At 38.9% G+C, this 117,950-nt stretch overlaps 2 protein-coding genes across 2 annotated transcripts; one reads left to right on the forward strand and one right to left on the reverse strand.

The window, feature by feature from the left end:
* Positions 1 to 42,615: 42,615 nt before the first annotated feature.
* Positions 42,616 to 110,530, forward strand: DARS1 (aspartyl-tRNA synthetase 1). Its single transcript, XM_081242310.1, has 16 exons — positions 42,616 to 42,860; positions 44,840 to 44,897; positions 48,646 to 48,738; positions 57,632 to 57,734; positions 79,834 to 79,936; positions 83,397 to 83,477; positions 84,490 to 84,549; positions 86,068 to 86,179; positions 87,021 to 87,155; positions 89,279 to 89,426; positions 102,757 to 102,903; positions 104,450 to 104,492; positions 105,881 to 105,961; positions 107,580 to 107,691; positions 107,877 to 107,948; positions 109,859 to 110,530. The coding sequence occupies exons 1-16, from the start codon at positions 42,795 to 42,797 to the stop codon at positions 109,948 to 109,950; spliced, it is 1,506 nt and encodes a 501-aa protein (XP_081098436.1). The 5' UTR covers positions 42,616 to 42,794; the 3' UTR covers positions 109,951 to 110,530.
* On the reverse strand, positions 75,204 to 76,658 carry LOC308621715 (dynactin subunit 5-like). The gene has a single exon (XM_081242416.1). It carries the CDS (start codon positions 76,386 to 76,388, stop codon positions 75,843 to 75,845), a length of 546 nt encoding a protein of 181 aa, XP_081098542.1. The 5' UTR covers positions 76,389 to 76,658; the 3' UTR covers positions 75,204 to 75,842.
* Positions 110,531 to 117,950: the final 7,420 nt, after the last annotated feature.

The following is a 117,950-nucleotide window of genomic DNA, read 5'->3' on the forward strand; positions in this document are numbered from 1 at the left end:
TTTTTGTTGTTTGTTTGGGATTGTCTACATGCTTTACACAATAGGCAGACAATTTAATGCAACATCTGGGCTAGGAAAGCTGTGAACTCCAAGGTGCAGGAAGAGCTATATTTGTTCACGCAGCCCATGTGCTGGGGCAAGGCAGGGTACCAACTCCGGCCCCTCAAAAAGCAGGCTCCCAGGGCTTCCCTGGTGGCGCCGTGGTTGAGAGTCCGCCTGCCGATGCAGGGGACACGTATTCGTGCCCCGGTCCGGGAAGATCCCACATGCCGCGGAGCGGCTGGGGCCCGTGAGCCATGGCCGCTGAGCCTGCGCGTCCGGAGCCTGTGCTCCGCAACGGGAGAGGCCACAGCAGTGAGAGGCCCACGTACCGCAAAAAAAAAAAAAAAGCAGGCTCCCTGTTCCCCCTCGTATGTTCCCCCTCTCCCACGCAATCCCTGCCCCAGCTCCCTGTCCTTTGTTTCCTCTTCCACAAGCCTGGCCTGTGAACAGCGCGCCTCTCCCTTTCACCCGGCTGCCGGGTCTTTCAATGGGCTCCGCAGGCACAGTCGGGCGGCGTCCGGTTGCCGGGCAACGGCCAGAATGGCAGCACACGTTGCCGCCAGGCCCGAGACACATCCGCACTACCCCGTCTGCGCCGCGAGCCTGTGGCCTGATTTCTCCTTCTCCATTGTTGTAGCGAACACAAAAGACTACAACTCCAGTATAGTCACGGGGCCTGCATTAAATTACGCGCCAGGCCATTCTTTGGACCACAGCCTTTGTGGGCTGGGATGCGTCCCCTCCCGATGCCAGAACTCCACGCCTTTCACTCTCAGGCTGAAGCGCTTCGCGAGCGTGGGCGAGTTGTCTCCCTCCCTCCCTTCGCCACATCCGCCCACCGACCGCCTTTGTTCCTTTCAGCTGGCGGCCAGGCTCTCCTTTGCCTTTTGGCTGGCATGACATCACTCCAGCGGCGTTCTTGGGCATTCCTCACCACTCACTTCCTTCTCTCTCAAGTTAAGCGTCGCATATAAAAATCCCAGGCCTATTTGGTCCTCTTTTCTTATCTCTTTCTCAACCATCTCCCCCCGCCCCCACTCCTCTCTCTCAAGTTTTTGAGGCTGCTGTTGCCATGGCACTCAATTTAAGAGATGAAGGGAGCTTTTCTCTGCTGTCTGCCAAACTCTCCAAACTTCAGAGGCTGAAGTCAGTGCTGAGTCCTTGGGATTTGCCAAAGCTCCCCTGTGCTACAGTCTGAAGAGAGTTACGTTTAATTCACTGCCTCTATTCCCCGATCCAAAATTCGGTGGTGAATGGGGAAGAGAAATTTTAAGTCACGCTTAGAAACAATTGCATGTAAAAGCTGGAAGGGGTCTCCTCCAAAGGAAGAACATTCCAAGATATGAATTTATTTTTCTTCAACAGTGTAAGATGGACAAAGTGCATCCCATTAGCTATTTAATACCAACTCTTAGTTGCTGAGGGAGAAGTGCGTGAAGGTGATGCTAACCTTTCCGGCTTTTTTTAATACTACTGTGTGAAATGCCTGTCGTTCAGCTAGGGCTCTCAAGTGCGGGTCCCTCCCACAGCACCTTCCCAGGCCAGGAGTGGAGGCAGGCACTTGTCCTAAATCTCAGCACACTGGTTAATGACAGTGTGGGGATCCAGATGTAGCTTGCACCTGCACCCTCCTGACATCTTCGTGTTTCTCTCATTATTCCCACTCCCTTCCCCATAATATTTTGCTAAGACCCAGGCACAACGAAATAAGGTAAGTCATGAGAGGGATTCAACCTATACAGTTACAACTTACTTTTTTTTTTTTGCGGTCCGCGGGCCTCTCACTGTTGTGGCCTCTCCCGTTGCGGAGCACAGGCTCTGGATGCACAGGCTCAGTGGCCATGGCTCACGGGCCCAGCTGCTCCGTGGCATGTGGGATCTTCCTGGACCAGGGCATGAACCCATGTCCCCTGCATTGGCAGGTGGACTCTCAACCACTGCGCCACCAGGGAAACCCTACAACTTACTTTTAATACAGAATTCATATTATGGGGGTGGAAGGGAGAGAGCAAAAGCCTGTATGTCTTTAAAATATTTTAACTTTTTCAGTTGGATCATGTCAAACTTCAGCTACCATTAGTTAATCAAGCAGGGATGATGTGCAACTATTTGTCAACTGATGTGGCACAAGCACTGACCCATCAGAACAGATGCCCTAGCAATGAGCATGGACCCTGGCCAGTAGCCTGCATGGGTATGAAGCCACTGAACACTACTGCTGACACCCACGAGGATCACAAATCCATGCCAACTGAGTGGGGGGTGAGGGGATTTCCAAAAGGCAAAGCATTGTCTTTCCCTCCAGTTATTTATTATTTGGTTTGAAAAACATGAAACTAGCATACATGAAATGATACCAATTGATAGAAGACAATAAAATTAACTATTCATAGCTTGGAATTTTTCTTAGTAATAATAATAGCTAAATTTTTACAACAGCCCTATGAAGTTATTGGTACTATTATTCTCCCCATTTTACATACATGGAAATCTAAAGAATTATGAGGTACTTCTTTCTCCAGAAAAAGAAGAGGGCGACACTTATTAATTGCCTGCAGTGTTTCAGGTATGGTTCCAGGCAATACAGTCACTCATACAGATGACCACACTTTAGAAACCTGGATTTAGTAGCTATGTGCAGGACAAATAGGAGGGAGAAAATGAGGCAATCAAGGTCACTGGGTAGGAGAAGTTTGGAAGAATCTAAGTCAAAGACTGTAAGAAGGAAACCAAGGTGATGGAGTAAACTAGCTTCAGTTACCTAGCAAATTCAGGAGAACAAATATAGGATAAGCATGTTTTGAAGAAAAAAAGAATAAGGATGTCAGGGGTATGAAGGAGCTCTGGGAGGAGGGGCCTCGGGCCCAAGCCTCAACCACAGGCTAGAGGTGGCAGTTGTGTAACAGGGCCTTCAAGACAAGTAGATGAAGAAAGGAAAGAAGTGATGCAAGAGGCACTTGGGAAAGAATCTTAGCCACTGATTTATGTGGGGGATATGAGACGAAGGAGTAAAAAGTGATGGAGCTTTCAAATTTGCCGAAGTTTGTTATAATCAAGAGCTCTCGAGTGGGTTTCAAGAGTTAACTCAGCAACTCACAGTGCTGAACTCACCTCAGAGTAGTTTACTGACAGAAAATCTGAGCGAATAAATAAATATTAAATTGCTTTACATTGTGCAAAGCAGTCCTGGGCACAGAGTAGAAGCTAATTGAATATTTATTGGTTGAGTGCTTAAATAAACTGAGGAACTGGGGTATGTGCAAATCCTAAACTTTTCTTCAAATCAGTGTGTCCTTGGGACTATTTTCTTCAGATCAGTGTGCCTAGGGCCTTGGGCCCTAGAGTTTCTGCCCTTGGGACTATCTGAAGACACCAAGGCAGGGAGGAGCAAATGAAAGGACCAGGAGACTTGGGCTCTGCCTCTAGCTTGGATGTAACACCTTAGAAAGGTCATTTAGTTCCTCTGTACTTGGTGTCCTTGCCTGTTCAACACTGAGGCTGGATTAAATAATCTAAGGTATAAACATTCAAATTTTACAAATGTACATCCACCCAAAGTATCTGAAAAAAACAAATGAAGCATTTGGCACTGAGCAGATCTTGACCGTTTTCTCCAAGGTTAACAGAAATGCATCTCACCAAATGGTAAAGGAGATAATCATGGTATTTCTAGGCTCTTTTCCTATAAGAATCCTGGCAATTTTCACAAGTTTGGAGGGACTTTCCCATTAATTTTGATTCCCATGATTTCACACCCATGGAAATTTCCTCAGAGAAGCAGTTTCTTTGGCAGTCCCATGCTCACAATCATCTTAGTATCAATGGGAATTCTGAGATGTCAGCAGGGGAATAGACCTCTTCTGGGCAGTGGGAAAAAAGAGCTGTCTCCTTTTATTACCAAAAATAAATACAGAAGACACAAAAGATTTTCACTACACTTGTCACATACGGTGGAGTAAGTTGAAGATGGAACTAAAGTCTCCTCCATAAAATAAAAGGCTTTGTGTGTGTTTCAAAGGCATTTATGTTGCATAACATGGAATTAGCCCCAGCTCCAGCCCTTTGAGGTCTGCATATTTATATAAATAATATTGTCTAAAACGAAGAATTTTGAATTCTTTCTTATATTTAACCCCACCCCCCGCCCCAGGAAATTAGAACACACTGGGGAAAAAAAAAAAAAAAAGCTGAAAGGAAACATTGTTTGGGAAGAACTTATCTGTAAACAATGAAGTGCCTTCAACAGTAAACAGTTCCAACAAATTGTACCAGTGGTCAAGCTCACTGTGTTTAGTATTTGCTGTACTTTTAAAATCTAGACTTAGCTTTGATTCCTGCCTGTTTAGCCCCATGCTCTTCACAGTGTGATCCATGGATCAGCAGCGATAGCATCACCTAAGAGCTTGATAGAAATGCAGAATCTCAAGTGCCACCCAGACCGACTGCACCAGAATCTGCATTTTATCAATAACCCAGGTGATTCTTATGACCAGTGGAGAAGCACTGCTCTAGTCTACAGCACCCATCCAGTAGAAGTGATGTTTAAAAGTGGTTTGCTTATTTTGAAAGGGCAGTTTTCTGGGAAAAAAGTTGTAGAAATTATTGGCTACATCTGTCAATAATGGGACTAGACCCTCGCTAGTGTCAGAGAACAATAAAATACAGCATGCTATCCGTAGTATAAGAAAATGCCAAGAGATCTACTATTGGTGAGGCTTGCATTTGAGGCAGTTTTAGGACTCCTCTACCCACATTCTCTTGACACAGCCTTCCTGTGACCAAATACACACTTTTGAAAGATGACTAAGGTTAAGAGTGCAATCTGGCCACAGAACGGAGAAAAGCTCACTGACCCACGCTGGCCTCTGACCTTGACCTCATTAGCTAACCAAATGAGCTAACCAGGCATGGACATCAGAGAGCATTATGTGTTGATTAAGACAAAGCATAAGAAGAACCAGCAAAAGATCATTTACACAGATGTCTCTACCTTGATCACCCATATTTATTAACACTATATACACATATTTTTCCATCTTCTGGTATTTTTCCCGCTGTATTGCAGATCAGGGCCTTGAAGACAACAAAAGGTTCTTCTCTTTCATAGCTCTCTAGTCTTTTCCTTCAAAGCACTTAAGATAAATTTACAAATTTATTTTTGTGTTTATTCTTTTATGATAGTTTCCACCACTGAACTCCCCAAGGGCAGAGACCTTCCCCCCTCTGGTTCACCCAACACTTAGCAAGATCCCTGGCACCTAGTAGAAGTTCAAGAAACATTTGTTGAGTGACTAAGTGAATGAATAGTAAATATGGATCATATCTCTAAAACCAAATCTACCTAAGCTACCCTGTAACATTCAATAAACACTGAATATTCTATTATGCTAGGGGTTGGATATACAAATTTGCCCTGCCTTTTAGGACCTTATATTCTAGTAAAAAAAACAGATTTATAATAACATTAATGGCTAACATTTTAGTCAGTGTTCTAAAAAATGTTATACTACTAATTTATTGATTCCAACAATTCTAGGAGGTAGATATTATGACTGTCTCCATTCTGTATATGTGGAAACTGAGGCTCAGAGAGGTTAAGTAACTTGCACAAGGTCACACATCTAGTACAGGGTGGACCTGTATGTGAACACAGGTGGTCTATCTCCATACTCTTAATTAAGTACTTGGGTAACCACCTTCTAATAAGCCATGAGACGTGATCAGAGAGGTATGCACAGAATCTAAGGAAGAAGAGGAGGGACAACTAGTTCTAAACCCAGCCTGTGCTCTTCAAAGTAATAACCAAAAGCAAGCACTTGCTGCTGATGAAGAATTTCCTGGGAAGGTCTATGTGGCAGATGCAGCCCAGTGCTCTCCAGGGGTTAGAGTCAGCCTGAAGTCAGTCTCACCTTCCCTCAGCTTGCTCTTTTCGGCCTTGGTAGCCACATAGATCCCAATCCAATAAAAACACATATTAACCTATGCTGTGAGCTTGGTGCAAGAACTGAGCAGAGGCTTCAATGGTTTAATGGATTCAGAGGAAGCCTGAACAGGTTATCAATGACATCCAGATTCAGAATTTAGGACACAACAGGATAATCACTTCCCCAGGCACAATGCATGTAACTGTTTTCTCTCTTGGTCATCTCTCCATCTTTATTCTCCCTTTCTCCCCCCTCTGGAGAGGGACCTATCTCCTCCAGTCTTGACATGCATTAGGGTCTTTCAAGTGGAATCACTTCCTCTAATTCCTGATAGGTTATGAGTGTGACCTCAGGTTCTGCTTCGTGTGTTTCAAGCTGAGATACCATCAGAACTCACATTTCCCTTCCAGGGCTCCACAAATTACGCTGGTGTGTGGATTACATAAAAATATAACTCTCAGTTCCTCGAAGTAGTTTAACAGAATTTGGAATTTAGGGGAGTTTATGCACTCTGGAGCAATCTTTAAATAATGTGATTAGACCAGTTAAGTTCCAAAAGGGAAGATGCCCTTTACTTCAAGTCTTCTCTGAGGTAGCTATCTATAATTAGCTCCTTGGTCACTGAACTGATAAAGCAGGTATCTTTTTTAGGGGATAAGTTATAAGAAATAAAATAAACCTTCTACTACATTAAAAGTTACTCGCTACAGTTTTTACACACTTTGCCTCTTTCTACCTTCCGCCTCTGTTTTTGGATAACTGCACCTCTCAATATGTTTTTGTTTGTTTGTTTCTCTTTTCTTATTTCTTTCATACTTAGAAGGTACCTCAGTGTTTTATTCAAAGGAAAATCTCTTCTGACAGCAATTCCACTTACTCTTTGGTGTTTGGTTGTGCTTCCCTCTTCTGCTCTTTTTTACTGGCACCTCCCAAATTCTTTTCTTTCTCTACTTCTCCCTGTCTGCATGTTTTCCCACCACCACAGTTTATCTTCTTTCTCCCCCTTACATGCCTGGATGGTACAAAATCTACAGGACAAGCTGAGGGTGTTTTTCTATGTTGTTACATCTATCCATATTCTTTCATCTCTGTGGATATGTTATCACAGAACTTGGTCATTCCTTGCAAAACACTGCCAACGGCTTGCAACTCAGCATGAACCATCTCCATAATCCCCACTGTTTTCAAAAATAGAGCCATATCAATTTACAGCCATATCAAATGGAACTGATGGCCAGTGTGAAGGCCAGAGAGTGGTGAGTGTGCTCTCCTCACTGTTCGGCACCCCTCCCTGCAGTGGCCTGGGTGAAGGGGGCCTATCAAATGAGGGCACACTGAGTGGGAATGGCTGGGGGGTGGCGCAGCAGTGGTAAATGTTCGTATTAGAAACTGTTCTCTTTCTCTCATTTGCTCTGCATGGCCTGTCAGCAGAACCTGACAGCTTTAAACCCGGCGTGAATAACTAACCACTTATCTGTGATTTTCCAGCCTTGTCTACTTTCTGTGTACCTGAAACATTTTTCTCTCCCTGATTTCAAACAAGCAGTATTTTCAAGGCACAAAAATTGAATATGTAAACCCAATGAAATTTGGCAGAAATAGTAGTGTAGTCATACAATGTTTCACTATTAACCTTCTGCTGCATGGCATGGTTCGAATATTTTTAATACTTGGATAAGTATTCAATTTAACTTCCTAATTTTAACATTCTTAAAATAATTTCTTCCTAAATCTAGCTTTTAGCTAATGCTTGCTAATAAGAGTGATCCTAAACGGCCTGGAGTTTTCATTACCTTCCTAACCAACAGTGCTATCACCGTGGTTTAACTCTTCAGCCCACCAAAGGCATAAACAAGAATATCCAGCAATTCTACTTTCATTGTGAAACACCAATTTCATTTACATCCAAAGAAAGTAGGGATGAAATAAATCCAGTTGAGTGGTTGGCCGGAGGTGGTGCAGTTCTGACTAATACATCAAGTTTTCTGCTAGTAATATTTCTAAATCTATTACCTTATTAATATAAAATATAATTGATAATCTCCTATGTGTGCTGTAACAATAGAATTCAAGTTGGAAGCATGTTTCTATCGTAGGTCTTCTGCACTGTCACTGTCTCTTTCAACAAAATGCCCACATCAGACGTGTGATGTTGAAATGCTAAGTGATTCGTAATTCCTAATAATAACTTTCATTTTGTTAATTCCTTTCTGCCCTTTAGCATCCTTCAAAGCTTTAATGATCCATATAATTAAATTATAACTCAGAATGAGAACTTTCTAGAAATATAATATATAATACTAGGAACACAGGTTTTGTTTAAAATCAGAGCAATGTAATTGAAAGACAAAAGGTTAGATTTGATTGAAATTAGGGGAGCCTGGGCCTGAAACAAGAAGTGCTTCTGATAAAGAAGTGAGTTGAAGATGTGTGAGGACAGAGAACCACACCCCAGGGGCCAAGGTCAAGATTAATTCACTTTCTAACCAAGACAGATGAGAATCACTGCACAGGAGCCCACGGAGATGAGGGCCATGCATCAAACCCTGATACCTATGGATCTCAAATGCTACAAATGGCCACTGAAAACTCATCAATTCCGTTTCAGAGGGGGCAGTCTTAATGAACAGGGAGCAGGGCTCACACAATCTCATAGTTCAGACTTGGGGGACTTTCTGTCCAAAGAGTAGATGGTGTCAGACAGACCTACAAGGGACCTACAAGGGAAAAGACCTACAAAGGAAAAGAAAAAATAAAACTGGGTTTCATCATCATAATATGTGTGGCTATTCTGTCACCTGGAAAGAAATAACAGCACAACTGCACAACTAACACATTTGGATGAGGTTCTGCTGTCCTGGGAGGAAAGGGAATGTCTGACTAAAGAGCATGGCGAGTTTCAATCTGGATTCACCACTTTCATATTTTAGAAAAGGTGAAAAAGGTGAACGTATAAAGTGAATGTGAGCGGGCGTGTGTGTGTGTGTGTGTGTGCACGTGCATGCACCCAACCTCACAGTTGAATATGTTGTGAGGATTCTTATTTGCTAGACAAAGCAAATCAGCCATGCTGTTCCAGGTGGTCAGAGGACAAAGAGCTCATCCCCCACCCCACCCCCCTACAGGCGAGGAGAAAAAGTCTCCTAGCCATTACCGTGCAGGAGGCACTTGAGAGGATGATTAGCCTGGTCAGGTCCATTCTAGCATAGCATTTTAGTAGAGCACAGCTGTTAGAATTTCTGGACTAGTGCCTCAATGTCTTCTCCCCAGACACTTAATTTAAGAACCCTACCAGAGATCAGGATCTCTATATATTTAGTGCTATCCACAGATCAAAGTATTTGGCCATGTAACAGCTCTAGCTCCATCTAGCAGTTTTCACAACAACTCAGCTCTGACCCATTATATGCAATGCCAAGAACTCAACTGATCTTGGAATCGTGAAGAAGTAGTCAAAATTCAGATTAGACAGAGATTGCCCTTTGGGCTTCTCTTTCTACCCCTTAGAGACTTTTACTGTATCTTTCTTATATCCCTTTAATCACAATTTTCTGAAATCATAACAGTTCATAGCTCTACGGCACTTTCAAAATATGAGGGAAGAGGTTTTCCTGGACAACTTTGCCAAATGTGGAGAGTCCACATAGAGGGGTAAGTAACAATTTACAAAGTACCAGCTCGCTTTGGGTTGGTTCATGCTCCCTTTGACCAGCTGCATTTAAGCCATGTGAGGCTCCCTCTCTTAGACTCGAAGCCCAGTCTGAATCATTCTGTTCTGTTCTGATAATGGCAGTGCTGCCCACATAATTGGTCTTCCAAGATGACATATATTGGACTATCTAAGAATTACTAAAAGCCAGTTCACTGAAATTCCAGTCCTGTCTGGAACCCAACCAGGGTTGGAACCCTCTGGCATCCCAACCTTGTTAGGGCCTTTTCCATACCTCCTAGATTTTCTCCCCTCCCCTCAGGAGGCAGACATTCAAAAAGAAGTGCTGGGAAACAGCCGAGACAGAGGTATGCATGTGCCTGAAGGAGCCTGAAAAAGAAGAAAAATTTCTCTGTGAAGCAGGATGCCAGTAAAGAGCTTGCACTGTGTTTGGAATGCCAACTGAACAGGGTCCTCAGGAGAGGGATTTTTAAAATAACATGTTTGTATTTATGCAACTACCATGTGATACTTAAAGTTAGTAGGGAAATGCCAAATGAAAGGCAAATATGACATACATTCCATATAGTCCAATTAAATATTCCCACTGTAACTTGTTTGTCCTATATTTTATACACAGGAATTTAGGACAATATAACCCCTTCCTTTAAAAACAAGCAGTTTTCCCTTCTGGCCAACACACCGTAATACAATTGTAACCCTGGCGTGTGGGATGGGCCCTGTGCAGCCTGCAGCCTCCCCTTCCTCATGGCTCTGGGAGCTTCCTCCGCACACCGTGCGTGCTCTAAGAGTTTGCTTCGACTTTGCCTGTTTATAGTACTGCGGGAGGAAGAAACAAAGCAATTGTGAAGCTTGTTAAGAGGCAGTTCATAGGATATTAAAGGTGACCTTGCCACTTCCAGTTCTATTTATTCCACTTCCTTCCAAACCGGGCAAATCCTTCCTTTCAGGGCAAGAGCACTGCTCTGTGGATGCAGTCTGTGGGAACGGAGAAAAGTTCAAGCCCTCAGAGGTTATTCATTACCCAAGTCTGGAAATATAGTATTTCCCATTTGCTCACATGTTAGGTCTGTAAATCACTGCTACTTGGCAGAGGGAGAGGACCTTTGTTTGGTGAAAGGTAGTTTTTGTTGTTGTTTACTGATAAAAATAATTCAGTGAGGCTTAATTTTGCCACACTAGGAAGTTAAAAAAAAAAAAGAGTAATGATCCCCCCCAAACTATAAATACATACATATACACATGCATGGATTCATACATACCTATACAGTAGAATCCATACTACATGGATTCTCCATATTTATAAGAATTTTTTGGGACTTCCCTGGTGGTGCAGTGGTTAAGACTCCATGCTCCCACTGCAGGGGGCCAGGGTTCGATCCCTGGTCAGGGAGCGAGATCCCACATGCATGCCGCAACTAAGAGTTCACATGCCACAACTAAGGAGCCGGCAAGCCACAACTAAGGAGCCAGTGAGCCACAACTAAGGAGCCCACCTGCTGCAACTAAGGAGCCCACCTGCCGCAACTAAGACCCGGTGCAACCAAATAAGTAAATAAAATAATTTTTTAAAATAGACTTTTTTTATATAAGAATTTCTTTTGTGAATTTGGCTGTAGCATAACCAGCAAATACTAATCACCCAAGTACCTAACCCTTGACACAAAGGGAACCACAGTTCACAGTTTGGTGTCAGCTGACTGCAGTGGTGTTTTGGGTTGTAGTTTGTTGCATTCTTCAGGAAGTAAAGGCATTTCCTGAAGGCCCACAAAAGCCAGCAGGTGTATTGGTAAGTATTAAATACAATATAACATGTAGGTATGGGTTGTACCAGGCGGGGACAGAAAATGCCTTAGCAAGACTTAATTTTGACTATTTTGAACAGTAGTTCAGCTGCTCAGCTTATTAACTTCCTCAATGACAGTGTCAAGGCATTTTCACCATCAACATGAATGGCATTTATGCTATCTATTGAGTCTGGGAATGTATAAATAAATGTGCATCACTAAAACTCAAATTCCTTTTTCTCCCACTGAAAATATTTTATTTTTATTTTTCTCCTCAATTATCTGGATAATCCTCATCACTTCATTTTGTTGCAAATGTACTGTCTTTAAGACCTGCTGATTAAAACAGATGTTATTGGAGATGGTAAAGGAACTGATAACGGATCAGAAGTGCTTACTTTCCTTTGCAAAAGTCTTCATCGATTCCCCTTCTTCCACTAAATGGGGGGCAGGGGGGTATTGTGAGGATGGGTGGGAGATTGCAGTTTGCTTCATCATCCTTGACTCCCCTCTCAGACCTTTCCTTTCAGTCCTGGTCTTTACTATTCTCATCAACGTGGTTCAGATGGAAGACATCAGCCCCCTGCCACACAAAAGGGAGGCACCAAAGAGCATCTTTTGCACTTGCCAAGTTCATTCCATGCCTGTGGAGATCATTAGAATCAGCTCCAAGTGCACTTCTGCATTCACTCACTCTCTTAGTCATTCATTCAACAACCATACCCACCATGCTTTATAACTATGGGGGATATAAATCTGAAGAAGACTGGCCCCTGTCCTCAAGCTGTTCGAAATCTAATGGGGAAAATAAAATTTATATTCAGATCATTCTAATACAGGACAGAGGGTAAGAGGGGCCACCTATAGCAAGATAACCAAATTGCCATGAGGGTACAGAGAAGGGAATAAATCCTCCATCTGAGTGATGTAGGAGAACATCATTGTAACATCACGTAAGGTGGCTTACAAAACTGAGTCTTCAACATGTGAAACCTCAGAGGTTAAGGAAAGGTCCTCAGACAGCATGAAAGGCATGAGCAATGGCAGGGAGGCAAGAAAGTATACAGGGTCAGTTCGGGGCACAAAAAGCAAGTGGTCCTGTTTGGCAGGTGTACAGAATATCGGAAGAGGAGGAAATGAAGGGAAAGGGATTGACCTCAGGGAGACCAACTTACACTCAGGAAGATTTTTTCCAGACCATGGCTTCTAGGTTTCCAGGTGAGTGGACCACCACTATTTCCTTCCTAATATAATGCAATATCTTTTATATATATTACCCTGTTCAGGGGCATTTATTTCTTTACTGGTTCTTTCCAATAGTAAACAAAGCACTGAGGAATATTTTGGTACATGAGTATTTGCACATATCTGTACTGTTTCCTTAGAATATATTCCTAGAAGTATTGATGAGCTGTAGCACATGGACTGTCCTCCAGCTATGATGAACCAAGAAGTACTTCACAGGCAGAAGGAAAAGGCCTGTTCCTGCCATCCTCCCCAACACTTGGGAGCCATTTAAAATCTTTATCAATTTGATAAGCCAAAAACAGTTATTATATTACTGTTCAAATTTTCATCTTTTTAATCACTAATGAGACTAAATATTTTTACCAAATATTAGTGGCCACATAGCCAACATATAAAATCCTTTAAATTGGATTTTATTAGCAAGAAGTAAACTAAAAAGAATGCATCAGATTCATTTTCATTTTGCTTCTTAAAATGAGATTGTAAAACTTATTGATCTCGAAACTACACTGCCTGGAAAATAAGGGAGGGCGCCCTGATTTTCACATTGATTGCATCTACCCTCATCTTCTGTCTTCATCTGACTGTGAACAGCTGGCCTTTGAAAATTGGCCATGAAATAATGCACTGCACCATGGCCCCAGTTGTACGCCTTATCTTAGGCTCTTTGAACCTTGACCTCCTTTGCTTCCAGCTCTTTGAAGCCTCATTCAAATTTATTCTTCTCTAAAGGCATGTATCATATTTTGCTTCAAATACGTACTTATCTTTCCCTTCTACTAGGTTATAAGCTTCCTTGAGAGCAAGTTACTTTGTCATATTCAAGTTCTTCCACAATGCCTAAAATCTGCCTCCACTATTTTCAAATGGAAATAAATGTAACAGCTTAAAAAGTATTTCCTTTTCTTGAAAACAATTTTCTTTTGTCATCACTGGGATCTCTTATTCTTGGAAAAACTCCTCCACACACACAAAAAAGATATAACCAAATTAAATAGCACAATGAATTAAACAATGCCTTTAACACATAAGTAACACCTGAGGAGGATATTTTCTCCTTTCTAGAAACTTTCCCCTTTGTGGGTCAGCTGTAACTGAATCACTGAATTATTCTGTATTCCAGTGGATGTAAGTACATACATATTTTTAAGGTACTTATCTTTTGATTCACAAATAAATTCAGATTATTTTACATATTTAAGGAATATTGAATTAGTTTCTAAACAATGTATGTTTTATTTTTCCACTGAAAAGATTCACCTCTGTTGAGCACAGGGTTTCTGAAAGGGAATCTTAATAGCATACTTAGCAAAGGAATAGTTGCCAGCTGACCAGTTATTGATTTAATGTTCCATCATTTCCATGGTTCAATCACGCCTACCATGGTGAATCAGATGGAGCATCCTCAATGAACCAGTAAATGAGCAATTTCCCCCACCAAAGGGATATGTTTCCTGGGTGGCAAAGGCATACATAACTTATCACAAACAATGTGAGGCTCCACTGCAGCACTGATTTACCTTGAATCATCCAGCCTTCTGTTTTCGGTAATGGTTTATTCTTCTAATTGGCACTCGCCACACACCAGTTTTCTGTTTAAATGTCTGGGTATGTGATCTATCTCTGCTTGATGTCAGGGACCATTTCTCTGACACTTTATCATTTTCTATGGTATATACAGGGTGGTCAATAAATATATGTCAAAAGAGAATCATATGTGAACACAGAATAGAGACAGAGTTTGCTACATGCCTGTGGTTCTCAACCCTGGATTTCCATCATGGTAATCTCGGGATCTTTTTCAAAAATACCCAGGCCCCATGCCAGAGCTGTGGATTCATTTGGTCATCCTACCAAGACCCTATGTTTTAAAGTTTTCACAGGTAATTGTAATGGACAGCTAGGGCTGAGAATCACTGCTATAAGCCATTGTGATACAAGAAGGCAGGCAGGCAGATCGGCAAGAGGTCTAATCCGTAGGACCATTTTGTTTTCTCTCAGAGCAGTGCTTCTCAAAGCTTGGTCTCAGGATGGCAGCATCAGCATCATCCTGCAACTTGTTAGAAATGCAAATTCTCAGTTCCTCCCCAGACCTAGAGAATCAGAAACTCTGTGAGTGAGGTCCAGCCCTCCAGGTGAATCTGATGCCTGTTTGGGAACCACCACAATAGAGAAATATGTTGAACTAAAAATGACAATGTCGTGAGTGTCTTAGGGAAATTGACTTCAAGAATACTGAACTCAAAGCTTCAAGTTATGCTTTATGAAACAACTCTCTGGTCGACAGTTTATCTTAGTATTATTTTCGGCACACGTGAAAAGCACTCTGTAAGACCTGACAGTGGAAATGACTGCAGATGACATTCCTTACAGAGAAACACTTGGCCTGAAGGAGGGAAGCAACCACATCTCATCCAGCTCCTGTCCCATTGCTCTAGGCTTTGTGGTGGCCCTCAATGCTTGGGCAAGAGATCTGTTACTCAACTTCAGTTTCCACTCATTGTAAAATCAAAGGCAGAAGGAAATTCAAGCCACGGGCCCAACTTTCTAACCAGGTCTGCAGAGCTCCTCAAGAAGCCAGGGTCAGAAGTAGGTGTTCATTCGCTCCCAGACTTGGGATGTGAATGTAGAATGAGAACGTCCTCAACCTGTCTTCCAAAATGTGCTTCCCCATGTGCTTCCTCAAGGGCTCCACAATGGATCTGACTCAGCCTCGGAGGGGGAGCGGCCCGAGGGGTAGTGGCAGTTGGTGATGGCTAAGGGAAGTGACAAAGGGAAACTTGGGGGCGAGTGGCAACAGCAGAAGTGGTGACTGTCAGCACATGATGTGGTGAGGGGTGATGCCTTGACTGTCACACTCCACAGTGGCAGGCACCTTCTTTGCCACACCTTTATCTGGGATCCATCAAAGGGATAGGCAGGGGCTTCCCTGGTGGCGCAGTGGTTGAGAGTCTGCCTGCTAATGCAGGGGACGCAGGTTCGAGCCCTGGTCTGGGAAGATCCCACATGCCACGGAGCAACTGGACCCATGAGCCACAACTACTGAGCCTGCGCGTCTGGAGCCTGTGCTCCGCAACAGGAGGGGCCACAACAGTGAGAGGCCTGCACACTGCGATGAAGAGTGGACCCCACTCACCACAACTAGAGAAAGCCCTCACACAGAAACGAAGACCCAACACAGCCAAAGATAACAAATAAATAAATAAATAAATGTGACACCTTTATAAAAAAAAAAAAAGGGATAGGCAGATTTGGTTTACTGGTTTTAAAATGATTACAAGCCTGGGCTTCCCCGGTGGTGCAGTGGTTGAGAGTCCACCTGCCGATGCAGGGGATGCGGGTTCGTGCCCCGGTTCGGGAAGATCCCACATGACGTGGAGCAGCTGGGCCCGTGAGCCATGGCCGCTGAGCCTGTGCGTCCGGAGCCTGTGCTCCGCAACGGGAGAGGCCACAGCAGTGAGAGGCCCGCGTACCACCAAAAAAAAAAAAAAAAAAAATGATTACAGGCCTGACATAAAATAAGATTGGTTATTTGGATCTGTGAGCAGATTTCTCCAAGTACAATCCTTGTGCTGCCCACACTGAAATCACTGGGAGGCACTTGCTGAAGTTGTAGCTTCCTGGACCCCACCCCGAACCTACTGAATCAGCATTTCTGAGGGTAGGAGGTCCAGAAACCTTCACATTAAACAAGTCTCTCAGGTGGCTCTGATACAGGAGGTGCTCAAGAGCTGAGCTTCACAAAGCTGCCCAAACATAATTTTGTTGATTTGAAATTACTTAACATTCAATGATGACTCTATGCAAGGAACTGCAGAAGATACAGAAATGTCTTAAGGTACAGTCCCTTACAAAGAGGAATTAACCACAAGAGTGGTAGTGGTAATAGTGGTGGCAGTAGCAGTGGCAGTAGTAGTGATCGATAAACAAATACACATTAAATTGTAACAGGGTAGAATGAGGTAGGGAAAGTGCCAAGGCAGGCCTGTGAGCATTCAAATTAGAAAGATTAAAACTCAGAGTTCAGGAAAGGCTTTGGGAAGGAGGTGGCATTTCAGATTTGAATAACTTTTTTTCCTAAAATAGGAATACATGTCTAACGGTAGGTTGTGTTAACTTGTAGACGTCTGAGATCATTCTCGGGAAAATGGGGAAGATTTCAACAGGAAGGGGAAAGATAGGGATTCCAGGTAAAGGGAACAGCATAAGCAGTGCTGTGCATTGACCAATATTTTTGCCTTCTCTGAATTTGCTTCTAATAAGAATCCTCAAGGGCCTTGGAGTTAAGAAGCCGGGTTCCCTTTCAGGCTAGCTGATGCTAATTTACATTTATTGTATCCAGTGATTTTTTTGGTAATTTTTTCTGGTTCCATAATGTGTATAAAATTGGAGTATCAAATAATGAGACAAATAATGATAAAGCATAATGCTGATTTAAGGGAAGAGTATAGCTGTCTGCAGTTGACTTTAAAATGCATCCAAAAAATAAGGTAGGATGATAGAGGGATGGATAGATGAAGAGATACATGATAAACAAGCTTAATAAAATGGTAACGGTAGAATCTAGGTAATGGGTATACGGGTATTCCCTGTAAAAATTCTTCCAACTTTGCTGTGTGTTTGAAATTTTTCATAACAAAACTTGGGGCAGAGAGGTTGGCATAGGGATGTTCTGCTTCCACAGGTCGTGTGACCTTGAGCTAGTTTCTACTTCACTGTCTTGGCTTCACTTTGCTCAGCTATCAAGGGGGTTGAACTACTTAATCTCCAAGTTCCCTTCTGGTTCCCAAATTCTCTCATTCCCTCTGCCTTTCTGGCAGGGAATAGAAGAGTTACTACCACAGAGAGGCAGTCATCTAACCTACCATGACTCAGCTCAACTAATAAAGGTAGTTAATCTTCCTCCTAGCATGGCAGGGCTGGCCTAACTCAGACCCAGACAGAGTTACGCCGCCGTCTGTGGTTCTAGAGCAGGTGCCGAGAGAGTCGGACCTTGAAATGTGTTTTGAAACCGACCACCTGTTACTGTGATTGTGTGGCTGTTTTCCTGGCTTATGGGATTTTACTTCAGCTGTTGTTCTCAGGCGAGAGTTTATTTCCTCTAGGAATCACCTCGTTCACTGGCCCTAAACTTAGCATTTGTGCGCAAAGATCTTCCGGAGACTGATTCAACTCTGCAACACTGAGTATTCTGCCAAAGGTGCTGAAGTCACTCGCAGACTTGAGTAACAGATTTCTCAGCTGGGGGGGCGGTGTGCGGAGGTGTTGAAAGAATTCGCTTTCAAGTCTTTTGTCACAGATAATCATATTTTTGAATTTTGCTTCAGGAAGAAGGATTGAAAGGATCAGATTTATAGTAGCTCCTGACTTTTTTTTTTTCCTGCTAACAGACGGCATTGTGCTGAGTCAGTACTTCCCTGGCCTTCATTGCTTCGCTGAAAATTCTTATGCCTATAAAATTTTACTGCAAGTTAAAAACTTGTCAGATGAAGATTTGATTGTTCTCTGACAGATTGAAGGGAATGATACAGTTTTGGAACTACAATGGACTTTAGTGATTAACTAGTCCAACCCTTCATTTTAGAACTGAGGCATGTGAAGCTCCGTGACATTACTATAAAGAGACTTGCTCAAGGTCATAAACCTTGTTAAGAACTGAGCTAGAAATCTACTTATATTACAGAGTGTAGTCTATAAAGGAAAAAAAAAAAAAAAAGCTTAAAAAGCCGTGCTTATAAATATTAAGTTATTTTCTTTAAAAAAAAAAGGTCATGGTGTTCTAGTTTCCTATCACTGCATAACAAACCACCACAAAACTGAGTGGCTTCAAAGAACAATGTACTATTATCTGTCATGGTTCCGTGAGAGAGAACAACGCTTGACTCCTCTAGGCAGTTCCCACTTGGGGTGTTTGGTGCTGTTGTCATCAGATGGTGACTGGGGCCGGACACCTAAGAAGGCTTCTTTACTCACACGTCTGGTACCTGAACTGAGATGGCAGGGAAAGCTGGGGCTGGTCAAACATCTCTTTCTCTCCATGAGGATAGGCTGGGCTTCTCACAACCTGGTGGTTCCAGGGAGTCAGATCTCTTACATGGCAGCTGGCTTCCCCCCCAAACAAATATTTCAGGTGGACATTGTGAGGCTTCTTATGAACCAACTTCTGCTACATGTTATTGGCTACACAGGACCAGCCTAGATACATGGGAGGTGGATTATAAAAGGGCATGGATACCAGGAGGCAGGGCTCATTGGGGACCATCTTTGGAGACTACCTACCACACATGATATCACCACTACTCTTCAGAGATAAATGTTTTAATATTTTGCAAACAAAGAGTGAGAAGTCATTCTAAAACCTATGGCTTATGCTAGGGTAACTCTAGGGACCACATGGGATAGGTAGAAGAACATAGAATTTGGAGTTAGAAAAGCCTGAATTCAACTCCAAGCACTATCATTTACTAACTGAGACCTCAAGCAAGTAATTTAATTGCTTAGAGACTTGAGTTTCAACATGTACATAATTAGAATAACATTTACTTCAAAGTATTATCTTTAAAAACTAGATAGAGGGCTTCCCTGGTGGCGCAGTGGTTGAGAGTCCGCCTGCCGATGCAGGGGACACGGGTTCGTGCCCCGGTCCGGGAAGATCCCACATGCTGCAGAGCGGCTGGGCCCGTGAGCCATGGCCACTGAGCCTGTGCGTCCAGAGCCTGTGCTCTGCAACGGGAGAGGCCACAACAGTAAGAGGCCTGTGTACCGCAAAAAAAAATTAAAAATTAAAAAATAAATAAAATAAAAACTAGATAAATAATGGGTGTTAAAAGCTCTTTACACATAATAGTTGCTCAATACATTTTAGTTCCTCTTACCCTCAGCCATGTTTGGAATCCACAAATCTAGCCAGGTATTCATTGAATGTATGTTTGTTTGTCTGACTGACCAGGTTCTGTGCCACAAGGTGGTGATTCAAATGTTAATAAGACATGTTCCCTTCCTTCAAGGAAGATCCAGAGGCAATGCTTAAGATTTTTGGCTGGGACATAGACTGTGTCCAGGAGGAAGAATGGGTGACATGGTAATGAATTTGGTTTTGGACACTCCAAGTCTGAGGAGTCTGCAGGAGATTCAGAACAGAATTATTCCACATGCAGTTGAATTTAGGAGTCTGGAGTTTGTGGAGTTGGTTGGGCAGGAGAGAAAGATTTGGGAGTTACCTGACAATTTGGAGAAGTTCATCTTTTCTAGGCTAGCCAGATAAATAAATGATGTCTGAGGTTGAAAAAGATTGCTTAAACAGCTGTAGCTTTGGGCTTGAAAACTGTTCTTTTTCTAAAATTTTCTTCTTAGTTAGAAGATGTAAGCAAAGGGAAGGAAGCAGAGCAGTTGGTAAAGGCCTGCAGGAGTACACCAATAGGTCATAGATCTTACAACACCCTCAGCAGAAAAGAATTACTGTTTAATTCCTGCATCTCAAACTAAAAAAAACCCACCAAACCTAAATTGATGGTCCATTTAGCTAATTCCATAATAATCACAACTAAATCATATACCAAAAACAGCCCATTGTCATTGGATTTGATTCTCCCTAGCTTATAAGGGTAGCAAATAGAGTTAGGGTCTAATAAAAGTAACATAATTATTGAACATTGGTTTAACTATTTTCACTAAAGACTAACCATTTGTAATTACTCTTCTCAAGCCTCTATAACAGCAGCACATTAGAAATGAGGGGCTGTGTTTTCTAACTCCCATTCCTCTATTCTCTAGCATAATCGGTTATCAAACTATTAGGAGTTTCAGATTCTCCTAGGAAGTTTTTTTCTTTTTTTAATTCGGGATTTCAGAGCCTCAGCCCCAGTGATTCTCATTCAGTAGGCCTGGGGTACAGCCCAGGTTATCTGCAATTTTAACAAGTTCCCCAGATGATTCTGATAAAACCATAGGCAAATGGAATCATTTCTTAGGGCTCAGTTTCCTCACCTATAAAATCTATAAAATGGCAATGACACCTGCCTTGTCTACTTCTCAGGGCTTTATTGAAGTCCAGAAATATGGTGATATATGTGAAAGGGCTTTGAACATTGCAGGTTCTCTATACAGGTAAGATGTTGGTATTTTCTGGGGCGGTGCATCAGAATCACCTGGAGGCCTTGTTAAGACAGATTGCTGGATTTAACAATTTAATTTTAAGTTGCTGAATCAGGGTTTCTGATTCAGTATGTCTGGGGTGGGGCCTTAGAATCTGTCTTTCTATCAAGTTCCCAGGGGGATGCTGATACTGCTGGTCTGGGGACCAGATTTGAGAACCAGTGATCTGGAACTCAAAAACATAGCTGTTGAGTTGGTTCGGAGGCTTCCTCCTCTTACCTTAGAATTGTCTGGGCATAGGTGCTCACTGTTCATGATCCCCAAAACTTTATTCATTAATAAATATTTAGGGGAATTCCCTGGCAGTCCAGTGGTTAGGACTCGGCACTTCCACTGCCAGGGCCCGGGTTCGATCCCTGGTCGGGAAAGTTAGATCCCGTAAGCCACGTGGCACAGCCAAAAAATAAGATTAAAAAAAAATAAATTAAAATAAAATAAGTAAATATTTACTGAACACCTTTGATGTGCCAGGCATTGTTTTAGGCACTGAAAATACAACCCTCAACAAAACAGACCCAAAGATGAATTAATAAAATGATTCCAGATAACAATAAGGGCCAATAAAAATATAAAACAGGGTAATGGGATAGAGAGTGGCTGGGTTGAGGGTGGTACTTCATGTAGAGTAGCTGGGGAAGCCTCCCTTAAGGAAGTAACATTTAAGCTGACACAGCAATGAAATAAAGGAGTTAACCACATACTAAGAGGGGGCAAGAGCACTCCAGGCAGAGGGAACAGTGGGTGCCAAAGCTCGGAGGCCAGAGCTAGTGAATGATCAGTAAAGTGGGAGGAGACTGGAGAAGCAGGCGGACTAGAGAATGCAGGATCCTTCAGGCCTTGGTGGCATGAATTATGAGTCAGGTCTGTAGTGTGATACACAAGAGCCCTTCCCAAATTTTAATTTGCATGCAAATCACTGAAGAGCCCCTTAAATGCAGACTCTGACTCAGTAGTCATAGGGTAGGGCCTAAGAGTCTGCATTTCTACCAAGCTAGCTGCTGCTGCTACTGCTGCTGGAATCCAGACCGCACTTTGCATAGCAAGAGCACAGAAGAAAATGTTATGAAGTAAATAGGTTCTGTCATCCTTCATTGAGGGAGAAGTGGTATTTTCCCCAGGAGTATGGATGAAAGTTAAAGGGAATGGTAGAAGATGGGGAACTGAGGAAAAATCATGATGTTGGGGAATTCCAGACACTAAAAATTATTCAGAAGGATCTACTGTGTACAGATAAAAAGTTTAAAAGACTGTCACCAAAATAAAGGATCTAGATAAAATACGGATTCTCTTGGTAGTTTATTTAGAAGCAGCTAGAATAGATTTCCAGAATGAGTTTGCCCAGGTTGAGTGCTGCTGCTCCATCCTAGGCCCCCAACAGCCCTTCTATCCCGCTGCTTGCAAAAGTAGTGATGATTTCCACTGCCTCTGCAATGTTCTGCAGCTCCCCGTGACTACTGCCCACAGCCAGAGCTCACAGCTGCCTGCCACATTCTCTCCAACCCTGCTAACCAATGTTGCCAGCCCTTCTCCCTCCATCCGCTTGGAAAGGACCCAGGACTTGGCCTGGGTGAGAGGGGAAGCAGAGGACTAAGGACAGCAGGGAGAAGAGGGTACTGAAGATGCCTGTTGCCTCTACAGGACTGCCTGCTGTGTAGCCTTGGAAATAACAGTCAGAATGCTTCCCCTCTTCCCCACCGCTCCCGCTCTCCCGCAGGCGCGGGAACTGAGTGGTTTTATGTTATAAACCATATGGCTTTTTCTTTTAAGGAATAATCTTCCTCGAATGCATACAGAAGTACAGCACAGTAAAAAAAAAAAAAAATCTTAAATAAAATCGGATGCCTCTTTGCGTAAACTTCTATACCATACGATAGATCTCTTGTTATCATAAGCACGTGTTTCCCCCAAATTTCCTGTTTTTTAGATGATTTGTGAATTGAAAATTTTGTCCATGGAAGGAAAGCCACATTATTGAAGCTGTAAACAATAGAATGACTATGGCTTTAATCCTTTGAATAAGGCTTTGTTTCCCATTGACCGAAAACTTCCTAAAGGAAGGAAAGCTAGGAACATTCAGGAAGGATTTGTATTTTATTCTACAACAGCTTTGTGAAAGGGGAAAATCATTTGGAAACCTTAGATTCCCTATCCTGGTTGATGGGCATCAGAACACACAGCCGTACTGGGCTCTGGTTGCAGATGGTAGCTCCCTGCCCACCAAAGACTTCCTGACCCCAGTGCCAGCTTTGTTTTGTTATTGTCACACTGACACCAACAGACATTTATCCTGTGCCAGAGTTTCATATATTCCCCGGACACACTAGGAACAGGTGCACCCACTATTTATTTCAACTTATTTACACAAATCAAAAAATGTTTCCCTAACATAGTCTGTTGCATACTCCATAATTCATGGATTATCTGTTAATTAAAGAGATTTAATAATAACAATTGCAAAATTAGTCATCATCCATTGAACTCTTAAATTACTTTAAATCCCCTCCCCCAGGACTGTATTTTCATTTACTTTATACACCAACAATCATTTTCTTTAAAAACTAAAGTAGAATCAGGGAACTATACTCAATATCTTGTAATAACCTATAATAGAAAAGAATCTGAAAAAGAATATATATATATTCAGCCATATATATATACATATACATATATATATATATATATAACTGAATCACTTTGCTGTACACCTGAAACTAACACAACATTGTAAGTCAACTCCAATAAAATTTTTTTGAAAATTAGGACATATTACAAGAAACGAGCTAACATTAAACTTAATAGTAAAATGTTGACACTTTCTGTATTAAAAAAAATGTGTTATCAATTAGCAGAATCATCCTTACAGTTTAGGGGAGAGGGTCTGCACATAAGAGGAGCTGGCCTTAAATCCCAAAATGCTGATGTGGCCATCTCTGCTTTGTGTGGATTCTGTGCCGGAGGCATAAATTACAGAGCCCAGTGCACGGGCTGTCAGGCCTCATTGCAGAAGCCAAAAGTGCCTCTTGGACACCTGCCCCTTCTGAGATTCTGAGTGGTATCGGGGATTTATTAATCCCCACTAAATGAAGAATACCACACACACCCCTTGTGGGCCTCAGCCCTTAGGGCTTTGCGTCAGGTATGTCTGGGGACATAATTTAGATATTCGTCATCTTGAGAATTACATTTCAGGTAGCAAATCCTCATTATGGGTCTACTCCATAAGTGACTTCCCAGAGACAGAAGGTGCAGCTGAGGTTAGCCTTTGGTCTTTGTCAGCTCTAATTACAGAAGGCAACACCTCTTCATCCACATGGTCCTGCCTTTACGGCATTACCTGTGGCAGCAGCAACAGCCAGCCTCCCACTCTGTTAGGGACACACTGGGGAAAAGAGACTGGCTGAAAGACGGGATCCATTTCCAGTGCTTTCCAGAGCTGTGCCTGCTTTGTCTTAAGTCAGGGAAGGCCTCCAAGTTACTTTCAGTAGAGGAAAAGATTTAAAAGGCTGTTTCTATATTAGAGTTTTTTAGTCTTTTGTCTAAGCACGGACCCTTCTGAGAGTCTGTTGATAATTATGAATCATTTCCCCCCCAGAAGTGCACATACGTGTAGACACACAAAATGTTGCATACCATTTCAAGGGGTTCATGGACTCTTGGAGACCAGGAAACCTTAGATTAAGAACATGTGATCGAGACTGAGATACTTTTTAAACTTACAGAAGTTAGTTTCATAACCATACATTTCATAACCAATTTTCTAAAATAAATTGTGGCAGTTGTCTTTTTCCTGAGTGAACACTGTATAGCAGAGCATGAAACACCAGCTCCAATCTTTGCAGTTTATACTCCATTCTAAGGCCGCATGGTAGTTCATGGTTATTTAGATGTCCGTATATATGGTGTATGGAAATAATAGGTACCCTGATGGTTGCTTGGTATACATGAAACCAAGAACTTTGCCTATAGGACTTATTTATTCCTCACAACAACCACACAAGGTAAATATCACTAATCCATTCTATAGCTAAGGACATTGATGCTCAGAGAAGAAAGCAACTTTCCCAAAGCCACACAGCAATTAAGCAGCAGAGATGAGGCTCTGGCTCCAGAAACTGTCTCCAAAGGCCTTCCTCTGAACATGGCATGAGATCACAGACCTACCCAATTTTATAATTAGCTTTTTTATTTCCTTCAGAGTTCTTGAGGCAGTTATCAGGCAGACAGGGAGGAGAAGGACTTTAAGGCTACTTGAAGCAAAACCACACCCCTTCCTCACAGTGCCATCTCTAGAATGGCTGCCTAGGAGGAACCTGAAGGTGGTCGTCCAGTTGGAAAGTGGCACTGGGAGCTCATCCTAAGGCTGCAGTCACATAAGAAACTCAGAAGCTTCTTCCCACTTTAAGTCTGGCTGGCACAGCTTTGGCTGCCCCTGGCCTCTGTTATAAGAAGAAGTAGCTGTTCCCTCCTTCACTCTGAAGGGTGCTGAAGGACTCTGTGCTGCACTCCCATGTGGCTCTCTCCATCCGACTGTAAAGAGCTCAGCCCCACGCCGGCACCACCTAGGTCCTCCCTGCCAGCTCTGCTTCTCTGCCATCTCCTCAGGGTCGCTGCCTGCCTGTCACTCTGCTGCCCTCTCTAGTGGCCACATGGGGATGAGGAACCTGTGAAAACTGAGCAAATAGGCTATCCTACCCTGAACTGCGAATGTAGAAATAGTCAAGCATTTAGACTTTTCTAACATTACGCTTTTCCAAGTGTAAGTGGCAGCATGGGGCACAGCCCAGAGTCTAGTATAAGTGAGTGAGATAATCAAAGCCTGAAAGGACTTTCTTAATTAAAGTACAAGGATCAAGTAACATCAGTGAAAGAAACTCCACTCACCTAAGTCACTTTAGGGATAACCTGATGAGCTTGAGGCATCATTTGTGGGAGGCAAGTATATCACAGTGGCTAAGTGCGTGGCTCTGGAATCTGATGCTTGGGTTCTGCTGGTGATTCCATCACTTGCTGTTGGACTTTGTACAACTTACTTCACCTCTCTGTGTCTTGCTTTTCCCATCTGTAAAATGGAGATAATAATAGCACCCAGATGAAAAAGTTTTCTGGAGGTTAAATATATTAATAAATATATTATACTTAAGACAGTTCCTGGCACAAGATAAGTATTCAAAAAGTGCTATGACTATTATGATTATCATTTGGCCATTTTCATAATCAATGAAGGGTGAACTATTTTGTCCATAGAGCCAAAAGGAGATAGTGAAGACCCAGAAAGTAAGTTATACTTCTTGCAGAGGTCTGAAGGTGGTGAGGTAAGCAAATGAACTTGGTGCAAGGCCTCAAAACAAGGTGGTTAGAGCCCCAGTGGTCCAGTTAGGTACTGCTGTATTACAAACCACCCAAAAATACAGTGGTTTAAAAAAGCAACAATTTATTATTTCTCATGTTTTTTTTTTGTTTTTTTTTTTTTTTTTTTTTTTTTTTGTTTTTTTTTTTTTTTTTTGCTGTACGCGGGCCTCTCACTGCTGTGGCCTCTCCCGTTGCGGAGCACAGGCTCCGGACACACAGGCTCCGCGGCCATGGCTCGCGGGCCCAGCCGCTCTGCGGCATGTGGGATCTTCCAGGATAGGGGCACGAACCCGTGTCCCCTGCATCGGCAGGCGGACTCTCAACCACTGCGCCACCAGGGAAGCCCTATTTCTCATGTTTTTAAGGGTTGATCAGGCAGTTCTAGTTCAGAGTGTTGGCTAGGGTCCTGAGATGTCTGGAATGTCCAAAATGACCTCATTCACATCCCAACTGGGAACTCAGCAAGGGTTGTTGGTCAATGTCTTTGGTTTTCCGCCAGGAAGCCTCTTCTCATGGCTTCTTGGGCTTCCTCACAGCATGGCAGTTGGTTCCAAGAAAGAACATTCCAAGACATGAAGGCAGAACCTGCAGATTTCTTAAGGCCCAGCCTTGGAGGTTGCACAGCATCATTTCTGCTGTATCCTATTGGTCAGAATAAATCACTGGCCAGTCTAGATTCACAGGGAGTGAAAATAACCTCTACTTCCTCATAAGGGAGTAAGTAGCACAGTCACACTGCAAAAGAACATACAGGATAAGAGATATTGTCGCTGCCATCTTCAGAAACAGGACCTACCACAGCTCAGGGAATAGGAACTAGATTTTCTTAACAACATTTGGATTGAGTGACTCAATTAGGAAGCTCAGTCTGAGTTTGGATCAGAGTTACCCATTGAAAGGAGAAGTAAATGGAATTAAGTGTTTTAATTTAGTGTAACTTGTTTATAAGCTACTTAAAGTTCCTTTGAGTCTAAAGTCATATTCAGAAACATTAATGAGAATAGATAAAGGACATTAGGCTAGAAAGCATAATTATCAGTGAAGAACATTTTTAAAAGAAAAAATATTTTACTTAAAGAAGAGGTAGATGATAAAACCACATGCTCCCTGAATAGTGACAACAGTGAACTTACAGTGAAAAACTGTATTATGTTAAAGTGAACAAAGCAGAAAACAAGGGCACCTGAATAATGAACAGGAACAAAGAGCAAGAGGCCCACGAGAATTCTATAATTGCTATTACTGAGAATTTGATTGTTTCCCCACCTCCTACCTCATGTACAGTTCTTTTAAAACTGCAATATATTTTATATTTGCTTTGTATTTTACATTTCACTTTATTGCAGGGAGGGAGTTTAAGGCCTTTATAGAATTTCTGGATATTGCTACAGTCAAACATGGAATTACAAAATAGACTGGAGATAATCTAGCCAAATGAATTATTATTTACCCTGAACTCTCCAGTTCCCCACAATTGTACAAAGTCTGGTCTTTGAGATAATTTGATAATGGATGATGTGGAAAAGGCAACAGCAGAAAGATTTTGGTAGATTTTTCAATGTTGGGGAGAAGAGAAAGCAATAAGGAATGGCATCAAGAATTGGGGCCCAGACGATAAATGAATGGCTATGTTTCCTAGAGTGATTAAGAAGGAAAATAGAAGGGAAAGTGAATTGTGTATTGCAGGGGAAGATTATAAAAATAAGTTTGTGGCTGAAAGAATATTTTAAGGCAAAGTAGCAGCTAGCCAGCATTTTCAGAACGTACTGATATCCCTGGCTTACTTCTATCTGGGAAAGGGCTCCCACTCATTCTCTTTATATGGGACTATAACTTTTTATTATTCATTTTACTGTTTGTCATTTATTGAGTTGTTTCTACCCAGTGTATTTACAACTCACATAAAATACAGAAGACAATCAAATATACAGAAACAAGGTGGGGAAATGCAACTCACCCAGTGAAAATATCATTAGTATCTAGTGACAGCTGCACACTGTAAAACAATTGGACTCAACTCAGAAGACAAATGAAAAACAAGGGAAACGTGTACCTAGATGCCTCAATGGAAAAAAAAAATTTTTTTTAATAGAAGGTAGTTTTAAATGGGCCATCAGGGAAAGAGGATAAGTTGTCTAAGTGAGAGACTAAACAATCCATCAAGAACAGAATGCAAAGAAGAGAAAAAGGTAAAGTTCTCATGGGAACAGGATATAAAATTGATGACAATGGACCTTCATAGAGGATGAAGAGCAACATAACAATGTGTGCTATGTATTATTTGCATAAACTCCAAAGAACTTGGCACCGTCTATGTTTTTCACATCATAATCATAAACCAGTAAGTAAGAAAAAAAAGGGTTTCAAGCAGCCAAACTAGGGTGGGAGTATTCAACTTTACTCAAGGGGGTCCTCAGGTCCTCACTCTACAAATAATTCCAATAAGCTTGGCTAGTATCTTTTTCCAAACCCAACCATTTAAAATGAGATTCAGGGCTTCCCTGGTGGTGCAGTGGTTGAGAATCTGCGTGCTAATGAAGGGGACAGGAGTTCGAGCCCAGGTCTGGGAGGATCCCACATGCCGCAGAGCAACTAGGCCCTTGAGCCACAACTACTGAGCCTGCGCGTCTGGAGCCTGTGCTCCGCAACAAGAGAGGCCGCGAGACTGAGAGGCCCATGCACCGCGATGAAGAGTGGCCCCCGCTTGCCACAACTAGAGAAAGCCCTCGCACAGTAACGAAGACCCAACACAGCAAAAATAAATAAATTAATTAATAAACTCCTAACCCCAACATCTAAAAAAAACACAGAGTGCTGACCTCCATCCTCAGAGTTTCTGATATTAGAAGGTCTGAGATAGGGCCAGAGACTTTATGTATCTAACAAGTTCCCAAGTATATTAGTTAGCTTGGGCTGACAAAACAAAGGACCACAAACTGGGTGGCTTAAAAAACAAAACTTTAGAAGACAGCGGACTAGGAGGACATGGAATTCGTGTCTCCGCACAACTAGGGCACCTACCAGGCACTGGTGTGGGACCACAGACACCTAAGAAGATGGGAGGAACCCCCCAGCAACTGGCTTGCGGGATCTTGGTTCCCAGGCCAGAGGTCGGGTCTGAGCTCCTGTGGTGGGAGCTCTGAGTCCCAACCACTGGACTAGCAGAGAACCTCAGACCCCAGGGAATATTAATTGGACTGAGGCCTCCCAGAGGTCCTAATCTCAGCACCAAGACCTGGCTCTATCCAACTGCCTGCAAACTCCAGTGCTTGACGCCTCAGGCCAAACAACCAGTAAGACAGGAATACAGCCTCACCCATTAAAAAAAAAAAAAACAATGAAACGACAAAAAAATATGTTACAGAGGAAGGAGCAAGGTAAAAACCTTCAAGACCAAATAAATGAAGATGAAATAGGCAAACTACCTGAAAAAGAATTTAGAGTAATCATAATAAAGGTGATCCAAAATCTCAGAAACAGAATGGAGAAAATACAAGAAACATTTAACAAGGATCTAAAAGAACTAAAGGGCAAACAAAGTGATGAACAACACAATAACTGAAATTAAAATACTCTAGAAGGAATCAATAGCAGAATAACTGAGGCAGAAGAAAGGATAAGTGAGCTGGAAGATAAAATGTTGGAAATAACGGCCAGGGAGCAGAATGAAGAAAAAAGAATGAAAAGAATTGAGGACAGTTTCAGAGACCTCTGGGACAACATTAAACGCACCAACATTCAAATTATAGGGGTCCCAGAAGAAAAAGAGAACAAGAAAGGGCCTGAGAAAATATATGAAGAGATTATAGTTGAAAATTTCCCTAACATGGGAATGGAAATAGTCAATCAAGTCCAGGAAGCACAGAGAGTCCCATACAGGATAAACGCAAAGAGAAACATGCCAAGACACATATTAATCGAACTATCAAAACTTAAATACAAAGAAAATATATTAAAAGCAGCAAGGGAAAAGCAACAAATAACATAAAGGGAATCCCCATAAGGTTAACAGCTGATCTTTCAGCAGAAACTATGCAAGCCAGAAGGGAGTGGCAGGACATATTTAAAGTGATAAAAGGGAAAAATCTACAACCAAGATTACTCTACCCAGCAAGGATCTCATTCAGATTTGACAGAGAAATTAAAACCTTCACAGATAAGCAAAAGCTAAGAGAATTCAGCACCACCAAACCAGCTTTACAACAAACGCTAAAGGAACTTCTCTAGGCAAGAAACACAAGAGAAGGAAAAGACCTACAATAACAAACCCAAAACAATTAAGAAAATGGTAACAGGAACACACATTACCAATAACTACCTTAATGTAAATGGATTAAATGCTCCAACCAAAAGACATAGACTGGCTGAATGGATACAAAAACAAGACCCGTATATATGCTGTCTACAAGAGACCCACTTCAGACATAGGGACACATACAGACTGAAAGTGAAGGGATGGAAAAAGATATTCCATGCAAATGGAAGTCAAAAGAAAGCTGGAGTAGCAATTCTCATATCAGACAAAATAGACTTCAAAATAAAGTTATTACAAGAGACAAAGAAGAACACTACATAATGATGAAGGGATCAATCCAAGAAGAAGATATAACAACTGTAAATATTTATGCACCCAACATAGGAGCACCTCAATGCATAAGGCAAATGTTAACAGCTATAAAAGGGGAAATCGACAGTAACACATTCATAGTAGGGGATTTTAAAACCCCACTTTCACCAATGGACAGATCATCCAAAATGAAAATAAATAAGGAAACACAAGCTTTAAATGACATATTAAACAAGATGGACTTAATTGACATTTATAGGACATTCCATCCAAAAACAACAGAATACACTTTCTTCTCAAGTGCTCATGGAACATTCTCCAGGATAGACCATATCTTGGGTCACAAATCAAGCCTTGGTAAATTTAAGAAAATTGAAATCATATTAAGTATCTTTTCTAACTATAATGCTATGAGACTAGATATCAATTACAGGAAAAAAACTGTAAAAAATACAAACACATGGGGGCTAAATAATACATTACTAAATAACCAAGAGATCACTGAAAAAAATCAAAGAGGAAATCAAAAAAATGACATGACAATGAAAAAAAAAACAAATGACAATGAAAACATGATGACACAAAACCAATGGGATGCAGCAAAAGCAGTTCTAAGAGGGAAGCTTATAGCAATACAATCCTACCTCAAGAAACAAGAAACATCTCAAATAAATGACCTAAACTTACACCTAAAGCAATTAAAGAAAGAAGAACAAAAATACCCAAAGTCAGTAAAAGGAAAGAAATCATAAAAAGCAGATCAGAATTAAATGAAAAAGATATGAAGGTAACAATAGCAAAGATGAATAAAACTAAAAGCTGGTTCTTTGAGAAGATAAACAAAATTGATAAACCATTAGCCAGACTCATCAAGAAAAAAAGGGAGAAGACTCAAATCAACAGAATTAGAAATGAAAAAGGAGTAACAAATGACACTTCAGAAATACAAAGGATCATGAGAGATTACTACAAGCAAATATATGCCAATAAAATGGACAACCTGGAGGAAATGGACAAATTCTTAGAAATGCACAACCTTCCAAGACTGAACCAGGAAGAAATAGAAAATATGAACAGACCAATCACAAGCACTGAAATTGAAACTGTGATTAAAAATATTCCAACAAACGAAAGCCCAGGACCAGATGGCTTCACAGGCGAATTCTATCAAACATTTAGAGAAGAACTAACACCTATCCTTCTCAAACTCTTCCAAAATATAGCAGAGGGAGGAACACTCCCAAACTCATTCTATAAGGCCACCATCACCCTGATACCAAAACCAGACAAAGACATCACAAAGAAAGAAAACTACAGGCCAATATCACTGATGAACATAGAGGCAAAAATCCTCAACAAAATACTAGCAAACAGAATCCAACAGCACATTAAAAGGATCATACACCATGATCAAGTGGGGTTTACCCCAGGAATGCAAGGATTCTTCAATATATGCAAATCAATCAATGTGATACACCATATTAACAAATTGAAGGGTAAAAACCGTATGATAATCTCAATATATGCAGAAAAAGCTTTTGACAAAATTCAACACCCATTTATGATAAAAGCTCTCCAGAAAGTAGGCATAGAGGGAATCTACCTCAACAAAATAAAGGGTATATATGACAAACCCACAGCCAACATCGTTCTCAATGGTGAAAAACTGAAACCATTTCCTCTCAGATCAGGAACAAGACAAGAATGTCCACTCTCACCACTGTTATTCAACAGAGTTTTGGAAGTCCTAGCCACGGCAATCAGAGAAGAAAAAGAAATAAAAGGAATACAAATTGGAAAAGAAGAAGTAAAACCTCATGTGAGAGAAATACCATTATCCTCATTTTCTGGAGAAAACTGAGAATTAGAGATGTTAAATGACTTTCCTCAAATCACACAGCTGGTGTAGTGGATACTATTGGCTGTACTATTACTACTATGATCTGTTCCTATTCACAACACTTCCGACACCAAATGTATGGGTTTGTCATACCAAGCAACTTCCTGAAGACACCAGTTGGGTGTCCTGTAATTCAATTCAATTTTGACACTATCTGGAGTTAGCACAAATTAAGGGCTCAGTTCCACAAGGTTGCCTCCTACTTCAGATACCAGTTGTAAGTAGTGGGTTCCCAGGTTACCCACACTTCTGTCTCATGGCTACAAATCAGTGGTTTCTAGGACCCCCTCCTCAGTTTTTGTTTTTGTTTTTTAAATTACCCTTCATATTTTATATATTTTTAATTTTATTATTATTATTATTTTGGCTGCATTGGTCTTCATTGCTGCATGCAGGCTTTTTTTTTTACCTCTAGTTGCGGTGAGCAGGGGCTACTCTTCGTTGCGGTGCGTGGGCTTCTCACTGTGGTGGCTTCTCTTGTTATGGAGCACGGGCTCTAGGCATGTGGGCTTCAGTAGTTGTGGCACACGGGCTCAGTAGTTGTGCCTCTCGGGCTCTAGAGCGCAGGCTCAGTAGTTGTGGTGCACAGGCTTAGCTGCCCTGCAGCATGTGGGATCTTCCCAGACCAGGGCTTGAACCCGTGTCCCCTGCATTGGCAGGTGGATTCCTAACCACTGCGCCACCAGGGAACCGCCCCCCCCCCCCACTCCTCCTCAGTTCTGATAATTTGCTGTAATGGCTCACAGAACTCAGGGAAGCATTTTACTTACTATTACTGTTTTATTACAAAGGATATTATAAAGGATCCAACTGAACAGAACCAGATGAAGCGGTACATAGGGCAAAGTCCAGAAGGATCCTGAGCACAGGCGCTTCTGTCCCCATGGAGTTGGGTTGCACCACCCTCCTGGCACATGGATGTGTTCACCAACCCTGAAGCTATCCAGACCCCTTCAATTTAGGATTTTTATGGAGGTTCCATTAGTAGGCATGATTGATTAAATCACTGGCGGTTGGTGATTAACTCAATCCCCAGACCCTCTCCCCTCCCCAGAGGTCGGGGATGGGGGGTGAAGGTGAGGCTGGAAGTTCCAACCCTCTAATCACCATGTTGGTTCCCCTGGCAACCAGCCCCCATCCTGGAACTACCTAGGGGCTTTCAGCCACCAATCACCTCATTAACATACACTCAGGTGTGGTTGAAAGGGGCTTGCTGTGAATAACAAAAGACATTCAGATCACCTCTATCACTCAGGAAATTCCAAGGATATTAGTAGTTCTGTGCCAGGAACCAAAGATGAAGATCAAATATATATTTCTTACTCTGTCACAATATGACAGCTGTCTACTCAGCATGCATTCTCCCCTTCCTCCTTTCTAACAGAATCTGATTTTGTTTAGTATCCATCTCTCTCCCATCTATCCATGTGCTTCCACGGAGGCAACACTCCCAATCCATTCCAGTAACTGGTTCAGGCATGTACTCTAATTTTGGCCAATTAGATGTGAAGAAAAGTTTCACGCAGGGATTTTGAGGAAAGGTTTCTGTGTTTAAGAGAGAACAAAATCCGATGCTGTCGTGACTGGATGTGATGCCTGAATTAGCTGCAGCCATCCTGCCACCAGGCTAAGGATGAGACCTGCAGAACTGAGAAAAAGAAAGAACTGCTCAGTCCTTGATGACATTGCTGAATGGCTGGATCAACCAAACCTGAGCTCTCCCTTCCTCTAAACTCTGTACTGTATGAGCAATATGTTCCTTACCGTTGGAAACAAGCCTGAGTCAGGTTTCTCTTCCTTGCAGCTAAAGGCATCCTATCTGATTCAGGTGGGAAAGAAGGGTGCTAAGATTTGAATTACATGTAGTCATGAGAGAAGTAATAGCAGAAAGAAGGACAGCAAGGCTGGAGCCAGAATAAATTTGCAATACAAGAACTCAAAAAGCTTGGCAATTCACAAAAGGACAAATATTGCATGATTCCACTTATGTGAAACACCTAAAATATTAATAGTTAAAATCATGAAAACAGAGACTAGCAGGATGGTTTCCAGGGAATTGGGGAGGGGGAAATGGTGAGTTGTTTTTTGATGAGCGTAGAGTTTCAGTTTTACAAGATGAAAAAGTTCTACAGATCCATTATGCAACAATGTGAATACAGTTAACACTACTGAACAGTACACTTTCAAAAGGTTTAGAGGGTAAATTTTACATTCTGTGGTTTTTTAATCACAATTTTAAAAAACAGCTTAGCAAACTGGAGTCATTTAGGCCACACTTCAGAGGCCCTGAAGACATTACTCTGTTGTATAGAACACTGGCATTGTTCCTCTTACCTTAAATCCCACTGGCTGTTTCCGTGCTTAGAATGCTCTTTCCCCAGATATGTTCATGGCCACATCTCTCATTGCCTTCAAATCTTCAAATGTCACTTTCTCAATGAAGCCTACCCTGACCACCATATTTAATATTGCAACCCACCCCATCCTCCCACCCCTCGGCACTCCCATTTCCCTTACCTTCTCTACTTTTTCTTTCTTTTAATTTATTTTTTATTTATTTATTTTTGGCTGTGTTAGGTCTTCGTTGCCGTGCACAGGCTTTCTCTAGTTGCGGCGAGCGGGGGCTACTCTTTGTTGCGGTGCACGGGCTTCTCATTGCAGTGGCTTCTCATTGTGGAGCACGGGCTCTAGCCGTGCGGGCTTCAGTAGTTGTGGCACGCAGGCTCAGTAATTGTGGCTCATGGGCTCTAGGCTCAGTAGTTGTGGCACATGGGCTTAGTTGCTCCGCAGCATGTGGTATCTTCCCAGGTCAGGGCTCAAACCCATGTCCACTGAATTGGCAGGGAGATTCTTAACCACTGTGCCACCAGGGAAGCTCCTCTTTCTTTCTTATTATCACTTTCTAACATGTTACAGAACTTACTTTTTATAATTATTTTTTATTGTCTGCCTCTCCCCTCTAAAAGGTAAGACCTACAAAACCTGGGATCTTTATATTACTTTGTTCCCTGATGTATCTCAAATGCCTAGACTAATGCCTAGCACATAGTTGGCACTCAATAACTATTTGTTGAGAGAACGAATGAATATTAGTCATCGGCTAAAAGTCTTATATGCATTGAGTTTATAAAATAAAATGTGAAAAATGACTTCTGTGCTAAGATGGCAGATCCAGTTTTGCTCCTGCCCCTAGTCCTACAGAAACTAGAATCAAAAGGATGAGAAAACAGAAGGGGAAACCATGCCCCCAAAATTCAGGAAGCTGGAGAGCAGACAGAGCAGTGGTAACCAACTTTGCAGATGTGAAAAGCTGAATCCTAAGGTAGTAGTCAGGATAGCTGAGAATCACCTAATTTATATCAAAGAAACCTCAGAAGATTCAGGACAAGCAGCACCAACTACCTCTGCAAATGGAGGTGGGGAGGAGAAGTTACAATAAGGAAAACTACATGAGAAGTATGATTCCTATATCCCTGCTTACTCCACTCTTTTGGCAACAGTTCTCTTCTACTCTGACATGATGTATTCTCTAGAGAGGGTGAAAGAGTAGATCCTTGGACTTTAGGAACTGGGTGCTGCACCAAAACTAGGGGGATTCAGTGACCACATGCATGTTGAATGCTGAATATTCCCAGAACACTGGCAGACCTTTACTCTTCAGGCAGGAGATTAGAAGAGTTTTACCCTGAACAATCTGACCAGTGAGGGGGAAAGATCTAAAGATACTGACACCTAGGGTCCCGGATCAAATGGCCCAACCAGATCATTACACAGTAAAACCTGAAATTGGCAAACCCCAGTCAAATGCTCTGAGCTAATTAGCTTTTTAGTCCCCACTTTTTTTTTTTTTTTTGCGGTACGCGGGCCTCTCACTGTTGTGGCCTCTCCCATTGCGGAGCACAGGCTCCGGACACACAGGCTCAGCAGCCATGGTTCACGGGCCCAGCCGCTCCGTGTCATGTGGGGTCTTCCCGGACCGGGGCATGAACCCATGTCCCCTGCATCGGCAGGCGGCCTCTCAACCACTGCGCCACCAGGGAAGCCCTTAGTCCCCACTTTTAACATGAGCTGACAATCAAAGAGTCACCCATAAACAAATGAGTGAATGAATGGATGGATGTTAAAACATCATAATATACAGGACATACAAATTAAAATAAATAAGGATTCACCAGACAGCTAACGTGGGTCTCTAACATGGAAGATAGAGACCAAAAACAAACAAAAAGCAATTTATAAGAAATGGGCTATGCAGAGAGAATACTTTAAAACTTACCCCCCAAGATCACCTTATTAATATGCTCAGAAAGATGAGATATTGCATTCATGTAAAAAGATCAGGATTCTATTCTTTTAAAACAATTTCAGAGAACAAAATGGTACTTGGGGAAATTATATACATGATGGCAGAAATGAGAAAATCTCAACTGAAAGATTAGAAGATAAAGCTGAAGAAAGCTCCCCAAAAGCAGTTCAAAAAGGCAAGGAGATGGAAAAGGGAGAGAAATGATACGAAAATAAGATGACCAGCTCAAAAAGGTCAATATTTGAATAATAAGAAGTCAAGAAAGAGAGCAGAGAGGAAATGAAAGGGAGAGAATCATCAAAGAAAAATTTCAAGAAAATGCCCCAGAACTAAGTGACTTTTCAGATTGAAAAGCCCGCTGAGTGTCCAGCACAATGTTGAATTTAGACCCACAGGATGGTATACATTGTGAAATTCCAGAGAATTAGGAACAAAGCAAAGGACCAGTGGTAATTTACATAGCAGATATCCTGCAAACTTCTTTTTCCCAGGGGAAAAAGCATCACATACAAAGGATTAGGAATCACAGTGGTGCTTGAAACCTTTTAACAGCAACACCTTGAATGGGTCCATGGGTCCCATAGTCATTTTCCTGGTCCCTAAGTGCATAGTTCGGAATGGACACATTTGGTAGCTGGCAGAAGCCCACGCTGGTTCCTGACAACACAGGAACACACAAGACAAGCAAGGCCAAGTTCAAACCCTGACTGATTTGCTCAGTAAAGGTATGACAACCACTTTTAGATTTAAACAGTTTGCTACTTACTTACAGTAAAAAGAATAGCCAAAGGTGCCACCCCAGCTTGATCCTTGTCCTACACACCAAAAAAGGATAACACTGAAACAAAAGGGACCAGATGACTGCAACGTGACTCATGGGACACCCTGTTGCTGAGGAGGCTGGACTTCAGCTATGCAGTTTTAAATTGTGTAGCTCCACTGGTGAGAGGCAGGTGGCTGAAAGTCCCATACTTGATCAGACAGCCTCCCAGAGGAGACAGGGAAGCCAGTGGGAGACGGCTTCTCATCCCCTTCTGTTATAGGAGGATCACAAGGTGTTTTTCCAAGACAGATTAGCTGCACTTCAAGTCAGCCCTTGCCTATGTGGCTTATTTGGATACCTGCAAGGAGGTCAGGTGACAAGGCAGAACTGTTCCCTTACACCTCCTTGGCCTGTGGGTTAAGGGTATCATATTGCAGAAAGCTAATAGGAAAACTCTTCAGTCTGCTTCCCCTGTCCCCAGCTAGGACAGTCAATCATAAAGAGTATCACATCCCCAGGGGGAATGGCAGTCTCTGAGTGCAACCCTTGAAGACCTGATAGCTGACAGTCCCCATCATATTCCTGTTTTCACCAGTCTGGCTCTGGCAAAAAGCAGACCAATCCAGGAGGTTGACAGTTGACTACTGCAAATTCAACCAAGTCGTAGCTTTAGTTGCAGTTGTATCTTCACTAGAGCAGATTCACAAGACCTCATGGTATGTGGCCACTGATCTGGCAAATTTTTCGCTCCCATCACCGTCAGGAAGGAGAGTCAGAAGCAAGAGTATTGCCCCAGGGCTAGGTCCTAAATAAGAATAATCTATCAAGGTAAGGGGATCAAAGTAAGGAAGAAGTTCACAGTAGAGGCTTCACAGGCAATGGAAAGATAGAAAGTTAAGATTCCTACCCTAGCTAAGGGACACTATATGGGATTTTTACTCAAATTTCTGACCATCAGTTCATATATTAGGACTATACCTAATTGAGGGAATAAAAGCTTTAAAAAAAAATCCCAAGATGGAACAGCTTCATAGACCTCCTTCTATGTTGGAATCTCATGAGTATGATAGAATGTTTCCTTGATCACAAAGATTCAGCGCTGCTCCCTGAGGAATGAGTAAATTATCCTGCCCTGTTGAACTCAAGAATGGCCATGGGACTTGTGTGGCCAATGAAATAGGAGTAGAATGTGAAATATGTCACCTTCAGGCAGACACTTTAAGAGCTAGGTTCTCTTTTACCTGCCTCTGTGATCACGGAAGCATGTGTCAAGACGGAGCATCTATCAACCTAGATCCCTAAGTGACTACAGGAGCACAGCCCCTTTGCTAACCTACTACAGACATAACATGAGCAATAAATAGGTTTTGTTTTAAGTTGCTGAGATTTGGGCATCAGTCTGTTAGTAACTAACACAGCATGTCCAAGCAATCCTGACCAGATAAGAGGAGGCTTGCCCTTAGAATCTGCTTATCTGCCCAAAGCCCAGATCTTCTTGGCCTTTGCAGTGGACATTTGTAGTTGCCTTTCCAGGATCCATTTCCCTGTCCCATAGCTTCTGACAGTGGTTTCCACATGATTCCAGTAAAGCTAACTCTGTCCCAAGCTCCAGGGGAAATTCTACCTAGGCTAAACCAATCAGAACCTTCTATTTCCCTGACCATAAGGATTAGGTCAGTAGTGGACATGTGCCCTTAACTGGCCCACTCAAAGTGAGTCTTCGGGCTCTTTCTGGGAATGCACATACTTACCAATATTACAACGATTTTCACATTTCTTTATCATTCATTACACACTGTCTTACTAAGTGGAATATGTATTATTGAGAACCAGGATCCTAATTTATCTTTTTATTGCCAGAACCTGGCACAATGGTTGGCACAAAGTACATGCTTATAAATAATCGTTGACCAATTAAAAGGGGAATAAAATTTACTCCTCTTCTTTAAACTTCACTCCTCAAATTTCAGGGCCACCTATCTATCTGCATAGCCACATTCAACTATTTGCATCTCTGTCCTTTCCTCCATCCTGATTTAAGAATAAATGATATGCCCAATGTTGGTCTTTCAAAAACCTACAGGTAAAAATTTCCTTCTCATTTGCCTGGGATATGAATGGCATTTGTATGGCTACTCGGGGCAGATCTCTTCTGGGCTCCCTTCTGCTGAGCAGTGCCAGCACCAAAATCCCCACACTGACTGAAGTAACTGTCTGCCTCTTTGTGACTGTACCATGCCAGCCATGTGCTAATGCAGAAGTCTCAGTTCCATTACCAGTTCATGGATTTTTCCTAAATGGGTCCTTACAATGCCCAGAAATAATACCAAATACCAAACAACCTCCAGGACGATTCTAACTTTTCCCATTCTCCTCAAATCACCAATCTCCCTTTTCTCCCTCCCCTCGAACCCCTAACCCCAACATTCATAACTTAGCCTCCTCCAGGGAAAACAAAAGTCATCACATGGGAGTTCTCTCATTTTCCTAAAAACAAGTATCTACAATATCCTATCCTCACCTCCAGTTGTGATAGAGGAAGCGTCCCTCCTCCCCTTGTCCCACCTCCTACGTTTTGAATCCTATCTCTCCCTTATAAAATAAAAAAAAAAGTACACCATCTCTCAATCCTTCTCTCTCGCATATTCGTCTACTTTTTCATGAATCCTTCCCATTACCTTTTTGTTTAAGATTTTTTTTTTGATGTGGACCATTTTTAAAGTCTTTATTGAATTTGTTACGATATTGCTTCTGTTTTACGTTTTGTTTTTTGTTTTGGCCCCGAGGCATCTGGGATCCTAGCTCCCTGACCAGGGATTGAACCCGCACCCCCTGCATTGGAAGGAGAGGTCTTAACCACTGGAGCTCCAGGGAAGTCCCCCCATTAGTTTTTTTTGTTTGTTTGTTTGTTTTTTGCGGTACGCGGGCCTCTCACCGTTGTGGCCTCTCCCCTTGCGGAGCACAGGCTCCGGACGCGCAGGCTCAGTGGCCATGGCTCACGGGCCCAGCCGCTCTGCGGCATGTGGGATCTTCCCAGACCGGGTACGAACCCGTGTCCCCTGCATCCCCAGGCGGACTCTCAACCACTGCGCCACCAGGGAGGCCCCCCCCCACCATTAGTTTTTAAACGCACTCGTCTTCTCTTTCAAAAAGCTTCACTTGACTTATTCCCCATTAGCTACAACCTATATTTTTCCTTCCCCTCTCATCCAATCTTCTCATTATCTCCTGAAGAGAGGAAAAGCAGTGAGGTATAGTGGTTAAGAACATGGATCCTGCACCACGCTACTTGATTTGAAACACATCATTTAATGGCTCTGCGACCATGGGCAAGTTACTTCACCTCCCTCTGCCTCAATTTCCCCATATGCAAAAAGATTATAATATCATCTCTCTGGTGTAAGCATTAAATGAGTTAGTATTGATATATGTGAAACACCGACAACAGTGCTTGGCACACAGTAAGCACTATATAAAGGTTTGCTATAATCCTTTTACTTTTATTTCTTCACGTTCACTCACTTTTCATCACATTCTGACCCCATCACTTCACCATGAAGTGTTTACTAAGAACACCAATGACCTCTGTGTTGCTAAATCCAACAACTATTTTTCAGTCATCATCCTACTTGAGGTCTAGGCAGCAGTTGACAATGTTAACACTCTCTTCTTAGAACATTCTCTTTCCTAGTCCAGGGCTTCAACTACCACCTACCCGCCAGTGTCTTGCCCATCTTTATCTGGAACCCAGACCTCTCTTCTATGCTCCAGATCCCACAAAGCCAGAGGTCACCTGGATATTCTCCCCTTGAAGGTCTCAAGGGCATCTCATATGCACTACATCCAAAACTGAGCCATGGCCTTTCTCTCCCTAACTCCCTCTGGCTTAAATATTCTTTAGGCCCCTCTTCATTTGGCTGACCCCTACTCCTACTTTAGAGTTTAGATGAAGTATCACTTCCTCAGAGAAGCCTGAGGTGAATGCCCTAAAAGAAACTTTCATAACACTTGGTACCTCTACTTCATACCTGCAATTAGATGATAAGCTACACGAGTGCAGGGACCATGCCTGTCTTCTCACTATTGTATCCCAGGACCTGAATGCAGTAGCCTCCAGAGCCCTTTCATTTGCACTAGGGTCTATCTGCACTCCTGAACAAGTATAAACTGTGCCACTTTGTGCCAGGCTAAGACTACTAGTATAGTTAAAACTTGACAAAGTGCAAAGAAGTATAGCAGAGGAAATAGTATTTAACCAAGCCCCCAAATTACTTTCAGTTGCAATAAGAGGCTCATGGATGGCTATTTTTTTTTAAAGCCTAACTTGGGGAGATTCATCCATTGGACAACCAACATTTTGCATCGCCTCTAACAGTGCAACAGGTCCAGGCAATCAGAGCAATTACGTGTGGGTTTCCGCCATTGTGTTTACACCTCACTATCACTTGGGTACCAGTACCCAAACCTACCTTAGCAAGCCAACTGCCTATAACTCAGCACTCCTATGTCCCGGTACATAGCAGCTTTTTGCGAAGAGGTCTGCCATGAGTCCAGGCAGCTACACTGTCACTGGGGAGTCTTGAAGGCGGAGAAGTTCAAGGGAGGAAAAGTCGAGTTCTGAGCATGGGTGGATGTTTGAGTGAACAAGCCGCTCTTAAAGCGGGGAGGAGTAAATAATAGGGCTGAGAGACAACACAGTAGACCTCACAGGTGTGACAGGGCTGAAGAGTGAAGGCGTACAAGGGCGCGCCTACTGGTACGCTGGGACCCGTTCCCTCAGAGTCAATCCCGCGAGACTATAATTCCCGGGGATTCCGTCTAACTCCAGGCAAACACCCGTAGGGGCGGGGAAAGAAGAGAGACGTCGGCGCGCAGCCGTCCGCTTTACAGCACTCCGGGATCTCGAGAGAACTGCGGTTCTCGCGATCTTTCCGGAGCCGCCCCTCCAGGCGGAGTCCGAGTACGTGTGCCGTAACAGGAGGGCAGGGAGGGTTCTGACTCTACGGGAGGGAGAATCCCCTTTGGCCTGCCCTACGGAAGCCTGCGAGGGAGGGCGGCGTTCGCTGCGTAGTCCAGTTGCCCAGATGCCCAGCGCCAGCGCCTGCCGCAAGAGTCAGGAGAAGCCGCGGGAGATCATGGACGCGGCGGAAGTGGGTTTCCTCCTTCCTTGGGCCTGGGAGGACAGACCCCTGGGCCAGACCGCGCTGAGGGAGGGAGTATGGTGAGCGGGGCCCTAGCCTCTGGATCCCTGTCAGCACTTTGCGTGCAGGCCGCGAGCCTGGGATCCGGGCGCCCAGAGCCCTCACCGGGCCTCCAGGGCCCTTGTCCGAGCAGCGTGGCCAGACCCACTCCGGATCGCATTTCTCACTGGGGTGCCTGGGAGACCTGGCCTACAGGAAGCGTGTCCCGGGACTGGGAGGTCGGGGGGCGCCGTGAAGTACCAACTGCCCCGGAAGTAGGAGCGGCGGGGTGACATTTAACCTCCCTGGGTTAGGCACGTCCTTCTCGTAATCCATCTCTTCCCCGGAAATTTTTAATGTCCACTAGGAATCGATTTTTGCTCTGCCCTCGTGTTCCTAATGTTTTTCAAGTAATGACAGTACTTCGTAAAACGATCTGCCAGCATGTTTAATGACCATTTTCCACGTGGCAGCTTTAAAGAACACTTGTCATTTTTATTTTCTTTCTTTCCCTAAGTAACCCAAGTGACGTAGGTAGGGAAGTTTGCAGAGAATGCGTTTGAAGTCTTTGAGATGATGTGACCCCCCTGTGGTCCTTCAGTGCTTTTCGGAAATTAAAGTTTGAAACCATTCTACAAGTTATGTGTGCTCTTAGTGAAATTGGGATCCCTACCTGGCTCCTTATTTTTCTTTTGAGGAAATATGAATTTGTGGTAAACTGCGTAAGGTCGTTTTAAGAACATTAGATGGAATAAGGGGTGCTGAAATATGAACAGTACTAATAAGCGACCCCCTTTTTTCTGTTCACGTGCTGTAACCTATTTATGCTGCCCTCCTGCTACATTGTGTGACTGTATATTTCTGTTAGGGCTGGAGTTATCTTCGTCTTTAAGGTGTATTTTTTTTATTTCTCAAAAAAAATGAAAAAACTGTTCATTAAACACCTTAACATGTTGTCTGGTTTGTTTTGGTATAAACACAAAATCTAATATCCTCCAAATCTAAAGGAGAGGATTCCAACAAATAGCTGTCGTGACAGAAACTAATTGTTTCATCCACATCCTAAGTTAACTTGTAAATTTTAAGGAAACCATTTTTGTGTATTCTTGATCTGATTAGTTATATAAACCACCTTTGCAGATAGTGTAGGTCTATGTATAAGGTAGACATTGTGGCAGAGTTATGTCAGTTCATAGCTAGAAGGATCTTAAGAGATCATTTTCTAGATAAAGTGAGATTAAAATAAAGGCCACTTACCAATTTAATAAGTATAGTTTGTTAATAATAGCCTGGACTCTAGGTCTCCTTTTTCCTGTTCCTGAGTTAAAATCTGTAACAAGAATTTTGGTGTCATACTGTCCGTGTTGAACCACTTACAACCTGATATCATGAAGATGGTTTTTAGAAACAGGAAGCTGGTGAATTTTTTTTATGATGTTTTACAAAAGGAAAGTTGTAGTTAGCTTATATCCAGCATCTCTGATTTCTAAAAACTGGACATCTGGTACTCAGAAAGCTTACCCCTAAATGTTGGTTCTCTTTGAACATCTCTTCCTGTAATAGGAAGTTAATAAAACTGTGGTACCTCATCCTTCTACCTTCACAGAGGAAATTTATAACTCTGCTTTGAAGTAGTTTAATCTCCTTTTTGAAGAAAGTAGTTAAGATATGTTGTACATGTGTGTAAATTTTATTTGAGAGTGCTATTTTGTACGGTATATCGATCCAGGAGTGGTGATCTCCAAAACAAATTAACCAGAAGCTGGGTCTGTGGAGTGCATATGTAAATGATATAACAGATTTGCACACTTTAAAACTGCTACTCTGAATTGATAAAATGGTCCTGAAAGTTTAAATGAATTCATCTTTTTCTGTTATTTGTATTTCTGTGTTTACTATGCTATTAGTGTTTAAATAAAAAGTCATAATGTAAAAATGTTTTTTTGTAGGATTATGCAAAAGAGAGATATGGAATATCTTCAATGATACAATCACAAGAAAAACCAGGTTAGTAGTTATGTGATAAAAAAAGTTTTTTTTTCTTTTTAATTCCAGGAAAGTTCTTTATGAAGTTTTAAGTAAGGTTGACATAACTGAAGGCATAGTTCTGAAAAGCTTAAATGGCAAGCATATGCCATAACCCTGCACGGACATTGTCAATTTAGGGTCCCTAATCTTGTTAAGGAAGAAAATACGTTAAATTAGTATATTTTAAATAGTAAAGTATATTACAAAGGTATTCCTAGGTGGTCATGTAAAAGATTTGACTCTGGCCTAGGAGATAAAAGATAGTTAATAGTAGCTGCCTTCATCGTATGCAACCTTTTTTGCATGCTTTGTGAAGCTACCTCCTTTACTTTCCTCCTTGACTTTATTATATTTCTTTGAAATTGACTTGTTAATTGTTTCTCTCAGACCTGTAGGTTTTCTATTTGTAAACATTTGTCTTTTGTTTCTATTTTATATATGCAATTTCAACAAAGTTATCCTACTCAACTATTTAGCAATCATTTTTCTTTTGTTAGACACCCCAAATTATCTCTTTCAAACTTTGGTACAACTGCAGACCTTTAAGCTCTGGCCCATTGGAAGCACTAAGTACTTCTAATTTAGATGTCTGCCTGTGAATTTTATGCTTTGAAAATAATATACCCCAAGTCAAATTTAATTGTTATTTTTGGATTTAATTTATTGCGTGATCACAAAATCACTTTTCCTTCCCAACTTTGTTGGAAAAGTGTGCAGTGAAAGGGCAAAATAGGTTGCTAAGAATAAACCATTTCAAAAGATAAAGATAGTGAAGTAAAGTAATTGAGTATAAAATGGGATACAAGCAATGTAGGAGAGGACTACCACTGCCAGAACAAGCAAGAAGGGTCATATGAGACTCTTTTTCGGCTTAACTGTCTTCCTGAACTGGACTTCCTTGATCTCTAACGCAAAAAAATCTTATTGGCATTTGCCTCTTACGTAAGCCCCAGTCACCCTTTGCCATGATTACTATTCCTATTTAGCTAGCAAATCCAGACTACTTAGTGTCTTCCAGTTACAAGCTCTCCCCACCAAAAGGAGGATAAACTACCTACGTAATCTGATTACATTAAATAACAGTAAAATTCTATCCTTGGTTTTACCTCTGTTAAAATCATAATACATTGTTCAGCAAAGTTTTCTTTCCTGTCTGCTTCCATTTCTCCACGTTCTTTCATTCTAATACCAGTGACTTAACCGTGGAGGAGGTAGTAGTTTTTTAAACTGAAACCCTACTGCCACTGATCTTTGCCTCGGCCACTCATACTGGTGGGAGTGTGACGTGCGCCTCAGGTATGTGTGGATATGTTAAAGGTTGAGAACCCCTATGCTAATTAATTGGAATGACGCATGAAAGAAGGGCCATTACTCTTTCTTTTCCAAAGTACTATTAAAATTACCATAATCGTGACGCGTATTTATAAGTCTATTCTTTTAGACTTACGTTATTCTGTTTTGTTTGGTTTTGAGTTTTGATTGCCTAGTAAGTCGTTTGCTTTTTCAATCTTGGCATTTTCAGATGTCTTTTAAAATTGCTTTGTCTGTCTTTTCTCTTTCACACTTTGTTTTGTCTGAATTTACACAGCAGACTTGGAAGTTGGCTTAACTCATAAGGTCAATGGACAGAGTTTTGCAGAAATCCTCTTGTGATGCCTAATGCTTCAAAATTTCTCATTCATTTCTTTGCTTTTGGCAATGAGATCTATGGTCTTCTCCTGTAAATCAGGGTCTCTCTAAGTTACATCTTTACTTCAAGAGACAAGTTACAAATACATTTAGACAAAGTAGGTAAACTATATTTATAATTTGATTTCGTTATAATATCCCCCATAAAGGTATTTTTAATATTATAGTAACTAGGATTTACTACATGTCATACTGACAAATTTGGTTACAATTAGGCAACATAACCCTTGAGAATAGAGATCTTTTATCATTCATGATGTTGTAGTATCATTTCTATTAAAATATTTTAAATTAATACTTAGATTTTTTCTTTAATATGCAAATTATTGCATATTTAGAACAATAATAGAATCATTTCTGGATCATGATTGCCTTGTATCACTATCTTCACATCATAATTTTTTCACAGTTTTCCTGTTTGGGGAATGCTAGATAGATGTAGTACTTTGTTATTAGCATTGGGGGCATAATTATTGGGGTTCACCGATAGCCAGAAGGGGAATTTATTGGTTCACATACCTGTAGGAAACAAAGTGTGAGATGGCATGAGGCATGATAGGATTTAGAGGTTTGAGCATTATCTATGGGGCTTTCTGTTTCTGCTTCTTGGCTTTGCATCCATTAGGCTGTTGACCTCATTCTCTCATCCTGCAAATTCACGTAGTAGGAAAGATGGTGGCTGCAGCCCTGGGCCTACACTATCTCAGCTCAGCGACCCCAGGGAAGACAGATTCATTCCCATTATCTGTATATTAAGTACCAGAGAAGGACTTTGATTAGCTCAGTTTGAGTAACATGCCCTTCTCTGGATGAGTCAGTGTGTCCTGGGGACGGGGTACAATGACTGTCCAGGCCTGGCAGAGAATTCCCCCATGTGACTAGCTGACTTACACACTATGGCAGGCAACCAAAATACCACATCCACTTAGGCACAGGCAGTTCAACACAGGCTGTATTTGGCTTTATAAGTCATTGAAGTGTTCAGGAGATTTGCATTTTGAAATTATCTCTGACACCAATGTAGACTGAATTAGGGGGTCAGGGGATTGCTAGTTAGAAGGCTTTTGCTATAGTTTAGGCAAGATATAATAGTACTTTGCTTTGGAATGGTGGCAGTGAAGATAAAAGAGAATTGGATAGATTTTAGAGATATATTTAAGATGTACAATTCATAAAACTTGAGGCAGACTACATATGGAAGGTGAGAGAAGGTGTTAACCCTCATAAAATGTGAGTAGGAATGTAAATTGGTGCAGCCACTATGGAAAGTAGTATGGAGGTTCCTCAGAAAATTAAGAATTGAACTCCCATATGATCCAGCGGTTCCACTTCTGGGTATTTATCCGAACAATATGAAAACACTAATTTGAAAATATACGTGCACCCTTTTGTTCACTGCAGCATTATTTACAATAGCCAAAATATGAAAACAACCTAGGTGCCTATCAACAGATTAATAGATACAAAAGATGTGGTCTATATATTTAATGGAGTACTACTCAGCCATTAAAAAAAGATGAAATCTTGCCATTTGCAACAACATGGATGGACCTTAAGGGTATAATGCTAAGTGAAATAAGTCAGACAGAGAAAGACAAATACTGTATGATTTCACTCATACTTGGAACGTAAAAGTAAGTAAGTAAATAAATAAATGAACAAACCAAACCAAACAACAAACACATAGATAAAGAGAGCAGAGTAGTGGTTACCAGAGGGGAAGGGGCATGGGGGGAGGGTGAAATGGGTAACAGGGTCAACCGTATTGTAATGGATGGAAAGTAAACTGGTGGTGGTGAGCATGCTGTAGTGTGTATAGATGTTGAAATACAGTGTTATAAACATGAAACTTACGTAATGTTATCAACCAGTGTTATAAACCAATTAAAAAGAAAAGCAAAAGAAAAACGTGTTGCTAGATACTGAGAATCATTTAAGATCATACCAAGTACTGTGCTAGCTATCAAATCAAAATCATTTTGACCTTGATCTCTTTGTAAATTCTGAATTACAAGATTGTTTCATTTATTTGCTGCAGGTCGCGTTTTGGTTCGAATTAGTGACTTGACAGTACGAAGAGCTGATGAAGTTGTTTGGGTGCGCGCAAGGGTTCATACAAGCAGAGCTAAAGGTAAGACTGGTTAAATGATTACAGCTTTTTTGGTAATCACTGAATTTTTTGTTTTGCAAATTTCTCACAGATCAAAGTAAGTCCTTAAAAACAAAACAAAAACACCTGTTTTCCTTCTTAAATCACTGTAAAGTATTAGTCCATGGTTAGTTAATTTTAGGTTCTTATAAGACATCCTTAAAAACAATTTAGCCTTAAAACTCAGATGAAATCTAAGACTCTGAGGTACTTTTCTAGCACCTCTCAAAAGTTTAATTTTTTGAAGTAAAGAGTGTTCTTGAGAAGTTTTTCATTTGTTAATATTCTTACATTTGTAATATTTAGATAGGGAGAGAGGTAGAAGAAAGATAAGGCTAAGACTGGGTTGTCTAGTACTCACTGGCTACATTTAGCTATTTAAATTAAAATTAAAATTCTATAGCTCAGTCACCAGCTGTATTTTGAGTGCTAGTGGCTCCCGTATTGGACAGACGGGACAAATACAAAAGTTTTTTTTTTTTGCCGTATGCGGGCCTCTCACTGCTGTGGCCTCTCCCGTTGCGAAGCACAGGCTCCGGACGAGCAGGCTCAGCAGCCATGCCTCACGGGCCCAGCCGCTCCGTGGCATGTGGGATCCTCCTGGACCGGGGCACGAACCTGTGTCCCCTGCATCAGCAGGCAGACCCTCAACCACTGCGCCACCAGGGAAGCCCACAAAATACTTTTATCATTGTAGAAAGTTCTCCTGGACAGTACTAAGAATTTAGCATTAACAACAAAGAAGAAATATTAGGGGAGTTTAGACAAACCTCAGTTCCTTATGGAAAATTGTCCTAGCCTAGTGTTCCAAATTGTCTGAAAGTATTAGTGACACTTATATTGGTTTATAACTTTATACTTTTCACGCAGTTTTTCACACTTGATCATCCCTACAAATTTGTGAAGTAGGCAGAATAGGCACTGTTATTCCACTTTATAAATGAGGAGACTAAGGCTCAGAATGATAAAGCTCCTTGCCCAAATTCTCATAGTAACTGGTGGAATATGAAAAGAATTCAGAAGCTTTTTAGGACACCTTCTGTCTCCCTAGCAGAGTTAAGTGCTTCTGTAGTATTTAATACATTCTGTGGTACAGCATTTCTTACTTTGTGTTTTAAAATATTTATTATAGAATTAATACAGGCCCATTATTTTTTAAATTCCAACATTTTATACATATATATCTTACTCTCAGGATCACTACTATTAAGAGTTTCTTAACGTTGAACCATTTTTGGATTCTTGGAATAAACTGAATTTTGTAAAGGTATGGGTAGTATTCTTTTAGCTAAGTTTCAATAATATGTTTTTTTGGAATTTTGCATTAGTCTGGTTTTCATAATTTTTACTTGGAAAATCCTACTTTGTTTTTAAGTTTGTATGTATGTGTATGTGTGTTTAAGTTGTAAGTTACCCAAGTAATACAAAGTATTTTCACATGAATTTTTCAAAGAGTACAGAAATTATATTCCTTTTTCTTCTCTACTGCCTATCTTTTGCCCCAGCCTTTTCTATTAATTCTTAATAATTTGTTCATTGTCTTCGCAAAAATCTTTCTTTTTAATGCACATACGTGCACACACACACACACAAATACATACAGGTTTTTTGTTTTGTGTGTGTTTCGTCTTATTTTATGTAGATGATACTGTATTTTTACATGTTGTTCTGCAACTTTCTTTATTTTCAATTAACAGTGTTTCTTGGAGATAACTTCCATGATATTAGTTATAGATCTACATAAGGCAGTATTTCTCTAGGATAGATATCTAGAAGTGAAATTGCTGGGTTGAAGGGTGGACATACGCATATTAAAATTTTCCAATACCAGATTACCCTCCAAAAAAGCTATACTCAGTGATACTCCCACAAGTATGTGACAGTACCACTTTCTCCACATTCTTGCCAGTAATGATTGTCAATGTTTTTTATTTCTGCCAAAGAAGATTATCTGAAAAAATGAATAAAATCTTTGAATTTGCAGAACCCTGATTGCTGCTACTCCCTTCTTCCTTACATGGAAAAAATTATACCAATAAATATGGTTTATTTGGAATCATTCATGTGTTCTAACTCCAGAAGTAGTATCACATTAAAATTGGACTTGGACAGGCAACCTATGTTGGCAGTTTCAAGTAAAGCAAAGTTCTGAAAAAACCATGAATAAGGAAATGAAAGTGTCAAAATCATAGTGTCAGAAGTATGACAACTAGAATCCTGTTAAGCAAAAAAACCAAAACCTAGTAGTCTGTTTATATAACAAATATCTGTATATTTCTCCTCAAATTAAGGGCAGTGTTTTACACATTTTTAAAGATTAAAAATCAGATTTCTGGGCTTCCCTGGTGGCGCAGTGGTTGAGAGTCCACCTGCCGATGCAGGGGACACGGGTTCGTGCCCCGATCCGGGAAGATCCCACATGCCGCGGAGCGTCTGGGCCCGTGAGCCATGGCCGCTGAGCCTGTGCGTCCAGAGCCTGTGCTCCGCAACGGGAGAGGCCACAACAGTGAGGGGCCCGCGTAAAGCAAAAAAAAAAAAAAAAAAAAAAAATCAGATTTCTTACAATAGGTTTATGCTTCACACCCCTAAAATCAAGAGTTTTATATAGGAACAAGGAGAAATTTTTAACTCTTAATGATACACTTAACACTAGTTTCTTTCAATTGTGAAAGCTTATGAGCATATTGAAAAAGTAATTGAAATATCTACGGTTCCTTTCAAATCTTATACATACTACATGGAAGTCATTGGCACAAGATAATTCTATTTCAATATTATTCTTCCTAAAAAGTTAACATATACTTCCAAAATAGCTACTTTATTTAGGTAGTCAGATAGTTTAGGATTTTTAATACCAAAGGTCAGGACATCAACTTATAGCCATACAAGAATATTTCAGGGAAAATAACAAATGGAAACTACTTTAAAACATTTAGGTCTGTGCTGTTTATTCCATAACGGATTAACATAAGCGATGAAGGAAAATGTTAATCTTGGTTATTAGGAAGTGAAGGTACATTATCTAAATAATAAATTCAGGAGCTTGGCAAGCTAAAAGACAGTAGTAGGAAGAGAGGAAAACATAAGATTGCCTCACATCTTTGATAACTAGTTCTCCCACCAAGGCTTACTTCCTTACTGAGCCATCACCAAAATGGAGATGAGATTAAACTTTTCTGTCCTGGCAACCTACCATGTTTGTTCTTCAGCTTAGAAATAAAGATTGCACCTGGTGCTGTAAAGGAAGGTTTCCAACTTTACATTTTTATAAAAGAGACCTCTTGCGTAAATTTAAGAAGTAAACTGCCTCTATAAAAACCTGACTCAAAATGCAACACAAATTTTTAACTGCTAAGGATTTAAATTTAAAATACCTAAAAGCAGTGAATTCATTCAGCTGTTTTGAACACTGAGTATCATTTCTTTTCTCTAAACTCTCTCCTGATTGGGGAGTTCCATGAAGAAAGATGAATAATATGTAGCAGTTGATTAATGTGTCTTATAAAGTTCCTTTACTAACTTAAGCAGTGAGAACTCTTTGCTAAACTGAGAAATTACATAATTGCTTCTTAGAATAAAAAACAATATATGGCTATAGTAAAAATTAACTTCCTATAGTATAGAAAGATATAAAATGAAAAATAGAGCTACAATATGATCCAGCAATCCCACTCCTGGGCATATATCCAGAAAAGACAAAAATTAATTCGTAAAGATACATGCACCCCAGTGTTCATAGCAGCACTGTTTACAGTAACCAAGACATGGAAGCAACGTAAATGTCCATCAACAGATGAATGGATAAAGAAGATGTGCCATACATATATATATATATATATATATATATATATATATATATCAGTACATACACACACACACACACACGCACACAATGAAATAGTACTCGGCTATAAAAAAGAATAAAGTATTGCCATTTGCAGCAACATGGATGGGCCTAGAGGTTATCATACTAAGTGAAGTTAGACAGAGAAAGACAAATATATCACTTATATGTGGAATCTAAAAAATAATACAAATGAATTTATTTACAAAACAGAAACAGACTCACAGACATAGAAAACAAACTTAACAGTTACCAAAGGGGAAATGAGAGGAAGGATAAATTAGGAGCATGGGATTAACAGATACACACTACTATATGTAAAATAGATAAACAACAAGAATTTACTGTATAACACAGGAAACAATAGTCAATATCTTGTATATAACCTATAATGGAAAATAATCTGAAAATATATACATTTAACTGAATCAGTTTGCTGTACACCTGAAATTAATACAGTATTGTAAATCCACTATGCTTTAATTTAAAAAAAAAGAGGACAAAGAGAAGTCTCACAAATCTAGCTCCTCTGTCAGATCACAATCTGTTTCCCCCCAAAATAGCCACTGTTGTTTCTTGTGTATTCTTTCAGGAAAAAAGTGCATTTACAAATACGAGCATATCGTTTGTTTTTTAAATTTACATAAAAGGGATCTCACACACACACACACATACATACATATTGCCCCTTGTTATCTCTCACCAATGTCTGTAAGAAAATGCCTTGCAAGACATTGAACCAAGCAGATCATGTATTGCACTGTATCACCGACCAGAGACAAAGAAAGAACAATTTTGTTCACTAACACCTTTCAAGAACTTGGTGTCAAAAATACTTGATAGAGGTAGTCTGAGTGGACAGCTCTGTTTACCAGGAAACCAGTACTGATTTTTTAAGTCTTTTAAAAATCTTCCTGAGTGTACCATCGAGGTTCTAGTATTTATTTATTTATTCTTAATAAATTTATTTATTTTTGGCTGCGTTGGATCTTCATTGCTGCGCACAGGCTTTCTCTAGTTGTGGTGAGCGGGGGCTACTCACTGCGGTGGCTTCTCTTGTTGCGGAGCACTGGCTCTATCTAGAGCACAGGCTCAGTAGTTGTGGCATACGGGCTTAAGTTGCTCCACGGCGTCTTGCCGGACCAGGGCTCGAACCCATGTCCCCTGCATTGGCAGGCAGATTCTTAATCACTGTGCCACCAGGGAAATCGCAAGGTTCTAGTATTTAGAAGTGCTTTGAACACGGAAAACTTGGGACCATAGCATTAGAGTCACATGTAGATCTGTTGCAGTAGTGAAGACTACATAAATAAGGTGTGATAATAGAACCTCAGTTCTTTTATTTAAATAGTGCTTCTATGAACATCTTTGTCACTAAGACTTTCCATACTTAATTTCCTTAACATATATTCTAAGAAATGTATTTCTTGAATCAGAGAACATTTTAAGCCCATTTTTAATGCCCACTGCCAAATTGATCTCTGAAAGCATTGTACAAGTTTACCTTGTTATCAATAAGTTATGAAGGAACGGTTTTCACTTAATTCTCCCAAGCATTGTATGATATTGTATATTTTTAAATCTTTACTAGTATGAGCGGTATAATGTGTCATCATCATTGTTTGATTCAACTTGCATTACTTTCGTTTCCAGTAATATTTTTCTCCTTATGTTTACTTAGTAGGTTTTTTTCTTTTTCTTTCAGAGTATTTGTTCTAGTCCATTACCCATTTATCTATTGGGATCTCAGTGTTCTTTACTCATACATCTTTAAGATCTTTATGTATTAAAGATATTAACTCGTATAGGTTATGTGTCATTCAGCAATTATTTTTCCCAGAGTGTTTTTTTTGCTCTACAGCTGTTCTATAATTTTGAAACTTAGAAAGTCCTCCCCTTTTCTATTGTACAGTTTGATATTCAGTTCTAGTTTTTACTCAGTTTTTTAGTTTATCTCCTGAATTCCATCTAGAATTAGAACCTCTTTGCTTTAATAGGGTCTGTTCTCACTTCTTTCTTATGCTGCATTAATCTGGCTGTTTCTGTACATTTTTACTTACTGTAGGTTTATAATATAATATGCTGATGGTATCGGTCTCACCTCTCCACCCTTTTCCTCCCATCTATTGGCTTTTTAAAAAAATAAGGTTTAATTTTTAGAATTACATATAATAAACACATTAAACATTAAAAGAGAACAGTGAACATTCTTAACTTTACCCATAACCATTGATTTCATGATTTCTTTTCCCTAGCAGGCGTGTCAGATCTTAGGAGTGCATTTGCTTCTATGTTTAGCCTCTTGAACTTCCCAGGTTCTACTTACTGCTTGTGTTGAATCTGGAACATGGCTGCGATTTTCTTTCAACCCTTACGTTTCTTTTGTACCTACCTCTTTGATTGTATTGTTCTCTTAAAAAATAGTTTTTCTGATTCGGAAAGTAGTACACGGTTATTGTAGAATTTTCAGAAAATACGAAGAACAGAATAATTCCCTGTGATTTCCCCATCCATTAGTAGCCACATTTTGGTGTTTTTCTTCCTATACCATCAACTTCACATTTTGATGGTTTTTTCTTACACAGTCAATTTTAATATCCTTCTTACACAAAGTTATGATTGTACTCTTTGTATGGCTTTATCACTATTTTCACATTATAGTCTCTCATGAGTGTCACAAATATTTACTTTGTGTTCCCAGCACCCACCATAGTTTTTGGACATAGTAATCCAGCTGTGAAACAGAAATGGTCATCAGTCTTCAGATAAGTAGGTGGCAGTGGCAGTGGTGCTATTAGTAACAGTAATAACGATTAATATTAATTAATAACATTAATTCACAGTTAACATTAATTGGGTATCTGTCACAACTCTAAACTTATTACTTATATAATCTTGAAGATTATAAATGAAAACTCAAGAAAACTCCATGAGTAATATACTGTTATTTTCTCCCATTTTGCAGATGAAGAACTGAGACATAATTAGTTTAATATTTTCCAATAGGCCCCTTCATAGGAAATGATAGGATATGATCCTCTGTCTTTTGATTAAAAAGATTTTACTCTTTACCAAACCCTTACACTAAATGTCACCCCTTAGTGCTGACCTAAAGATATTTTCCTGTGCTCACCCTTTATAAGTACTATAGAGCCCTCCATTCTTGCTCAAGGTCTTTGTGTAGACTGGAGTTCATCACAAGATTGCTTTGTAGTGCAGCCAGGTCAGTGCTTCCTCTGTCTGCACTATTAGAGCAGCTAAAGTACTTACTAAATCATGCACATTACCTTCCATTTCATGCTAACATTCTGTTCTCTAAGTGGGCTAATATCTGGCTGTGGTTTCAGTAGTTCTTGGGATAATGTCATTTGATTCATTTGCAGATTCCTCTATCCATTCAGCATCTTAAAATCCCTTTGAACTTGTTCAGTTCATGTAACTTTTTTTTTTAAGATTTTACTTAGCGACTGGATCATACTCCAAAGGAAAGGGAAAATAAAATCTATTTAGTGGTAAAAATATGTCAGTCATATATGACTCGGAAATCCATAGGTTGTGTCTATCTTGGCACTCTGTTTGCAACCTCTTTTTAACCTCACAATTGCTGTCAGATTTGCATTTCAAAACTGTATGTTGAAAGTATTAACTATAAGTTTACTTATGTTTTTGCTGTTTTTTTGGTGGGACCAGGGGAGGCAAAGCTAATTCTCAGTGTAAAAATAATTCTCAGTTTAAACAACAAAAGCTTTGGCGTTTTGAAAGACAATCTGATGAAAAAAGTGGTCTGGAAAAGATTTAACTTGTTTTATGAGGAAGTAGTTTCCTAAAACTTGATCAGAGACTTTAAAAAAAGATCTACTTTGGAGAAAAGACCTATCACAAAGATGGTGAGTGACTGGATCTGTTATGAATATTATTTTTCAAAAGGTTAAGAATAAGGAATAACACTTGCTTATGAAAGGAGAGGGAGTCAAGAGGCCCAGTATTATGTAGAAATAAAACTGGTTATAGGGCATAAAGAAAATGATCTTTTATAGACAAAGTAAACTACTTGGAGTAGGGCTTCCCTGGTGGTGCAGTGGTTAAGAATCCGCCTGCCAGTGCAGGGGACACGGGTTCGAGCCCTGGTATGGGAAGATCCCACATGCTGTGGAGCAACTAAGCCTGTGTGCCACAACTACTGAGCCTGCACTCTAGAGCCCGCGAGCCACAACTACTGAGCCCATGTGCCACAACTACTGAAGCCCGCGTGCCTAGACCCCGTGCTGCACAAGAGAAGCCACCACAATGAGAGGCCCGCGCACCGCAACGAAGAGTAGCCCCCGCTTGCTGCAACTAGAGAAAGCCCCTGCGCAGCAACGAAGACCCAATGCAGCCAAAAACATAAAAATTTCTTAAAAATTAAAAAAAAAAAAACTGCTTGGAGTAAAAAAAAAAAAAGTGGAACTATTATAAAGGATGAAGAATTAGGAAGACGATAAAGGAAAAATGAGAAAAATAGAACAGGAAATAAGCTAGTCTGTTATTCTAAATGCTCTTTGAAATGTACTTTGGTAGGAAATAAAATGAACCACCCTCATAGAATGTTTATGTTCTTGTGACTAAGCACTTTATTAGTACTTTTATGGTTGCATCATTAAGGCTCTTATGATGGTTAGCATAGTACCTCTGCCTGTAGAATATACTAGCTATTGAATGAATGTTGAAAGTGACCTGAAGTTACTTGAAATTTGTTTAATAAGTCCATACAATGACAAAATAATTTTCTTGGTTGATAATGTTTTTTGAAATTGATGCTTTGCCTACGTCCTCATAACAAGCATTTTAAAAGCGTAGGAGAAACTTGGGTTTCTTTAAACCTTGTCAGCTGAGTATGGGAATTTTGGCTGTCAAAGCCAGATACCTATGTGTGTGTCCCTGCTGGGGATAGTAAATTTGGGCCCCATTATAAAGTAGAGAACCATTTTTCTTCTTTGTAAAACCTGAAGTAGCATGTCCTTAATACACTTACGTACTTTCTGTCTTCTTCAGGGAAGCAGTGCTTCTTAGTCCTACGTCAGCAGCAGTTTAATGTCCAGGCTCTTGCAGCCGTGGGAGACCACGCAAGCAAGCAGATGGTTAAATTTGCTGCCAAGTAAGTAAGCAATTATATCCTGTTGTCAGAATAAACAGTGGTGGGAACCGGGGCTCCCAGGGCTTTGGACCATTTTCATGCATTAACATCAACGCTTCCTTTGTTTAAAAATGTAGTTATTTAAATTGTCAGTTCAGTGTTGCTGAATACATTAAACTTATAAAAGAGAAAATATGGAGCACAGACTTGAAATTCATTTTGAACTGCTGAAGCAGCACTCTCTACAGACAAGTCACATTTACTTTCAAGTAGAGTTACAAAAAGCCTGGCAGCGTCAACACTGTAAAGCAACTTTATTTTGTTGTGTTTGTTGAGCTTCATTTCCTCCCTCCCTCCCCTAGTTTGAGATTTGCATATTAAGCAACAAGTTTTCTAACTAAATAATTGAAGTGTTTAAAATAAAAGAATGTGATTTTGCAAATGATTCGATCCTGAAGAAGTAAAACAAATGCGCTAACATGTTACAGCTTTTAACTTTGACACCAAAAAGGTTTTTTAAAAAAAAGAGTAAAATTTGCTTTTTTTCCCCCATAAAAGTATTATTGTCTGGCTCAGGGTTCCTATAGAAGCTCATTGTTTTGTTCAATTTACAAGGGGCAGGATACAGAGATAGTGTAGTGGTTGTGCCTGCTGGAGCTCTAAGGTAGAGTTGGTGATGTGGCTAGTTTTGTTTGCATGTTTTTCTCAATTTAATTGAAATTTTATTTCCATGATAATGATGAAAGAAGACTCAGAAAAATGGACAGTTTTAAGTAGTAGAGTACTTCATAGGCATAAATATTTTTTAAAAGAAATTCAGTTGAGTAAATGTTACATTTTTTCTATTGATTTTTTTAACATCTTTATTGGAGTATAATTGCTTTACAATGGTGTGTTAGTTTCTGCTGTATCACAAAGTGAATCAGCTATACATATACATATATCTCTGTATCTCCTCCCTCTTTCATCTCCCTCCCACCCTCCCTATTTTCTATTGATTTTTATCTCTGTTCTTTTTATATATATATATAAATGCTTTCAGAGATTAGTTAATATAGATAGAATTATCAATTTTAGAACTAGAATGAGACTAAAAACTGATCTAATTTAATATCTTAATTTATGGTTGAGCCTTCCCTGACTCCCTCAGCACAGTGGTTTACATATAATGGATGCTTAGCAACTGGTTTTGGTTAACAGATTTATTTATCCAATTTAGTTTTATTGTATCATAGCAATACCTGCCCTCTGGTTTAAAGACTCCAGTGCCATTAATTACATCAATTTACTGATGTGCTCAGAGGTCTCAGTACCACTAGCCCTACCTCTCCCTATCTCCCAGTCCTTCTGCCCAGAGACTGTCACTTTCATCTCTTCTACCTGTATCATTTGGTGATTAGGTTTGCTGTTTTAATACCTAGTCCTTAAGGGTATATGCTTGTGGGGTGCATTTGTCACCTAGCCTTTTCAGGTCAATCTGTATCCTATGAAGTGGGACATAGTAAATGTGGTCCCTAGAAATAAACTTTGTCTACACAGATAGCCCCTGAAAACCACAGACATATATGCTAAATTATATTTAATATACTGGAAAATACTGGGGAAAAGTCAACTTCGAGTCAACAAACTTTATGGCTTCTGTCTTTTATATATTAAATTGGTTCTGAAAACTAATATATGAAGCTGATAGTTTCATATAGAGTATATTTTTTTGTTAAACTGCATTATAACCTCAGTATTACATTCTTAAAGGATTATAGTGTGAAAGTCTTTTGGAAATCCCATTTACCCTTAATCACTAAGAGGCATTCTACTATCAAGAGAACAGTCAATTCGTTTGATATCTCTAGAGGCAGACACGTTAAAGTAGTCCACAAATAGTTATTTCTTATTTTGGATCTTCTCAGAAACTCCTGGGACTTGACTGACAGCAGCTGACCATATCAGATGTCAACCAAAGCTTACCAGCTGGAAAAGATACTTGCACACAGAACTTAGTTCACTAATGCCCTTATAATATATGTTAAAGAAAGGCTTTCATCTAAAAGGGATAGTGTATGCGTGATCTTTTTTTTAGAATAAGGGAAGAATTTAGATAATTTAACCTGGATTTCATAATCTTGAAGTGGATGGAACTCAATCAAGATCTAGATCTGATTTTAATCTTTTGGTTTTGTTTTTGTTTTTGGCTGCGTCACTTGGCTTGCGGGATCTTAGCTCCCCAACGAGGGATTGAACCCAGCCCCCGGCAGTGAAAGAGCCGAGTCCTAACCACTGGACTGCCGGGGGATTCCTGAGATCTGATTTTAATCTTAATTCAGATTTAACAATTAAGTTGTGACTTTGATTTCTTTTTTAAAGCAAAGAACATATAGCTATTTTTAGTCCATTTAAAAAACTGCACTTTATATAATTAGTAATGTGTGGGAAAAGATGGTTTCATAATAGAGCTGTTGCATATTATAAAGCCTTTGACTGGTTATATACAGGCGAATGGACCCAATTTTATACAATAGGTTTAACATGTGGAACTTAAGTTACAATTATTTAACTTTTGGCACTACTCATATGTTAAGGTATCTATCCTGAGTTATTAACAATAAATGTGTTAATAGTTTTTGCTACCTTGTGAAAAAGGAAAATTCTCATGACTCTCTATGGTGAAAAATGATGAGTTTTTAATTTTTTTTTTTTTTTTTTTTTTTTGCGGTATGGGGGCCTCTCACTGTTGTGGCCTCTCCTGTTGCGGAGCACAGGCTCCGGACGCGCAGGCTCAGCGGCCATGGCTCACGGGCCCAGACGCTCCGCGGCATGTGGGATCTTCGTGGACCGGGGCACGAACCCGTGTCCCCTGCCTCGGCAGGCGGACTCCCAACCACTGCGCCACCAGGGAAGCCCGAGTTTTTAATTTTTGTGGCTGGTTGATAAGATAATTTTCTTAGGAACATGATTTATTGCTCCTGGTATGTCAGTCAGCTTGTCTTTATGTGATTTTGCTATACTTCTAGGGTAGTTCAGAAATCCTGATCTTCCTTGGTAACAAGTCTAAAGCACACGTCCTTTCTGATAGAAAGGCAGTAGTATGATCTTATATTCAAAGTACCAATTTTTAAAGAAGAAGATCAAGAACAGAAAAATTTTACTTTGAAAATTACCTGCTCTATTTATAAATAATAATAAATCAAGTGAAATTGTAATATAAATTCTAAAGAACTTTCAGAACTTTTAGGAAAAACATGTGTTGGTTTTTTTCTTCATCCTTCAAAATCCTTTTCCTAAAAAGTCCATACTTGGACAGTCTCTCCATGTCTACAATGACCTCTTTTCTAATTTTACTTCTTATTTTAAAGGCTTTAGTTTTATTCATTAAATCCTCATTCTTTGTCACTTAGCTTATAAAGCCCATGTTCTTCATGATCCTCACTGATTGGTTTCTCTTTTCATTTCTCTGGGGTCCACAAATGTGTTCTTGGGAGATTGGAAGTTTCCTATATTTTTTTAAATCTTAGTGTACATTTTGGTGATTATCTTAAAGTTACATAAGGATACTATGCCATGTCATTTTATAGGCTAACTTACAGCAGAGAACTGCTGTGTAAATTGTGTTCATGCCAACTGAAGCCCATGATATCCATGTTCTATACAAATGAAGATTTCACTGTAGTTTGAATAGTGACATGCTGACAAGTTGGGTTACTAGGTGGTGCTTGGTAGTTAAGAAGTATTATGAACTTTAAAAGCCTGTGCCACTCAAGCATATTTATTGAATCCTATTTTCATCTGTATAGGGGCAGCATATAACTAATAGTACAATAGTTTCCATACAAGGAAAAATGTTTCTATTTCCAGTTCTAGTATTTATCAGATTAGATACCCATTTGATTCAAATTTCAATTAACAATACTACATTATTAACTTTCACTGGAATAAGATAGTTTTATAAAATTATCAACTGATATTTTATTTAAATTGTCATTCTTGGTTGCTCTTTGCAGAACTTTGGTTAATTATGAGGCCTAATTATCCTGAGTCAACTTCAAAGTTAATGTTTTATGGAATTATAAACAAGCATTCTTCATATTACTAGTATTAAAATAAAAATACAGAAAATTAAATCTAGAACTGGATATGAGGCTACAGCTTTATATAGTAAACCAAATGTCAGCAATTTAGTTTTAACAAACCTTAAATTAATATTGTTAATTTGAATTTTGTTGTTTTTAATATTTGTTTCAATTTTCTTTAAAAATTCGCTTTGAGGGCCTCCCTGGTGGCGCAGTGGTTGAGAGTCCGCCTGCCGATGCAGGGGATACGGGTTCGTGCCCCGGTCTGGGAGGATCCCATATGCCGCGGAGCGGCTGGGCCCGTGAGCCATGGCCGCTGGGCCTGCGCATCCGGAGCCTGTGCTCCGCAACGGGAGAGGCCACAACAGTGAGAGGCCCGCATACCGCAAAAAGAAAAAAAAAAAAAAAAAAATTCGCTTTGAGAGGGGCTTCCCTGGTGGCGCAGTGGTTGAGAGTCTGCCTGCCGATGCAGAGGACATGGGTTCGTGCCCCGGTCCGGGAAGATCCCACATGCCGCGGAGCGGCTGGGCCTGTGAGCTATGGCCGCTGAGCCTGCGCGTCCGGAGCCTGTGCTCCGCAACGGGAGAGGCCACAGCAGTGAGAGGCCCGCGTACCGCAAAAAAAAAAAAAAAAATTCGGTTTGAGGAGAGTTCCCTGTCTGTCCATTGGTTAGGACTCCACACTTTCACTGCCATGGGCCCGGGTTCAATCCCTGGTCTGGGGACTAAGATCCCACAAGCTGAGCAGCATGGCCCAGAAAAAAAAAAAAAGACTGTAAAAATTCTCTTTGATTTCAAGTTAAGGGCTATAACCATAAGGCATTTATTTCTACTAGTTTTATACTTGTAGGTATTTAAATAACATGATAAAACTAATTTAAGTGTTTACTGAGGGTCCCTGATATTGCCAAGAGAGGCCACTGATCTATGCCATATTTAGTTGTGCTTAATTCTTACCAAGCTTATTTTGACCTTAAAATTCTTGGGGTTTTTGTGAAGAAAACTGAGTTCACAAAATAAGTCATCATAGAACTACTAGGATGATTTAAACCTTTAATTTCTACAACGTGCCAATGGGCAATGGAGTGTAAGAGTGGCCCAGAGACTCGGCTCCTCACTGACTAGGCACATGACTTCATAAATTGATTACTGTATGTTAGTCTTACTTCATTCTTTACAGCTAAGACCCTTCTTTGACCATTTTTATTTCTACTTGCCTGGGAAATATTAAAGTCTGAGATTGGCTGTGGCACTAATTCACTGTAATTGAAAGAAGTTACTTGACATATAAACCAAGTCTGTGCCTGTCTTGGAATTGGAATACAGATTTTTATTGTGAAAAGGTGGTTTATTATTTCAAAAAATATTTACACAATTGATGTTTTTTGGGTGCTGTTTTGATTTAACTGGCAAATATATGGTTTCTCATGTTTGGGCATTTTGAGTTCTTTGCCTCAATGAATTGTTAGTTTATATCATCAAAGCATTTTATGTTGGTACGTTACTTGAAAAACTAGTATGTAGCAACTTTATAGCCTGTCCTCTTTTCAACTAATCTTTTATTATACCTTGCCTAGGATTTTAAAATTATTAATTTGAATATGGGTAGCTATGTAGATCTAGGGAGCACATTTCTCATTGAGTACACTAAGATTCAACAAATTATTGCTGATAACCAGAAAGCTAATAAATTTGTTGCCAGTTTTGCTGAAAACCTTAAATACTCAAGTTTCTGTAAGTGTTTAAATTTTAATAGTTTTTGTTGCTATTAGAATATGTAAATATGAGAAAGAAAAGCTTAGAATATGTCTTTTTCACCATTATTCATTTTTGAGGGGGAGAGGAGCAGGGGGTAAATAAGAATCAAATGGAAATCATTTTGAAATATATGAGCTATTGACCACCTAAAATTATAATTTTGGTCATCACCTAGCTTTCACCAACTCTCAAGTTTATCTGTACTATTAATAATAACAGTCAGCATATATCAATATAGAATAGGATTTCTTACATATTTTAGGCATTTATTGTGACAATCTAGTATAAAAAAGCACTTTGAGGGGCTTAAAACTGTGGTGCTTGAAACAAATGTAAAATAAAAGGTAAAAACCACTATTCATACAAAGCGTATGCTGCTAACCTTCCATCATTATCTTGTGTATATTGAGTAGATTATATAAATTATGATGGGGTACTCTTCAGTGACCCCTGTAGCAGGTGCCTTATATTTTTTAAATGAAAGGCCATGGAAAAAAGCTCCCCCATACACACCTACACTTGGACTTTTATTGCATGTGAAATATTATTTTTAATATTTAAGAAACTTAATCTACAATTAAAATTTAGTATGATGATTGCCCTTTATCTTGCCAAGCTTTCCAGTATCTACCATGAATTTTTATATTTAGGGGGTGCACCCCAGTAAAGGTTCAGTGCAGTGGTCACCAGTAGCTTCCCTATCTCATGTACAGGGGAAATAACAGATTTGATTATAACAGTAGCAGCAATAATAGCTAACTATTACTGTATACTAAGTATGGAGCTGCAGAGTGCCATACTTGCATTTTCCCCCTTGGTCCTCATAGCAGTACTGTGAGGTGTGGATACCATTTTGTCTTTTTTTTTTTTTTTCTTGTCTATTCATTTTTTACAGATAAGAACGTTGATACTTAAAATACTAAGGTCTCTTTGACTCTAGGCTCATGCTTCTGTGTCATCCTGTCTCTCTAAGATTATATAAGGATATTAGTTCAAAGCCCTCCACATTATATGTAGCTCACTTAGAATACAACCTTAATGTCATTGAAATATGTTGGTGACTGGGAAAGGGAAACCCTGTTGCTTTTTGCCTCAAAAGTATCTTTTCTAGAGTGTGCAGTTTATTCTGGTATATATCCTCAAGGAGTAGATAGCTATTTTTTTTCTTGAGGGTGATAATGACTTTTAAATACTGTCCCCAAGTTATTGAGAATGAAAACTGGTGAAAAATAATAATTTTGGTTTTAAAAAGTATAGCTGATTATAAAGTAATAAAAAAAGATTTTTGTTTTGTCATAAATTGATGCTAAAAACAGTTCCAAAGAAAGAATGAAATGTTTTTCTAACCATCGGTAATGCTAATGAGCTTGTCTCCTCTAGCATAAAGCAGTAGTTGCCTTCCTAAGGAATCACCCCATTGTTAAAAAGCATGCAATAAAAACAGTGGGGTGGAGGGAAGGTAGTTAGAAAGTAGAGAGTTTCATGTTTGCAAAGACAGTTATTTTTCTTGAATAATTTTAATATAAAAATATTTGATAGCTATAATTATAAATATGAAACCTAAAACTCACTAGGCAAATTTACATCTTCTTTTGCTTAACCTGTTGCCTTTTCCTTATCATCATCAGCACTGCCACACAACGCATCTTATACATATTCTTATCACTCTTGCTGTGAGAAGTAAAACACAAAGTCAGTCAACAAAGCAGCTGTGTGGTGTATGCAAGTGATGTGGAAATAAGACCACACTCAGAATTTAAAATAGGAATTTATCCTTTACCAAGATTCTGGACTCAGGAAGGAAATGAAAGAGCTTGGCTGTATGGATAACTGATGCTGTTCCTTAACATATCACGCTCTTTGTAACACACTTGTACAAACTAAACTTCTGTCTGCTAGAATTGCTCTGTTGTCAGCAAAGGAGGAGATCTTAGACATTGAGGTATGGGTGTCCTTTTGAGTTAACTTTTTGTAGAGTGGTGCTAATATTCAGTCAGTTCTGTTATTGTAATAAATGCATTCCTAAAAAAATACTGTGCTATGCAAAAGTATGAAATAAAAACCTTAAGGTTTATGCAGAAAATAGGTAAATAGCACAACAGTCAAAAACTTCAGGGACTTACCTGGCGGTCCAGTGGTTAAGACTCTGCGCTCCCAATTCAGGTGACATGGGTTTGATCCCTGGTTGGGGAACTAAGATCCCGGTGCAGCCAAAAACAAAAACAACCTTCATCAGTGACATAGTTTTATAAAAAGAACCTAATTTTATTAAAAACATAGAATAGTTTTATACATATTGAATGGTGGAGAAATACATGAATACAATAAATCTCTCACTTTATCTTTACAAAGACATACTGTTTCTGAGTGGAGGTGGGTATCAGAAGAGTTGCAGCTTGGAAATTATTATCAAGTGGTACAAGGAAGGCTGTCTGAAATTGGAAGGAAAGTGGGACCCCAGATGAGGATGGGTGTGGCTTGTAACCCAGGTAGATGTTTGAGGTGTGTGTGTTTTATGTATTCCTGTGTGGCTAAGTTCACCTGAGTACAGTTGTCTGCATTGACCCAGTGTTTCTCACAGGTGAAATCTGGTATAGGCAAACACAAAATTCTCATTATGCTCAGATTGCTACCTAATATATCAATTGTGTTGGAATTAATTCACATTTTCAAAACAAGTGTTAAAGCAAAACTATACTCTTAAAAGAGATAATGATGCTTGTGCAGTGAGTGGGTCCAAATATAAGAGTCTTATCTGTTTGCTGACTGCTTATGTGTGGAGGTGAGGAAAAGAAAGAGGTGGAAAATGACTTCAGAGTTTCTAGTTTTAGAAATTCTGTGGAAAAGACACCATCAATCTGGAGTAAATTCCCAGGATGGGCTGGGACTAAACACAACTCACTCTCTGGAGCTGGATGGGCTCACCTTCCCTTAGAGCACTTGGCCAGGGAAAGTGTGGATACTGAACAGGGGTGGGGTTCTGTTAGCAATGAAGAAGGGGAGAGGGATTTGGATAGACAGTTGTAGTATCTCCTAAACTTGCTTACTATGTTGAGTAAATTGGAGAGAAGTTCCAACCTTTTGAGTTCATGAAAAGCCCAAAGATTGAAATAGGTTGTTTTACTGAAACCATTTTATTTTTCTGGCTGATAGGATTCTGCTCCTCCTATTCCGAGTAATCCTCTCATTCTAAATGTTCTCAAGTGACTCCATGGAACAAGTTGGCCTTAAAATTCCTTACTTTTTCCTCCCCTGTCTTCACCATTGCTTCACTTTGACAGCTCACTCCTGTGGCCACAGCTTGGATGTTGCCCCTTAGAATTTCATTTTAAACTCCAGTAGCCATTCTCTCTAACCATAATTTCCACCTTTCTACCTCTAATGCCTCCTAATCTTCTGTTGGACCTCATCAAGACTTGTAGTTTTTTTTATCAATCTCCCCATTTTCTCCTAGTTTTTTCTGTCCCTTTTGACTTCACACAACGCCAGTTCCATTCCTACAACTACTCTCACTGCATCCTTATCCACTGTTCTCTGTCTCTTTGTTTCTTTTGCCCTGCAGATGCCCTACTAACTCCCTGCCCCATATACTCTTGATCCCATAATCTGACACCAAGCTTAAAGAGTGTATTGTGTATTTGTGGCAGAACAGTTGATTTTTATTCCTCAGCTGGGCCCAGTAGAATATATTCCACTTTTGTAATGAAAATAGAGGTTTATAGGCCACCTCTTTTCATTGTTTCACTGAACTTTTCAGGATCTCATTCCTCTTTATCCCTTAGTTTCTGAGTATAATTATAATAAGAAAATAAAAATTTGCAAAATTCTGTGAGTTTCATTGCTTAATATATTATCAGCCTTCTATTATGATTAAAAACAGCATATGAACAGCAACATATAAATGCCTAGTGGCTTCTATTACTTATTAAGTAAAGCAAAAATTCTTACTTATAGATGTTTTTATCTTACTTTAGAAATTTGAGGATCAGTGAAACATGAGATAATTCAAATGAATATTTAGTAACACATTCACTTTGGGAGGCTAGCAGTTTACTTAGTAAGCCAACTAACCATTATGCTAGAATCTTTGGTTTAGAAAACAGCATAGCTAGAAATACGTTCATGAGGAAAAGCCCATTTCTAATCCTCATTTAATTTTCACACTGTCTTAGATCTTTTTTTATATTAAATGCTTGTAATTATCTTTAGTGCTAGGGGAGTGCCTAAGGACTGTTTATTTATTCTCAAGGTATTTCCGTCTTGAAGGGCAACCCAAAGAGACTGGACATTTAAAACATGTGAACTCCTACACAAAAAAGTGGGAGAAATGATGGTATTTATATGTTAATTCCATGAGGCCCTACATTTAACTCTATTCCCTCTGGCCATATACCAGGTGGAAAAAAGCAAGGACTCCACTATTAAAAATATCAAATCAGATAGTTCCAGCTGGGGTTTCCTAATCATTTAAGAGGCAAACTGTGAGGTCACTTTTAATATCTTAAATAGATAACTATCTTAGCATTTACTTTAGATATTAAATCTGAGGTGTTTATCTTTCCCTTACTGACTAGACTGTACCACTAGCAGTTTCTAGCTTTTTAGTATTTTACTTAAGAGCTACATTAAAGCTTAATATGGGGTCGATTTTCCCCAAATTATCTTTCCTAGGAATATCCAATTCATCAAAATACTAATCCGAAAAGTTGACTCACTAATTGGATTTAAGTGCCACAGGACTCTTCAACACATTATTGTAATCAGTTTGTTGGAAAGATCAATTTTCTCATGGTTAAATGTATACAGAAATGAAACAACTAAATGAGTTACATGGGAAGGTTGGCACATCTCATTCCCTAGAGATCTTTAAGAACGGATTCTTAATTGTGTATCTGAAATGGTTTGAGGTCTTTAAATGAAATTTGTCTGGAAGCAGGAAGATGGGATACCTATCCAGGCCAGTGTTTCTGGATCCCCATCTTACGTTGACATTAATGTTCTAATGTTTAGTAGCTGGTGTTTGAGCTGAGGCAAGAAGTCATCCCTTTTTTCCTTCTAAAATTATTGTTTATTTAGTGCCATTTAAAAATAATGAGCAGAGTAGTTTGTGTTAGTTATGGTTGAGCCTTGAAAAGACAAGTGTTGTTTTTTTTTTTGCGGTACACAGGCCTCTCACTGTTGTGGCCTCTCCCGTTGCGGAGCACAGGCTCCGGACGCGCAGGCTCAGCGGCCATGGCTCACGGGCCTACTCGCTCTGCAGCATGTGGGATCTTCCCGGACCGGGGCACAAACCTGTGTCCCCTGCATTGGCAGGCGGACTCTCAACCACTGTGCCACCAGGGAAGCCCAAGACAAGTTTTTTTAAAGGTGGCCCTGTAGGCCTTTTTGTATTGACTGCTATTAAGGACTATAGTGAATGTAAACTGTATTCACTATAGTGAATGTAAACGCAGGTTTTTAAGTTTAAAATTAAAGTGTTGTAAAAGGCTACAGTTCATTTGAAGAGCATGTGTTAAAAACTGAATTTTGCTCTTCATGCTTATGTAATACCTCCCACCCCTAGCATAGCGATGTTCGGATTCTGAATAAAAGGCTTACTCAGGCTATAATTTGTATATGTATGTATTTTATTTTCTTTTTCTTCATATTAGTCATTGTGGTTAGGTTATTTATTGGTAGCTTGTGAGTCACAAGTATATTTCTCATTCTCTAATGAGTCACCTAGCTACATACAAGTTTATTTTCTTTCCTTTCTAGAAATTTCACCTGAAAATAACTATTTTACTTACTTGGTAGGTTAAATTTTCAGTTTGTATGTTAATTTTTAGAACTGTAAATATCAAAATAATTCTCAGAAGAAGGTTCATTGATTTAGAAAACTTTTATTAGCACCTGCTCCAGTCTAGACACTCTGCTAGGCTCGGGTATTCAGTGACTCTGTATATCACATAAGGAACTTAATTTGGGGACAGGACAAAAATAAACAAACAACTGCATGCAGAGGCATGTTACAGGTCCTATGATGGAAGTATATGTATATATCATCCACAGTTGAGGCCCAGAGGGTGGTGAGCATTTGGGTACCCCTTGAGCATCATGTGGATAAGTTGGTGAACATAGGCGAGGTTATTATAGTGTTCTGGATTGCAGCTCTTTGAACAACTGTACCTAGATAGTTTATACCTCTTTGTTGGAATGAGGTACTTATCTATTGGATCAGAAACAGAACTCCTATATTGGCCCTGTCCAGTTCAACATTTGTATTGAAAACTTTGATAAATATGTGCTTTAAAAGTAGGTCTAGGGCTTCCCTGGTGGCGCAGTGGTTGAGAGTCCGCCTGCCGATGCAGGGGACACGGGTTCGTGCCCCGGTCCGGGAAGATCCCACATGCCACGGAGTGGCTAGGCCCGTGAACCATGGCAGCTGAACCTGCGCGTCCGGAGCCTGTGCTCCTCAACGGGAGAGGCCACAACAGTGAGAGGCCTGCGTACCGCAAAAAAAATAAATAAATAAATAAAATAAAGTAGGTCTAAAATCTGGTGTCAAAAGTTCCTAGTTTTAAAAAAAAAAAATTCCTAGTTTATGGGATTAATTCTTCTAAGCTAAATATAACTTTAAGTAATAACTTTGTTCTTTTTTATACAAAGATTCTGATGTATATATGTTGAGGCTGGCAACAACAGAACATCAAGATACATCAGCGTTACCGGAGAAGGCAGTATGATTCTTGGGCATTTTGAAAACTATTTGTGAAGGGCCTGTTATTTTCAGTTTCTTTCACATAAGCTATAAAGGAATCCGGCAGCTCATGAGCTTCTAAAAATGAGAATGCATTATTTCAAAGTGAGCTGATGTTGCATTCTGGAGTATTTAAAATTTGGTGCTAATTTGTAAGTCTGTAACAGAACTGTCGAGTGCAGTATTCAGTACATGATCTTACTAGCTGTGTGATCTCGGGCTAATTACTTGACCTTTCAGAGTCTCAGTTTTTTCAACTATAAATTGTTAGTAGCACCTACCTTCACACAGGAACTGGAACATAAAAGGAAATTGCCAGAGTGACATGGGAATAATAATACTTTAGGTATTTGTATATATTAAGATCAGTTTCATTTGAGCTGTAAAAATAAAACTGCTTCTTCAACCTTAAATATGGAGAACATGAACAAAACTAATGTAGAAGAATGACACAAAATTTATGATGCATTCCATATTTTTTGCAAATGAAAAAAAATGTGGAGGAGTATAGTAAACAGTGATTATAGGAAGAAGGGGTTGGATATATGATGGGGAACTTAAAATTTTAAATTTACACGTTATTTAACATTGGAATTGTTAACAATAGAAAAGTATATTCTTTTACAATAAAAAAATAAGTTTTTGAAATAATGTTTGAAAACACTGTTTAAAAAATAACTTAAAGATATAAGAGCAGGGGCTTCCCTGGTGGCGCAGTGGCTGAGAATCTGCCTGCTAATGCAGGGGACACGGGTTCGAGCCCTGGTCTGGGAGGATCCCACATGCCGCAGAGCAACTAGGCCCGTGAGCCACAACTACTGAGCCTGCACATCTGGAGCCTGTGCTCCACAACAAGAGAGACCTGCACACCGCGATGAAGAGTGGCCCCCGCTTGCCACAACTAGAGAAAGCCATCGCACAGAAATGAAGACCCAACACAGCAAAAATTAATTAATTAATTAATAAACTCCTACCCCCAACATCTTCTTAAAATATATATATATATATATATATATATATATATATATATATATATATATATATAAGAGCAAACCTTGCCATTTTCCATCCCTCACTGGTGAGGGGTAGTGTGAATTGGGGGTGATTATTCTTTGTTCTCCAAGAGGACTTGTCAGAGTCAGAACCTCCCACTGGGACCCAGTGACAAAAAAATAGATGAAGTACTTCTTTCCCAGATCTATTTCTCCACCATTTGTATGCAAGATGGTGACCTCTTTGACTAGAGTCCCATACTGTTAAATTCCTTTTCACCTATAAATCAGCTACCCTCACCAACAGCCTTTTCTCAGTCATTGTGATTCTTATGCCCCATCCCAGTGTTCTCCAAAGTGTGATTTGCTCAAGATTACCCACTGAAGGAAAGAAAATAATTAAACTTGTTTCTTTCCTTTCCTTCCTTCCTTTTTGATCTGAAAGTGTAAGAAAAATTTTGAGTTTTTCTAATAGTTAATTTATAGATAAACACTGGGCCTATCACTTGGATTGCATTTCAGAAGGTCACGTGTCACTTATAGCATGTAAAGTCTCTGAAGGAAGACTGCAGGATTCCAGTAACACAAAGGTGCTAACACTGGTACCCCAACCCTCTGGTTCACTTTCTGCATATTGTAGCCAATTGAAGTTTACTGTGCCTGGCTAACTGGTTTGGGGGGATTATATTTATTTATATTTATTAAAATAACAGACTGACCCTCAGAAAATGGACAAAGGATTTCTATCAAGAGACTATAGAATGAAGGTAAAACTTAAAACATATGCACAACAAGAAAATGCTAACACTGACACTTACCGTGTGGGATCTTTGTATCAGCCATATTATGAAATGGTGGCGGTGGTGGTGGTGGTGGTGGTGGTGGTGGTGTTTTAATGATAATCCAGTCAGATCTGACAAGATTTCATTACTCCCCTAGCTAGATAGAAATTATCAGGAAAACTGTGAAGTATGGATTTGCTATTGCTAATTATGGATCATTATTGCTAATTATGAATCTCCAAGTTTATATTTGCCTAAAGCTAATATTTACATTTAGTATTACATGTATATAATTTTAAAATAAATAAAATATATACATATTGAGGTGCATACTCCCCATTTTTTTTTACTGGTAAAGTAAATCAGATTATCAAAAATGTAGATAGCTGCTCAACCCTATAGTTGATATATTAACTATCTATAGCTATTATTATTAAGCCTATATGTGAGGTTAATGTCTGTCTATTAACCCTATAGTTTATATATTTAAGTATTCTCTCCTTTTTGAAACATGTTACTTTCTTGGACCTCTGATGCCATTCATTTCGTTTTTTGGGGTTTTTTTTTAAGTCTCTTCTTCTCTCCCACCTAGAGTTCTGTCATGATCTTCAGCATTTCTGAAGGATAGTAAACAATAGGTATAAGTGAGATTTGCCCCCCAAAAACTGATTTGTGTGACAAAACCAAGAAGTAATTCCAGATAAGTTGTTTTAAGATTGTTTTAGGCAGTGCTGATTTTGAAATGTGTTTATAACCCCTATGTCCTTACCTTGAGTAGTCAATTTGAAGAGGCCAGTTTTGGATAAATTCTGCTGTATTTGATAAGAAATGGATAAATTCTGCTGTATTTGATAAGAAATCAACCCTAATGTTTCATAGTCAAATTTTGTGTATCTGTTTTTTTTAAATCTCTTTACAATGCATAATACCCACTGTAGGTTTGCAGTGTGTATATGATGATATACAACATTAAAGAATAAGGCAGTACGCAGTAGTGCATTATTTTAGACTGTGAAGCTTACTTCCTTCAAGTACTGAAACTATTTTGACAACGTTAACAGACTCTTTGAAGCCTGTTTTTTTACATTCTTCCTTTTCCTTAATGGCACAAGGCCACTATTGTGAATGTCTATTACTGTGCTAGATTATAATGTGTTGTTTGCCACTTTCATGTTTTTGTTTGTTTTGCTTTGTTTTTTTGTGTTTGTTTTTGTTTTTTGCAGTACGTGGGCCTCTCACTGTTGTGGCCTCTCCCGTTGCGGAGCACAGGCTCCGGACGCGCAGGCTCTGCGGCCATGGCTCACGGGCCCAGCCGCTCCGCGGCATGTGGGATCTTCGTGGACCGGGGCACGAACCCGTGTCCCCCTGCATCGGCAGGCGGACTCTCAACCAGTGCACCACCAGGGAAGCCCTTGCTTTGTTTTTTAATATATATTCTTCAGCAGTCAGCTGTTACTTAATATAACAGTTGTGCCTACTTCTAATAGTTCCAACACATTTTTTTTAGTTTGTTGCTTCTTACGTAATATAGACATGAAAACTTACAATCAAGATTGATAGAACTACAGATAACGGAAGTATCCCTGTGGTTATCAGGGAGGCCCTAAATAGTAAACCATATGGCACTCATGTTGGAAAGATGGTATTTTATTCCTTCAGATAACCGAGTACTGTTTGTTTTTTTCCCCAAGTTGCATGGGGTTTTTATGTTGTTTTTTTTAATTTATTTTATTTATTTTGGGCTGTGTTGGGTCTTCGTTTCTGTGCGAGGGCTTTCTCTAGATACGACGAGCGGGGGCCACTGTTCGTCGCCGTGCGCAGGCCTCTCACTGTCGCGGCCTCTCTCGTTGCGGAGCACAGGTTCCAGACGCGCAGGCTCAGTAGTTGTGGCTCACGGGCCTAGTTGCTCCGCGACATGTGGGATCTTCCCAGACCAGGGCTCGAACCCGTGTCCCCTGCATTGGCAGGCAGATTCTTAACCACTGTGCCACCAGGGAAGCCCCAAGTTGTGTGTTTTATAATTGCTTCAGTAATTCATACATTATATCATTTGTTTAAAAATTGAAAAAGCCCACAAACTTGATAGCCCACTCAAAATATTTTTATAATTTACTTTATATAAAGAATGGAGATTTTTACAATTTTTTTTCCTAAAGGCAGTTTATGTTCAAAGTAAACAAATGAAATTGAATGGTTGACAGTTCCTAATAGATGACATAAAATCTTTTGTGCTTATTAAGGCATTTTTAATATCAAGGCTCTACTAATTTTATTTGTAGAGTGGTTCCTTATATGCAGGGGGTAGAAGCGTGGTTGGAAAATGAAAGAGGTATAAAAAAGCGCTGTGACAGTGTGTTTTGGGAGGTGTTGGTAATAATAAAAATAGCTGACTCAGCTCTTGAAAAGATATTTTTAATTTGCTTCATCCATTTCTCCTACTATAAAGTAGTTCCCAGGAAGCTCCCAGGAGCTTCCACCATGGATTTGTTTTTTTGTTTGTTTTTTTTGTTTTTTTTTTTCATGTGTCAATCTTTTAATGTACAAACATAAAAAATGACAAACCACAAAGCAGTTTTACATTGAACTAGCAGAGATGACTACATACAGCTCTTTTTGCAAACCCCATAACCAGATATTAAGTCAAGACAGCTGCTGCTAGATCCTAACCTTCAAGGCTAAACTGTCCTACCCCATTCACAGCAGCATCAGAGCTTCAAGCAAGGCCAGCCTTCTCAGGTCTTCACTCCTATATCTTCCTACTAAACCAAGAGGCCAGAGCAGAACAGGAAGGGTTGTGCTATTACCCAGAAGATAAGAACGGCCCTGGCAACTTCGTTTACTCCTTGAGGCTCTGTGCCCCCAGAATGATTTTAAGAGACCCCCATGTACATATGAGATTGGGCCCAAGTACAGATATTTTGGTCTGAACTGTGAGGCAAAGAAAGGGTGGGTTGAATGGTTTTAGGCCAGGGAGCAAGTGTCACAAATGCTACATCTCCAGTGAAATAAGGCATATACTGCTGTCCCCAAACACGATGAGGCAAGGAGTGGCTGCCAGACTAGTCCACCCATGTGGGAGACTCAAACCTGGGACCATGCAAAAATAAAATCTGGACACTAAGGGCCCCCCTTTTAGTGAAAGCCAAGGCCCTAGAATAGATGCTAGAAAGTCTTTTATTAGTCACCCTGAATTAAAATGACAGTTCAGGTCACTCTGGAAAGAAGAGAAATACTAACTACCCTCCCTTCAAGTTTTAGTAGCCAATAGGAATCTGGGCTTTGAAAAGTCGCAAAACACTTTTTTTTCCAGATTATGAGCAGCTGTGGCAACTGGTCAAATGTGTGAGCAACAGGGAAGCTGAGTGATCCCTGTGAGCAGAGCTCACTGTGGTAGCTCATGGCCATGGGCAGCACAAGAGCATCGCAACCTCCCCACTGGGACAGAATGCCCTGCTCCATCCAGCCACCCACAGGACCAAGGGGTGGCAGTGCTGGAAACAGATGAGTCCATGTTCCACACATAATGGTATGGAGTGACTGTTAATAGATACGGTTTAAGCACAGCATTTGGAGACTCCTCTAGACGTTCTGTTATTAAGTCTTAAGAGCTTAGAGCCTGGGAGGATTGAGAAACTCTAAAGAATTAAACCAAAAAAAAAAAAAAGAAAGAAAGAAAGAAAGAAAGAGGGTAGGAGGTGTCAAAGACACAAGAGCTCTTTGTAGATGCTGACTGGCTCACTTTGTCCCCAAGTTCATCTTAGAGCTCAAGCGAATTCAAGACACAAGGCAGAGACATTAGACCTGTGTCAAGGGCAAAAACTTCTGGTAGTAGCTCTTCGTGACGTCAATCATCAGCTCCTGGGTACATTCTGGGAGCTCCCCTGAGAAGAGTCCTGGGAAGCCTGAGAAGATGGTGAATGGTGGGACCACAGTTTCTGGGGGTAATACTGTGTTGTCGAGAATTTTGCAACAGTCTTTCAACACACACCGGCGCCCAATCACACAGTTCTTGCCAACGTGAACATAAGAGCCAATCTGAGCTGCGTTGACCACACAATCTTCCTCAATAAAGACATGGTCCCCAATATGTAGAGGAAAAAATGCAACGCCTTTGCTGAATTTCTTGAATGGTGGCCTTATGACACTCCGGATTTTCACAACACAATGACGTCCAACTCTTACATTTGCCAGATCCCCTCGAATAATACAGTCATTCATCACAATGGTCTTGCCATTGAGAACGATGTTCTGACTTCCACACAGTAAAGACTGGCGACTAACTTTGTTCCCAGATGCCGTCTCGATGTACTCGGACTTGTAGAGAAGCTCGCCCAACTCCATGACCACCAACGCCTCTGCACAACTCCGACTCCTGTCAAAGCCTGTCCGCCTGTCTCTCCGCCTGAGACTCCGACTACTCCATGGATTTGTTTTTTATTTCCTGCCATATCATCTATAAAAACTGAAGGCTTTTAGTTGCCTGTTAGACATAACAAGACGTAGTGACATATTAGTTTCAAAATGTAAAGCAGACTTTAATAGGATCTTTTTATGGCAGCAGTCAACCTGTAGTCTATATACAATATAGTATTAAGCCATCTTAACACACAGTGTCAGTTAAAATCATGTTAGACTTTTTCTACAAAGTGGAATTTTATCCTTCTATTGGCAGTTAGCTTATTCAAGTATTCCAATACCTCTTGAATTGAGTCTAATTATACACACACATATACACATAAAGCCTGCATAATCTTTTACTAGTTTGAACTAACAAGTTCTAGTCTGACCCTTTTTCATAAATTTGACTCTTTTTAATTTTGTTTTAATGTTTTTTGCTTCTGAATTCATTCACATCAACAATAGGGATAGATAGATATAGATGAGGATATAGAGATAGAGATATTAGAACTAAATTATTTTACCAAGATCTAAGTCTGCTATTCTATTACTAGTATATAGCTGCTAGAAATAATACGGAAAAATACTGAGATCGGAAGGGCAAAAAAATTAATTATAGGAATCTTCTATATCTAGTTAATCCCACCTTCTTTATCCAGTAGAGCAATTTGTGATAGCAGAAGTTTAGCTTTGGCCCTAGCTTAGAAATATGTCAGGTTTTCAGAAGTTCTTTTGTGAGTTGTTTAGTACTGGAAACAATGTTTAAACTAGTGGTAGTTTTCTAGTCTAGCTGATCAAGTATTTTAGCACATAATATTGAATTAATGAACTAAAGGTAGTCTTAGTTTCAAGTTTCAGGTTCTGGACAAAAGGCGTCATCTGGTTACTTTTGAGAGAGGAAGAAAAGAAAATTTTGTTTTCTTCGATTGGACTGTCAGCTAGCCTTGGGCAGTATATTTGACCACATTCCAGCTTCTTTTTGGAAGGACACTCGCTTAGTGCTCAATCCTTAAGAGTAGATATGTTTAACGTGAAGTTGGCTTGAAAAAAACTTCCTAGTAACTTCCTCTTACTAGGGAGTCCAAGGGGGTGAGGTAAGAGAACCAGGTGAGTCAGGGACATAGCCGGACCGTCTCAGGGTGGGGCTCTAGTAGGGGCAGGTCAGGTTACTCCATGAAGCAATACACTGATTAGTAAGGAAGAGAAAACCTTCCTCATAGAAACATGTGAGATAAGCAGCAGAATTCTCACATGGTCTGAATTATATACTCAGGTATCAAGCTTACCCATGCAAACAGATGAAGCAATGGTAGGTGGCAGTCATATTGAAGAAAGATTCAATGACCCCAGATTCCCAGTATTAGAAGGCCCTTTTATCAATAAACTGAAGCCCTTGATCCCCTCATGTCTCAGAGGAGTCTTATTTTAGTTTACCAACCACCTCTTTTACCATAATAAATTTTGAGTTTTTTCAGTACACAAGATTTTTAGCTAGATGTTAGGTGATAGGTCTAGTGCAGAAGATTTATGAGAGTGCAAGAAGTATGTGTACTGTTGATTTTTTTTTAAGGTAGTTGGTAACAGAGGTTATAGAACTCCAGGCAGTGTAGCAAAGTGAAAATTTTTCTGTCTTAGTTCACCATTTTTCACCTATTATCTTCATTATGATCCTTTTCCAACCCAAATGTTTGTTGAAGTGGATTGTAGTGTTCTCCTGTGTAAAATAAGTATTGTTAGATTTCTGGAATCTTGTCAAATCACACCACAACTACTAAGGACCCAGTTCCTTATCAGAATGAATAGACTTTTTCTTAGGAAAGTTATATCTTGTTGCTTTGCTTTGTTTAGATTCTGGTCATCCATCTTGCAGGATTTTAAGTAGGGACTTGAGCCATGAGACCATAACACAAAAGTTAACTGGGGCTTATGATAGCAGGTAAACAGGGAGTCCAGGACAGATTTTCCTAATCCATTTTTGCCCTTTCTGTTACGCCAGCTGCTGAAGGAAATCCACTCTTTCCCAGTTGTCACTTTGGCATTTTTCTTCCTTCCTTCTCTTTTCAACTCACTTCTACAGCTCCAGTTACCACCTGAGAGGTTTTTTTTTAATAAATTTGTTTGTTTGTTTGTTTGTTTGTTTATGGCTGCATTGGGTCTTCGTTGCGGTGCGCTGGCTTCTCTTGTTGCAGAGTCCAGGTTCTAGGTGCATGAGCTTCATTAGTCGTGGCATGCAGACTCAGTATTTGTGGCACACGGGCTTAGTTGCTCCGTGGCATGTGGGACTTCCCAGACCAGGGCTCCAACCCATGTCCTCTGCATTGGCAGGTGGATTCTTAACCACTGTGCCACCAGGGAAGTCCCTGCAAGTTTTAATTAATAGTTTTACACGGGGAATTGCCTTTGGCCAATTGAGCTGCCATCATACCGACATCACTCTCCAAGATCTGAAAGTTAAATGTTATCCTTTTCCACAAATGTACTATGACACAAATAATTATCTCAGAATTTGAGTGGTGTTCAAAATTCAAGTTTGTTATAAAATTAAACTGGTCAGGAGATGCATTTATTTTATTCTTAGTATATATTAAGCTTCATATAGATATTCTTAAATAGAATTACACATTCCAATAGGCTATCTGTCACAAATCCAATGACAGTGTGTACTCAGAAACTATAGGCAATGAGGATTTAATCGCAGCACCCTAATGTCCTCTTATTACCTTGAAATCTTTTCAGTTGACCTTCTATTATTTAATTCCATTACATACCAGTAATTGCATTTACTGAAGCCAGTGTTTCTCCTTATAGGAAATGCTGATCTTAGTAAATTTCAACTATAGGCAGGGAAATGTTCTTTAATAAATAATTGAGGACTTCCCTGGTGGTCCAGCAGTTAAGACTCCAAGCTCCCAATGCAGGGGGCCTGGGTTCGTTCCCCGGTCAGGGAACTAGATCCCGCATGCATGCCGCGACTAAGAGTCTACATGTCACAACTTAGATCCCACACATGGCAATGAAGGTCCTGCGTGCTGCAACTATGACCCGGCGCAGCCAAATAAAATAAATAAATATAAAAATAAAAATAAAATAAAATAATAATTGAAAGACTTTTTCACAGTTCAGTCCTGGTCCTGTTACCCCTGATGTCTAGAGTATTTTATATATAGTAACTAAATTATGGAATCTGGAAAATCATCTCCTCAAGAAATCTCACAAGGTGTGCTACATAGTAGCTTATTGTAAATAGGTTAAAGAGACTGGCTTTATCTCAAGTGGCTTACTATGTTAAAGAAGAGTTTAATATATTCAGCTTTACTGTTGCAACATCAAATGAATTCTGACACCTCTGATGAGATGATTAAAGTTGGACATTTTTTTCTTTCGACAGCATTAACAAAGAGAGCATCATAGATGTGGAAGGTGTTGTGAGAAAAGTGAATCAGAAAATTGGAAGCTGTACGCAGCAAGATGTAGAGTTACATGTTCAAAAGGTAATTTTTTTCAAAATATAAAATTGTATACAGAAATAGATGAACTAGTTCTTATCACTAGATACATCAAGTCTATATGTTCTTTTTTAATTTTTGGCTGCATTGGGTCTTTGTTGCTGTGCACAGGCTTTCTCTAGTTGCAGTGAGCGGGGGCTATTCTTCATTACAGTACACGGGCTTCTCATTGCGGGGGCTTCTCTTGTTGTGGAGCACGGGCTCTAGTCTAGGCGTGCAGGCTTCAGTAGTTGTGGCACGTGGGCTCAGTAGTTGTGGCTTGCGGGCTCTAGAGCGCAGGCTCAGTAGTTGTGGCACACGGGCTTAGTTGCTCCGCAGCATGTGGGATCTTCCTGGACCAGGGCTCGAACCCGTGTCCCCTGCATTGGCAGGAGGATTCTTAATCACTGTACCACCAGGGAAATCCCTATATGTTCTTAATAATTAGAGTGGATGTAAAATATTGAGATTTATAAATTGATTACTGACTCAGTTAGCTTTTGTTATATAACAAACCACCTCAATACTTAGCGACTTAAAACAACAAAAACATTTATTTGCTTATGATTCTGTGCAATTTGGGAATGAGGTCAGCCTATCTGGGATGGCTCATCTGCACCACATGACATTGCCTGGGGTCACTGATATTTCTGGGACATCTCCCTGTGGCCTCTCTTCATCCAGCAGGCTTGCCCAGCCTTGTTGACATGGTACATCTACCATAGTCACATATGGAAAAGGATAAAACACATCTAAAAAGCTTTATTCACTATTATGAACCTATTTTGCTGTGAACTTTCTTTTAATGATGTACTTCTGAAGGTTGATTCGTTATACTAACTCTTAATCATTATATTTCCTTATAATCATTGTATTTCTACTATTTTACAGTATAAAGAAGTCAAGAGACAATACTATATTGGACTTACATTCCAGCAATAACTTTTTCATACAAGATTTATCCCACATCATTTTCTTAGACATAAAAACTAAAAATGCTTACCATCATTGACTTTTAAAATCTTATAAGTGAACTCGCATGTATTTAATACTATTGAAATAATCCTGCAATTTTGAACCTGCAGTCTCAGATCCAGGTCTAGTTTATGTCTACAATATTCATCATTGAATTTCTTTTACAGAGTAGTCCTTTCCCATCCTTACCCGTGTGTGTGTGTGTGTGTGTGTGTGTGTGTGTGTGTGTGTGTGTGTGTGTGTGTGTGTGTGTGTGTGTGTGTGTGTGTGTGTGTGTGTGTGTGTGTGTGTGTGTGTGTGTGTGTGTGTGTGTGTGTGTGTGTGTGTGTGTGTGTAGGCGCGCGCATGAGTGCGCACACATATATGGGATAGAACAGACAGACAGATGCAGAAAGACAGATTCATCCATACACAGTAATTTGGGAGTAAGGTTGTATTTAATTGAAATTGACTGTCACGGAGCTCTTCAAGACTTAGAAAACCTTGCATTTTTAACCGACCTAACTTGCCAAATTACTTTGTTCTCTTTGTGTAAGTCTTATTTCAAACTAACCCCTCCATGAAGTCTGCAACCTAGTAAAGGCAAACTGACCTAAAGGTGTGCTGACCAAAAAAAAAAAACCCAAAAAACCCTATCTTCGAATAACATGTTTTTCAACACTTGAATAAATAAGATTTTAGTGAGTAGAGCAAGTAAATGTATTTTTTAAATATTCTAATTAGGGGCTTCCCTGGTGGCGCAGTGGTTGAGAGTCCGCCTGCCGATGCAGGGGACACGGGTTCGTGCCCCAGTCCGGGAAGATCCCACATGCCGCGGAGCGGCTAGGCCCATGAGCCATGGCCCCTGGGCCTGCACGTCCGGAGCCTGTGCTCCGCAACAGGAGAGGCCCGCGTACCGCAAAAAAAAAAAAAATTCTAATTATCTAGTGTTTGGTTCAACCTTAACAAACGTTAAATATAAAGCCTAAAGAGCTTACCCACATATTTTGCCTGAATAAAAATAATTATAAAGTATCTCACAAAGCATAAAATATTGTATACGAAATAGAATTTTGTAATAAGCAGTGACTCTCTTTTATCATTTATTTATTCAGCCAGCAGTTACTGAGTATATACTTTGTGCCAAGCACTATGTGAAGTTCTGGGGATGAAAGTGCTCACGACCTAATGAAGGAGATGATGCATTTCTAGTAGTTAGAAAAATGAAAGAGGTAGCTGTCCAGTTCTCCAACTTTGCATTGGAGATCAAGTTTCTGTTAACTCATCAAAGGGAAGCATGACAACTTGGGTATAAGGGGTGGTGACAGATAATTCTATTTTAATGCTATGAAGAGGACTGGAGTATCCTTCTGATACTTTTTCTTCAAGTGTCTGAGCTGAATGCTAAATGTGATTTACCAACTGGAAGAATATAATTTCCTTTCTGGAATTAACTAAATAAGGTCTATTTCCCTCTTGCGCTTTAGCAGGTTTTCCAGGCATAGTTGGGAATAACTAATAGGGTAACATGTTTTTTTAAGAGTGGCTAAAAAATCCCAAGCTCATTCTTTATGACCTAACTGCTTCTTTTTTTTTTCTTTTTTTGCGGTACGCGGGCCTGTCACTGTTGTGGCCTCTCCCGTTGCGGAGCACAGGCTCTGGACGCGCAGGCTCAGCGGCCATGGCCCACAGGCCCAGCCACTCCGCGGCATGTGGGATCTTCCCGGACTGGGGCACGAACCCATGTCCCCTGCATCGGCAGGCAGTCTCTCAACCACTGCACCACCAGGGAATCCCCCTAACTGCTTTTTAGCACTAAAATGTGCAGTTAGTGTGAGTTAGGGATTTTAACACCATAAAGGAACACCTTCTGCAGCAGCTCCCAACCAGGAGAGCAGCAGGAAATGAGCTATAACATACTTGATGAAAGAAAGCAGTGAGGGATATTTAGAAAACGAATGAGGAAAGGAAAGAGAGGTACAGCAGAATTGAGCTGACTTTGGTCCTAGTGGTAGAAATGGTCAGATGCTATTAACAATTATAATAACTTATTTGTTAATGGCTCTTTCAAACGAGTAAAGTGTTTTCTTATTCATTATTCCATTTGATTCCTACCGCAGACCTTATTTTACAGAAGACTGTTGAAGCGCTAGGTAAAGTGATTTGCCTAACAACAGCTTTTATGTGACAAAGAGAGGCCTTAAGCCAGACCCCTCGACTCCAGTTATTACTTATTTAAGACATTGGTATGCACCTTAGAGTTTACAAAGTATTTGTACCTATGTTAATCTCATTTGACTATTCCAGCAACCCAGGGATGTACACAAGAAATATTATTATCTCCATTTTATAGGTGAAAAAACATGTACCATCTTTGATTTTAGCAAGTAGTTTCAGTTAAAGATGTATGCAAACATTGTTTCTCATGTTAAGTCAACTGTAGATTTTTTTTAAACAAAAGATAACAGGTTTTGTGTGTTTCTTGATATTTTTGGTAATCTCTCACTTTCAGATTTATGTGATCAGTTCAGCTGAACCCCGCCTGCCCCTGCAGCTGGACGATGCCGTTCGTCCTGAGGTGGAAGGAGAAGAGGTGAAAATTACACTTTTGAAATAATGTGTTTCCTCTGTATGTTTAGTTTGCAAACATTGAAAACTTGATGTGCTACTTTTGTAGGCAGGGTACCTATGAATTGATTTGAGCTTCATTTTTATTTAAACGTACTCTTACATTAACAATTCTCAAACTTTTTGGTCTCAGGATTCCTTTACATTCTTAAAAATAATTGACCCCACAAGCTTTTGTTTTTGTAGGTATACCTATCAATATTTACAGTATTAGAAGTTAAAACAAAATTTTTAATATTTATGACATTATTAAAAATAATATAATTAGATTATGTGTCTGTATCCCTATATAAATAATAAAAACAGCAGTAACATTTTATGAAAAGTATTTTCAAAAACAAAAAATAATTTAGTGTCAAGAGTGACATTGTGTCACATGTCTACATTGTTGGTAATATCTGGCTCAATACACAACAATTAGATGTTCATATCTGCCTCTACATTCATTCTGTTGTGATAGCACACATCATGAAGCCTTTGGAAACTTTCTCAATATAGTCAGGAAAAAATGAGAGTGAAAAGGTATTATGATGAAAAATAAGTTTGACTTAACAGACTCCCTGAAAGTGTATCGGGTACCTTCACTGGTGCCCTGAACATACTTTGAGAACCACTGTTCTATGTCAGCTTTTATCTGTTCCTTCACTCTTCAACTAGCAGGTAAAATCCAGGGATCAATGAAGGTGCCGGTTGTTAATTATTCTGATACCCCAATAATGAATCAAGGGGTTTGGGGGCAGCAGGTGGAAAAAAAGCATTAACCTCAGTTCATTCTCATTTCTCTTCTTTCTAGCGCTTCCTTTTAACAATAACTTCTCTCTGGCTCCACTTCTTGTATCTTGGATCTTTGATTTGGGGGTATAACATGAACACACGTGAACACACCTATTCTTACTTAAAAATTAACATGGCTTCTGCGAGTGTTGTTTGTGTCCTTAAAAAAATGAGTAAAATCTGTTTTTTCATCTTTTTTTTAGGAAGGAAGAGCTACTGTTAACCAAGATACAAGATTAGACAACAGAGTCATTGATCTTAGGGTATGCCTCATTTGTTTATTTAGTGACATGATTGTGCTGACATCAAGGTGGGCAAGGATACCATACCTGACTCAGGTTTATAGAAAAAATCAGCATTTGCCTGTATGTAATATGATAATACAAGAAGTAATTTACCTTTCTGACTGACCCTTCCCCTAAAAAGAATTGTAGGCAACAAGGACAGTTGAGTAATAGTTCACAAGATACTGACTTGCTTCATGTTAAAATGACAAAGGAACATGAAGCTAATAAATGGTCTTGCTTCCAGGTAGTACCTGTTTCAAACAAGGTAGTCAACAAGTGAAAACATAACCATTAATATCACTACAAAATTGTGAAAGAAGTTATGTGTACATTTTAGAACGACCAGGTGGAGATTAGTAGTTAATGCCTCAACTCTTTGAATTTGATCTGAGCACAGAGTTAATAATAATAATAACAAAGAAGTAGTTGGCCCTGGTGGTTTATATAGTAATCTCATAGGTCTTCTGTTTCCCTTTCTGGTTTGGTAGCAAGTGAAAGAGTTCAGTGGTTTCCTCATTGTAGTAAAACCAATGTCATCTCTCTTTCTTAATGTTTGACCATATCATCCTCCTTTACTTAAATAATCTACCTAAAACTTAAATGCTCTGTCACATTAAGAGTTCTTTCCAACCTTTCTGCCCTTATTGTACGCTCATGTTTCCCCTGATTATTTGCTTTTTGTCTGCTTTTACCTTTTCCATTTTAATTTATAGTATATAGAAAAGGCTAGCAATAATCAAGTCCTTTTGGTACTGCCTAGAAACCTCAGGTTTTTCATAATTTTTGCCACAGTACTTAGACATCCTACTGTATTTGCTATTTGCTCACACAAGTTATTGGTTGTGCCTCTAGAATTTGGCCTGAAGAGTATTTTTCTTTGACCCCAATTTTTTTTTTAATTTAAATTCATTGCCATCATTGAAAAATGGAGGGTTTTCGCATTAAATCTAGATGGCTTTTCTTAAAAAGTTGGAGGTGAACCCATCAATACTGGGCCCATGTAGCAAAATTAGCTAGTACTCTATATTGAGCATTCTGTTCTCTACCGTGCCCTGCACCACCCCGGAAGTACCATTCATTCATTCCATTTGTTATTTGTCTGGCCCTTGTAAGCATTCATCTTTTTAACCCCTATTTGACTTTACATTTTGGGAAACATTCTATACATAAGTAACTTGAAATCTTTTACACACCTTAGATTATGTCTAAACTACTATCTAATTTAACCCCAAACCAGTTTTTTAATAGACTCTCAGTTTAGCAAAGTCAAGAGTTGGAGAGGTTGGAAATAAAGGGAAAAATTTGCATTCTCCTTCTATAATATGAAAAATTCCAAGATATATCCTTATATTGATTGTCATGTAACCTACCTTTTCTCTCATATAATGAATTGTTTTCTCTATGAACTTTCCAGGCAGGTGGCCTGATTAGAAAATACTCCATCTCAGTTAATGTGTCAAATTGATTTAATTAGGTTTTATTATTGTCTTATAGACGTCAACTAGTCAGGCAGTCTTCCGTTTCCAGTCTGGCATCTGCCATCTTTTCCGAGAAACTTTAATTAACAAGGGTTTTGTGGAGATCCAAACTCCTAAAATCATCTCAGGTATGCTTTAAGATATTTCTCTTAGTTTTTTAAAATAAATTGCTTTCCCCCAAGTTGATTCATATTAGGTTTTCATTTTGGTTTTGGTTTTTTAATTTGAGACTCCCAAGTGTCCCTTGAGGTTTATTGCCATGAGACTATTTTGAAGACTATGCTATATAGCAGCAATCACACATCACTAACACCAGTAATACTAAATTCCCTTATTTCAGGAGTCATTATGTGATAATGATTATAAAATGAGGCAATAACACATGAAGCAGTATTTTTATTAATGTAAGGTACACCAGAAACTACTTGCCTTATGTAGGTTTCTTTCTAATTGGTATTGCAGTTGTTTTTTGTATAAACTACATTGTAAAATTACTAAATACTACAGATGGGAAAATCTCATTAATTCTCATTCTTACATGAGAAACTTACATGAATTATTCTTAACCATTTAACCTTTTTAGATTTACTTAAATAACAAGAAAAAGTATGTTATAATTTAATTATAAATTAAAAATTGAACATTACATTATTGATAATTAGAAAATTATTAAGAATATCACATCTTTTTTCCTTTAAAAAATTTTTTTTACAACTCCAGAGTAACTTTAATAGATTTGAAATTGATGCAGAAAGAGAGCATATATATCCAAAGAAGTAAGTCTGTCCTAAATATAAACTGTTTAGAATCAGGTATAAGACATATATAGATTATGGTTTCTCTGCAATTCTTGATTTTCCAGGTTTTTTTGTTTTGTTTTAGTGAAGTACTTGAATCAGTAGTATAAACTTTTTACTGGAAGGTTGTGTTGATAAGCTTACAGTTAATTATAACGTGTTTTCATTTCAGCTGCCAGTGAAGGAGGAGCCAATGTATTTACTGTGTCATATTTTAAAAATAATGCATACCTGGCTCAGTCTCCACAGCTGTACAAGCAAATGTGTATTTGTGCTGATTTTGAGAAGGTTTTCTGTATTGGACCAGGTAAGGTTTTTGGCAGTTATGGTTTTCTCAAAATTCATTAATTGTACCATAGTAATGGTTTTAGAAACACATTTTACATAAAAACATTTTGAAAGCTTAAATCCTTTTATATGCTGACTACATAAACACTAGACCTGGAGGTAAAAATGACAAGGTACTTAGGTAGACATTCTAAATAATGTATTTTGTTGTCCTTGATAGCTCCTTTACTACTGTTGTAAGTTTACAAATGTGCCACTGTTTACTTCACTACCGATTTTATTGTAAAGCTGTTCTGTTTTACTATTACTGTTTATACTGTTCTTAGTATTGATAATATGCTAAAGTCCATTAGAAATTACTACAAATGTCTGATATTTAATAGATTATATTAACATGTTTTTTAAGATATAGTTGTTACAAGTCAAACATGGACACATAATCATGTGGCAAATTCTTTTATTTATTTATTTATTTATTTATTGGCTGCATTGGGTCTTTGTTGCTACGCGTGGGCTTTCTCTGGTTGCGGCAAAGGGGGGCTACTCTTCATTGCAGTGCATGTGGGCTTCTCATTGCGGTGGCTTCTTTTGTTGTAGAGCACAGGCTGTAGGTGCATGGGCTTCAGTAGTTGTGGCTCGCGGGCTCTAGAGCGCAGGCTCAGTAGTTGTGGCTCATGGGCCCAGCCGCTCCGCGGCATGTGGGGCTTTCCCAGACTAGGGCTTGAACCCACGTCCCCTGTATTGGCAGGCGGATTCTTAACCATTGCGCCACCAGGGAAGTCCAGCAAACTCTTTTATGAAGCTAATTGTAAGCAAAAACTAGCTTTACTTCATTCTTTAAAACTTACCAAATTACTTTATATATGTAAGTTTTTTGATAGCTTAATAAAAATTAAATACCTGCTAATAGAGAAACTGAAAATATCATTAAGTTTCTTAATTTTCTGAATTCATTAAACAATTATATGTTGAACACCTGCTGCATATACAGCCTTGCTCTAGGTTCCGTGTACATAAAAGAAGAATCAGCCAGTACTTTTCAAATGTTAATGTGCACATGAATCACCTGGGGACCTTGTTAAAATGCAGATTCTGACCAGTAGGTCTGTGGTGAGGCTTGAGATTCTGCAATTCTCACAAGCTTCCAGGTACTGCTGATGCTGCTGATTTGCAGACAGACTATGCTTTGAGTGACAAGGGAATAAACATTGTCCCTGCTTCCAAGACAGAATGAGACATGCATTCATAGAGCAGTCACAGGGAGTAATCAAGTGATTTTCACAGCAAAAAAATCAGATTGTGCTGTACAATCAGCAGATTGGCGTTAATTATATAGTGTAGATAGTGTAAAAAAAGAGAGAAGATGGAATTTGCTAGAGTCACCATAAAAGAGAATTCATACTGAAGTAGGTTCTAAGGACAGAGTGGGAGATATAGACAATGGAGATGACATTCTAGTCAGAGGAAGCAAGATGAGTAAAGTGCATGGGAGAAAATAAAAATAAGACTAGTTAATATTAAGAAATGGGAAATACAGGGTAGGACTAAATTATGAAAGCATAAAGGTTCTAGACATTTTGTCATTTTATGTCTTATTACAGTAGTCATTTGGGAACCATTGTAAGTTACTGAGCAAGGATGTTTTATAGGAATATCAGTCTTGCAGTGGTATGAAAAATGGAGCAGAGCTAGAGTCAGGAAGGCTGGAAAGGAGGAAAGTACAGTGAGGATAATAAGAACTGGACTGAGGTAATGGCTGGAGTGTGTATAATGTTACTTCATCTGCACAGATTGCATTTAGCTTGAGTCCAGTTTTAATAAAATTGAGAACTCACTATATTGAATCTATTTTAATTATTGAGAAGGCACTTCAGGATCTTGCATTCCCTTGGGATTTTCACGAGCCTCATTTATTAATTTACATTTGTTACAGCTTTTACATGACTGTAGGAATTTGTAATGATCTTGCCGTCCATGAGAATGCTGAAACAGATATCTTATCAAAGATTTTTTTTCCGACCCTATAATGATAATGAAAATAGTGACATTGGAGTACTAGTAAATAGGATTTGATATTTGAATCCCAATTTCTCCAAAATTTAAAACAACATGTACTATGCATTTCTTTTATTAATGTTACAGTATTCAGAGCTGAAGACTCTAATACCCACAGACATCTAACTGAGTTTGTTGGTTTGGATATTGAAATGGCTTTTAATTACCATTACCATGAAGTTGTGGAAGAAATTGCTGACACTTTAGTACAAATATTCAAAGGACTTCAAGAAAGGTAAAAATATATATATTTTATAGCCTTAGATGGATATAATTTTCAAATCAGCCTAAGTTCTTCAGAATAAAGCAATTCTGAAATATGTAAACTAAGTTTTTATTGGGAAGAGGAAAAAAAAGACTTAGTTGATCAGTTAATTAGTGGAAAAATCTACACTCGAAATATTAACTTCTGAATCCTAGTCAGTTGGGACTACAGCTAGTTAACCTAATCTTCGTGGAGAAGTTTACCAGATTGTGAATTGCCTAACTATATTTGTTTTTTCCTCTATATTGACATCCTGAATTTCTCAGAAATAGAGCATGTGTTACTTTTATAGCAGTTTATTATTTGGGAAGTACTGTGGGGTTCAGAGCTTGGATTCAGCTAGATCCAGGTTGTGGGATCAAATCCCAACTCTGCTATTATCTGTGTGGGCGTTGTGCAAGTTAACTCTGTGCCTCAGTTTCCTCTGCTGTTTTAAGTGACGATAATATTACTACTTAACTCAGAGGTCAAGAGTCCCTTTAGTCTTTCAGTTTCTAATCTTTACTGAATCTGTGTAAATTAAGCCTGTGTCAGGAACGTTAATTCTTAGATCAATTAATATTTACAATGAGTGCTCAGTAGAGATTAGAAACTAGTATACTGAAGGGACTTTCAGCTTATTTGGGCCTGGTGAATTGACACATTTATAGAAAATTATTAGGCATGTTCTGGGTGTTCAGAAAATTGAATTATGTAAAATGTTCACTTCAGGTACACCCTCTAAACTGGCAGATAGTTTCTCGCTCAAAAGGACGTTGAAAGTTGTTTACTTGTGACAATGTTTACAATAGAGAAAATAAGAAAAGAAGGTGGAAAGCAGGTTAACTAGGATCAAGAGAGTCTTTTTTTTTTCTTTTTGCCATACTTGTGACAGTACTGCAAGTATTAAGTTGGATATAACAGATTTATCTAGCACTTTGATAGCTGACAAAGGACTGTATTTGAAATTTGTATTTGAAGACCACTGATTTAACTATTAGTTGATGTATTTGGATATGTTTCATTAATACTTAAAGAGTTCAAAAATATTTTGAAACTTTTTTACACCATTGCAAGTCTAATGAGTAATTTCAAGAACATAGAAATTAATCATTGATCTTATAAAAATACTGTAGCATAGCACCAGTATTTTCCAGGCATTCTATTCATTGCGTTGTACCTTTGATGAATAGTTAATTGTATACAGCCTTTTTTTTCCCTAATGACATTTATTGTTTTCTTTCTGATTTTATTAATACAAGCAATACATATTTATTGCAGACAGCTAGAAGTAAAAGCATAAAGATTAACAATTACCCATAATACCACCCCCCAGAGATAACCATCATTAACATTTTGATGCATTTTTTAAAATTGAGGTGTAATTGACCTACATCACTATGTTAGTTCCAGTGCACAACACAGTGATTCCATATTTCTGTACATTACAAAATGATCGCCATGATATGTCTAGTTACCATCTGTCACCATACAAAGCTTTTACAATACAATTGACTATGTTCCTCATGCTGTGGATTTTATCCCCATGACTTTTTTTTTGGAACTGGAAATTTATTCTTCTTAATCCCCCTTACCTATTCCAGTCATCCCCCAAACCCCCTTCTTCCACTGTGGTCTGCTAGTTCTCTGTGGCGTCTGTTTCTGTTTTGTTATGTTTCTTAATTTCTTTTGTTTTTTAGATTCCCCATATAAATGAAATCATATGGTATTTATCTTTGTCTGACTTACTTCGTTTAGCATAATACCCTCTAGATTCATCCATGTTGTTGCAGATGACAAGATTTCATTCCTTTTATGGCTAAGTAATATTCCACTGTGTATATATACACTACATCTTCTTTATTCATCTGTCAGTGCACACTTAGGTTGCTTCCATATCTTGGCTATTGTAATCATAATGCTGGAGTAAACATAGGGGTGTATATATATTTTTGAATTGGTGTTTTTATTTCTTCAGAAAAATATCCAGAATTGGAACTGCTGGATTGTACCTATTTTTAATTTTTTGAGGAACCTCTATACTGTTCTCTATAACGGCTGTATCACTTTACATTCCTACCAACAGTACACAAGGGTTTCCTTTCCTCCACATTCTCACCAGAACTTATTATTTGTTGTCTTTTTGATAATAGTCATTCTGACAGGTGTGAGGTGATATCTCATTGCAGTTTCGATTTGTATTTCCCTGATGATTAGCAACACTGAGCATCTTTCCATGTGTCTGTTGCCCATCTGTGTGTCTTCTTTGTAAAAATGTCTACTCAGATGCTCTGCCCATGTTTAAATTGGGTTTTTTGGTTTTTTGATGTTGAGTTGTATGAGTAATTTGTATATTTTGGATATCAACCCCTTATCAGATATATCATTTGCAAATATCTTCTCCCATTCAGTAGGCAGCATTTCCATTTTGTTAATAGTTTCCTTCACTGTGCAAAAGCGCTTTAGTTTAATGTAGTCCCATTTGTTTATTATTGCTTTTGTTTCCCTTGCCTGAGGAGACAGATCCAAAAAAATATTGCTAAGGCCAATGTCATTGAACGTAATGCCTATGTTTTCTTCTAGGACTTTTATGGCTTCAGGTCTTACATTTAGGTCTTCAGTGCATTTTGAGTTTATTTTTGTATATGGTGTGAGAAAGTCCAGTTTGATTCTTTGACAAGTAGCTATCCAGTTTTCCCACCACCATTTATTGAAGAGGCTGTTTTTTCCCCATTGTATATGCTTGCCTCCTTTGTTGTAGATTAATTGACCATATAAGTGTGGGTTAATTTCTGAGCTCTCTGGGGTTAATTTCTGAGCTCTCTGTTGTCTTCCATTGATCTGTGTGTCTGTTTTTGTACCAGTACCATACTGCTTGGATGATGGTAGCTTTGTAGTATAGTTTGAGTCAGGAAGCATGATACCTCCAGCTTTGTTCTTCGTTCAAGATTGTTTTGGCTGTTCAGGTCTTTTCTGTTTCCATGCAACTTTTAGAATTATTTGTTCTAGTTCTGTGGAAAAATGCCACTTTTATTTTGCTAGGGATTGCATTGAATCTGTAGATTGCCTAGAGTAGTATGGTCATTTTAACAATATTAATTCCTCCAATCCATGAACATGGTATATCTTTCCATTTGTTTGTATCATCTTCACTTTCTCTCATCAGTGTCTTATAGTATTCTGAGTACAGGTCTTTTACCTCCTTGGTTAGATTTATTCCTAGACATTTTAATCTTTGTAATGCAATTGTAAATGGGATTGTTTTCTTAATTCCTCTTTCTGATAGTTAAATATTATTGTATAGAAACACAACAGATTTCTGTATATTAATTTTGTACCCTGCAACTTTACTGAATTCATTGGTGAGTGCTAATAGTTTTCTGGAGTCATCTTTAGGATTTTCTATGTATAGTATCATGTCATCTGAACCGGTGACAGTTTTACTTCTTTCCATTTGGATTCCTTTTATATCTTTTTCTTGTCTGATTGCTGTGGCTAGGACTTCCAATTCTGTGTTGAATTAAAGTGGCAAGAGTGGGCACCTTTATCTTGTTCCTGATCTTGGAGAAAATACTTTTAGCTTTTCACCATTGAGTATGATATTAGCTTTGGGCTTGTCATTATGGCCTTATGTTGAGGTATGTTCCCTCTGTACGCACTTTGTTGAGAGTTTTTATCATAAATGGATATTGAATTTTGTCAGAAGGTTTTCTGTATCTGTTGAGATGATAATATGATTTTTATTCCTCAGTTTGTTGGTGTGGTGTATCACATTGATTGATTTGTGGATGTTGAACCATCTTTGCATTCCTGGGATAAATCCCACTTGATCGTGATGTATGATCCTTTTCATGTATTGTTGGCCTCAGTTTGCTAGTTTTTAAGGATTTTTGCATCTATGTTTATCAGGGATATGGGCGTATGGTTTTCTTTTTTTGTCTGGTTTTGGTGTCAGTGTGATGATGGCCTTATATGAGTTTGGAAGTGTTTCTTCCTCTGGAATTTTTTTTGAATAGGTTGAGAAATATATGTGTTAATTCTTCTTTAAAAGTTTGATAGAATTCACCTGTGTGGCCATCTGGTCTTGGACTTTTGTTTGTTGGGAGTTTTTTTATTACTGATTCAATATCATTATAGTTGGTCCATTCATGTTTTCTGTTTCTTCCTGATTCAGTCTTGGGAGATTTTATAGGAGATTTTATAGGATCTCTAGGAGTTTGTCCATTTCTTCTAGGTTGTTCATTTTATTGGCATATAGCTATTCATAGTAATCTCTTATGATCCTTTGTATTTCTGTGGTGTCGATTGTAACTTCTTTTTCATTTCTGATGATATTGATTTGGGTTCTCTTTTTTTCTTGATGAGTCTGGCTAAAGTTTTATCAATTTTATCTTTTCAAAGAACCATTTCTTGATTTCATTGATCTTTCCTTTTTTTTTAAGTCTCTTAATTCATTTATTTTTCACTCTGATCATTATTACTTTTTTCCATATAGTAACCTTGGATTTTGTTTGTTTCTAATTTCTTCATGTGTAAGTTTAGCTTGTTTGAGATTTTTCTTATTTCCTGAGGTAGGCTTGTATCGCTATAAACTTCCCTCTTAGAACTACTTTGGCTGCATTCTGTAGATTTTGGATTGATGTGTTTTCATTTTCATTTGTCTCCAGGTATTTTTTTATTTCCTCTTTCATATCTTCTGTAACCCATTGGTTGTTGAGAACCATATCGTTTAGCCTTTATGTATTAGTGGTTTTTGCAGGTTTTTTTCTTGTAGTTGATTTCTAGTCTCATTGCATGTGGTCGGAAAAAATGCTTGATAGGAATTTAATCTTCTTAAATTTATTGAGACTTGTTTTGTGGCCTACCATGTGATCTATCCTGGAGAATGTTCCATGTGTACTTGAAAATAATGTGCATTCTGCTACTTTTGGATGGAATGTTCTCTCTATATATACATCTATTATTAAGTCCATTTGGTCTGATGTGTCATTTAAGGTCAGTGTTTCCTTACTGATTTTCTGTCTGGGTGATGTGTCTAGTGATGTAAGTGGGGTGTTAAAGTCCCCTACTGTTTTGTGTTATTGTCAGTTTCTCCCTTATGTTTGTTAATACTTGCTTTATGTATTTAGGTGCTCCTATGTTGGATGCATATATATTTATAATTGTTAGATCTTCTTGTTGGATTGATCCCTTTATCATTATGTAATGTCCTTCTCATTTCCATTTGCATGGAATACTTTTTTCCATCCCCTCACTTTCAGTCTGAGTATATCTTTAGATGTGAAGTGAGTCTTGGAAGCAGCATATTTGTGGGTCTTGTTTATCCATTCAGCCACTCTGTGTCTTTTGTTTGGAGCATTTAGTCCATTTACATTCAAAGTAATTATTGATAGGTATGTTTTTACTGCCATTTTGTGACTTGCTTTCGGGTTGTTTTTGTATTTCTATTTTGTTCTTCTTTTTGCTTTCTTCTTCCCTGTGATTTGATGACTATCTTTAGTGTTAATATGAATTCCTTTCTCTTTTGTGTGTCTGTATCTGTTATAGATTTTTGGCTTATGGTTACCGTGAGGTTTATATATAGCAACCTATGTACATACATTATTATTTTAAGTTGATCTCTCAAGTTCAAATGCATTTCAATAACCCTGTGTTTTTACTCTCCTCCCCCACATTTAATGTTTTTGACATCATATTTTATGTCTTTTTATTTTGTGTTTTTTTTTTTTTTTTTTTTTTTTTTAGTGGTATGCGGGCCTCTCACCGCTGTGGCCTCTCCCACTGTGGAGCACAGGCTCCGGATGCGCAGGCTCAGCAACCATGGCTCATGGGCCCAGCCGCTCCATGGCATGTGGGATCCTTCCAGCCCGGGGCACGAACCCACATCACGAACCCGCGTCCCCTGCATCGGCAGGTGGACTCCCAACCACTGCACCACCAGAGAAGCCCTATTTTGTGTATTTCTTAACTTATTGTGGATATAGATGATTTTACTACTTTTGTCTTTTAACCTTCCTGCTAGCCTTATATGTGGTTGATCTACTACCTTTACCATATATTTGCCTTTACCAATGAGAATGTTTCTTTGTAATTTTCCTATTTCTAGTTGTGGCCTTCTGATTGTTTGGTTTTGGCTGCTCTGCACAGCTTGCGGTACCTTACTTCCCTGACCAGGGATTGAACCCGGCCTCCACAGTGGAAGTGTGGAGTCTTAACCACTGGACCGCCAGAGAATTCCCTAGTTGTGGCCTTTCTTTCCCCATTTGAGAAGTCCCTTTAACATTTCTTACAAAGCCAGTTTTGTGGTACTGAACTCTTAGCTTTTGCTTGTCTGTAAAACACTATCTTTCCTTTAAATTTGAATGATAGCCTCCCTTGCCAGATAGAGTATTCTTGATTGTAGGTTTATTAACTTCAATTACTTTAAATATATGGTTCCATTCCCTTCTGGCCTACAAAGTTTCTGCTAAAAAGTCAGCTGACAGTTTTATAGGAGTTCCTTTGTATATATCTAGTTACTTTTCCCTTGCTGCTTTTAATATTCTCTGTATTTAATTTTTGCCTAATTACACTGTGACTTGGTGTGGACCTCTTTGGGTTGATCTTATTTGGGACTCTCTGTACTTCGTGGACCTGGATATCTGTTTCCTTTCCAAGGTTAGGGAAGTTTTCTGCTATTGTGTCTTCAAATGCATTCTCTGCCACTTTTTTCTCCTTCTGGCACCCCTATAATGTGAATGTTAGTCTGCTTGATGTTGTCCCAGAGGTCACTTAAACTGTCCTCATATTTTTTAATTCTTTTTTCTGTTCAACTTGAGTGGTTTAGACTACTTTGTCTTCCAGTTCACTAAATTGTTCCTCTGTATCATCTAATCTACTGTTGATTCCTTCTAGTGTATTTATTTGTTAACTATATTCTTCATCTCTGTTTGGTTCTTCTTATATTTAATAACTGTTAAACTTCTCATTGTGTTTATCTATTCTTCTCTCAAGTGAATTGAGCATCTTTATGACCATTACCTTGATTTTTTTTTTTTTTTTTGTCATGCTGCACGGCTTATGAGATCTTAGCTCCCCAACCAGGGATTGAACCCAGGCCCCTGCAGTCAAAGCACCAAGTTCTAACCATTGGACCACCACCAGGGAATTCCCTACCTTGAACTCTTTATTGGGTAAATTGCTTATCTCCACTTCACTTAGCTCTTCTTCTGGGGTTTTATCTTGTTCCTTTGTTTTGAAAATATTCCAGTATCACCTTATTTTGCCTGATTCTCTGTTTTTATTTCTATGTATTAGGTAGGTTGATTATGTTTCTTGATCTTGGAGAAGTGGCCCTATGTAGGAGACATCGTATAGGGCCCAGCAGCACACTCACCTCTGTTCACCAGAGCGATATGCTCTAGGGGGTGCCTGCGGTATGAGCTGTGTAGGCCCTTCTGTTATGGCAGGGCTGACTTCTGTGGGCATGCTGATAGGCTTGGCTGGCCCCCAGCCCAGTTGGTTGCCAAGCGCTGCCTAGTGCAGAGCCTGCTGGTTACTGGTGGGCAGCACAGGTCCCAGGACTGGTGCTGGCCCACTATTTGGTAGGGCCCAATCCTGGGCCCTCTTGTGGCAGGACCAGATCCTAGGGTGGCTGGGGGCTTTGGAGGAAAGGGGTCTACAGCTACTACTGGCCTGCTGGTTGATGGGGCTTTATCCTTGTGTGGTTGGCTGCTTGGCCTGGGGCTTCCCAGGACTAGTGCTGACTGGCTGGTGGCTGGGCCTGGTCCCTGCGCTAATAGGCTAGAGGGAGGATTCCAAAATGGCACTTGCCAGCACCAGTGTCCTCACGATAGAATGAGCTTCCAAAAAAGACTGCTGCTAACATCTGTGTCCCCAGGGTGAGTCCCAGTTGCCTTCTGCTTGTTTAGGAGGCTCTCCAAGATCAGCAAGTGGGTCTGACCCTGTCTCCTTTCAGATTACAACTTCTGCCCCAGGTCTCAGAGCATGTGAGATTTTACATGCACCCTTAAGTGGATTTTCTGTTTCCTGTGGGGCTTCAGTTCTCCCAAATACAAGCCCCACTGGCCTTCAAAGCCAGACATTCTAGCGGGCTTGTCTTCCTGGTGCAGGATCCTCAGCCTGGGGAACCCGATATAGGACTCAGACCTCTCACTCCTTGGGGGGAATTTCTGCAGTTGTGATTATCCTCCCATTTGTTGGTTGCCTATGTTGGGGGTATGGTTGTTGACTATGCCACACCTCTGCCCTTCCTACCCGTCTCTTTGTGGTTCCTCTTTATATCTTTGGTTGTAGAAGATCTCTTCTGCTAGTCTTCTGGTTGTTCTCATTGATAGTTGCTCTGTAAATAGTTGTGGTGTGCCCATGGGAGGAGGTGAATTCAGGTCTTCCTACTCTGCAATCTTGGCCAGTCCTCCCAGCCTTTTCTTTTAACCTTTGTTCTCTGAAACATTTCAACAGAGTTTATTTTAAGCAACTTTCATTCAGATAGTCAACAGAACAATAGATGTTTCCCTATAAAATAAAATATCTTTTGAAACTATAATGAAGAAATAGAGCTTTTCTCATTTTCTTTTTACATTTATAATTCAAGGAGGTTTGTGAAACTCGTTTATTTTAGGTATTGACATCTTCGCTACTTAATACTGGAATATGAAATTTCCACTTTGGTTTTTGTAACAACAGACCAAGCATGAATTGGACCCTTGGGATTAAAATCAAATCTCTACTTAAAAATTAGAGATTCAGACACCATTATCACTGGGCTTTCTCAGTAGACTTAACATGGCAACTTGGAAATAAAAGCCTTCTTTCTGTCTTCTATATAGCATTTAGGAATTTTAAGTTTCTATGTCAGTTGTAAACTGGGTTATCTGGCTTTTGTCCTATCCCTCTCCTGTTTATCATTAGTACTTATCTCTCACAGAAGAATATACAAATGTATTTTAACACATCATTGACTCGGGGATTTTTGCAGAAACGAATGCCTGTGGCCAGCGATTTATTATGTAAGTGAATATTGAAACACCCACGTTTGAATAATATCAACTTTTTTTGCACTTAATGTATTTTTAAAATAAATTTATTTATTTATTTGTTTATTTTTGGCTGAGTTGGGTCTTTGTTGCTGTGCGCGGGCTTCCTCTAGTTGCAGCAAGTGGGGGCTACTCTTCGTTGCGGTGCACAGGCTTTTCACTGCGGTGGCTTCTCTTGCTGCGGAGCATGAGCTCTAGGCGTGCGGGCTTCAGTAGCTGTGGCTTTCAGGCTCAGAGCGCAGACTCAGTAGTTGTGGCACACAGGCTTAGTTGCTCCACAGCATGTGGGATCTTCCCGGACCAGGGCTCAAACTCGTGTCCCCTGCATTGGCAGGCAGATTCTTAACCACTGCGCCACCAGGGAAGCCCTGCACTTAATGTATTTATTTAAAACTTTGTGCATGTCTTACTAAAGCATTCTAATATTTCATTAGTGTGATAGGCAGTATAGCAGTCAACTCTGTGCAGGGGAACAGAACATCTATTACAAATATACTGTGTTTCACTGCACTTTCCTCTGGAAGAGCAGACTCTACACTTTCTGGCGGCATCTTTTTTTTAGTCCTGTGGGTATTATTTCCTCTAGAATATGTGCTTTTACCTGATAGTCAACAAGGTGGATCTTTGTGGGGGGCTCTTTTAGAAATGCCACAAGAAAGACCAGGTGCAGGACTACCACTACATTCACCAGAATGGTCACTTATCATCCATTCTCTAGCTACAGCTAACAAAAATTGCTTGTAAGTCATTTTATTCTGTGCATTAATGCTACAATTAATTTTAAATGCATTGAGTAAACCACAATTACTCAAATAGAAACCCACTTTCCTATACCATTTTTGAGTTTTCCAGAGGATATTGAAGTTTACCAGATACTGACCGGATTGATAACTCCTTTAATATATTTATTATACTCTTTTTTTTTTTTTGTGGTACGCAGGCCTCTCACTGTTGTGGCCTCTCCCGTTGCGGAGCACAGGCTCCGGATGCGCAGGCTCAGCGGCCATGGCTCACGGGCCCAGCCGCTCTGCGGCATATGGGATCCTCCCTGACCGGGGCACGAACCCGTATACCCTGCATCGGCAGGTGGACTCTCAACCACTGCGCCACCAGGGAGGCCCTATTTATTATACTCTAATATTCAGGTGGGCTTAGTTATCTGATGGCCAGTCCTCCAGTCTTCCTTTCCTGTAGATGCTGTGGAGGCATCATGAATAGTTGTTCACCATGTGGACTAGCCTCTTGTCTTTCCATAAGAAGAATCACTTCTCCCGTCCATAAGAATGTTATTTCTCCCCCTGTAGATTTTTAGATTTCTCCTTTAATTGGTTTGGTAGACCACGATTCTCTCTTATAATCCCACAAACTCTGGTTTTATTTTTCAACAATATTTCAGATGTGGACACACTGTTTTAATAATTGTCTTGGTAAATATGGTGCCATGAACCAAGGTGATTGTAGGACCGATAATAGTTTCTTGCAGTTTCTTTCCTTCACCCATGTAAATCGCAAGGTTGCATATATATCCAGTTTCACTTTTGCTAACCATCCTGACGAGAGTTCCATATTTTGTAAGTTTTCCGTGATTATAGGTTTTGAATCTGAGTCGTCCTATCCACTTTATCATTGCCTCCTCAAGTGATAGCTCTTGTTTGGGTATATAGATCAATTGAAATTTTGGTAGAAAATAATCCAAAAAAGTTTTAACTTTCGAAATTCTGTCTGCAGGAAGTAGAGTTTCCGAGTTATTGTTAAAGTGAAGAAATGTCACTATTTGTTCGAACCTTCTTCTTGTCATAATCTTTGGAAAGATAGGTGTTTCAAGTAAGGGATCAGTCGACCAATATTCTTTCCAGTGTGACTTTCTTATTTGTCCCATCAAAATTATTAATCCAAGAAACTTCATCATGTCACTGTTGGTTACATCTGTCCATTTTAAAACCTTATCATACTTTTTATATGATTTTTCATTCTGTGTACGATACAAGTTTGTTTGAGAAGCAACCAGCTTGAAAAAGTTGTTACCAAAAATTAATTCTGTTATTTCACCAACACTTTGTGGGTTGTTACATTAATAGTTACATCTAACACATCTGTAAAATGTTATAATTTTTGTGAAATGTTGTCTTCAATCCACTCTTCTGTAGCAGCAAAGGAGCATTCTCTAGCACCTTGAGTTTCATTTTCACTTTCCTTATCAGAATCAATCACTAAGGTTTTTTGTCTTTTTTTTTTTTTTTTTTTTTTTTTGTGGTACGCGGGCCTCTCCCATTGCGGAGCACAGGCTCCGGACGTGCAGGCTCAGTGGCCATGGCTCACGGGGCCAGCCGCTCCGCGGCATGTGGGATCTTCCCGGACCGGGGCACGAACCTGTGTCCCCTGCATTGGCAGGCGGACTCTCAACCACTGTGCCACCAGGGAAGCCCAGTTTTTTGTCTTTTTGTTGGTCTGATATTCACGTCGTCTAAATCAGAACTACATTCTGAAGAACTGTCGTCTTTTGAGACACTAGTATATATGTCGCTCGGACAGTCAGAAAAAGTATCTGCATAAAATTCACTGAAAAATTCTTCTTCACTCAAAATTTCGTGATGTATCATTTTTGAAAATTTTATGGTAATAAACTTGCATTTATAATATACACAAGGTTGGAACAAAAACCTAATGGAGCAAAATGTGAATGATAATGATAATCATAAGCTGTCCTTGATCAGTTTTAAGCTCTAACAACTTCGCACGGTGATGTTAATTGTATCACTCTCTAAAAACATATTGATACGTCTCTGGTCAATGACATTCAGGTAACAAAAGACGTATTAATACATCTCCGGTCAATAATGTGTTAAAATATTGATATTCATATTTTTGTATTAACATTGATTAACATGAATAGGTGTTAATATCCAAAGCAAAGCAATTTAAAAATTAATTATTGGCGTCATCTTAACCCTACTTATATCAAGATTTGAATAAATCAATGGCTAAAGTTTATTACTTCCATTAAAATTTTAAGACTAATCAGGAAGTAGTAGTGTTTTTATTTCTACTGTTTTCATAGAATGTAAACATACTTTTTTCAGTTCTGTTAATCATGGAAAATTCTAAATCTCTTACAAAAGTAGATAGACTAGCCTAATGAAACCCCATATACTCATCACCCAATTTCAACCATTGTCAATCCATGGCCAATTTTGTTTTACCCATTTCCCCCCTGCCCTCTTATTTTGAAGCAAACCTCAGCTATCATTTCATCCATAAATACTTTAGTAAAAATATACCTTTTTAATCTTACCATCTTCCACAGCAGCAGTTTAGTGCAGTAAACATTTGTCTTGTGCATCCTGTTTAGAAGGTAGACAATAAACATACTATAGGGATTATTAAAATGAGAAAGAAATAGGCACTCTCCTAAACAAACTTACGGCATAATGGGAATGGGGGAAGATAAGTGTTCATTAATTTGGTCTTCCTTGATGATAACAAGTGTTATTAAAGTATTAAAAAGTCAGATTTTTTTAATGCCTCATAAAATGGGTATTTTATGTTTCTAACAATGTGAGCTGATATGAGTTATAAAGTTTTTTATCCTTTAATGCAACTGTGATGACAAATGAGATTAAGAAATGGTGTTAAATATTTTTTAAGTATTTAAATTTCCTTATTTAACTTAATTTCTTGATAACAGTTTTTTTCTGGTGCATACACTGTTTCAAAGAATGATTTTATGTGACATAAACAGGTATTCAGTACCTACCAGATATTTTTTCTTAGCTGCTGTTTCTACTACTGAAGAGCCTAAAAGTCCCTGAGGCAATTTCTATACTGAGGCTGATTTTACATGAAAGAGCTTTGCTCTAAAAGCATTTCCTTTTGAGTTGTCTCTGAATTCAAAATTGTTATCAGTGGAACCATGGAACTAATAGTATATAGGCTCTTGGGTCCATGTCAACTGGCCGCTTGAGTACAGGCTCCCGAGACAGCTAGGAGATCTGTGGCAATGAGCAGGTTCAGCTGGAAAGGGCATGTTTCTACCCCAGAACCTGTTCAAGTTGTCCTTTCCTTATCAGTGCACATATAATAACTCCAATGAAATGTTAAAAATGTTGCTTCTTTGTTTACGAAAAAAATGTGTATCGAGTGTGTGGAAGAAAAAAAGCTGTATGTTCCTTATTTCACCAGTATTGGTTAAAAAAATTTTTTATATTTATGTATTGCCACAGTGACCTCATGTGGGGAAAACATTTATTTCACACATTTTTATTAACTCTTAATCATTGTACAAATAGGTTTCAAACTGAAATTCAGACGGTGAATAAACAGTTCCCATGTGAGCCATTCAAATTTTTGGAGCCAACTTTAAGACTAGAGTATTGTGAAGCATTAGCTATGCTTAGGGAAGCCGGAATTGAAATGGGAGATGAAGAAGATCTAAGGTTTGTTTGTCTTTGTGATTTTTAAAACTTTAGTAATTAGATTTAAGATACAAAAGAATAAATATATTGATGAATGATGTATTTTTCACCCAGTTGATAAACTTCAATTTTATTAATTTTGATATATAGTACGATGCTTGTTTTGTTCAATGTGTGATCTGAAATAAAATGTTATGTTTAATGTGGTTTGCCTAAGCTTCAACATTTTTGTTTATAAACACCATTTTTGTGCATTTTCCCCCCTGCTTCATATTTGTAATGCTTTAAAGAAAATATAGGGCCTTTTGCCTGTGATTTTATCATCTAATATGTGAACTCTCTTTCTAAATCAGTGGTGTTAGAGGGTATAGACAACAGCCTAAATCTGTCCCCATACAGGATTAGGGTATGAAACTTTTAAAAATCTCTAAAAGTTACACAAGTCACTGATCTTTGATATAACTGTATTATATTATCTAAATTCAGATCAAACAATTTATAATTTTGAAATTAATTATATAGTTCAATAAAGATTGGAGATTTCTATCTCCTTACGTTTTATTCAAGGGTTCTTTAGTTAAAATATTTAAGCCAACACAATAATTCATATCAATATAGGAAGGAAGAGAGGGTTATTATTATTTTTAGGATTTTTTTAAAAACATATTTCACCCAAAACCCTTCATTTACCTTTATTTGTTTAACAAATATATATGTGTGTGTGTACACATATGTATATATATTGTTTTAATCATCCTGTACATTGCTAGATGACATTTTAAGGAAAACCATAAATTCTATAATTAGTTTAAGTTGGATAATATTTTTGTAAGTATTTTGGAAATTTTTCTTAAATAGGATAGAACTTAAAGTAGCAAAGTCCTGGCTATAGAAATGTAATTGGTTTATATATACACTGTTACATTTTACTTGGAAATACTGATTTTTGTTTTATAAATCTTTGATAAAGAGTAAAAAAGGAGAGACCATTTTGAAGTAGAACCATTTAATGGCAAGAGAAGCCTGTGTTGGTATAGTAAACTTTCATTATCTGTAATTGCAGGAAACTACTTCATCCATGTTATTTCTGAATCAGTGAATTGCTAAATTCTATTTATTTAAATATTATTGAGCAGCACCTACTAACTGTACCAGGTGCACTCATAAGTGGTTTCCAGTAGTAGTTGCCTTTTTAAAAAGGAGCAGAGGGCCTCCCTGGTGGCGCAGTGGTTGAGAGTCCGCCTGCCGATGCAGGGGATACGGGTTCGTGCCCCGGTCTGGGAGGATCCCATATGCCGCGGAGCGGCTGGGCCCGTGAGCCATGGCCTCTGGGCCTGCGCGTCCGGAGCCTGTGCTCCGCAACGGGAGAGGCCACAACAGTGAGAGGCCCGCATACCGCAAAAAGAAAAAAAAAAAAAAAAAAAAAAGGAGCAGAATAGACAACTATGTATTTTGCTAAATTTTTTATCCTTTGAGAACTTCAAATAGAAGAGGTTCCTTATTAACTTAAAACTCTTTTAAGTTGCTGTTTGATCTTCAAACATCTGATTTCCTGTTTCTTTTTCAGTACACCAAATGAAAAACTGTTGGGTCGTTTGGTAAAGGAAAAGGTAAGGACTCTTGTACATGCTGGATTTCTTTTTATAAATTTGAAACATACCCTGGAACTAGAGAACAGTTGCAAGGGGGGCTCGGCTAATCTTCCTAGAATGGTAATATTCCAGAATAAATAAAAACCAAGGGGCATAATATATTTTTTTTAATTCTTAGAAAAATAAAAAGTACTCAGACAGGCTTTGTCCAAATGGTATGATTAGCTCAGTATTTGATTTTTGCATAAGTTGTACTGAGGTACCTCTAAAAGTGATGTCTAAGTCTGTCAGATTAGTTAGAGAGGACCTTAAGATGATTTTAAATTATTTAGAAATGGTCTTCCCTGACTACCCTTGCTAATTCATGGGACTAGAGGGTGAATGAATTTCCTTTATGCCTCTTACATGAAAGCTACTTTCCTATCTCATTTTCTAAAATTCCAAAGAAGAGAAAAGCTAAACTTAGTGTGATCTTTAAAGAAATTAAGAAAATTGTGTAATTGAATAAAAACAGTCCTTGAGCTCCTCCTGCTGGTTGCATTCAAAACTGTTCAACTGACTGGGGAACTAGCCTGTTTGTGAAACTGCATAGTACTGAGTTTATACCTTTAAAATGATGTTTCAGTAGGGCCATTTCTAATTTGTCAGCTCTGTTGACATTCTCTCTGTGCTCCAGTTTTAGGAAAAATGTTTAACATCAAAACATTTGAAACGTGACTGGTTTTTTTTTAACTAAATGTAGGTCACATATTCTTTCTAACAAAAGTGTCATAATTTCATGTTAATGTTATCTATTTCAATTGTAGTTTTCATCTAAGAAAGACTACCAAATTAGTATCTAAAATATTAGATATCTAAGTGAAAATTTAAATTATTGGGGGGAATAATCAAGGTTTTTTTAAGATGAATATAGTAAAATACATCAGTTTTTCCCAAAATAATTTATAGATTTAATGTAGTTTTTGTAAAACCCAATGAGATTTGGGATAATTTAACAAAAATAGTTATAAAATACATCTGAAAAATTAAATGAGCTAGAATTGCAATGCAAAAAAATGAAAATCAAAGAAGTTTATCACAGCATAATTTTCAATGGAGGAGAAACTGTAAAAATATTACATGTCCAAAAAAAGAAAATGAAAAATGCATATTTGAACTATGATCGAATAGTCAACAACTCCTAAAAATTAAGTATATTGGAAGAATTTATAACATCATGGCAAAATACTGTAGGATACAGGTGTTACTTGAAAGAAGCAGAATAGTTATTGTATGTAGAGTGTACAGTAATTTTGAAGAACAAAACTTATGTATAAAAAAAGACAGTTAATTGAAATGGTAGCCTTCTTTTTACTTTCATTAAACTTCTTAAAAATCTGTTTTAATCATATTTATTCTTTTTCTAGTATGATACAGATTTTTATATTCTTGATAAATATCCATTGGCTGTAAGACCTTTCTATACCATGCCTGACCCAAGAAATCCTGTAAGTAATTTGATTTTAAATAACCTGTTTGGGGGAAGATGGAAAACTTTATTGTCACCGTGTCAAGTTGTACAATGGGAATAATGGTTTTCATTAGTAACTTGCAATTTTGATGGACACGTTTTTATACGTATTGCTACTAGTTTCTGTCAGGTCAAAATGATACTGTGAAATTTGAATATTCTAGCAAATTAGTCCCCAGAACGTGTATTAAAAATAATTTTCATGTGTTTCTTTTTTTAATTTATTATTATTTTTGTGGGAGGCTGTGTTGGGTCTTCTTTGCTGTGCGCGGGCTTTTCTCTAGTTGCAGCGAGCGGGGGCTACTCTTTGTGGCACTGCGTGGGCTTCTCATTGTGGTAGCTTCTCTTTTTGCAGAACATGGGCTCTAGGCACGCGGGCTTCAGTAGCTGTGGCGCAGGTGCTCAGTAGTTGTGGCACACAGGCTTAGTTGCTCCACGGCATGTGGGATATTCCCAGACCAGGGCTCGAACCCGTGTCCCCTGCATTGGCAGGCGGATTCTTAACCACTGCGCCACCAGGGAAGTTCCTCATGTCATTTTTAAAGATATATGAGGAAGTAACACTATATAAACAACAAATAGTATTAATAGATTTGAAGACTTTACCAAATCATTTTATTATTGATCTTGAACTAAGAATTCACATTCTGTCCTGGTAGTTAATCTAAATAATGTCTTGTGGCTTTTCATTGTTTTTCCTCTGCACTGGTTCCCCAACTTTAGTGGGCATCAGAATCACTTGGAGGGCTTTTAAACCACAGATTGGTGGGCCCCATCACCAGACTTTCTGATTAGTTGGTCTGGGGTGGAGCTTGATAATTGGTATTTCTGATAAGGTAATACTGAAGCTACCAGTCCAGGAATCACACTTTGAGAACCATTGGTTTATTGAAAGACAAGGAAAGAAGTTAAAACCTGATAAGGAATTGTTTGAGCTATGGTAAATTGATGTTCAATTTACTTTCCTTAAAATAATGGCGTTTTAAAAGTTAAAAAGACTAACACCTATTGATAATTTGAAGTTCCAAAAGTGATCTCAAGATCATATCACACTTAAAAAATTTCAGATGATAAAGTGAAATAAGAATCAGCACTACTTCTTTTTTTTTTTTTTTTTTTCCATACACGGGCCTCTCACTGTTGTGGCCTCTCCCGTTGCAGAGCACAGGCTCCGGACACGCAGGCCCAGCGGCCATGGCTCACGGGCCCAGCCGCTCCGCAGCATGCGGGATCTTCCCAGACCGGGGCACGAACCCGTGTCCCCTGCATCGGCAGGCGGACTCTCAACCACTGTGTCACCAGGGAAGCCCAAGAATCAGCACTACTTCTTAAAAGAAGATATAATGTTCTGATTTGTTGTTGGAAGGTGTGGGAGAAGGGGAACATAAAATCTGATAGAGGCAAGGAAGAACTTATTATTCAACCCTCACTAGTTTAATCCTGTTTTAGAGAAACAAATCATGTTTATTGGAGCAGGTTCCATCATTAATTGTAGGAAAAAATGGACTTGCTCTTCATGCAACAAAGGGTGTTTTTCCACGTATGTGTGATAGGGTGATAGCCACTTGAGTGGTATTTTTTTGTTTTTCCTGCAGAAACAGTCCAACTCTTACGATATGTTCATGAGAGGAGAAGAAATACTGTCAGGAGCTCAAAGAATACATGATCCTCAGCTGCTAACAGAGAGAGCCTTACATCATGGAATTGGTAAACAACTTAAATATATTGAGGAGGGCCATGTATATTCTGAAAACAATAAATTTTAAAACCCTTTAAAGACTTTTCAGAAACAGTCATTTGTTTTAATCTTCATTGTACAGTAATTGCTTTTGCAATTTTTTTAAGCTAAATAAGATAAATTATGTGGGGTTTTTTTTATGTTTGTTTTGTAGATTTGGAGAAAATTAAGGCATACATTGATTCCTTCCGCTTTGGAGCCCCTCCTCATGCTGGTGGAGGCATTGGTAATATTTCTTTGTATTATGACAATATTTCCAACCCAGATTTCATTTGTCAAAGTGTTCATTCATTTCTAACAAAATTTCTTCAGCATTAGACTCCAAGAAGTAAATTCTGTATATTGTTATTGCTTACAAATAAGTTCATAAGTGCTAAGTATAATACAAATTTGAATTATAAGAATTTTTTAAGTGAGTTATGACTAAATGAAAATTTGATTTTGAGTATCCTCTTTTCTTTCTGTACCCATGAGTTCATTCAGGTTAGGCCAGATTAAAGCTCTCCCTCAGGTTAGTTCATATTGCTGCTAAATGTTTTTGTTGAAATGTAACATTTCATTGGCTTTTAGAACCACTTCTAGAGTGGATGCTGCTCTGTGATTGAAAATGAGTAAACACTTAACTTACTCAACTTTTGGATGTCCGTATCAATAACTCTTAAGTTTTCTGTTGTTTGTTTTGGGGTTTTTGGTAAACAGGTAATATACTTACAAAAATTTCAAATTCAAAGCATATAGAAGAGTGTACATTCACCTCCCTACAGAAAACTATTATTTCTAGTTTCCTCTTTGCCTTTGCAAAGATAATCTTTACATATGCAAAGCTACATGCACTTTTTAAAATACATTTTTTATACAAATTGTAGTATACTAAACCATTCAATACCTTGCATTTTTCACTTACTATATTTTGTAAGTTGTTCCTTATCAATACTTGAGCTTTTTCATTCATTTTTAATCACTACATAGAATCCATTGAAAGGGTGCATGGTAATCTTGTTAACCAGCTTCCTATTGATAGGCATGTAGGGTATTACCAGCCTTTTGTTATTACAAACAATGCTACATTGAATATATACATAGTTTAAATTTCAATGGGAAATTTATGGCTATTTTCTCTTAGAATATTGAATGATGTGCATTTTGCATGATATTTTTCAAACTTTTGTAACTGACAATGTAAATTTTCATCATGCTTGTGAAGAAAGACACTTGAATGGTTATCAAAATACTACCTATTTTTGTTAATTAATATTTGAGTGGAAGATGGGATATGGTGATTTTTTTTTTTTGATTAGTGTTAGGTTACTATAATACAAGGTTCAAATTTACGTCTGCAGATGTTTTTGAGTAAGGAATAGAAATAAAAATATTAATTCTTTTATTTATATTACTTTTAGATGTTGAACATATTAAACTTAAAAGTTGTTGATATATAAAAGTATTCTTTGACCTTGCCTTCTTTGTGGGATGTATTAGCCTGCTAAAATTCAGTGAACTAGATATATCATATTGCACACAAAAAGTTTCATTTGCTAGTTTTGCTGTGTTTCTTAGGTGATACTTGTTCTTAATTTTTGTCAGTAATATAGTATTTAAGTCACATGTCAAAATCAGGCTCTTCTACATTCAAAACATTTAGTACAATAATGTATTATAGAGTCTTTTATGGTAGGAACCTCCATGTTTCGTGTGTATTGAATTATAATAAATTTCTGGTAACTTCCATTGAATCAAATTTCCGTGAACAAGTTTATGACTTTCATCTTACACTGATGGCCTGGATTACATAATTAAAATCTGGCCTCATTTGAAAACATAATAATAGGCTTATAAAATACTTTTTGTTTGTTTAGATCATAAATTTTGGATATTTACATAGATTTTTGTAGTTCACACTTCACAGAATCCATACAGCTTAAGAATATCTCATTTAGTCCTTCCCACATACAGCATCATCTGTTTCTGAATCAGACCCAAAATATTCCATTTTAAACTCAAAATAATAGAAGTCATTTTTCTTCCTAACAAGGAAAAGCATTTTGTTGATCAGTGATATTGTTTTGGTAGTTTTCAATAGGTAAGACCCTGGGAGATTTTCAGAAAATGAATTAATGATTATTTTGTTTTCTCCAGGGTTGGAACGAGTGACTATGCTGTTTTTGGGCTTGCACAATGTTCGTCAGACCTCAATGTTTCCCCGTGATCCCAAACGACTTACTCCTTAAGGAAACAGTTGCTTTTTATTCTTTCCAGTACCTGCTATTAATCAGGCTGTACCTTAGGTACTTAAAATATGCAATAAAATAAATGTCTTATCCAAAGTGCCACAATTACTTTTGGACTAATTCAGTATAGGTTACTTTAAAAGAGAAGATTTTTATAACTTTGGACATGCTTCAGTAGGAAATGGTTGAACATTTTAATGAAAAATTCATATTGTTATGTTAAATGTTCATATATTACATTACTACAATAAATGTTAACAGCAATTTTAAACAGTTAATATTGTGTAAATTTTCTTTTCTATATTGCAGTGGCTACTATTAATGTCTTACATTTTCAATATTTGGTCTTATTTTTTTAAATTCTGACATTGAGGTAAGAACAATTTTATGGGAGTATCTGAGATTTTAATGAATGTATAATTGGCATATCATGGAAAATTAGGCAGAAAATGTCAACTCTTAAAAATTGTGCTCAGAAATCATGTAAAGCAGGTGAGAATACTGGTTAGAAAATATACAATATAATATATTAAATTGTTAAATAATCTAAACCTGAATTTCAATAAAATTTTAAAGCTAATTATAGTTGTTTCTGTGTAACTTCATGGCAGTGTGATTTTATAACTGGTTCTTGGCATTTATAATTTGGAATAAGAAAAAAATAGACATCCCGTTTATGTAAATGCTTAAAAGCAAATGAAAACTGATATATGCATAACATGTATTAATCAAGAGGTAAATTCAGATGGGTGTAAGGATACAGTTCTTAAAGCTGAAAGCTTGGGTTGCTTTTATAGTTTATTTCACATAGAGCAAAAAATATTGCAGAGGGGCTTCCCTGGTGGCTCAGTGGTTGAGAGTCCACCTGCCGATGCAGGGGACATGGGTTCGTGCCCCGGTCCGGGAAGATCCCACATGCCACGGAGTGGCTAGGCCCGTGAGCCATGGCCGCTGAGCCTGCGCGTCCGGAGCCTGTGCTCTGCAACGGGAGAGGCCACAACGGTGAGAGGCCCGTGTACCGCAAAAAAAAAAATTTTTTTTAATTTTAAAAATATTGCAGAATTTTCTGTTTTTGTTTTTAACTGATACTGGCATTTAGTGAATGTCACTAAAATGCACTCCCACTTCCCTCCCAAAATGAAATTTCTGTTTAAGAATTACAGTTAGAAACACTTTTCCTCTAGATTTTTAAATATGTTGATGCTAATGTTAATTTTATGGTGAACCACACATAATGGTGAGGAACAAAATAATGTAATGCAGATATTTCCTACAGGAAAAGGAAAAATAATACAGAAAAAGTAAGAGGGTCAGAAGGGTAGAACATTACCCTTGGATCATAAATATCTGCCCATTATTTTATTTATTTATTCATTCATTCATTCATTCATTCATTCATTCATGGCTGTGTTGGGTCTTTGTTTCTGTGCCAGGGATTTCTCTAGTTGCAGCAAGCGGGGGCCACTCTTCATCGCGGTGCATGGGCCTCTCACTATTGTGGCCTCTCTTGTTGCGGAGCACAGGCTCCAGATGCGCAGGCTCAGTAATTGTGGCTCATGGGCCTAATTGCTCCGCTGCATGTGGGATCTTCCCAGACCAGGGCTCGAACCCGTGTCCCCTACATTGGCAGGCAGACTCTCAACCACTGTGCCACCAGGGCAGCCCTCCCCATTATTTTTTAAAGTTAATTTATTTCACCATCTAGATTATGAGCTCTTTGAGAGTAGAGACTCAATTTTTATATCTTTCTTTCATAACCTACCAAAGTATCTTGAGTTTGGTAGGCACCCTAGAAGTGTTAAATACATTTAAGCTACACCAAGAATAAAATGAACTATACCTATTCTTTCTGTATTGCATAATCCCCAAGCCGCAAAATAGTATAATAATAACAGCCCTAGAGCTATTCTTCTCAATTCATAGAATTATAGCTTCTTTCAAAATAAATGGTTTATAATGTCTTAGAATGATGTAATCTTTGTATGTAATTGTTTTTTTATAAAGTATTTCAAACAATTCAACCAGATTAGAGCATGATAAAAAGGACACCCCTATACTTGCCACCAGGCTTTATCAAATCTTAACATTGTCATATTTGCTTCAGATATTTTATTTTCTTTTTTAGAGAAAAAGTAGTGGATACAGTTAAGGTTTCCCATTTACCCACCCTGATCCTATTCCTTCCTACCTAGTGGTAACTACTATATCAATTCAGTGGGTTTTTTAAAACTCTTTTCCATGTTTTTATATTTTAACTAAATATTTGTTTCTATAAACATTGTCTAGTATTATTTTGCAGATTTATTTGATACGTGTATTCTGGGATTTTGATGGAGTTACCTTGAATTTATAAATAAATTGAAAAGACTTGGAATTTTCATCTATTCAGTCTACTAATGAGTGAACATGGTATATTCCTTCCTTTTTTGGTATTTTTTCTTTAATTGTGATGTTCTTTAGTATCTTTCAAAATTACTTTTTAATTGGGAATTCCCTGGCTGTCCAGCGGTTAGGACCCCATGCTCTCACTGCCCAGGGCCCGGATTCGATCCCTGGTCAGGGAACTAAATTCCCACAAGCTGCGCGGCACAGCCAAAAATAAATCACTTAATAAAATTAAATTACTTTTTAATTTTTCATTTATGCTAGAAAACCTTACCATTTTTTTTCTATTGGAAATGGGACCTTTTTTTTCTCTTTCATTTTTAAATTGTTAGGCATAAGAACACTATCGGTTATCAGTTTTTATTTGTTACTTTTTTTATGCAGCAACATCCCTGAACTCTTATTAGCTCTATAGTTTCTATTGAGTGTCTTATATTTTCAAAGTGGACAACCAGATGCGAGGAAGGATAGCATAGTAGTAAAAAGTATGGATTCTGTGGCTATACTGCTTGGATTAGGGTTAGGGTTAAGATCCTGATTTTGCTGTTTACTAGCTGTGTAACATTGGGTAACTTGCTTATCCTCAACTTTCCTTTCATAATCATATCTCATGGGACTACTGTGGGAATTAAAAAGCATGAAACTCTTAGAACAACACCTGGCGCATAGAATAGTGTCTGGCAAATAAAGAGAGTTTTAGCTCTTCCTGTCTAATTCTTGTGTCGTATTTACTTATTTTATTAGTTAAGCCCTTCAGTAGAATGTTGAATAAAAGCAGTGATGTGGGTGTGCTTTTCTTGTTTCTGAATTAATTTTTTTTTTAAGTTGAAGCTGGGATCCATGTTCTTTTATTAATTTATTTTTTTTCTTTGGCTGTGTTGGGTCTTCGTTGCTGCACATGGGCTTTCTCTAGTTGCAGTGAGCAGGGGCTACTCTTCGTTGCAGTGTATGGTACCCTTTATCAGGTTAATGAGTTTCTGTTAAGAATGAGTCTTGAGGGCTTTCCTGGTGGCACAGTGGTTGAGAGTCTGCCTGCCGATTCAGGGGACGCGGGTTCGTGCCCCGGTCCAGGAGGATCCCGCATGCCGCAGAGCAGCTGGGCCCATGAGCCATGGCCGCTGGGCCTGCGCGACCCGGGCCTGTGCTCCACAACAGGAGAGGCCACAGCAGTGAGAGGCCCGTGTACTGCAAAAAAAGAAAAAAAAAAAAAAAAGAATGAGTCTTGAATTTGTCAAATACTTTTTCTGTACTTGCTGCAATCTTTTTTCCTTTAGTTTTGAATATGACAGATGATAGTAATACAAATTCCTGATATTTTTCTCGAATAAATAGTACTTGATTATGATGTCTTATTTTGTGTATGTACTACTGAATTCGACTTGCTAATATATACAACAAAATTCACTCATCTTAAGTGTGTAGTTTGATGTATTTTGGTAATTTTATATAGTCAGGTAACCTCCACCTTAATCAAACTACAGAACATTTCCATTGCCCTAGAAAGTTCCACAGTGCATCTTTATAGTTGCCGCCTCTGGCAACAAAGATCTTTTCTAGAGTTTCATATAAATGGAACAATATATAGTCTTACGTGTTTGACTTCTGTCTTTAAGCATGATGTTTTTGAGATTCATCCATGTTGTTGCATATATTAATAGTGTACTTCTTTTTATTGATCAGTAGTATCCCATAGGATGGATATGCCTTAATTTGCTTATCTGTTTACCAGTTGATATACATATAAGTAGCATCCAGTTTTTCATCTGTAGTGAATAATGATGGTATGAACATTTGCTTGCAAGTCTTTTTATAGGCCTGTTTTCATTTCTATTAAGTAGATACCTAGGAGTGAAATTTCTGCAAACTATAAGAAGGTATATTTAGCTTTATAAGATACTGCCATACATTTTCCAAAGTAGCTGTAGCATCTTACATTTCTGCCAGCAGTGAATGAGAGTTTAAGCTGCTCCACATCATCACCAACACTTAGGAATGTCAGTCTTTTTTTCTTTTTTTTTTGGCTGCATTGGGTCTTCACTGCTGTGAGTGGGCTCTCTCTAGTTGTGGCGAGCAGGGGCTACTCTTCGTTGTGGTGTACAGGCTTCTCATTGTGGTGGCTTTTCTTGTTATGCAGCATGGGCTCTAGGTACACAGGCTTCAGTAGTTGCAGCACGCAGGCGCTAGATTGCGCAAGCTTCAGTAGCGGTGTGCAGGCTCAGTAGTTGTGGCTCACAGGCTCAGTAGTTGTGGCACATGGGCTTAGTTGCTCCATGGCATGTGAGATCTTCCTGGACCAGGGATCAAACCCATGTTCCTGCATTGGCAGGCGGATTCTTAACCACTGCGCCACCAGGGAAGTCCCAGAAATGTCAGTCTTTTTAACTTAAGCTATTCTAGTGGTTGTATAGTAGTATCTCATTGTGGCTTTAATTTTCATTTCCCTCGTGATTAATGATGTTGAGCATCTTTTCATGTCCTTATTGGCCGTTTGTATATCTTCTTTGGTGAAGTGTCTTCATATCTTTTGCTTGTTTCTTTTATTGGGTTGTCTTCTACTTGATAAGGGCTCTTTATATATTCTGAATATAAGCGCTTTGTCAGGTATGTTTGGCAACTAGCTTCTCCCAGTCTGAAGCTTGCCTTTTCTTTTTTTCCTTAGTTTCCTTTCAAAGAGCAGAAGTTTTTGATTTTATAGTTGTGCTCCTGTGGTCTGTTTAAGAAATCTCTAACTAACCCAATGTCATGTGTATTTTTTGTCATGTTTTCTTCTATAATTTTAGTAATTTGAGCTCTAACGTTTACATCTGTTTTCCATTTTGAGTTAATTTTTGTCTACAGTATTTGTAATGGTTAAGGTTCTTCCCCCCCACCCCTTCATGTAGATATTTAGTTGATCCAGACCATTTGTTGAAAAGACTATCCTTTCCCTGTTGAATTAACTTGGCACCTTTGTGGAAGAGTTAACCATATAAATATGGGTCTATTTCTAAACTCTGTTCTGTTCCATTGATCTATGTGTCTGTTCTTGCACCAAAACCACAGTGTCATGATTTTTGCAGTTTATTTATTTATTTATTTATTTTGCGGTATGCGGGCCTCTCACTGTTGTGGCCTCTCCCGTTGCGGAGCACAGGCTCCGGACGCACAGGCTCAGCAGCCATGGCTCACGGGCCCAGCCGCTCCGCAGCATGTGGGATCTTCCCGGACTGGGGCACGAACCCGTGTCCCCTGCATCGGCAGGCGGACTCTCAACCACTGCGCCACCAGGGAAGCCCGATTTTTGCAGTTTTAAGTAAATCTTGAAATCAGAGAGTTTAAGTCCACAGCCTTGTTTCTTTTTCAGGATTATTTTAACTATTCTAGGTCCTGTGCCTTTCCATTTAAATTTTTATTTTTATTTTTATTTTTATTTATTTATTTATTTATTTTTGCGGTATGCGGGCCTCTCACTGTTGTGGCCTCTCCCGTTGCGGAGCACAGGCTCCGGATGCGCAGGCCCAGCGGCCATGGCTCACGGGCCCAGCCGCTCCGCGGCATATGGGATCCTCCCAGACCGGGGCACGAATCCGTATCCCCTGCATCGGCAGGCGGACTCTCAACCACTGCGCCACCAGGGAGGCCCCTCCATTTAAATTTTTATATCATCAATTTCTTCAGAAAAGCCTGCTGAGGTTTTGATTTGTATGGCACTGACCCTATAGATCAGTTTGGGGAAAATTGCCATCTTAACAGTATTGAGTCTTCCAATCCATGAATATAAAACATTCCATTTTTTTTTTAGGTCTTCTTTAATTTCCTTTTGTAATATTTTTTTTTAGTTTTCAGTGTACTAGTTCTGTGTACTAGTTCATCTTCCCTCTTTGTAAATCTAACCATGTGCTTTTGGAAAGAATGTATATTCTGTCCTTGTTGAGTGTAGTGATAGAGTGTTTATAAAAAGTATTACTGGGTTTTTTGTCTAGTTCTTTCAGTTGCTGAAATCAGACATGATTTTGGAATTGTCTTATTTCTCCCTGTAACTCTGTAAATGTTTGATTCATGTATTTTGAAGCTTTGTTATTAGGAATATACACTTATATGATTGTTGTGTCTTCCTGATTAATTGGCCCTTTTATCTAATGAAATGCCACTTTATAACTCCAGTAATGCTCCCTCCTGAAATCTGTGTTATCTGATATTAATATAGCCATTCCCATCTTCCTGTGGTTATTGTTTACATGGTACATCTTTTTCCATAATTTACCTTCAGCCCACCTCTGTCTTTATATTTAATGAGTTTCTTATAGACAGCATATAGTTGGATCTTGTTTATCCATTCTAACAATCTACATTTTAATTGGAGAGTTTATCCCAAAAGGTTTAATGTAGTTATTTATATGGTTAGATTTGTATCTACCATTTTTTGTTTCCTCCTTGCCTCTTGTTTTTTTTTTATCATCTATGTTTCCTTTCCTGTCTTTTTTTTTTTTTTTTTCTCGGTATGCGGGCCTCTCACTGTTGTGGCCTCTCCCGTTGCGGAGCACAAGCCCCAGATGCACTGGCTCAGCGGCCATGGCTCACGGGCCTAGCCGCTCCACGGCATGTGGGATCTTCCCAGGCCGGGGCACGAACCCGTGTCCCCTGCATCGGCAGGCGGACTCTCAACCACTGCGCCACCAGGGAAGCCCCTCCTGTCTTTTTTTTAATGACTATTTCAATAGTTTTAGAGTTTCACTTTAGTTTTCCTGGCATTTTAAGTAAACTTATTTGTATTTTTTTTTAGTGACTGCTCTAATATTATAATATACATTCTTAACATTTACAGTCCACTTAATAGTTGCTAATTTTATATTTAAAGATTTTATATCTATGTTTATATCTGTGTTCTTTTTCATGTTGTTCTCTTTCAGTTTGGATATCTATGGCATATCAGTCTGATTTTTGAAATAGTTTGTTTAAGAGAGAGTTGTTTTTGTTTTGTTTTGATTTTGGCCAGGCCACACGACTTGCGGGATCTTAGTTCCCCCAATCAGGAATCGAACCCAGGCCCCCTGCAGTGGAAGCACGGAGCCCTAACCACTTGACCACCAGGGAATTCCCAAGAGAGAGTTTTATATTTAATGGGATAATGTTCATAGTATTCTCATGGTTTGTTTTTTTTTTTTTTTTTTTTTTTGTGGTATGCGGGCCTCTCACCGTTGTGGCCTCTCCCTCCGCGGAGCACAGGCTCCGGACGCACAGGCTCAACGGCCATGGCTCACAGGCCCAACCGCTCCGCGGCATGCGGGATCCTCCCCGACCGGGGCACAAACCCGCGTCCCCTGCATCAGCAGGCAGACTCCCAACCACTGCGCCACCAGGGAAGCCCCTCATGGTTTTTTAAAAAATTAATCTCATCTTTTTGTGCCTTTTCTCTCTAACTTTTTTAAATTATTGTCTTATTAGACAATTACCTATTTTTAAAATCTCTTCAGCTGACATTTTTAACGTTTGATTTTATTGATCCTCTCTATTTTTTGTATTTTAATTCATTAATTTCTGCTCTTGTATCATTTTTCTTCTTTCTGCTTTCTTTAAGTTTTTTTTTTTTACACCATTAAATCCTTTTGTTGCCTACAAACAGTTTGCTGTCAGTA

The sequence above is a fragment of the Mesoplodon bidens genome, assembly GCF_964165515.1.
Source record: "Mesoplodon bidens genome assembly, chromosome: 8".
Classification (NCBI taxonomy): domain Eukaryota; kingdom Metazoa; phylum Chordata; class Mammalia; order Artiodactyla; family Ziphiidae; genus Mesoplodon; species Mesoplodon bidens.

Coding starts and splice junctions, on each gene's coding strand:
- DARS1 (XM_081242310.1), top strand. CDS start 42,795: ATGCCCAGCGCCAGCGCCTGCCGCAAGAGTCAGGAGAAGCCGCGGGAG. Junction 44,898..48,645: donor ACAATCACAAGAAAAACCAG/GTTAGTAGTTAT, acceptor TATTTGCTGCAG/GTCGCGTTTTGGTTCGAATT. Junction 57,735..79,833: donor ATGGTTAAATTTGCTGCCAA/GTAAGTAAGCAA, acceptor TTCTTTCGACAG/CATTAACAAAGAGAGCATCA.
- LOC308621715 (XM_081242416.1), bottom strand. CDS start 76,388: ATGGAGTTGGGCGAGCTTCTCTACAAGTCCGAGTACATCGAGACGGCA.